Here is a 116,491-nt window from a genome sequence, read left to right as displayed (position 1 = left end):
AAGGCCTTCACTATGGCTGCACAGTAGAGTGAAAAGACGCTGGGTACAGAGGAGTGTGCCACGGTCTCAACTACTCAGGAGGGAAGATTCACATGAGCCCAGGAAACTGAGGACAGGTTTGGTTGGTGAGAAAGATCCTATTTCTTTTTTTTTTTTTTTTTTGGTTTTTCGAGACAGGGTTTCTCTATGTAGCCTTGGCTGTCCTGGAACTCACTTTTTAGACCAGGCTGGCCTCAAACTCAGAAATCTGCCTGCCTCTGCCTCTCAAGTGCTGGGATTAAAGGCGTTCGGCACCACGCTCTGCCCAAGACCCCATTTCTTAAAAGTTAAGAAAGTGATCCAGTGGTAGAGGTTTGATAATCTCAGTGACTCAGGAGTTTGAGGCAGGAGCCTGCCAAGATAACATTAAATTCAAGTCTAGTCTGGGAAACAATAAAAACCCTATTTCAAAAAAAAAAAAAAAAAAAATGAGGCTGAAGATGTAGCTCAGTGGTGTCTACCATGCTTGATGTTGACCGGTGTGTGTGTGTGTGTGTGTGTGTGTGTGTGTGTGTGTGTGTGTGTGTGTTGTACACATATAGAGTACCTGGTGATGATGCTGATGCTCATCAGCCAACTCACATCACTTCAGTCTATGATGCTAAAGACCTTGGGGCTTACTGGGATGCTCTTTATACAGAGTAGAGGGACAGGATGGAATCATTTTAGCAAGGTGTGGAGAATCAACACAGAGGAGAATTGGTTAGAACATTTTTATATGAACAACACATCAACACAGAGGAGAATTGGTTAGAACATTTTTATATGAAATGGAGATGAGTTTGCAGAACATTATGATAACTCAACTAAAAATAGAGAAGGGGGTTAAAGTGAGGCAGAAAGAGGGGAGGAAAAGCGATGCGCTGAGACTGAATTGGACCAACACACTCCAGGTATGGGAAATCTTCATGCTGTTATAGGAATTCGGGGGAACAGGCTGCACCCTCAGAGCTCAGGGAGAGAGGTTTGCAAGAGCCTCATAGAAAAGCAGAGAAGTCCACAGTATGGACTTAATTGTGTCTTTGTTACATGAAAGACAATAGCCAGGCTTGGTGATTGTCTTAGTTAGGGTTTTACTGCTGTGAACATTCACCATGACCAAGGCAAGTCTTATCAATGACGACATTTAGCTGGAGCTGGCTTACAGGTTCGGAGGTTCAGTCCATTATCATCAAGGCGGGAGCATGGCAGCATCCAGGCAGGCATGGTGCAGGCAGAGCTGAGAGTTCTATCTCTTCTCTGAAAGCTACTAGTGGAAGACTGACTTCCAGGCAACTAGGGTGAAGGTCTTAGGCCCACGCCCACAGTGACACACCTACTCCAACAAGGCCACACCTCCCAACAGTGCCACTCCCTGGGCCGAGCAAATACAAACCATCACCATGATTCATGTTTGTAATCCAAGCACTTGGGAAATGGGAAGGAGGAGGATAGTCTCAAGGTCAATGCTAGCCTGGTCTATACAGCTAGTTCGAGCCCAGCAGGGACCACACAGTTGAGATCTTTGGGGAGAGGGGGAAAGAGGTTTTTGTAAGCTGACATTACACTATCTGGCTCCCACCCAACTCCATTTTAATTGTATCACTGGACTGATCTCTTCAGTTCTTGTATCAGTCAGGGGACCTTTGTGCACACTGAGAGAGGAGACACAGGGCTGTTCATTATAAGGAACTGGCTCACATGACTGTAGGAGTGAGAACAGCCATAGTTTGTAGGGCTGGCTGGCAGGCTGGTCTAGAAAAAGACTGATGCCGTAGTTTGGGTGGGGATGCAGTGGTGGTGGTGGGGGGGGGTAGTCTGATTTTTGAAGTCTAACTCCTTCAACTGATTGAAAGTATCTGCTTTACTCAATATACTGATTTAAATATAATCTCATCTAAAAAAATACCCTCCAAGCATGAGCTATATCGGTGTTTGACCTGTATTGGTCTGAGTAGTATGGTGGCCCAGCTAACTTGACAGACATCATCACAGCACCCATCTCAGCCAGTTGTAAGGATTAAATGATGTGACACAAGAGTCTAAGCAGCAGGAAACCAAACGAGAATATAGACTGTGCTGTGTGTCCTCAAGGCCTTCTTGAGATGGCGTGACTTAAAATGGTTTCTCGATACACAGAAGCTGGGCACTTTGTTCTTTTTTCTGGCTTGAAAGGTAGACTGAGGCTGAGAAAGCTGAGAAGGGGGATCTGAGACACTGAAGCCAAGAGGGCTGGTGTCCCAGGCATGGCCACAGAGACCCTGGCCTAATCTGGGTTCCAGAAAGGCCCTGTGAGAGGGGAAGTGCTCAGGAACTGAATCCCAGCTTGTCAAAAAGAAGGTTCTTGTCCCTGTCACAAAGCCAGCTGAAGGTGACAAGCATGCTGGTGCCCAGTTGATAAGTGGCACACAAGTGCCTGGCTACTGTCCTACTGAAGATGTGCCATGGAGCTGTTGAGCTGTGGCAAAAATCTCTCAGTTAGCAGTGAGGAAATGGCTTGCTGGGTCTGGGAGTTGTTCTCTCCTTCTGCAACCTTGTGGGTTCCGGGGCTCTAACTTAGGTCATAAGGCTTGGCATCAAGTGCCCATACCTGCTGAGCCCTTGCCCTGGCTCCTGGATATGCTCTGTAAACATGTACTTTGAGGAAGGAGCTTAGATATAAAGAGGTGGAGAGATGCCTATATGTCTACACAGAGTTCGACGCGGGCAAGGGCTACAGCACGAACTGACAGGTATGCAGCGTACTGGTGTTCTGCTTTTACAAGAGCCACAGCTGCTGCTGCTGCAATTTCCAAAAGTCCATCAGGTTGCAGTAAAGATCAAGTGACCACTTGTTAAAATCCTTACAAAGTAAATCCATAACCCTAGGATTGACAGCAGTTACATTCCTGGAAAATTTATCACATGCTTACGTCAGGTAGGAACTACAAATGCTCAGCTTAGATCATTAAAAAGAGATTTATTATGCTAGTGAATGTCAGGTAGGGCAGTTAAAGGTCACACAGACTGGCTCTGAGGCACTCCAATGGGCTCAGGGACGTGTCTCCTGGTGCCACAGCTCACCAGTGTGCTGGGGCCAGTGGTCTCACTCAGCAGGGTGCTAATCAAAATCTCCCTGCACTTCCAGAGCATCAACAGATACTGTAAGTCACCGAAAGATTCTGTATTTGATTAAATGCAACAAAGAAATCATGCAGCACTAGGAGAATAAGCAAGATAAATTCAAAAAGTTTATTGCACCAAATGTCACAGAAAAATGGATCGAAATAACACATGAATGTTGTTTTAGGAAAAAGTTTCCACACACTGACAGTTGTATCCACACAGCTCACTTAAAAAACAGTCCTATCACCGGGCATGGTGGCACACGCCTTTAATCCCAGCACTCGGGAGGCAGAGGCAGGCGGATTTCTGAGTTTGAGGCCAGCCTGGTCTACAAAGTGAGTTCCAGGACAGCCAGAGCTACAGAGAAACCCTGTCTCGAAAAGCCAAAAAACAAAAACAAAAACAAAAACCAGTCCTATCAATTTCTCTTAATGAAAGATCAATAAAAACACACCACAGAATGGTCTGCTTTTTAAAACACTGAAATTTAAAAATAATGAAAATACATGTTCCAGATGTTCACCAAATTTTAACATTTTAAAAAATTAACATTCAAAGGGGGCTTCTGGATTTAGGCAAGAAGTGTATTATTCTTCTCCACCAAACACAATAAAAACAAAGGGTTCACATTAACTAAGAGAAGCAGTGGACCTTTTCAATTTAATGCTGAAAGTCTGCGTGAACATAATATCCGACCAAGTGTGCATCCAAGGAAAACTTCAGACGCTTAAAAGAATCTGAGAGTTGTTTTATATTCTCTATGTACATCCGACCAATGAAGAACCTAAAAAGCTACAGACTAGTTTATAAAATCCAAAGACCTGATTTTTAAGAGTCCAGACAACAGTTTAGTATCATTTAGCAAGTGGGGAATGTCCTCCCTCCAAAAAAGTTAATTCTGAAAAACACATTAAGTTAAAAATTTGCGATGTGTAAACGCAGCTCCGTGAGATGTGAGATCATGAGTTACCTCCCGTACAAAACAGCACACGTCTGGAAAATGGGCTGAAGCTGTACAAAAGCTATTGAACACTGATAAAATAAGATACTTTGGAATTATGCACAAGTGTGGAAGCTACATTTTAAATTTTCATTGTCCTTTTTGAAAACATACACAATTGCCTATACATTCATATCACTTATCAACTTAACAAATATAAAACTGCAACATGCTAGAAGAGGTCATTACAGGACACTGAGACACTTCTGCTCTGCTGTGCCTCGCTAGCCTGCTTGGTCAGACAAGCAGAGTGCTGCCCAGTGACACCTAACAGGTAAGACTGAAGAGCTGAAGAAACCCAGGGTAGGTGGAATCCTGTCAACTGAGGTAGATTTCTTTATTTAAACATTAAAAAAAGATTTTTTTCCCCTTGAGTTATGCCTAGGTGGGATACCTTTTTGGACTCTTCGGCTATGACAGAATGACACCATCCGAGTCAGCACAAGTCCATGAGATGCTTTGTTTATTGTTTTTCCCCGCTTCTGAGAAGAGGCTGAATTTAAGACAAAGGACACATCATCACCCACACCGTGGGAGCCAGGAGAAGAGCAGCGCATCTTTCTCTGCAAGTGATGGTGGGACGCTGAGATAACCCACGTGAGCCCAGGGTTTCCGACTTTTCTTCTGAAATTTGGAACACTAGATTAAGAGGCAGGTTTAATTTTTTTCAGGCTTTGAAGTGCTGGGCTAAGTCTTTCTTCATGAAGCTGAGAATTAACCTGATGACAGCTCAATTCCCCGAGTCTAGCTGTCGACATGTCACTACATCTGCACGAGGACCAAACTGATTCTGTACTGAGCTATTTTCTCCCCAACCTCAGGAGCTGGTGAGGCCGAGTCCATGTGTAAACGAGAGAAGCCAGGAGAAAGAAGGGCGAGCTCTAAGCTGGCACAGGTGTCTAGGAAATCTGCGTTGACAGCTCTGCGGGCCACATGTGGGGCTCCCTGGCAAACAATGGTACCATGGAGCCAGGAAATGGAAAATAGCAAACAAATGCCAGGTGATAGAAAGTGGAAAGAGATGTAAAAGAATAGGACACTTCAACTTTGTGAAATACAAAAATGCAAATTAAAAATCTTAAGGGCCTGGAAGAACCACCTATTTTTACATATCACAAAAAATGAGAGATGCTCAGGGCGAGAGGGGGAGGAAAAGAGGAAAGGGAGGGAGGGGGTCGAGAGCGTCCACACTCTGGCCCACTTCTAAGAGATGATGTAGGCATTTGTCCCCAGTAGCATAAGGAGCACATGGTCTCCACTAACTTGTATTTGTAATGAGGAGAGACAGACATGTCACATGGATCAGGATTTGCTCCAAGATAAACTACAGAGCCCCTAGAAGCTCTCCCACATTCTCAGGCACCAGAGACTCGTGGGAAGGACCGAGGAGCTGACAGTGTTTGACTTTACTTGAATAGCTCCTGTCTTTTCAACAGCAGAATTTTTGTTTTTAAAGTATTTGAACATGGACTGTCTTATGGTCAGTAAACTAAGGTTCTGTAGGTTCAATGATCAGTTGGGCTTTTACAGTTCTTCACTTTGGTAAGTTTTACAAATGGTCAAGTTAATTTCTAGAAAGATTTTTTTTTTTAAAGAATACGAGAGGGATTAAAAAGTGCAGAACTGATCATATAAAAACCTAGATCGCTTGTGGATCACTTCTAAATGTTCCGGCTGCCTGCTATCCTTGTCAGAGCAAGTCCACTCCCCAGCTGGCAGCGGCCCCTTACAGCACAAACAGACATCTGCACAGCCGGCTAGGAGGAAAGAGGCTTGCGCTGGGCGAGCTCAGCCACGGAAGATCGCCTGAACTCATGGAAACAACTTTGGTAAAAAGGTCTTTCTGGAGAAGGTTAAAGACACTAAAGCCAGAGACGAGTTCCAGTGCTAGACTACATACTCCAAAACACCTGGCAGGACAGGGTGCTATACTGAATCCCTCTCAGACCTGCAGGTGGCTGTGCTGAATCTACAGGAAGCTCTGAGAAGTGTCAACCGTGGGTTTCCGGAGCACTCTCTTCTCAACAGGCAACCCTCTTCCACATCCTATGTCCAACAGTAGCTGCTGTAGCTCCAGGCTGACAGTGGCACAACATGGCTTTCTTCAGGTCAATGTTCGTAGAAGAGCTCTGACCTAGAAGCCACAACTCGTTCTTAGAGCAACTCTTCATGCTCTCTCACGTCTGAACAGGAAACTCTTTCCTACTGGAATGTTCTAGACATTGGTTACCCCTACTCCAGAGTCAGCCCTCAGGATTCTACCCAACAGCATGGGCACGTCTATCTAGTTTGACAGTGTTGCTTACACTTCCCTCCTGCCAGAAAGGTTACTTTCTTCTGATTCCTGGGAGACAATGGCGTGTGTTCCTGAACAATCACAAACTCCCACTGCATGGAGTAGACACAGGCTTCCCAGTGTAAGAGCCACTAGGCAGCAGCCACAGGAACAACGAGGGGTGACTGCTCCATGTCCTCACGCCTCTGCCGTCACTGAGAGCATCCTCCATCCTGTCTCATTTTCCAATGAGAGCTGTCCTGTAGTCGGCTATAAGAGGATCTGTGCCACGTACGGAGAGTGAGTGCTGGCGATGGCCGTCAGCAGAGGCAGGTCATTGGATTCAATCCTGAGTGTTGAAAAATTCAAGGAGAGTATGTTAAAACTGTATCATTTCATAAGAAAGTACTATCTCTAGGCACCAGCTTCTGGTCTAGCTTTTAAACGAATGAAAATGTAAAACAGGGACAGCAAGAAGGGCTTGGCTGGTAAAGGTACTGGCTGTCAAGGCTGATGATCTCAGTTTCAACCCTGGGGCTCACATAGTGAAGGAGAGAGAGAACTAACTTTTGTAGGTTGTCTTGACTCCTATACGTGCACCCTGGCACATGCATGCTCCTCCACAGATCTACATACATGAAATAAATAAATGAAATGTGAGGAACACGTGTGAGCAAAAGAGATGAGGAAAAGAAAAGACCTCCCAGTAGACACTGCTTCAAAGGATGTTTGCCCTAGAGGAAGCTGGGTGGGTACAAGGCTGCTCCTCCCGAAGCAGGGGACATCCAAGTCGAAGCCCACAGGTGACTTTTCTAATTCCTTGCATTCCCACGTTATGTTGTGCTTTGTGGCCTCCGCAGCAGCTCCTTCCTCTTGAAGGCATACTCCTTTTGCACTAAGCTTAAATCAGTCTTAGGAAACCACAAGGCAGGTTCTTCAAGCAACGGGTTCTGCAACTTACTGAGTGTTCTGAGAGAAAGGAAACTAGGAAGAGGTGCCATCCCTTCAGATGGACACGGTATGGGCTGATCCTTACAGCATACTGCATAGAATATGCTCTGGTAAATTGCTGTAGGTGTTGTGAGAAGGAGAGAACCGGAGGGTTTCAGTTTGAGGAATATACCTTGTTTCTCTCATAATTCAATCTTTTTCTAAGACTGTGAATGGCCGTTTGTCGTAGTCAGACAGTAGGATAAAGTCCTGTAACCACAGGAACAGATCCAGCACTGGGGCATCTGAGGCAGGATTACAGTATGAGGCTGAGAAGGAAAACCAGCAGAAGTAGCTTACAAGTTAACTGCGAAAGCTCAATGCCTCCAAAAGGGAAAATACTATAAAATGGATTACCCAAAAGAACGTATGCCAGAGGTGCTGGTTTGAATGAGAACAGTCCCCAGTCCCTGTGGGCTCATTGAATGCTTAGTCTCCAAGGAGTGGCACTATTGGGAAGGATTAGCAGGATTAGGAGTGGACCTGTTGGAGGTTCTGAAAGCCCACGCCAGGCAGCTCAGTCTCTCTCTGTCTCTGCCTATGGATCAGGATATCAAACCCTTACCTCCTCAGCACCATGTCTACCTGTGTGCCACCATGCTTCCTGCCATGATGACCAAAGACTAAACCTCTGAACCTGTAAGCCAGCACCAATTAAATGCTTCCTTTATAAGAGTTGCCTTGGTCATGGTGTCTCTTCACAGTGACCGAACAATGACTAAGACATAGGAAAAGCTAACTGTCTCATCTAGCTGTAAAAGACAGACAATCTGATAAGAATTCAAGGCCTAATTGTAAGAGCTGGAGAGATGGCTCAGCAGCTAAGGGCACATGGTGCTCTTCCAAAAGACTGGGGTTCAGTCCTAGCACACGTGTCTGGCATCTCATAACAGCCTGTACATCCAGCTTCAGGGGATCCGATGTGCCTCTTCTGCCCTCCAAGTGCATCGGCATATATGTGGCCTGCAAGTGCATTCATATACACAAGATAGATGCAGCAGCAGCAGTGAAAAACACGCTGCAAAGCAGGCACGGTGGCACATACTTGTAATGCTAATAGTGGAGGGGCTGAAGCTAAAGGATTCTGAATTTAAAGCCAGCCTAGGTGACACAGTGATGCAAACAAACAAAGAAGCTTGTTCAAAAAGGAAAACAAAGTTAACAATAAAAACCAAAACTTTATCAGGCTTAGTAGAAAATGTCAAGGTTGACATAGGCATAGTACTGTCTTATTCCAAATTAGCAGAATCATGTCAGGAACAGGAGGGAAGCTCCTCACAGGCATAGTCCTTTCGGCTATTTCTATTGAAATGAAAGTGGAGTCAGAAGTTTTTGTAGATAAAGTGTGACAAATGCCCTCAGAAGATAGTGTGCGTCCTTAGTATTGAGTAAGTCTTCCCTTGTGTGGGGTGAGCTCAGGACGTCCTCAGAAGTGCCGCCCACCTCCTCCACCACATGAGACAAGCTGCCGCTACTCCTCACAGCTTGTGACTTTTGCATTGTTATAGTGTCACTAGTGATGAAGAGGCAGAATTAGATCAAATGTCACTCCAACCTACACGTTGCAACTCACTGGGGAATGGGCACAGCTCTGAGCTTCCCTGGGCACTGTGAGAAATAAATACTGATCCTGTAGGTAGAGAATGACACAGGCCATAGGTCATGTGCATGTGTGTGTCCCGCACCAAAGTACAGCCAGTACGCCTAGCAGCAAGGCCAGCCTTTCACAGAACTTACCCCAGCACCACACTCAGCTCTTTCACATGCACACGCGTGTGTCCCCGGAGATACTCTGAAAGCATTTTACTCTTCAGGTACATCTCCTGCAGTCTGTCTTCCAGATGCATGATGCACTGCAAAGGCAACAGCGTTCACAATGAGCACTACAACTACAGCATCCACCAGGATCGTTGAGTGGGGCTTCTCTAGTTATTTCTACAAACACAGCTATAATTGTCCCCCTTTCAAATAAACCCCCCAAAACTACCAGCTTCAGTTTTTCACAAATCAGCTATTAATATTGTTATATAATATTATTCTAGTATCTTTAAAAGAAAACATTTTACAGAATTGAAATCATTCTGTAAGTATGAACATCCCCTGTCTTTTGGCATTTAAATTGTCAACTCTATCCTTGGATAGATTGGTCAATACCATCGTCAATGTCAGTCTCTTGAGCACCATATTCCTCCTTATGTGCAACAAAATCCTAGTGAGTTCTGGGTTGCAAAAATGGATTTATTTTTGTACTCGTTTTTATGTCTTTATTCACAAAAATTTCTCGTCACAAAGAAACTTAATAATCTCATATTTAAGAGTTCCTTACTCTGCCATTTTTATGGCCAATGCTCTAGAGAATGTTAACTTACCATTATTTACTTAGCCAGGGGGCAACCTACATTTGGGCTATAATTTGGGGGAAAATTTTTTAGTTGTTTTCTTCTTATACCTCAGATTGTCCTGGCACAATATATTCCCAAAAGCAGAATGACTGAAACAAAGTCCCTTCAGACTTTTATTTTAGGATTGAGAGTGTCCTTTAACAGGTCTTTAGTAGCAATAGAGAGGCATGATTTGGGGCACATCTTCACCCTAGGAATGGGGTCCAGCCTCGGTGGTTAGAGAACCGCAGTCATCTACATCTCTCACCAGCAGCAAATGTTTCTGCACTTGGCAGGCAGCCGTCCAAGCGTCTCTGGGAGATACCCAATGGCTTTGGCAGGGTAATTCCATCATGCATAATTTCTTCCTGGACCATTAGGCCTCTTATTTTCAAGGTAAAAAGATTAACAGATGCATTTGAAAATGTTGGTCCTGACCATCGGGGCTGATCAACGTCAGGGCAAAGTGTCTGTGAGATGTGGACACTTTTCAGTTTCTCACTGGTTAGCATCTTAGTGTGCTAGGGATGAACCCAACAGCCTGTAAGTACTGCTCAAGTCAGAGGGACACCACCAAGCTTCTCAGAAATGGTCCCCTCCATGAGCAGAGGGAAGCAGCAGAAACATTTTCTACCAAGTTTTGGTTCGTTATGAAGTGAAATCAAAGTTTTAAATAAGAGTTACAAGATACCAAAGGACTTCTTTAAGTCTTAAAGTCGTTTATGTATAGTATCTTTGGTCTACAGAAAAAGTAAATGATACAATGTGGGTCTAGGAATGTATACTAAATGGAAAAAAACCCCACATTTACAAAAAATATTTTTTTAAAGCTTCCTAATAAAATAGAATTATGCTGAGTGGTTTTCCCTTCTTTGTAAGATTTTATTCCTGAGATGCAATGCAATTTTTAACTTCTAAAAATTAGCTGTTTTTTCCTTTCACTTGTAAGTAATGCTTAGATGGAATTCTTTTGGATTCTGGTTTTCCTAGGTAAGTCATTCACGCATTACAAAGTGGTCATGTACACTTCTACCAAATGAAGTGAAAGGGATGTTCTATAATTTATTGCTTTGATAGTTAAGATTTGTCAGACAATGAAAACCATGTCTTAGATAGTCCAACGTCAGCATCTGTAAAGACAGCAGCACACCACCACAGCGTCTTAATATCTCTTCCTTCCCTTACAGAAATGGAAATTCAACTCTCAGGACAAATACTTCTAGGAGAAAATAAGATCATACTAAGCCTGGTGCTTCTTCTGATACCCCTCGGACAGCCAGCCTGCAGCGCATGCTTCAGTTAAGAGCCAATAAAGATTGTTATGAAAGGTGTTGCCAGTTCTTACACCATCCATACTATTGAACTGTTACCGAGACGTGACAGTCACACTAACTTACTGATGGCTTGTAAAATCTCCCACAATTCCGAGTGCTTCATATGAATTAACTAACTGTTCTCAGCATATGATGCAGACTCATCTCTTTATTCATCCTTCCAGATGTACAGGTAAGGGGACTGAGGCTCTGAGAGGGGACACAGCACAGAAGCAGAACTCAGAGTTGGCTCTCATGCCCACCCTTTGACTGTGAATATATAATGCAAGTGGCTTTTAATGCCGCCTGTGCTGGTGTGGCACTTTTGGAAAAAAAAAAAAGAAAAAGGCAGCACTTCCTCCCTGGTCCTCAGAGCATCCTTACAGCATATCTGTAACATCTTCATGTTGCAAACAAGAAACCTAAGCTTCAAAGCCATCACAAGTAGTGATGGCCGAGTGAAACCCAGGGACACTGCAAGGTTTTCCTGACCCGCTCCAACGTGACAGTGTCCACACCCATCCTTTAGAAAGCCTGCATCAAATTCTGACCATGTGTGGAAAGAGGTGCAGCTGAGGACCTGGCTGTAAAACCTGAGAGGTGACCGGTGAAGGGACAGTCAGTGGAAAACCTGATACTCAGCTTCCAGTTTTGCTGTTTAATAGTTCTGTGCCATTTCCTGAGGCTAGGAGACAGAGGGATGTTTTGAACTCAAGCTCTGCTGCAGAGAGCTACCCTGCACTGAATGGAAGGAAGCAGAAGAGGCAGGCACTGCCACGTAGTGTCCCTAAGGCCAGCATCACCACACTGTCCAGCTGTGTGCCTTTCATTCCTCTCCTTGACAAACCTTTCTCTCTCATTCTCTGGAGATGCTTTCAACCTCTCTGCACACATACCACATATCCAAAGAAATTTGTTAAGTATAGCCCATGGACTAGGGAGGAGCTACAAATAATTTTCTAGAACCTTCTAGGCTATTCTTCCTTTCTATTTAAAACTGTTACAGAAGTGATGGTTAAATCCCACTTGGGAAGGAATAGCTGACGTCATGTCTAAGTTCTTCCACAGAGCTTCCAGATCGGAAGTGTTTCTGTTCACCTGGAATGTGCTGTAAGGATGCTCACAGCACAGAAGAAACTATGACCGCTTCAGAGGCTGGCCTGCCTCGGACCCAGCTAGACACTCTCCAGTGGAGGACTTTACGTTTCTTTCTAGGCTCAGTTCCCCCTTATCTACTTTACTCTCTGCTTTGTTCAGAAGACACTGTCAAAGCTCTGCCCTGTCTGCAGGTCTGATGTTGCATGTTTCATTTTTCCTTAACGCGAACCTTCAATATATTAAAAATGATGTTGTCTGAACTTGTGATTTTTATCATCGAAATATTGAATAAAAGTTATTTTTCAGTTATATAATTATTGATGACAGAAGACCAGACACTTACAAAATCAGCAGGGAGGTGAAGCTTATAGAGCTGTAAGATGGACTGAAGTAAACTGGACACCTGACTGGAGACCAAGACATCCTGGCCCAGCTTCATGGTGTCCGTCACTTTCCGCTGACTCGTGGCCACCTGGACAGTCCACTTGTCAGTGTCTGCAATGATACAGACAGCTTCGGCTATGGGCTCATCGAGTACTGGATGCTGCAAGAGAGACAGTGGGTCAGCATTCTCCAGCTCAGAGCGGACAGAGGCTCTGTCTGAGATTAGAGGATGGAGGTGCAAACTGCAGGAGCATGGAGCGTTACAGGTACTCGGGAAGGTGTGCCACTGAGGCAGCACTTAAAATTAACGAGCCTGGAGTGGTGGGATGGCTCAGAGGGGAGGCTCTTCTTAGCAAGTCAAAAATCCAAGCTCAATGCCTGACAAGGAGAGACTCTTTAAAATTGTCCTCTGACCTACAAAACTGCTATGATATATGTATACACACACACAGACACAGACACACACACACCACATAAATAAAAACTTTTGAAAATGGCACTTTTCAAAATACCATTTTCAGAAAATTTACAAGGTGTTAAGAGTTCACAGCTATACAAAAGGACATGGTTTCCCAACATTTACTCTATTAAATTTACTGTCTTTATGAAGGACTGTATTCCCACTTTGAATGAGGAAAATCAAAATAAGTTGAAGGATCCTATTGCTATTTTTCCAGTAAGAAGATTAGTTAAGATAACATTCCATCCTTTAGGGGCTAAGGAGACAGTTCTGTATGAACAGAACCCATGTTTTTTTAAAAAACAAACCAGACATGGTGGTGTACACTTCCACCTGGCCGGTCAGCCGAGCCTAACTGGTGAGTGCTGGGCCCAGTGAGAGACCCTGTCTCACAAGACAAGGTAGATGGGACTGGAGAAATGGTTTAAGAGAACCCCCTGTCTTTCCAAAGGACAGCAGTTTGGTTCCCAGCACCTTTTAGGCAGCACACAACAGCCTGTAACTACCTCTAGGGGATCTAATGACTGTGGGTACCTGCTTATGTGTAGCAGACATACACATGGACACACACACACACACACACTCACATATACCTTTAAAACCAACCAAACAAACAAATATCAGAAGCTGGACAGATATCCTAAGGAACAATGCACTCAAGGGTGACCTCTGGCCTCCATATATACAGGCATGCATGTGCACACATGTGTATACACACCACTACCAGTTCCTTAAAGTTATAGCTTTAATTGTTAAGCAAAGTTTCTTTAGTAACTGTGGTTGTACACACCAATCATTTCTAATAATTATATTCAGGCTGAGGACTTGATGAATCTAAAAGGTCAAAGTCTGGCCGCTGAGACACATACTTAAAAATGTTAAAATACTTCATAATAAACTGTGTCATACGGTATAAACATCTGTAATGATTCATCTTAGTTGTCAAGTGAGATTCAGAGCATGCTTGTAAAGGATTGTCTTGACTGGGATATAAAAGGTGGGAAGACTGGCTCATGATGGGCGGCACCATTCCCTAGGTTGGGATCCTGGACTCTGTAAAGAGAAAGTGAAGAGCACAAGCATTCATTATTTTCTGCTGCTTCACCACAGATGCAATGTGATCAGCTGTACTGAGGCTCCTGCTGCTGTGACTGCTGCAGTGACAGACTATAACCTCAAACAGTGAGCCAAAATGAACCTTTCTGTTCTAAGCCAGTTTTGTCAGGGTATTTTATTACCGAAACAGAAAAAGACTAAGACAACCTTGAAACATCAGAAAAAATGGCCTCACCTCATAAATATCTCATCTCTCCAACTAGGCTTTTGCTCTGCCTGTAGTTGCTCTGAATTCATTGCCTTCCTGTAGCTATCCAAGATGGAAACTTTGTAGTTCTGTAGGTGTTAAATAGCTGAGCTAGTGAGTCATATATGTGATAAGTTAGTAGCAGGAGCTGATGGTAAAATGGTAAAAGCTCCCCAGGGATGGTCTTTATCCAAGCAAGCCCAAAGCCTCAAGTCTTGCATGTGCTCCAGGAATTGGTATCAAAGCAGCATTTTACAGGAACCCACCGAGTCCCGGGATCCTGTGTGCACCCACATGCTATAGGAGGCAGTTTACCAGTTAGCTACTTGGTTTTTTTCATCTGGAGTTATTTCTCCTAGTTTAGGGGGGATAATTATGATATTATAAATATTCTATTCTTACATCTTCAGAAAGGCTGTTTTTCTGATTAATTTTCTTAATGCCTGACTTTTAAAACTGATCTCAAAATTTTAGGGTACAGACATAAATAATATATAGGTGTGATGTTTTATAATAGAATGATTACATTTAATTTTATCAAATTAATGATCGATTTTACCATGAAATTGTTTCTTAGAAATATTAGTCATACTGTTAGAAGTCTTTCCAGCTTTATGCAAGTGTCCCATGGTTCATGTGACTGACATGTGTCCATCATTTTATGTTGGAAGGTATTGGTATGCTAGTTGGAAGTTTGTCTTTTAGACTCTTTTGGGCCTCTTTTTGTCTTGTTTACTGACATAATTTACATGTTACAATTCACTAATTATATATGTAAATTGGATGAGCTTTAAGAAATGTATATACTTGTGTACCCACTGTCATAAATCATGTATTAGAATTTTGCTGGACCCACAGAAGTTCAAGTTCCTTTGTAGTCAGTCCTCTATAGCTAGTTATCCCAGCAACAACTAACATGCCTTCTAGAACTGAAGGGGAAATTTCTGGTGTTTTTAACTCAGTTGTGTCACGTGATGTTTTCCTGGAGGCTGTCTGGTCAAAGGGCATGTGATGTTTTGCTGAAAACAGACACTTGAGAGGGTGAGCAATATTTAGAAAGAATATAAATGAAACCTCACAGACAGGGGGTTGCAGTGGGGAGCTCTTGAATTGCTAAGCCATGCAACGTGACCTTTTCTGGTCTTCACTTCATAGAGAGAAATGTGCTAAAGAACGTCTTGTGGTATTCCGGCTGCCTCTGGCAACTTCCACTGCTTGTGCCTATTTGGTGGGGCCTTGCTGTTTCTGCTGGATCAAGCCACTGCTACTGATTCATGTTTGGTGTTTGCTGTTGAACTGGACTGCTGGTATCCTGACAATGAAGAGTGGAATCCCCCCAAGAAACTTCTTCTAAACAGGTCCACCACACCCTTTCCTTATTAAGCTTCCTTTTCCTCTACTCTGGTCAGTGGGTTAGAAGGGAGGTTGAAGTGTTTAAGAGCCCTAAATAAAATAGAGGTTTTGAAAAATCTAAGCCTACATAGAACTATTGCTCTAACTTTTGTAGAATTTCATGTCTGGCTTCTTTAAAAATAGTACTTTTAAGATATAGCTGTAATCATTGCATTTTCGTGCCTTATTTTTGAGTATCCTCTTGCAATTTGTTTTCTTGGAAATGGCATAGCCATATTGCTCTTGTGGAAGTCCTGGGTTCGGTTCCCAGAACCTATGTGGCAGCTCACAATTGTCTGTGACTCTAGTTCTGGGGAATCTGCCGTCTCCTGCAAAGACCAGCCATGCAGATGGTACATGTGCTTCTATGCAGACAAACACTCATATATATGAAATAAAAGAGAAACGGGGAGAGAGAGAGGAGAAAAGAGAAGAGGAGGGAAGATGGGGAGCGGGAGGGGAGAGAGGGGGAGAGAGAGAGAGAGAGACAGAGAGAGAGAGAGAGAGACAGAGAGAGAGAGAGAGAGAGAGAGAGAGAGAGAGAGAGAGAGAGAGAGAGAGAGATTGAAATTGTTTCAAACGTGGCCATTAACAAAACAGCAGAGCTGGAGAGGTGGCTCAGCAGTTAAGAGCACTGGCTGCTCTTCCAGAGGTCCCGAGTTCAATCCCCAGCACACGCATCCCCCACCCCCTCATAATGAGATCTGGTGTCCTCTTCTGGTCTGTAGGAATACATGGATGATGCAGAACACTGTAGACATAATAAATAAGTAAATCTTAAAAAAAGAGAAAGAACAAAACAGCCGTGAGCATTCATATTTACAAATCTTGGTGCGAACATGGTTTTACTTCTCTGAATAAATCCTGAGTGGAAATGCTGGTCATGTGGTAAGTGCAGGCTTAACTCTGCAAAGTGGCTCCACTGCCATCTGCTACATATTCCAGCTTCTGTTACTTTGTATCAATCCTGGTCTCAGACTGTACTTTTCAATTGTAGCCATCACACAGAGTGTGTAGTCATTTTAATTTGCATTTTTTCTAATAGATAACTGATCAAAAAATGACTGCTTCACCAGCTGTGCCTTCTGACAGACCCCACTGTGTCCTCCACATGCACACAAGGGAGGGGGCCTCGCAATAGCACAGCGATCATAGCCCCATGCTCTGCTCCTTGCCCCAGTGCAGCAGACAGCTCGGCCAATGCTTGTGAGCACTTTCCTAACTCATTCCTAAAGAGGCCCGGTACTGGCTGCCTTCTGTTTTTATTTAGTTCCACCCAGCACCCTGTGCTGACTGTTTGTTACTATGAGCTGCTTATCTGAACTTCCTATTCCTTCTGGATAAGGCCTGGTGGGTCTGTAAGCAGGCTGCTGTCTGCCCTCTATCGAGGTGCCCACGCCATAGTGAGCCAATGCTCCTTCCTTGGGATGCAGAGGGAGGACGGACGGGTGCCAGCAGCGCTGGGCAGCACTGGGCAGCACTGCCACTTCTCTCCCCGACAGCAGGCAGTACAAACACTGATTGCTCTGCTGCTCTCCCAACTCTATGTGCTCCCCATAGCCTTCCAATAGAGAGTCTTCTGCTTACACTATGCTCTGTGAGGTGGACTACTAACTGCATGCATCCCCGCTGGCCCCACACGGAACTCACAGTGATCCTGCTGCCTCAGATTCCTGAATGGTGACATTAGATGCATCTGTCACCAAGCTCTGCTTCAAAATCTAGTCTTTAAAACACTGATCAGAGGGTGATTTGGGTCCTAGTTTCCAACTGACCCTAACTTCCTATATGTTCTCCCGGCAGCAGAAAAAAGGAGGGAAGGTACATGTGCCAATCCAATCTCCCAACAGTCTGTGTGACCCAACACTCTGTGTGGTACCGCCACCAATGGGAATCCACCAATGGGAAGAGTAAGCACTGAAGAAGAAAGAGCATTTTCTATGTGTGAACTATAGCAGAGGCTTGTAGCAACATATATGGTCAAGAAGGGCAGAGGGATTGGTATATAAAGTTAAAGTAACGCACTAGGAAAAAGAAACAAACGAGGAGGATCACTCATGGAAAGTACGCAGAGTCCCCTTTAGGTCTCGGGAGCACAGGAGCAAGGAGAAAGAACACAGGCAGAGACACGGGACCTGTGGGTCAGCAGTTTCCTCAAGCCCCTCCCTAGCACAGGAGCAGGAACATGGGAAATGCTACCTACTGAATTATAACAGGCTCTGCACAGACAAACAATGGAGCCCTGGCATCCTGCTCTGCCTTACAGCATGGGTTCACTGTTATGTACAGACTCCAGCAAGAGAAGGATGGTGAGCACTGAGAGCCTTGAAAACACTACAAGAATTATATACTCTCAGACTAAATACTTCACACTCAGTCCCTGAGTGTTCCTGAAGAGTTCGCCACGCACATCCACCTCAGAGTGTCACCGAGGACCTGCTTATTTGCTGGAAAACAAGAACGTTCTAAAGGAAAAAGAAATATGACTCTCAAAAGTCAGGAGAAAGCAGCTGGGAAATGGTCAAACCATCACAGAGAGAGATCACACTGGTTGTACTGTGAGGAAGCTCGACTGCCATACAGTCAGTGAGATGACACGTAAGCTCTATTGATTCTATTGACTGTTCATAGCCCTACCAATAGAAACAGGCCTACTGGAGAGGAGCCAGGTTAAATGCACTATGATTTGGCCTGAAAGTCAACTGCTAAGCTCATATTATCTTGGAAGAAATCTAAAAATCCATGTTTCGGGTTGTTTCAGCAACACAAACCTACATATACCCGATGCCCTAGAGCTTAATTAGTTTGTGTTTTTGAGACATGCCCTCAGTATGTAGGTCCCAGTGGGCTTAGGATTTACCATGGGGCCAGCGAGGGCTTTAACTTGTGGTCTGCTTGCCTCAGCCTCTTCAGTGCTGGGCTTACAGTATTTTCCTCCAGTTCATTTTCATCATGGTGTTTTACCACAGCACTAGAAACCCTGTGAAGGCAGCCACCATGCCTAGCCCTGGCCCTTACAGAACCAAGTCTCTTCTGGGAAGGCTCTATGGTTGAAAAGTGTATAGCACCACACTGCACAAAGGAAAGCAGAATTACACTGATGGTTTTTGATTTGCTACACAAAGACTAGTCTGGGACTCACACGCTAGCCTCAAACTTGTGTGCCACATGCCCAGAATTACATTTCTTTTTACCATTAACCTTTTCTTATTAGCTATACAATAAATGGCAGAGTTTACTAAACAGATTTGGGGCATGTTGAGACAGAGTTTCATGTAGTTCAAACTGGACTTGGACTAGCTATGCAGTTAAGGATAATCCTAAAATCCCAGTCTTCCTGCTTTGACCTTCCAAGTACTGGCTCATATAGAATTTTTTTAATATCACATCTTATCAAATACATACATGTATCAAAACCATACAAACCCGGGTGTGTAATAGTACACACTGCTAGGCAGAAATTTCCTTAGAATTAAAGCATTCCTTTGTAGAAAGAGGAGTGAAGCTTACTAAGATTTGGGAAATGAAACTTACAGGGCTCAGAAAGTCAATCAAAAGCCCCAAGGAGCTCCTGCTGCTTAAGGATGCTTGGGATCCCTCCCTAAAGCTGTGCAAGCAATGGGGAAGACCGGCCAGGCCAGCCTGTTTCCGGCAGAATTACAAGGTTACCGCTTTTATTTGGTATACCAGGGAAGATGAACAAGCGTAGCTTTGGGAACTGGCAAGACCTAGGCGGATACCCTAAAACTCCATCAACAATGTCCTCATACATGTTGGCGGGGAGAATGCCATCTCCGTGTCGCTTGTACACTGTGTGGCTGGAATTTCACTTGAGGCTCTGAGTAACAGACATGCCTACTGTATAAACGCACTGCGGTGATTTTCAACAGATTAAGTAAGCCTGCCATTGCATAACTCTCCTCTCCAGCCTACCTCCTTCAACCATGGAGAGCCAAGCCAGCCAGCAAACCTAAGAGGCTGCCTCCAGACTGCTAGTGCATACGAAGACTCAGAAGAAACAATTATACTTCACACTGCTATCTGCATTTGTTTAGCAGAATTTCCCTCTTAGAAACAGGTTTAGTGTTAGTCACTTAAGAATGAAGAGTTGTGGGCTGGAGAGATGGCTAAGCGGTTAAGAGCTCTGACTGGTTATGAGTTCAAATCCCAGCAACAACATGGTGGCTCACAACCACCCATAATGAGATCTGACTCCCTGAAGACAGCTACAGTATACTTACATGTAATAAATAAATAAATCTTTTTTAAAAAATGAAGAATTGTCATATGAGAAGAGACAAGGGTGCGTGGCTGGATTCCCAACACTTAGTAGATCAGACAAGAACAGCTCACATCCAAGGCCAGCATGGGCTACAAAGCAAGATCCCATAAACTAAGAAGAAAGGAGGGACAGACAGCAAGAGCAGCAGTCACTCTGACCCGTGGGGAGGTGGGAGCCTCTGAGAACCACAAGACACCATGACCACTATGGGCACAGGGAAGGAAAGGGGCACTGCGAACAGCATGACGACTGGAGGGAGGGCTGAAAAGCCCAGCCTCTGCGGGCTGGGCTTGTGACTCTGCTCACTCTGCTCCCTGGGCTAATGCCCACATTCAGCCTGTGGCCACAGCTCAACTGCCAAGCTGAGACCAGATTCCGTTTGAAGGTGCAACACAGTGTGCAAGGTCACAAAGAGTCCCCAGAAGCAAGTCATGTGATGAACTGTGTGCCTTCAATGCCAGAGAAGGTTTGTAGCTTTTTGTGGAGGCTGACATAAATGTATAAGTATCTCATACTAAAAAGAAAATGGGAAAGTGAAAGTAGACATGTGTTCAACTCTGAAACAGTATGCAGGAGAGACAGAAAGTCCAAAAGACCTTAGTCTCCTCTAAGTACAGAAAATAAACACAGGGAGCTGTAGAGATGGCCTGGGTTAAGAAGACTGTTCCAGGAGCCAATCCTACAGATCCAAAGCTGGCTGCAGGATCTCCACATCACAAGGCAACAACAGGATATCTGAGCAGTCTCAGTGCGGATATAGCACTGATAGAGAAGCAGGAGCCAGAGGCCTTGAACCAGGCCAATGACTCAATGCAATGAGCACTTATTTACAAGTAAAGAAGCGAGGACAAAAGGGCGTATTGTGGGAACACTGTCCCACACTACAGCTTCCACGACAGGATTTTTTTCCTCCTCTTTTTCCTTTTTCTTGTGCAGAGAGGTTGCAAGGGCGGAGGACGGGTATGAAGGGACGGGAGATGAGTGGGGTTGGGGTGCATGATGCGAAAAGCATCAATAGAAAGTACGCAAAACAAACAAGACAAAGCCAAACGCTGTTCTGGAGAACTTGGGTTTGGTTCCCAGCACCCACCTGACCACTCACACAGCCATCTGTAACTCCTGCTCCTCCTCCGGCCTATGCAGGCAGAACTCCTATACCCATAAAAATAAAAATAAAAAAAAACCTTAAAAGGATATGAAATGAAAGCAAAGAGCTGCAGGCGTCATGTCTTACACACCACTCTTCCTCTTCAGAACTCTGAAGAAAGATCCTGCACATTTCTCTTTACCCTAGAAGAAGGCATATTCCCACGAGCGTTTCCGCTCCAGTAAGAAACAGACAACGCTCTGAACTCGGTTTTATGAAGTTACCTAACAAGAACAAGCACTGTTCGTGCACCAGACGACACACTAAGACCACAAAGAACCTGAGTCTGTTTCTGCTTCATGGTAACCGCAGGCCTATGGGAAGAAGAGACGCATGGCGGTAGACACGTGAACATGTGTACATACATGTATGAAGGCATGTACATATATACTCACACAATGTGCAAAAGTCTCACTAAATAATAATCCTGACCATCTGTAAGGATTTCTCTCCTCTTTATTACTAAAAAATGGTCATCAAAATCCAGTTATAGGTCAAACATGTATTTTAAGAGTTGGAGGAAATAGATCAGTGAGCACACGTCTAGTACGTGGGAAGGAGGGAGAGAGGGGGACAGGCAAGTGAGATGGGCATGGTGACACATGCCTATAACCCCAGAACTCGGGAAGATCACAAGAGGATTGCAAGCTCGAGGCCCACCTGGGCTACATGGTAAGATGATGTCTGAAAAAACAAGCAGCAACATAACTGAGTTCATTTAAAAGCCCTCTGAACACATCTCCCAGTCCCAGTGGGGCTGCTTCAGGGCTCCAGCTGCAGAAGGCAGAGCTGCAGGCCCAAGTTACTAATGTAACCTAGAGAAATGAAAACAGCCAGGGTGTCGTAAACAAGACTCATCCAAAACGGTTTCCTCTCTAACCTGTTGATTTGACCTGAGGCATTTAATACTATGCGCTACTTAAGTAATGATTTCTTGTCTGATGGGACAGGCTGTTCTTTTGTAGTCTGGCTGGTTGGTTGCCCACATGAATTAATTAGTATTCATGAGCATGTATCACAGCCAGGCTTTCAGCAAAGCGCCTTATCTGTGCTACTGACTCCTATGTGATATTTCTGGAGTCAATCTGTTGCTACTCTTAAAATTAAATGGAACAGGCTGCTATATCCAACTGTTATTTATAGATTAGTCTGAAAAGTGCCTGGAGCCTAGATAGATCACTGTTATGATGCCAATTTTAGTCCTGATGACCTTACCTAATGTAAGAGAAGACAGCCAGCTCCTTGTTCCATGACAAAGGGCTCAGCTCAGTCGCCTCCTGCAGGTGTCTACCACCCACAACCAAACAGGAGAGTGTTGAGGATACCGGCACATCTTTCTGAGCTCTGAAAGTCATTCTGTTTTAACATAGCCATGTCTACCTGTTAATCACATCTCGCACTACTTTACAAGACTTTTTCACATTTCATGTTTAAATGGTCAACAGTTACCAGGTGCTTAGTAGTGTATACCAGGCACCGTGCTCAACACTTGATGTGGATTACAGGATTTTCAAACTTAAATGACATCAGTATACTTTATTTTATAGGATGAACACTTCCCCCAAAAGCCACAAGGCCATTAGGAGCTAAGCTATGATTCAGACCTAGGATGCCTCTTTGGAGGCCCAGCTTCTCAAACGTAGGCCAGAGGTCAAACTCAGGTGCTGTTCTGTGCATACATCCATCTTGTGTCTCAAGACATGTTCTCTCATGTTCTCTCACTGAGGAGGCTGGGCTTGGCCAGCAGTGAGCGACAGGGATCTTCCCACCTCTGCTTCCCCAGTCTGAATTATAAGCACATGCCACCACACCCAGTCTTTTTTGCGTGGGTCCTGAAGACCAAACATGTCTTCATGCTTACTAGGCAAGCACTCTCCTACTGAGCTTCCTCCCCAACCTGGGAAGCAAACTCTTACCCACTGCGTCACAGTTTCCTTGTTCTGATGTCCTCTAAAATCCTCCTGAGGTTTACGTAACGTTAGCTGATGTAGTTGGAAGTCTCAGTGAGTAGTGACATCAGGGATCAGAGCCAAGCCAGTGCTGCTGGTGTTGGTCTATTGCCCTCTTCTGCCTTCATTTTGGTCACCAACAGTGCCTAGTTGGCAGCACTCATTGGCAGATGGGACAGAGAAGACAGACAAGGCTGCTGGAGGGTCACAGGGTGAAGTATTGCTGGCTCATGCCTGTGTCCGTCCCCTTGCACTCAGTGAAGAGGAAGGTGAAGGAAAGTATATGTTTAATTGATAGCAAAGTTACCTTGAATTGTTATAGCGGCTGGGTAACATGCATCAGGAGGAAAGAATTCAAATGTCAGACTGAAAAACAGCATGTGTCTCACACTGAGAAAACCTGGGTCCTAGTATTTGAAAGGCAATGAAAGCCAGGAAAGTAAACAGTTAAAGTTTTGTAAGAGACTAGGATTTAAAAAAAAGAATGAAGATACTCTTGATGCTGAATATTCTAGAAAGAAATTTCCTTGTGCTCCAAAGAAAACTAGTCTGCTAAGATTATACAATGCACATTTATAAAGCCAGATTGTATAATCTAAATCATGCATGAGTCAAAAAAAAAAAAAAGAGATCAATAAGTTACAATTGGTTTTACAAAGTTATTCAAAATCCTTCTTTAAAAGGAATTACAAGTCCCAAAGCCTGGCATGAGACTGGAATTATTATATTTTCTTAAAGATTTCTTTATTATTATATCTAAGTACACTGTAGCTGTCTTCAGACACCCAGAAGAGGGCATCAGATCCCATTACAGATGGTTGTGAGCTACCATGTGGTTGCTGGGATTTGAACTCAGGACCTTTGGAAGAACAGTCAGTGCTCTTAACCGCTGAGCCATCTCTCCAGCCCTGAGACTGGAATTATTTATACCCTCAAATCAGGTTGTGAAAGCAAGTGGTACACGGGCTTGACCCCACTTGTCCTACAAGTTCTCAGTGCACAGGACATGCATACCTCTCAAATTGCCGCTTCTTTTCCTGACAGTATTCTCAGCTCAGAAAACCACTGTCCTTTATGAATGGTTAATTCACCAATGTTTTTAAAATGCCCTTATTTCTCAAGTATTTGTAAATGGAAGTTGAGTGCCTTTTAAAGTAAAAACAGAACAACACTGCTACAGACCAGAGTGTGAGCTAGAGAGGCAGTCTACATGAAACTCCGATTCAAAATCAAAACTCAGGACCACCTTGATGGCAAACCACTCTAATCCCAGGGCTTGGGAGGCAGATGCCGGTGGATTGCTCAGAGCCTGAGGCTACACAGCGAGAGTCAGTCTCAAACAAACTCCTGATGATGAGTTTGTTAAATGAAATTGGAAATCTACTAATGTTATCTGAACATATCATGAAGTTATTAAAACTTGAAGATATTTTTATGAGTCCTTTACAATTTCCTATAGCACTATGCACATGACTGCATTTTGTAAGCACTCATACCACACAAAGTAAATTAGTATGCCTAATAAAATTTAACCTCTCAAGATGACTATATAAAGAAATGAGAGCTCCTACAGTATAAAAATGCTGTTTTTAAAAGGGAGAAAATGAAAATGGAAAAGCTCTAAGAGGAATGACCATGAAGGCATGGCTATTTTCTCAAACACAAGAACTGCAGAGCTAGATGTCACAATGAAAATTGAATATTCAGAAATTAGAAATTGATGACCCATTTTTTAAAACGCCAAAATGTCATGAGTTGTGTCACAGATCATTTGGAGGTGGTTATCAACCAGGAGATTGTTTTTCCATGGCGGTTACTGACTGAATCTGGGCACTTCCGAAAAAATGAGCAGCCGCTCGTGAGCGCACTGTCACTGAGGACAATCCCGCTGGCTCCTACAGCCTTGAGAGCCTCTGTCAGGAGCAGCTCTCTGGCTTGGTAAAGGTGCAAGGGGCAAAACCAACATCCACAGGAATCAAACCAACAGCACCACAGAAAGCAAACACCCAAGGGCTCTGCATATATGGATACAGGCAGGATGTGACAACATAAAACAGGGTCCTATCGTGTCCCAACACACACTAAACACACAAAGGACAGGCACACTTAGGACAGTGCAGGAAGGTGATATCACACAAGGAGGGCCCTGTGCTTATACTATGGGATGGATAGATGACCCAACCTCTGAAATGCTAAGAGCAAGTGTGGGGTACTGTGATAAGAATGAAGGGAAGTGCGAGTAATTTGTAGATAACAGAAAGTTCAGTTTTACTCCAGGACTGGCGATCACAAAGTGTGGGGGTCTAGGCATATTTGGGTAAGCACATGTGTGCTGGGTGGGCCCTGCCCAGACCCTAAGAACTTCCTCTACAGCTATTTACCTCTATGGCGTGCAGGATACTGATCTCTACTTCCCACCGGAGCCCTTCTTCTTACTTCATACAAGCATCCTTAGCCTGTTTAGCCTGTGTCTGCTTCGTATCTGGGCAGATGCTCAAGGTCAAAGATAACCTACAATGTCCTCTTTTCTACTTTGCAAAAACCCTTCCCCTCAACAAACAAAAAGTGTGCAACGAGGAGATAATAAAGCCAGGTTCCAACAATCTTAATGAGGAAACAAGGATTCTCCTTATTGCACAAGATAGCATATGTTTCTAATTGCAAAACAGCCATGCTTGCACATCTGCCCAGTGGCAGCACAATTAAAAACAGGTCCATCAGATTGACACGGTTTCTGTAAGTGTTCGGCTCCTGTCATGCTGTAGATAACAGAAAAGCACTTAGCAGTAGCTACAGGCAATTTTCCAGTAATACCTGTAAATCTTTCTACAGCCATCTCCACACGGCTATCAAAGTGAGCTCAATGACACATCAGTTAAAGTAATTGCTTTTAGAAACTTGCAAGGTTTGGATAAGAAGCAAGCCATACCCAACATCTCTGCGGTCTTCCTTCTGAAGGCATATAACTGTCACTCACCATCTGTCAATTTATGTTGCCAGGCCAGCCCACAGCCATTCACCCCCACTTTACTCTACTCTGCCCATTCTGTTCTGGCTCCAGGAGGCTGACCTCTATAGAAAATCGCAGGTCTGTACCTTAGCTGTGCCCTTGCTCTCTGGCCTCTTGCAGGAGAAACTGGCGGATGGAGGAAAGAACTGGAAGCCAGATGCTCCACCTTCCTCACTGTCAGAGACAGGCAGTCTCTGTTCCTGCTCCAGGACTCTGCAGTTCTGCTATTACCTGCTCTTCCTTTGCTGAGACTAGCCCAGCTATGCTTACAGAGTTCCCAGACTCTTAGTTCCACCTCATTGGCTGTCATGCCACTCTATGTCCTTACAAGCAATCCTTTAGGCAGATGCTTTCAGTGTAAGATGAAGAGCCTGCTGCTGGCCATCGTGTGGTTCTAAGCTGGTCACTTACATGCACCGTGTGGACCAGATCAGCTGCCAGGCACTGCTTCAGCTTCTCATCGCTGCTGGTTCCATGCAGCACCAGATCAGGCATGTACGTGGCGCAGTAACCTGCCAGAAGTGAGCGGCCAAAATTTCTAACATTTGGCTTGCTGGTGCTTTGAGACCTAGAACAACATTTGAAATATTAAACACATAGCTAGAAAGGACACACTTTTCATATTACAGTGGAAACAAAACCTCCAATGATACAAGAAAATAGTTTTCCTGTAGTTCAAATCAGGGTCCTCTAGTAAGAAGACTATAAGTATGAGAAAACAGGGGGTTTGGGAGAAAAGGAGGTAATTTTTATTAAAATGGAATCCTAAAAAAATATACTATTTCCATGGCTAGTTAAAACTTCATTCTTAAGCTAGATGTGGAGGTGCCTCTCCTCAGTTTAAGGCTAGCCTAGGCTACATAGTGAGACTTGTCTAAAGAACTTAGGAACCTGCTCTTATATATCATACTGAATGTGTACCAGAAAGCCTCTGTCAGAGGGATAAGAGTGAGGCTGGGGATCATAGTGCCAGGATGGCTTCGTGAATCCGACCTATCTGCAGAAAGCAGTGCCCACCACAATGAAGAAGAATAGAAGGAATCTTCTAGTTGCAACTTTTAGTCTTCACAGACCAAAAAACCAGCAACTTGGCGGAGAGCTGCTAAAGAGGCTGAGCGGCAGGAGGGAGGCCTCAGTGAGTGTGATTATCACCTTAGAAACAGGACATCCACAGCCAGCCATACTTATTACATAGACGTGAGGGGACCCTCTCCTCCTTGCAAGCATGGCCACTGTGGCTCTTCACTCCCCCAAATGTCTCAAGAACTGCAAAGACAGCCAACCACCTATCTCTGTCTAAGAACGTAGCTGCACCGAGATGGTGAGCATCTTTGGAGATCAGACAGGCTGGGAACCCTTGAATGTAAGTGGTAATACCCCTAATATTTAAGAGAAAAACATGTGTTACATATAAAGTCATCATGAGTGGCTAACATGGTCACAGTGTCAGGCTAGGGACAGATTCCAGTTCCCTGTGCAGTGTTACCTTGGCAGAGGCAGCTCCACTTCCAAGGACCCTTCAGTCCTGTCACAACTATGACCTAGTTCTAGCAGGGCTAAGACGCACGCTTCATCATCACTGTCTCCAAGAGCACTATCCAAGCTCTCGTTCCTGGGAATGTCTCCTTCGCTCCTGTAGTTGCCCTTACCACTGGCATCCCCATAGGGGACATCTTCAGCAATCAGCAGGCCATCCTGCTGTCTACATCTATTTGGAACAGGCTCTGATGAAGGTCCTTTGTCGCCTTTTAATTGCACATCTCTAGTCTGTTCCGGCAGTCTCTGGACACTTTCTGCAGCACAAAGGGAATGTGCAAGGGGGCCATCAACTTGGCTAAGTTGTCCCACAGCATGTGCCATGTTGGCCCGGAGGCCTCTGTCCTCAGAGACACCTTCTCCCCCTGAAGAGTGGTCCTGAGGCGTGATATCCTTTTCAAAGTCAGCTTTGAAGGAGCACCCTGAGCCCTGCTGCTCTTGAGTCAGCCCAGCGTCCATGCTAGAGCTGGCAGAGGCACTAGCCCCATGTAAATGTCCACAGGCCTTTAATCGCTCCTCCATTCTTTTGGTGCGGCTTTCAAAGTCAGACTCCGGGGAAATGGAACTCCCAATGTGGAAAGTGACCTTTTCGACAGGAGGATCCTCCTGGGAATGTCTGTCAGGGCAGGGCCAGGCTGCTGACCGCTCTGCTCGCTTCTTTAGCATCTCCCCATGCAGCTTCGAGTGGAGGGTTTGTTGGTCCATCCTCCTCCTTACCCTGGGCACCTCACAGCTGGGAGGACTTGAAGAACAATCCTGGGCTGCCTCTTGGTCATTCTGTTTGTCCTCACAGAATATGCCTTGAGGTATCCATGAACTGTCAGGTTCTGCCTCTCGGAAGCCCATACTACTGGCCTCAGAATTCTGCTCTGGCCTCTTGCATCTGTTCTTTTCAGGTTTGTGACCCAGTTCGCTAGTATTAACGCCTTCCGAGATCTCAGCTACTACTGTAGGCTCAGGGCTCCTCCTCTCAGTTGTCCCCTGTGGTAGGATTGGTGGTACCAGAGCAGGCTCACTGCTCACGGTAACTACCACATACTCAGACTCTTCCACCTCTCCTTTTTCCAGGGCAGTGACAATCTTGCTCCCGTTTATAACCTGGTCATCCTCACTGGGATTTCCACTCCACGTCAGCTGATTCTCTTGCAGTTCAGAGCAACGGAGAAAGTAGGTCAGAACATAAAGAATGCGCTGGACCAAATCCCTCTGCTTCCCAATCACCACCGTGCGAGTCAGTCTCACCGGAGAGCCTATAGCTCCATAAAGGTCACCTGTGGGGTAAAGATGGACAGGAGACAAAGCCCTCTGGTGTTAGCATGCATGGATACGTCTGCCCTTTAAAAGAAAAAAAAAACAGGTAACTTGATTCACAGACTCCAACCACTTTTTGACGCACAAGATATAGAATTTCTAGGAATGACCATGTTCCCCTGATACTGGAGAGCAGGTCTAGAAGATAACACAGGCTGCAGCCCAGTACCAAGCTGAGCACATCAGACCACAGCAAGACTCTGCTAGATACACAAGCCCCTCACTGTGCTCAGGTGGTTGCACACTGGCCTAAGGAACGGTTGAAGGCACTGCTTTGCATAAATGAACAGATGAAGTATGACATATCTGGAGATATCTTGCAAATTTGAAATTTTCTTAGAACACTCAGGTGGGTACTTTCTCAGGGGGAGGACTGGGGAGAGTGCTCAGTGGTTAGGAAGAGCACGTGCTGTGCGTGTTAAGGATCTAAGTTCAATCCCCAGCTCCCACGTTCTCACTGGGCAAGGAGTCTCACAACTGCCTGTAACTCTGCGTCGGCCACCTTCTGATCTCCTCAGATACCCGCACTAGCATGCACACACTCCCACACAGATATACAAGCACCTACACATAACTGAACATAAAGAAAAATCCTAGGAGAGTAAACCTGAAGGGTAAAATGCAAACTCAAGAATTTCCACCAGTAAGAATTAAATCAATTAATTATCTTAGTAGAGTGATTTACTCTAAGTAGATTCAGTTTAATTTATAAGAGAAAATTACTGAGTCATGAATAATGAACCTGGAATATCTCTTTATTTCATGTGATATAAAAATTCTACAGGACACAAAATGTCATCTTAGTATATGCTGATAAGTGGGTTAAAATGGGCTAATGAGCCAGCTTTGAGTTCAGTGTGAAAGGGAAAAGATTACAGAAGTACTTCAATAGTGCTCACAGAACACACTGACATAAAGGGTTAAAAGGGATTAATGGAAAAGGAAAAGTTAAATTGGGGGTGGGGGAACGAATGACAGAGTAGAGAGGGAATATAGGGATAGATAACTAAAGACCTTTTTAAAAAGTCCTATGGAAATCTAATACCATAGAAGCTTACACACACACACACACACACATACACACACACACACAAACACAGGAGCACAAGAGTTAAAATAGAGTTACCTACAATAGGGCAACAGTGTTCCTATCAGATACCATGAGCTATCAAATAAAAATCCCAGAGCCAGGAACTGGCTATTTCTTTTTGAGTTGTTGACTGATGAGATACTATAGACCCCACCCCTGGCTGCCTCAAACATGACAAGCTATTGCCAGCATTCTTAGTTATCCTCTAGAATTTCAGAGTAAGACACCACTGCTGAAGACACCTCATAGAGAACTCAGCCAGTACTGACCTGGAAGCTACAGCCACAGCTGGCTAGCTGGCTAGCTTTCACAGTGCTGGTGGGTGCTGTGCATGCTGGGCGGTGGGGAAAAGGAATCAGTCAGACCCAGCTGAGAGCCCTGTGAGCTACAGAAACAGCTGGTCTGGTAAAACATGACCGCTGGTGCAACAGTGGCACAACTGTCATGGGAGAAACTAATCACTCTTTGCGTGGAGTTAAGTCACGTTTCACAAGGCACAGCTCATACCCAGCATAACTATGGAGCTAAGAACCTATGTCTGGCCAGGTCACAGGCTGCGGAGAGAACCTGCTACTGTGGTTCTGCTAAATGAGCACAGTACTCCTAATGACTGACTGTTGCTCCCATAGATCAGTGCATCTTCTAAGCCGCATCTGAGAAGCCTCTACTTATTGTACATCGTTATTAGCACAGAGACCCACAACTGACCAAGATCGAGAAGATAACGTTCAGCCCTAAACAGAACACACATACTGTACCCTCCTCTTCTCAAGGATCACTGTAGAAGAGGGAACAGAAAGAATATAAGAGCCAGAGGCAGGGGATGACTACACAGCGTCTTCTGGACACAGAGGGACAGGCAGCTGCACAAATGAACTCACAGCAGTCTTGACAAACCAAATTCCAGCATGATGATGGAAGTTAGGTATAAGATCCTACCCCCACCTATGGAGCTATGGGTAACTGTTAGCTTCTGGGAAAAAAAGAGACAGTTTTCTCAGAATATTGCCCCTGGTAAGTCAACTGTACTCCAGGGTAACACCATACACCCAAGAATGGCCCAAGAATATTTGGGCAATACAAATTGGTCTTCATGGGCTTTAAAAATCAAATTAAAAAGGACACAAGGTTAGGTGGGGGAGGGGTGGATCTAGAAGCACTGGGGGAGGGAAGGTGAATATGATCAAAACACTCGAAACTCTCAAAGAACACATTTTTAAAAAGGACCGTTACCTAACTACTAAGTCATCAAGTTTGGTTGTTTGATTATGTTTGCTAAGATAGACAACCAATGTTGACTATGCACTTAGCTTACTTGGGTAAGCTGAGAGCTTAAAGACTACACCCTTATACAACCAAGCCAGAGTCAGAAGTGATTGAAAAGTTAACCAGAAGGCTGAAGGCCACCAGTGCTGGCAGGGGTGTTGCATATGTGAGAGGCGACTTCAGCGAGGGTTACAAAGAGGAAGGCGGGAAGTTCAGACTCAGCTGGGGAATGCATCCCTAGAGAGGCAGGAAGCCACAGGTTAGAGACAACTAAAATTAGTAGACTGAGAGCGAGAGAGACTGTGAGAATGAGCAGCAAGTTTTCTCTCTAGGGAACCATAAGGAAGTTTGTCCTTCGCAGAGTTTTCCCGTGTACACAGCTTCTAAGAACATTTACAGAGCAGGACAGAAATAATAACAATAAACAATTTTCTCTATAAAAGGATAGGACTGAAGGCTAAGGGAGCCTTAGCATCTGAGAAGTCATCCTGGACTTCAGAGTGAAAGCTCAGAAGTGTGGGGAGATGAGATGATGCTATGGTTTGGCCTGAAAAGACTGCCCTCAGTGCAGGCTAATAATGCCAGGCCTTCTTTCTGACCCCACCTCCCCAAGCTTCAGCACATCACAGACACTTCGGAATCCACGGGTGTTTCTGTGACAGCAGGCTCTGTGCTACTACCACAAGCAAGCTGGCCCTGGTGGTGTGGGCCTATGGTCCCAGTGACTACAGAAGCCAAGGAAAGAGTTCAAGGCCAGCACAGGTTATACAGTGAGTTCCAGGCCAGCCTAGACTGCACATAGTGACTGTGTCTCAAGTATGAAACAAACAAGCAACACTTCCCACCCCTAAGAAAAATACACACATGTAAAAATTGTACCAAATGGCTTGAACCTTATATATTTTAAATTAATTTTCTAAGTGTTGGAGCAGCACAGTCTATGACTTTGCATGTAAACAAGGTACACAAACAGGGCTTCACCAATCATAAAGAAGGGTTATTCATGTAGCCACAGCACAGCAGCAAAACGAGAAAAGAGGCACAAAGTCCCTTACACAGGGGATGGGCTCAAAATCTTCCACAAAAAAAATGGAAAATGGGGAATCTTTATTAAAAGAAGATACTGTATTTGTAAATGAAATGGATAAAGGGAAGACGTTGCTGAGTAAGGGCTATGGACATAAGTCAGCCAGAGTGCCTACAAGCCTGGGGACCCAGGTTCACTTCCCAGTGTCCACAAGAAGCCAGGGATAGCCACATGTGCTTGTACCCAAACTGCTGGGGAACAGAGAATTCTGGGTTCTGTGAGAAGGCAAACAGCAACAGTACTGACATGGTTGTGTACACACACTTGTGCGCACACATGCACACGCGCGCACACACACACACACACACACACACACACACACACGCCTGAACGGAAAGTCATGGTAAAGGTTGGATAAAGCTGGACGATAGTTACCATCAAAATCAAGGTGGGCAACATTGTCTGTAGTTATAGGAGGGGAAACGGATGTACACTTTCTTGTTGGATTAGATTTACAAGCATTTTTTTTTTTTTTTTTTTGCCAGAAAATAACTAATTGCTGGAAACAAAGGATAATGCTCTGCAACACACAGGTACATTTCATTCAGTCCCTCCTGAAGAGTTCCTTTCCTTGTCCATCAAAGGAAACCTCACAAGTGTCTTAGATGTGAGAAGTACCACGTTTGTGGTAGCCAAGTCTGATGTTCATTTAATCCTTAGACTCTGGTGAAGAGCAGATCTCATCAGGGTGGAGAAAAAGAGATGGCCTGTTTAAAACAGGTCAAGTGGGATTACCCGTTCTGAGAGGGAGAAACAAGAGGAATGAAGAGTGATGTATATAATCCTGATGTCTGTGAGCCCCACCAAGCACTGTGATATGCACACAGTAGGGATTCTGGGAAGAGGACGGAGAGAGACTGGAGCAGAAATAGATTTTAAAACAAGGACTCCTCAAAATCTAAGGAGTTTGGTCTGTTCATCCAAGAAGGTCAACGAACGCCAACTATGAAAATCCAAGGAAAACCCAAGGAAAAGTAAAAAGACAACCCGAAGCTGAACTGTCAAAAAGCCAAGGGCAAAAGGGCAACCTGCAGGTGGCAGGAGAGAACCCACTCCCACAAGCACAGGTTTCTCACCTACGGCAACAGATGCCACCACATCCTAAACTCACATTTTACAAAACATGTGTGTGAGTCCTGTTTCTATCATACTATCCTGTTGAAAGTCTTTTCCAACCCACTAATGGCTTCCACAGGCCATGGTGGCTGGTATGCTTAATGTGGAAATCCTTGGGCACAGTGCCCACGGGGGCAAAGTCACCGGATCACTGCACTCCTAGGAGCAATTCCTGATTACTGTGACGAGAGACTGCAGCTGAGCTCCTCTGCTCAGGAGGCTGAGACACCACACGGGTGAGAACAGAAGTGCAGACTGTTTGGAGGAGCCCTCAGTAACGTGGGAAAACCATTCACAAGAAAACCATTTTTATTACTTAGGAACCAGAATTAAAATCACATCTGCATTGTTTATCCCCCAGAGCTTACATTTTCCTGCCTACCGTGGCACACAGAAAATAACCGTAATCTAAGCACACTCTCTGTCTAACCATGGAAATGCTTCAGCATTTGTGATAATGGAGACTCAGTCGCTCACACTTGTCTTTATAAGGCTGTCGGATGCCTTCTCTGTGCAAGGCTTCATTCCCTCTGTAACTACTCCGACCAACACCCAGTCCCCAGAGGGACTTCTCAGGAAGAGAGAGCTGAAGACCTTCGGGGCCTATGATCTCCAATGAAAAGCAACAAGCTAGCCCACAGGAAGGGATTTTGCCTTATTATGCTGAACACAAGGAGACAGTGGCTCCTAGTTAGCTCAATCCCACAGGAGAAGCATTCCGAAGTCTAAATGCATTTATCTAATTAAATGCATGCTGCTTAATTACCACTGTTTGAAAATCGACTCTGCAGCAGGACACACTGTATTTCCTTAATGTCCAGCCTATTCCCCTCCAGCAGTAAATACTACACTTAAAAAAAATTATTTTCCCCAACTGAGAACAGCAACATATGTTCTCAGGGCTAGTCAACCCCGAGTGAGGTGGTAAGTTCGGGACTTGTATTTGTCCCAAGTGTCAAAATATAAAGCTCTGGGGTTTTTTTGTTTTTTTGTTTGTTTGTTTGGTTGGTTGGTTTGGTTTTTTTTTTTTTTTTTTTTTAATTTTTTTAGCCTTTGTTAAATAGCCCAGACTGGCCTACCACTCTTAATCCTCCTGCCTCAGCCTCCCAAGTTCTGGGATTACAATCATGTGTAGTCACTTCCAGTCTACCATGGTTTTCCTATCCACAAACTCTTTAGTTAATTCATTAAAGACACGCCTATTACTTATTCTATGAGACCTGTATCTTCTTTTGTGTCTCCTGGGCACAAGGACAAGAAAGTACGTTTACTGCTATAAATGAAGGGTGACAGGTAGAGTGAGACTCTCCTCCCTCCATGAGCGTACACAGCTTGTGCTGTGGTGTCAGCTCTCGGGACAGCTTGGGAGACACTGTTTTAGGGCTGCCATGCTTTCCCCCAGCACACTGCTGTCCCCAGCAGTTACCATTTGAAGATTCCTGCAAGTTAGCCTTCTCCCTGCATGTAAACGCTCCACGATGTAGTTACAGGAGCAGCATCCAGAGCAAGGGTGCTTGGTGCAAGTGACTGCAAGTCATAGCAAACACAAGCCCAGATCCCATCCCAACTGATGTCTGGAGTGCTTATCGGGCCACATACAAAGGCCCAGGCTCTACTGCTAACATACAAAAAGAAAGGCACAGGAATGATAAGTGACAGCCTTCAGAAACAAGGGAACAATAGGCCTCTAGCTCCCACACCCCTTGCACACTCTTTTCCAAGCACTAGGGTGTGGTCAAAAGACCTGACCAAGGCTCAACATGGTCCACCAGACATGTGACTACTGAGGCTTGAACAGCTGTGACTCAACTCTGAGTTCCAGCACATGGGTGGGACAGAATGTCATGTGATCATACCTTGTCACTCTAAGGCTTGCTGAGAACAAGGCCTCATAAACTCAGATAAGTAACCCCAACCTCACCTGCCAACCCATAAACACGGATGGGTTGAGGAAGTAATGCTACCATCAAGTGCAAGGACCAAGTGACAGATAAGACATGGGATCTATGGCACAGTCAGAGCAGTGCTGAGATGTAAGTGTGCCACTTCCCTCTGGTCTTCTCTCCCCAGCCCCTCCCACAACAGCCCTCACTCCTTTTCTTGCTCCTCTTCCCACTGACATCTCGCAACATTTAAAGACATTTTGATGGTTAGAGCTTTAGGAAGACAAGGGCTGTACTAGCATCTAGCGAATGGAAGCCAGGAATATTGCTGAACGACCTATAAGAAATGAGACAGCCCTCCCCTGCCCTATCACAACTCGACCACAAAAAATTATCTGCATAAACAGTCAGTAGTTAAAGAAACTGTGATAGGGTGAACAGCCTCCGTTGGCGTGGAGGACTCAGTTTACCTACGATGTCTCAAAAGAGCAGAACAAAGCCACCAGTGAGGGAGTTGGGGAGGAGAGGAGCCCACCAGTGTGGATCTGTGGGCCTATCTTATTCCTGCAAGAGACAGTCTTCGAGTGACTTGGTCAGAAGGCCAGTATAAGCTACAATTTCCAGCATATTTCTTTTCCTATTTCATCAGACACGAACTCAGATTAGATACTAACCCAGCTGCGCCCAGAGAGGATTATATGGATGTGTTTTGGCCAGCATGTTCACTGACTGAGAGGTACGCTTCTCCGAGAAGGCTTTAATGGGAGGGTGGTCAACAGGCATGACAGTTGGTACCCAGGCCAGGTGATAGGTTAACACCGCAGTCAGTAAGGCAGCAAAAAACCTTGGGGAAACAGACAAAAGCATACCCAGATTAGCCAAATACAGGACAAGGCATGTCCTGCACAGAACATGCGCTGGCTCAGGACTGGTCCACGAGTCTCAAGAGGGTTATACTTACTGGTTTTTGTTGACTTGTTCAATCAGAAGTATAAATTCCTTGAGAAAGCGCTGGCAGAGCTGGTTTTTCTCCAAGGTGTTTGACATCATGGTAAGCCAAACTGGTTCTGCTATCCTTGGAACAGAATATAAGTTCCAGATAGTCCCTCTACAGGAAAGAGAGGGAATAAGCTGTAATAAATAGTTACTGTGGGTATCTTAGTATCAAAGAACAAAGCTGAACATTGTTATTTGGATCTATATATTCCTTAAGGAATTCAAAAATAAATGAACACAGGTTGGCAAACTACAACTAACACAAATCTGATTGCTACCATTTTGTAAATAAAGTTTTATTGGGACCCAGGAATGTTCATTTATTTATGCATTATCTATTGAGTGCTTCTGCAGGACAATGGCAAAGTTAGGTGGCAGTGTAGAAACCCTTAAGAGAAAAAGCACAGCATCCCTAACATAAAAACATTCATTTAGAAAATAATGTATGAGGGTGTAGCTCAGTGATATAGTACCCGCCTATCATGCACACGGCTCTGGGCTTGATCTCAAACACTGCACACACACACACACACACACACACACACACACACACTCTCTCTCTCTCTCTCTCTCTCACACACACACACACAATATAAAAGGTTAAAAAAATTCAGTGTCCTTTTTCAGAATTTATAATCATTTTTAAAATTTATTTTTAAATTTATACATACAAGCTTAAAAACTGTACAGGTTTCTAGGGTATCATACAGTCATTTTTAGGTGCTACTTATTTTGCTTTTGTGGTAGTGAGAATCAAATCCTGGTCTTTTTGCATGCCAGACAAACACTCAATCACCGAGTTACATTCCCAGCTCCACACAGCATTCTCATGGTAAAGAAATACAGATCAAGAGCTGGGCATACCAGTAATCCCAGCACGGAAGAGACAGGCAGGAGGCCTGGAGTGTGAGTGTGAGTCAGCCAGCTACACAGTAAGACTCCATCTAGAATAGGTGGGTGGGGCACACACAGATACGCAGGACAGAGAAAGCACGTGCTAGGTTGAAAATGAGACCGCTAGGTGACTCAGCTCTACTGATTTCTAGTTAACGCGCTGGCTTTCTAAATCAAACACCCATCTTGTTTTAGATAAGAATTGCACAACGGCTCCTCCTCACTAACATATGCCAACTTCTAATGCAGATACGTACATACTTAAGGGTACGGTGAGGATGGGGCAGGCTCTGTTTTAAGCTACATGGCTCACACGTGTAAAAACTTACTCAGACTCTCCACGGCATAAAAAGGAAATTCAGCCCTGAATGAGTAACACAGATCTCTCCCAAATCAAGATGGAGCAGGCATGCTCAGACTAGACTATGTAGCTGTGTACCGAAAGGGATGAGGACAGAAACACAAACCTACCTTGGCAAAACCAGGAAACAAAAAAACTCCACACTCTCAAAGATAGCATTTACTGCGATAAGAAGCTATGACTCCCTAACTGGACACAATGCAGGGATCAAAAGATGCTGGGGACTCCATCCTCAATGAGTCAATCTACATCATAGCTGTCCACATGTGGCTCTGGGGACATTACAGAACAGGGGGTTCCACAATAAGGAGACTCATCACTAGAAGAGGAGGCTAACTCTCCCTCTCCCAGTAGTCTGGGAGACTAAGACTAAAGACTGTAAGTGCCCAAATACCAGAGATAGTGAAACAGTCTCTTCTAGAAATGGCTGCATAAACAAGGGCAGAGCAACGGCAATATACATGGACATATTAACACTAGTGAGAAAAATGTATCCTGGTGTCCCAAACTAAACTAAATACCGTAGGCAACTAGTGACTGCTGGGAGAGGGAGAGTTAGCCTCCTCTTCTAGTGATGAGTCTCCTTATTGTTTGTCCACTGCAGAGTGGTCATCCCTGAAACCATTTACACAAGAGCAAACTCAGCAAGCCGTATTTCTCTATTTGTGCATATAGGCATGTAACAACAGCAGTCTATCATCGTAAGAGTGTAGGGGTGAGAAAGACACATGAGAGGGGTTATAAAGAGAGTACAGGGAGTGGGTGGGTAGGGGAGTGGGGGGGGGAGTGTATTGGGGACTTTTTGGATAGCATTGGAAATGTAAATGAGGAAAATACCTAATTAAAAAAATAAATAAATAAAGAGAGTACATGGGAGGGGACAAAGTAATAGCATTCTATTTCAATTAAAAACATATCTATACAAACAATAGCAGTGAAGATGATTATAGTAGCAAGGTATAGGATTTACCTACAAAATTTATGTCTCAGCTGGGTGTGGTTACACACGACTTTAATCCCAGCATTTGGGAGGCAGAGGCAGGTGGATCTCTGTGAGTTCGAGGATAGCTTGGTTTACACACTGAGTTCCAGGACAGCCAGGGATATGTACTGAAAATGTGTGTCGAACACCAACCAACCAACCAAAATAATACTAGTACATTATTTTGTCTGTTCCTGGAAGGGCTCACTGTCTAACTACAAAAGTCCTCTATAGACACAATTTCTGGTTCTTTATTTTCAGGTTTTCACCTCTGAAAGATTAGTAGTGTGATTAGATTAGCATCCAGACACTCACGCACAAGTCAGCTCCGAATGTGGCCACAGCAGGATGACACTGCTGCCCTCAATGGAGACCGCTTACTCAACACCTTCAAGGCACACATCACATGATCAAGCTAAACAGTTCCTTATCTACAGCTGGAGGTCGGAAGCTGTAGTCATTTTACTTCAAGCAGCACTGAGCTCATCAGCAAGAAATGTCCTAACATTCTAGGAACTGTAATGTCTTTACCCCCTCAGCTATTTGCCACACTGCTTTTCAGTGAGACTCCATTCCCTGTTAAGAGACTGGCTCTGAGGAACGCAGATGAGCATAAAGGGGGGAAACCCCATCTGATAGCAGATCACCCTGCTAACCACACTCTGGGCAAGGGGTATAGAAAACCAGTGCTCATTCACAACAACTGGTGGAGCTCTGGATTAGTTAGAAACTGCTTACAGCATCTGAGAAGGGACATCATTCGATTCACTATCCAGACCAGGGCGTGTACCACAGGCTCGCATGTGCACTAGATGTGCCCTGGCTAGGTCTCCACAACATGCACATATTTTCTTCATGCGCTCAGGGCACAGGCAGCACCACACACTTGGACCCCAGTTTTAACATCTGTACAAAGGATAAAAAGGCTTTGCCTTCAAAGTTTATGGGACGACAGATATAAGATCATGAAACTGATTACAAGACATCTTTAAAATTAGTGTTCAGTTCATTCTGATGAAAACGATCCCATTATGCCAGACGTGGTAATGCACACTTTAATCCCAGCACTCAGATGGCAGAGGCAGGAGGATCTCTGTGAGTTTGAAGCCAGCTCAGTCTAATAGGCAGTTCCAGGCCAGCCAGGACTACATAGTGAGACCCCCCACTTCAAAATAAACACAAGACAACAACCCCCACCCCAAGAACACAACAAACAAAACACTGACCCCATTAAGAACTGTCAGGCACAATGAGAGTTATTACTCAAGGTTTGGCTTTACTTACCCGGCTCTCATGGGTAGCGACACTAAGATGACTAAATATGGCCAGTCCCCCAACTCTTTTAAGACATAGCCTCGTGGCAGCTGGTCATACTACTGCTCATCACTTCCTGTTGGATTTCCAACCTTGAACTTTACCTGAATTCTCCCAGTGCTTCCATCAGACGGCTCACATAGAACTGGACTCGGAGACTTGATTCAGAGATCTTCCTACAGGAGATCATGGCCTTCATGGAAGAGAGTGAGCCACGTTACTCTCTAAGAAGAAATTCCTCTATGACTGGCCTGCTGACTCACTAATGAACATCGATGCTATAATACATTTAAAATATTGATGGTAATGACATTCTTCCTCATCAAAACCAGTAACTTCCTTCCCTACAGCACCCTGGTCTCTAGCCTTAAAAATCCTACGGTCATCATACAGGACATGCTTTGGTCGCCTTATGCAGGCCATCACCACATAATATGTCACTTTAAACTGCAAATCTCTCCCCCATTGGCCAGTAGGTCACAATCATATCACCTTCCATTTCCTTATTTAAGTGTTTGCCTGGAATGGAATCCGGGCCCTTACCTTTTCGATTGCACCCTTCAGCCTGTTCATGTGAGATTCAAACAGGGGGAAGTGGGAGAAAAAGAAGTCCTGGAAATCCCGCTGTGCGGCCTCTCTCTCACACAAGGAAAAGATGATGCTGATGGCGATCTTCTTCCTTCTAACCATGGCTGGATTAGAGCTACACGTTTCTTCGGCCAAGCTAAATGTCTCATCAGTTGACCTGGAGGAAAATTAGGTTTGAAAAGCGGCCATGTATCACTGAGTTGCTGAAGGTAAGCTGTCTTGTCATGGGGTGACACTCAAGAGTGCTTGTGCAGAATACCGAGAATTCAGCCGGCCAGCCATCTACCTCCAACTCATTCTCTTACTCCTTTATCAGGAAAACCAAGAGGATATCCACTTACCACATTACACATCTTACACACCATCCACCATCTTACCATCCAAAGAAGCTCAGATGAAAGCCAGAGGCAGCTTAAACATATGACTCTCACCCTTCTGATTGCACTTAGGAGTGGGAGAATACAGGGTCTAGCTAGAGAGGCACTCGTGGGGTAAAAGTCTTTGCTGTGTTGCACATGCCCAGTCACCTAAGCTCCATCTCTGAGATCCACTGAAAAGGCTGATGTGGCAGCACACAGCCATGACTGAAGCATCCCCACTGCGAGTGACAGGCAGGGACAAAAGAATTGGTGATGGGACACTCGCAGGCCTGCTAGCCTAGAATACGACACAGGGGAAACAAGAGAAACCTTGCCTCAACAAGACAAAAGGCAAGAACTGACTCCTGAAAGTTGTCCTCTCATACTCACGGTGCTCTCTGACACATGTGTGCCCTAGAATATAAAACAAACGGACCATGGAAACTCGGGTCCTTGTTTTTTAATGATAGGTAAGAACAGATGAGAGACTCAGAAGTCGGGTCCTGTGGAATATTCATGCTTCGACACTCACTGGCACCATCCCCAAGGCTATTAATACCAATAGATGAAGTAACTCCTCTAAATGCTCCGAAGAGGCCATGTGATTAACTGGCTGAGCACTCTGGGAAATCCGCTAAGCAGAAAGGCTCAACGCTCTTCTAATACAGTCAAAGGACTCTACTTCTGTAATAAAAGAATTACAGAGCCAATAGCTTCTTAATACCCATCTTAGGAATAATACAATTACGCTTTAACCAAGACTCTTATTTAAATGCTATGGAAGAGTCACGAGAGCTACCACAATATCTACTAACAGCAAGAGGGAAAATAAAAAAAAAAAATTGTTTTGTTCTACACCAAAGTAAAGGCCAGAGTATACTGCAAATTAGTATAAGTAGCCTGTCACACAGCAGCATGTGGCACGTTTTCTTTGTCACCAACTATACCATTTTTAGGGCTCTATTCACAGTCTGCAGTCTCTTGTAAGTTTTGAACTATATGGGATTTTACTAACACACACACACTAACATTTACTAACATACGGCCAAAGCTGCACGGTTAGGAAAGCAATGTTAAAAAGAAGGGAGGTGAGCACGTGTTCTAGGCTCTGAGGCGTATGTTTCTGCTCTCTTTATCATCCCCTGGGTGTGGGTGATAAGGTCACTCCTGACCTGCAGATGTGGAAACACCCCAAATATGCTAACAAAGCACCAAGTCTTTTCTCTGAGAGACCTGTCCATCCTAGTGACAGAGAAGGCTTGGAGAATCATGCAGACTGTCACAAATTTTCACACAGAAAGTGACCTGATATTTGAAAAGGCTCCTACTCTTTGTTATAAAGTCCCTGTATTAAAAGCTTGTTCCTAAGCACCAGTTGATTTCTGTTACACAAATTGAGATTCTAGCCAAGTGTGGTGGTGCACATCTGCAGTCCCACCAACTCCAGAGGCTGAGGCAGACAGGCTGAGGATATAGGTTTGAACTCAAGTCCAAGGACAGCTTAACAGTGTGATAATGTAAAACTTGCCTCTTTGCTGAATGCTCTATTTCTCATCTTTCTCGAAAGCAAAGCACTCGCATCATTCCATTCCTCCTCAAGCCACGGTGGACTTCCACGCGCAAACTGTGATCATCACTGGGCTCTCATTCATCTCCTTCTCTACCCTCTAAACAATGGTCAACTCAGCTATGAGTTTTAGCATAGCAAAGAGTGCCACCTGCTGAACTGCTGTAAAACTTCCCTAGCTGAACAGAGGCCAGATCTCACTGTCTTTATCACACATTTCTTCGAGCATCTAAAGCCACTGGACTTTAGTGTGTAGTCCTGGATCAACTCTCCACAGTGAAACAAATCAGAGTGTCCTAATTATCTTTTAAGTATTATTCCACAACAGAGAATGCTTGAGAATGTTTCAGAGAATCCAATTGTATAGCCAGATACTTTTTCATACTCTCTACAGGTCCATGTGTGCTGCACAAGCTGTTTTGGAGTACAGAAACTGCAACAGTGCTTGCTTGGGGACAGAAAGCTCTCTGGCAACGATTGTAGAGTTATAACCCAGGATGCTGCCCTTGCCAGTCCAGGCTCTTGGAAATCAACAGTGACCACCCTGACTGACCCATCAGCTCCAGCTCATGCTACTGGATGTTCTGCGATGTACTACAGGTAAGATCCAGAAGCACTCAGATCAGTTAGTGGATTTTAAAACATGAGCTCACATGCATGCATGCATGCATGCATGCACATACGCGTGCGCGCGCACACACACACACACACACACACACACACACACACACACACCATGGCTACTCACTTAAGTCTTTCCCATACAGAGAAATCACACAGAGGAGGCATGGAAATCCATACTCTATCACATGAGAGTGTGGAGTACAGAGTTAGACCCTATGTCAACAAAGAAATAAGTAAATGAAGCTGTGTTTTGTTACATATACTCTATATGTAAGTACCTCAAAATCATAATCACTCAAATTTAAAACTACCATCATTTTAATACATATGAATAAACTATAATCGATATCAGAGCTGCCAAGCACAGTTACTGTTGAGGTCAGATTTGAAGTTACACTGAACCTATGAAACAGATAGTATGATGAGCCTAATAATGTCCCACTGGCAACTTTGTTCAATTTAATAACTAAAAGGCTTGCAAGGGGCATGTCTCCATGTCTGGCTCCTTTGGGATTCGGGTGTTTCTTCCTAAGGGATGAAATGCCCGAGGCTCCTCGGCCCCCACAGGTATCAGAGCTATTGCTAGCTGCAGTATACAAACAGGTGTCCAATACCCCAAGCTTGCCACCTAGCACGATGAAGTCAGAAAGGAGCCAGGTTTACATCATCCTTAACTACATGTAACTCTCTTTAAGAAGAATATTCTACTTATTTATATTAAAATTAGCTTTCTTTTTTCAGATACGGTCTCATCCCATAGCCCTGGCTGGCTTGAAACTTGCTACATATACCAGGCTGTCCTCAAACACATCTGTCTCTGCTCCCTGGGACACACGTGTTAAGAGTTGAAGGTGTATACCACCATATAGGATAGGAAGGGTGTTTTTAATTACTGTGGACTTCCTTTCAAAGCCAGAAGCTTTTGATGTCAGGCTCTGTTCCAGTGGTAATGTGTACCTGCACTCCAGCACTCAGCTGTGAGAGGAGCTGTGTGCCTGCACTCCAGCACTCAGCCGTGAGAGGAGCTGTGTGCCTGCACTCCAGCACTCAGCCGTGAGAGGAGCTGTGTGCCTGCACTCCAGCACTCAGCCGTGAGAGGCAGTGTGTACTGCACTCCAGCACTCAGCAGTGAGAGGCAGTGTGTGTGCCTGTACTCAGCCATGAGAGGCAGTGTGTGTGCCTGCACTCCAGCACTCAGCTGTGAGAGGAGCTGTGTGCCTGCACTCCAGCACTCAGCTGTGAGAGGAGCTGTGTGCCTGCACTCCAGCACTCAGATGTGAGAGGAGCTGTGTGCCTGCACTCCAGCACTTAGCTGTGAGAGGAGCTGTGTGCCTGCACTCCAGCACTCAGCCGTGAGAGGCAGAGTGTGTCTGCACTCCAGCACTCAGCCGTGAGAGGAGCTGTGTGCCTGCACTCCAGCACTCAGCTGTGAGAGGAGCTGTGTGCCTGCACTCCAGCACTTAGCCGTGAGAGGAGCTGTGTGCCTGCACTCCAGCACTCAGCCGTGAGAGGCAGTGTGTACTGCACTCCAGCACTCAGCCGTGAGAGGAGCTGTGTGCCTGCACTCCAGCACTCAGCCGTGAGAGGCAGTGTGTGTCTGCACTCCAGCACTCAGCAGTGAGAGGCAGTGTGTGCCTACACTCCAGCACTTAGCCGTGAGAGGAGCTGTGTGCCTGCACTCCAGCACTCAGCCGTGAGAGGCAGTGTGTGTGCCTGCACTCCAGCACTCAGCCGTGAGAGGCAGAGTGTGTGCCGGCACTCCAGCACTCAGCAGTGAGAGGCAGTGTGTGTACCTGCACTCTAGCACTCAGCAGTGAAAGGCAGTGTGTGTGCCTGCACTCCAGCACTCAGCTGTGAGAGGCAGTGTGTGTGCCGGCACTCCAGCACTCAGCAGTGAGAGGCAGTGTGTACTGCACTCCAGCACTCAGCCGTGAGAGGCAGAGTGTGTGCCGGCACTCCAGCACTCAGCCGTGAGAGGCAGTGTGTACTGCACTCCAGCACTCAGCCGTGAGAGGCAGAGTGTGTGCCGGCACTCCAGCACTCAGCCGTGAGAGGCAGTGTGTACTGCACTCCAGCACTCAGCAGTGAGAGGCAGAGTGTGCCTGCACTCCAGCACTCAGCAGTGAGAGGCAGAGTGTGCCTGCACTCCAGCACTCAGCAGTGAGAGGCAGTGTGTGTGCCGGCACTCCAGCACTCAGCAGTGAGAGGCAGTGTGTGTGCCTGCACTCCAGCACTCAGCAGTGAGAGGCAGTGTGTGTGCCTGTACTCAGCCATGAGAGGCAGTGTGTGTGCCTGCACTCCATGCTCTAGGTCTCCAGCCCCAGAACAGAGGATGGGAATGAACAGAAGGGAGGAAACTGAATTTCCAGGCCACATACTTCCTACAGGGAGTAGTCAGCAGCAGAGGGAGGCTACTGGACCTCTCAACTGCACGTTCCTACAGGACAGGCTGAGACCCACAATACACTGATCACTGTGTTTCCTCTTCTGTGTTAGTTACAATAGCAGAGTGGGACATCAATACTTAGGAAAAAAAAGATTTAGAAAGAATCATGATACTGTTTTGTACCATATTAAATTATAACACAAAAATGTCATTTTTAGAATTTATAATTTTATGTTGTTTTTCATATAATACTATTATATTTTAAGTAAGATTTTTTTAAACACGAGCTTTACATTTTAGCACCTGTACTAGCATTCTTCTTGCCTTATGAGTAGGGGCCTGAGATTTTCACATTGCACTAGTCCCATAAATTATGTAGCCAGACCCACTATGTGCCCAGGCTTTCTGAAGGTCAGATTCTTACTTAGGTGGAGGCTCAGCAACAAGTCACAGTTCCCAGTGCCAGGTCTCCACTCAGTTTTTTTTTTTTTTTTTTTTTTTTTTTTTTTTTTATATTTTAGAGGCATAGGCTTGGAAATGCTACAGACAGCTTCAGATATAAATCTGAAGGAATGGAAAGGCATTTGCACGGAGAGCAGTCCCGTGACGGTTTTCTGCATCCATCTCTTCCCACTGCAGAGGTTGCAGAAAGGTAGTGCGGTGGAAATGGCATGAACCTGACAGATGCCAGACTGATACCAATGAGAGCAGAAGCACTGATAAATTTGCCCCATTGGCCAATGTTTTATCTGCAATTAAAAAAAAAAAATTCTGGGCACCTGAGAGGCAGAGGCAGGTGGATCTCTGTTGAGTTCAAGGCCAGCCTGGTCTATATAGTAAGTTCCAGATAGCCAGGGCTATGTAGAGACCATGTCTCAAAAAAATTTTTTTCTTTGAAATTTATGTATGTGGTTTGTGTACCTATGGCATGTTACATATCTGGAAGTCACGGGGAAACTTCCTAGAGTTGGCTCTCTTCTTCCACTGTATGGTTCCTGAGATCAACCTCAGGTCATTGAGCTTGGCAAAAGGTGCCCTTAACCACAGAGCCATCTTGAGAGCCCAAATTTGTTTTTGTTTGTTTGTTTGTTTGTTTTGAGACAGTGTCTGTGTGTAGCCGAGGCTGGCCTTGGACACAGCTTGCCCTAAGTCTATCCCCCAAGTGCTAAGATTATACATATGCACCGCCAGTGTTTTATTTGCCATACACTAAACATGGCCTGACCACTTGACTCGATCATCTAGTTGTATTCTCCTAACACAAAGGCTGAACCTGTTATCATCCTAATGCTAAGAAGAAGCTGTCAGGACCCAGTTAATATGCTCTGGCACATGTGTGATGAGGGCAGAGCTAGACTTGTCTCTGACTCCACAATCTCATCACTCAGTGGACTAAAGTGAAGGACCAGCTGCAACCTTTTAGGGTCTTGAGAGAACAGAAGAGATTCCCTCAGCTCTTGCTGCTCAGCTTATCTTCCTTTGGGGCTCCTCATCAGCACCCCTCGCCCCGCCCCCCAGAGTCCCCACCACTTCGATTCTCCCCCCTTGGTTCCTATGCACTCTGAGCCTTCACAGTGTTTATCCGGTACTGATCTTCCTGGACACCTGTTGCCTGGGACATTAACTACTTCAGCACCAGCACATGGTTGAGTCATCTTCACAGATTCTCTCAAACATAGTGACTACTAGGCAATCTACAAACTCAGTGAGTTGACATAAATAGCTAGCTCAGTGACCTGTGAAAATTCCATTTAAATGTTTTGAGATAGAAAACCAAGGGGCTGGATGCTACTGGCATAGCATCAAATGTATGCTCTGCACACAACGGAGTAAGCTTCAGGTTCAAAAACAAACTGAATCAAGGTAGAAACTAACTTGAGGCTAGCTCTATGTATTCTCATATTTTTACCTGTTTAGTCTAAGGATTTAAGTGCCACAAAGGAACTGTGCCTCAAATATCATATTGGAATCATTGTAGCCAGGGAAGATATTTATCCCAGCTTTTCTTTTTTCTTTTTTTTAATTAAACTAATAAAATTTATTTTAAATATACAACTCAGTATTAACATTTTTTAAAGTCATCAAAATAATTTATAATAGTTAAATGCCTCTTAGATATACATGATATCTTCTGACACTAAAAGTAATATGCACTCAACTACTTTTTAAAATCTATTTGGAACATTAAAAATGATAGAATAAAAAAAAATCTCTTGGGCTGGCAAGATGGCTCAGCGGGTAAGAGCACTGACTGCTCTTCTGAAGGTCCTGAGTACAAATCCCAGCAACCACATGGTGGCTCACAAGCACCCGTAATGAGATATGACGCTCTCTTCTGGTGTGTCTGAAGACAGCAACAACGTTTATTATTAATAATAAATATATCTTTGGGTCAGAGTGAGCAGGGACTGAGTGAGAGGGGCTGGCCGGAGTGAGTGGGGTTGAACAGAGCAAGCAGAGGTCCTAAAATTCAATTCCCAACAACCATACGAAGGCTCACAACCATCTGTACAGCTACAGTGTACTCACATAAAGTAATTCTTTTTTAAAAAAAAGAAAAAAAAGAAAAAAATCTCTTATGAAGTCCTCTATGAAAGAAAATTGTGACAAGTTCCTGATTAGGCAGAAACCGTTCCATCTCCAAGGGAGAATACACAGTGTAACTGTGGCTTCATAGAATGAATTGGGTAGTGTTCCTTCTGTTTCTAGTTTGTGAAATTGTTTGAAAAACACTGGTATTAGGTCTTCTTCGGAGGTCTGGTAGAGTTCTCCACTAAACCCCTCTGGTCCTGGGCTTTTTTTGGTTGGGAGACTATAAGCCACTGTGCTATTTCTTTAGTGGTTATGGGACTGTTTTGGTGGTTTATCTGATCCTGTTTGAACTTTGGCCCTATCCCAGCTTTTCTGGGATAGATAGTGAATAGAGCATATTCACTTTAAATCATCACCAAATTCAGCACCGACACTGCATGGCTACCAGGCATTTCCAGTATCTTCTAAATGAAAAGATGGGTTTCCAGATGGGTACAGTGTCAACATACTCACAATCCTATACTTAGGAAGTAGAAGCCAAAGATGGTGAGTCCCGACTGGGCTACATATTGTATTCCAGGCCAGCCTACCTAGTTTTAATTTACTATCTCCTTAAACAATTTAATGTGTAAACTTCAGGCTAAGCTGGAACTAATCAGAAGGTTTCAGGTCTTCTTGCCCTGACAACAGGCAAGGATAAGCCTGCCAGTCTCTGTAAGCTGTTTATACTAGTACTTTCCTTAGCCAGAGGAAACAAGTAACTCACCTCCTTGGAAAGATGCCATTTTCCAAACTCGTTGTCTGACTTCGGAGCCAGCGGCGCTGGTAACTGCTGGAAGAGGATGTAGAGGAGCTCGGAGACGGGAAGGGCGTGATCAAAAGGCTGCTCAGTGAAGCTGCAAGGCAGTACATTTCAAATGAGAAAGTCCAGCTTGAGTCCTTACAACGCATGCACGCTCCGATGCACAGGACCACTGAGCTGCACATTTACAATGGATTCCAGTCTGGGGACACTACTCAGAACCCACATGACAACCTAGGCTTGCTAGCATGTACTTGTTACTCTGACACTGGGGAGGAAGGGACAGGAGAACCCCTGGGGTTCCTAGCCAAATCAGAAACGTCCAGGTCCCAGGAAGACACTATCTCAGAAAGCAGATGACATGTAAGGTGACACAAACTCATGCAGTACATGAGGATACATCTGCACATACATGTTCACTCACACCTCCCACAAATGAATGAATAAATAAATAATAAATATATACTGGGATGGTAGTACAGCACTGAAGATGCAGAACCTGGAGGATCTTGAGTTCTAGGCCAGTGTATCTATGTAATGTTGAACCTCAGGCTAGCCTGAGCTACAAAGCCTCCCTACAGACAACCTCCAGTAAGAGTGGAAAATGGTAAATTTTATGTAATGCATATTTCAACATCATAAGTACACACACATAGTGAGAATCTTTATTTCTTTAACACAGAAATGCTATGTGACTATGTTTTCATTTTAATTCCAGGTGTGGGATACACGGCTGCTTCAGATCATCCACAGCTACCAACTGTCTATGATTTGTTGTGGGCTCTGGCAGGGATGGGATTCTGCCAGCTAAAGACTGTTTGGAATTCTGGGGACTCTTAACAGGGTATAAAAATGCCAGAGCCCCGAGAGGCTGAGGCTTCCCTTGCTGCTCAGCTTTGTGACGTGGCTGTGGGCAAAGAGAAAAAAGAAATTGGATATCCTGACCACAAAGATCAAAATTGCCCTAGGGAACTCAGGCTGGTACTAAAGTAGCCTAAAGTACAATTACACATACATACACCCTAATTTTTTTTGCCAATCATATCCAGCAGGGGGAGACTAAAATTTTGCTCTTCCAAAAATTTCTGCAGATAAAAGGGGAGGGGAGGGGACCACAGACTTTTTCTTTTCTTTTCTTTTCTTTTCTTTTCTTTTCTTTTGACCCAGTGCTGGGATTACAGATGCATACCCCCATTCTAAAGGAGTAAGAATGCTAGCCTACCCACAACTAGTCACCTTCTGTTCTCAGTCACATGGATCCCTAATGCAGTGAGCGCCTTACAGAATAGGCCGTCTCTCTAGCCCCCTTACTTGAAAATTTCTAGTAACAGCCATTACTATCAACCTCTTAAAAATGACCTTTTTGGCAGGTATGAAAGCTGAGCAGGAGGATCATAAACTCAAGGACTGCCTGGGCTAGAGTGAGTTAAAAAGTCAACCAGATCAACAGCTTAATGAGCCTGTTTCAAAAGCAATTTTCTAAATTAGCTTTTATTTTAAATATAGATGCAGAAGAGCTTTTCAGAATATCCCACAAGAGACCCGTGCCGCCCTCCAGAGACAGTCTATGAACCACACACACTCCAACTCTGGGGCTGGGATAGAAAACAACAGATGACTCTTAAGTACTCAGTACAGGAACAGGGTGTCAGAGCTCCCCTGTCCTGCTGTCCCCATGCATGGAAGCAGTGTCACTGGCATCACAGTTGCTCCCAGGGTTAAAGCCTGAGCAACTTAGACAAACATTAAGTATTCCTGGGTTATAACCAAAGTGAAAAATAAATGTCCTTGAAATAATAACCAAGTATAAGTTAAGAAATGAGAAAAACACAATGTCCATGCAGAAAATTTCAAATCATTTCTGCAGACTCTTGCCCCTGAAAGAAAGGCATATCTCAGGTGAAGGGTAAGGCATGCGCACAAATGTCAAGGGGAATCAACTGAGCAGTGAAGAGACCCAGTAAATACAGCCTCATTAATAAACAAGGTCAGCAACTGAACTCATCAATCATGCTGCCAGTTCACACCCTTGACACCCTGTCAGCAGGATGGCACGTTAGTTACTTTTGTGGTTATGCAGCTCAGACCACAGTTCAGTCATAAGAGATCCATCAAGCAAGCACATTCAAATAGTGGAACCAAGACTAAAATCATCATGTTTATCAAAAACAAAGACGGTCTGAGGAAAAATGTCTGAGGAGGTCAGTGTGGTGACATACAGAGGCAGGGAGATCTTTGAGTTCAAAGCAAGCCTGGCCTATATAGCTAGTTCCATAACAGCCAGGACTGTATAGAGATCCTGTCTCAAAAAACAAGCAAACAGCTGGGTGGTGGTGGTGGCGCACGCCTTTAGTCCCAGCACTTGCGAGGCAGAGGCAGGCGGATTTCTGAGTTCGAGGCCAGCCTGGTCTACAGAGTGAGTTCCAGGACAGTCAGGGCTACACAGAGAAACCCTGTCTCAAAAAACCAAACCAAAACCAAAACATAAACAAAACAACAACAACAACAACAACAAAAAAAAACATTCTAGACTTTACCTTTAAGTCAGGCGTGATGAGAGGCAGGCGGATTTCCGAGTTCGAGACCAGCCTGGTCTACAGAGTGAGTTCCAGGGCAGCCAGGGCTATACAGAGAAACCCTGTCTCGAAAAACCAAAAAAAAAAAAAGCCAAAAAACAAAAAACAAAGCAAAACAAAAAGCAAAAACAACAAAAACAAACCCAAACAAACAAACAAAAACCAAGCAAACAAAACCAGAACAAAACAGTCTGAATAGGCATGACAGTCAAACGCATTGTGTAGAAGGCACTGGGGGGAAAACTAAGGAAAGTGATACATGATGAAAGTTAGCTAATGGCTATGAGCCATTAACTGCCTCAGTGTACACATATATAAACCAAACAAGGAGATTCACCAACTATTGCATTTCATTAGTGACTCTGGAAATAGAGCTGAACAAGGGGGACTGCCTGGGTCTGACAGTACCCAGAAACAACCCAGGAGCTTTGAGGCAGAGTCTGGAAGCTTCAGCGTGTGATAAATGAATGAAAAGATAGGAGGAAAGACGCCAAGGCCTGCAGCTAGTCTCACTCAGCTGATGGGCCTCTGGTAAAGGATTCAAAGCTCACAGGACAACCCAGTAGGACACTGCTGGTTCTCACTGGAAGGAAGGCTGCCTATAGGCTGCATATTCATCAGAGAAAGACCAGCATGCCTCCTTGTTGGGTCCTTGAACCATGGAACTAACCTCAGATCTGAACCACAAATTAAAAATTAAAAGCAAATTTGTGTACAAAAGCTGAAACTGGGGTGGGGTGGGATCTTAAGGCAGTCTTAGGTAAGGTTAGCCTCTAAAGGAGCAGAGAGGGGTACCTAAGGTACAATCTAGACCAGCATCACAGGAGAGAAAAGGTAGTAGTGAGCTGGTAGCATCTCTCATTGTCATAGGCAGACTGACCACCAACAGGCCTGCTCCATCCTCTGACTAAGCAGTTAGCGAATAAATTCCTAATACAGCCAGCATAACGAAGCTCCCTGCTGGAAGAAACTTATTAGTATATGCTAGTATTAGATAAAACTAGCTTATGTGCACAATCATTCTGAGATGATGACCATCAAAGTTTCATATCCTCAGACACATGAGATTTAGAATATAGAGGAAAATAGAAAAGGGTTGGGGGGGGGGGGGCAGAGCAAAGACTACCTTCATAGTTCCTATTTTCCACTACAGAGAGCCTACCTGCCGTATTAGTTAAAGCAGTATAAGGAAGTACCTGATCGAGCAATGCCGCTGTCCCTGTCTTCATTCTGCCCTCTGCTTGGCATATCAACAGGTGTGCTGTGTGCTAAGACAAAGAGACAAGGAAACCATTATTAGGCTTGCCAAGGACAGAGGCATTTTAAAGATGACTTTAGTAATTTCTAGACTTCAAAGTGGGCTACTGCTATTGATGAACAAATATATAATAGCAACTAACTAGACAGCAACTTAAATACATAAAAAGTCCAAAAGAAACCAAGAAACAAAACCAAAAAGCCATTTGCCTTTATGCTGGAGCCTACAGACTCTTCTGAATGACAGCTATTAAAAATTAGCATGTACATTAAACTATCCATGCAGGAAAGACCACCAGCATCCTACTTTAGCCATTTCTTCATTATTAGTATATTTAAACAGTACAACATTTTCAAAAGATTTATACTCAGTTTCAGTAATAGTTGTAAGCAGCTTAGGAAGAAAATAGTTAAAAACCACTTTGTAAATCTAGAAATGTTTATTTATAACATGGTATCTTGGCAGACACTGAAAACATTAACTTCCTAACAGCTTTTTCCTCCAGTTCTTTTCCCCATACATGGTATTATAGTTATTCAGAAAAAACTCACGTCCTGGCATAAATTTGGAAAAACACACTTAAGTAGCATGTATCTACTAGAAGCATCTAGAAGGCTTCAGACTGACTGAGCTATACATTCACTGGGCTGAAAGGTAGATGGGAATTTGTTCTAGTAAATTTTACAATGAACAAGAAGTCACTGTTGTTGGGGATGAATAACATACTTGCTAGTATTTTTTAGAAACATGTTTATTTTCCAAGTTTTAAAGGGAATATATAAACATGCTGCACTTGCTCTAAGGAGCTGGGATGGTAGTATCAGTTTCATTAGGCACGAGAAAACTACAATGCTTAGTATATTTCAGGCTAGGAAAGGGAACAGAAGGAATACAAATCCCATTTGCCTTCCTCACAACGTTAAATGTTAGTCATGGACATAGTGCCTGTTAATCATGCTACAAAGAACACTGAGCAACCTCTGCTGGCAAGGCCAGTTAAATCCCAGAAAATACCCAGAAGATCAAGATTACTATACCTGTAAGGAACCTAGACATTGCATTTAAATGATTTGATTAAGTTAAATATGAAAGAGAGAGAGAGAGGTGTGATTGAGCCCTCCCATGCTCGTAATAGAGTGACTTAGATACTCCATGCAGGTAAAGATTAGGTGAATAAATGGGGGACAGATGCCACAGCAAAGAGAAACAGCTCACAGCAGCAGAGGAGGCCTGGGAAAATCAGAAGAAATTAATTCTCTTAGAAACACTAAGGGCTCATTTCTGATCAAAGTCAGCTCACAGTTGGACCATTAGCAAAGACATTCACAACAGAGGTTCTTCATGGCTGAAACTTCAAAACACCATGACTCTATCTGCATTTGAAACTAGCATCTCTTGCCATGAAAGCCCTTTGGGTTTCGGAGAAGAATAAATGTATTTATTTTTCTAAGAGCCTGCACAGGCATTTTAACGTGTGTGGGTCACACTGTGCTCAGCATTCCACACAAACCTGCAAAGAAAGAAGCGCTCCGGGTGAGCCGGAGAGGTCCTCCTTCAGACAACCCCTGCAGCAGTTTGCCGCTGCACACCTGCAGCAGACCTAGAGCAGAACACACAGAAGACGCAAGGCACACACACAAATAAACACAGGTTAAAGATAACGCAAAACTAAACCCGAACACAACAAACAGAGCAAACCACGCCCCCACTGTAGCACTCAGAGAGAAAATCTATCCGTTCACGTGTCTCTTTTACCTAGGTTACTTCCAGTACGAAAAGGACCCAAATTGTACTGATTTGAGTTCAGTTTTCCAGCCTGAGGATCTTGGTTAATGTATTCGAAGCTGTCCTGCAGACTAAATCAAAACGGGAAGGGAGAGAAAAAAAAAAAAATCAAGAGGTTAACAAATTTGTTTTTTTAATAGATTCCTAACTATAGACAACGAATGATCAGTTACTCAAATTTTTTCTTTATAAATAATTAAGAGTTTCAGGCTGGAGAGATGGTTCACTGTTAAAAGCACTGACTGCTCTTCCAGAGGTACTGAGTTCAATTACCAGCAACCATGTGGTGGCTCACAACCATCTGTCATGGGATCTGATGCCCTCTCCTGGTGTGTCTGAAGACTGCAACAGTGTACTCACATTTGGAGAATAAATAAATCTTTTAAAAAAAGAAATTAGAGTTTCAACAACAACAATAATAAATAATAATCAGTAATTTAAAATGGTAGGTTGGGAGCAATCTGTTGGAAGGAAGAGAGCGACCCACACAACTACCTACCCAGCTACTCTCTTAACCACTGAGGGTCTGAAGTGAGACGCCAGCTCTAACTGTGCTTCAGGGACTGACATCTTCCACACAACTACTCAGGTTAAAATTTTGCTTTAGAAACTGACACCTAAGATACTGCTATTCACTTCAAGGGTTTTCAAAAAACCTTCAAAATACATTAACTCTAAGTCTTGGCTAATATCTATTAATCATTTAGCAATCTGTTTCAGGGGTAAGACATATCGAAATTATAATTCACTTTAAGAAAATATGAATTACTCATAAAAATGAGTTGAACAGATTTTAATTTATTATTTTAGCAAGGAGCGAAACATCAACACTCTGAAAAAAACACAGAACAATTAAAGATAATTTTTACTTAAAAATGAACTAAATGTTTTTTATAGTCAGTGGGATAAATAAACATTTACATTATGCCAAAGCCATTTAAAAAAAAAAAAAAGAAAAAGGTAGAAAACCAAGTGTCAGGCAAGTATGGAGTGCGTATCTACAGTCCCAGGACTCAGGAAGCAGAGGCAAAAGAACCTTGAGCTCCAGGCCAGCCTGGGCTACAGCTACATAGACCACGTCTGAACAGCTCCCCTGCTCCGCCCACACACCCCAATCAGAAATAACTATCTCTCCTGTAACCAGGCAAGGCTTCCATGGAAGGATTGGAACGCCAACCCAGACACACAGCCTTCAACCTACAATCTGTCCTGCCTGCAAGATGTGCCAGGGTAAAGGTGGGACAGAGACTGTGGGCCTGGCTAACTATGACTGGTGCAGCCTAAGGGAGCCCACAACTGACACTGCCTAGAGGGCCAGACCCAGAGGCTGGAGTCCTGTGGCGGAGGGAGAGGAAGGACTGTAGGAGCGAGGGAGGGATTGAGAACACCATAAAACCCCCCACAGAATCAACTAACCTGGGCTCACAGGGACAATCGGGGCCCCGCATGGGTCTGACCTAGGCCTTTACAGATACGTTATGGTTGTGTAGCTTGGCTTTCTTGTAGGACTGTGAGAGCAGGGCTGTCTCTGACTCTTGCCTACCTTTGGGATCCTCTCCCTCCTACTGGGTTGCCTCCTCTAGCCTTAATATAAAGGGAAGAGCCTAGTCTTAGTGCACCTGATATGCCATGTTTGGTTGGTATCTCTGAGAGGCCTGCAATTTTCTGAAGGTCAATGAAGAGGAAGTGGATAGGGAGAGAAAGGTGGAGAGGGGAGGGACTGGGGAGAGAGGAGGCTGGGGAGACTGTGGTCATGATATAATATATGAGTGAATAAATAAATAAAATCAGAAATAAACAAATTCCTATATCAGCTTAATTCATAATGCTCCAAAGGTAAGTGTTTAAACTATCTTGTGAAAGGTAGCCAAAGACTTACTTATTTAGTGGTTCCAAAAATATTAAGGGGAAATATATATATCATTCCAGGGTTATTTGGGAAAAAAAATACCTGTAATATATTGCTAAAGCATGCCTCTTAATTTATGGCCTTTACATTTTATATTAAAAAATAAAACAAGCTATTTTATTTAAAAAATTTAAACTGAGCAGGTAGCTCCTGTCTGTAACTCCAGCACTCGAGGTGCTGGGGCAGGAGGTCTGTGGACTCAAGGCCATAGCAGGCTACACTGTGAGTTTGGGCCATTCTGAGCCACACAGAGTTCCAGGCTAGCCTGAGCTATATAAGGAGTTCAAGGTCAGCCTGGGCCTATGATGTGAGATCCTGTATCAAAAAAACAAGTAACAGCCAAGTGGTGATGGTGCGTCTCTTTCATCCCAGCAGTCAGGAGTCAGAGGCAGGCAGATCTCTTTGAGTCCAAGGCCAGTCTGATCTACAGAGCTAGTTCCAGATCAGCCAGGGCTACACAGAAAGCTGTGTCTCAAAAAACAACAGTATCTGCTTCACAACAAACATCTCTGCTTAAAAGTTCAAAGTGTATAAAGAAATGTTCCTGATAGGAGGGTAGACACTTCAGTATTCTAGTTATACAGAAGGATAGGAGGAGGGTGTGTATAAATTAAGAACCCCACCACTCCAGGATATGGCTGACGGGAAGGTTTCTAATGTAGATGTGAGGGAGGGTACAGGCAGATGCATCTGGAATAGTCCAGAGCAGAGAGTAAGTAGACTGAGTATGGTCAGCAGACTGGACCAGCCATGAGAGGAGAGGGGAGAGTGAGAGAGGAGGACAGGATGTGAGCAAAGCAGACCAAAAGGAGGCAAGAGAGAGTGGGCCAAGAGAGGAAGGTGTGTGTGTGTGTGTGTGTGTGTGTGTGAGAGAGAGAGAGAGAGAGAGACAGACAGACAGACAGACAGACAGACAGACAGAATGAAAATACCAGGGATGTAAGAAGAATGTGAAGCTGGTTGGGGAAGCTTCTGAGATGGAGAAGTTTAGGGTAATGGGGGAGGTGAGAAGAGTCAGGTCCCTTGTGGTCCTGAAGGAGTCTGGAGGTTCCTTCATGTAGGTGTGCTAATGGTACTACAGATAGCCATGTGTCCCTTCCTTCTGATGGTGATAAGGAAATGGCTCCTTGGGTAGAGGGGAATGGCACCAGAATTGGGGGGAGTGAAGTTTCCTTTGGACCCGGGAGGTGTGGAGAGGACTGGATGGACATGGATGGATGGGACCAGGAGTGACAATAAAAAGACTGCATGGCCACAAAGGCTAACTGCTCAAGACAGATGGCTTCCTACCCCACTGCCTGAAGAAATTATACAACTTCACTCTCTCCGAGGTAAAGAAATAAAACTGGGAGGGGAGGCACACACCTGCAATCCTGGTATTCAGGAGGCTGAGACACAAGAATTATGAATCTGAGGAGAGGCTGGGCTAGACACTGACTCTTCATCCTCCACCTCTACCAACCCTTCCACCCCCTCCCACCCAACACCAAATCAAAGCAGTCCTGTCCACTAACCCGAGAATTAATACCTGGTAATTGGCAGTAGAAACAAAGAGAATAATAACAGATGGATATCAAAGCAATCAGCCTGGGGATAGAACAACTCACACAGCTTTTGCCTGGCATACATGAGCCCTGGGTTCACTGCCTAGCACCCTACAGATGGGTAAGGTGGCACACACCTGTTACTTCAGGACTTGAGGGAGACACAGAAGGATCACGAGTTCAAGGCCATCTTCAGCTACACAGGAAGTTCCAATTGAGTTCAAGGCCAGCCTGGGCTAATGAGACCCTTCCCAAAAACAGACCAAGTCATCTGTCTTTAGAGTCACTTGAGAAAGTCTGAAAGTTTTATTTATTTTATTTATATGAGCACACTGTAGGTGTCTTCAGACACACCAGAAGAGGGCATCAGATCCCACTACAGATGATTATGAGCTAACAGTGGTTGCTGGGAATTGAACTCAGGACCTCTGGGAGAGCAGTCAGTGCTCTTAACCATTAAGCCATCTCTCCAGCCCCTGAGAAAGTCTGAAAGTTTTTCATTTGCTGTTATTAGAAAATGACTAAAACCCCTTCATTAATGTGCACTTATCTTGCTATTCATTTAAAATGTCTTATAACCCTCAAGAATTTTTCTAGAAACCAATAGATAAAAACTTAAGAGGTGCAAAATCCACACTTACTTATTTGTACTTCCACAGAAGCTACCCATTGTAGCAGAAAAGACTTTACTAATCATCAGTTGTGGAGGAGATCTAAAGTAAAAATAAGAGGGAAGAAATGTGCTTTGTAAGTTAGGAAGTTGGTACCATCTTTGCAGTTCTTGCAGGCGGCACAGGGGCAGTCTCACCGTATGTAGTGTATCTTCAGGGTGGAGCCTTTGTAACTCATTGCAACCGAGCCGAACATCATCTCCCCAAGCATGCTGACATCAGATGCTGGTCTCGTGTACTGCACACAAGAAAACACCACATGGAACAATGCAAGGGAAAGCACTGTCTCCCAATCCTTGGGTTTCTGGTTAGTGGACTGTCACGACAGTACCCTAAAGCTATAGCTGGTCACCTTACAACTGTCATCTATACAGGGATCACCCGCTATAATTCACAAATATTACTATTATTAAAGTTTCTTCTTTATATACAATATGCTCACGCATCAAAGATCATCATTTCCATTTATAAAATTGAACCCGGAAGAAAACAGTTCAACTCTTCTTTGGATATTGAGTGGATCCTGAAAAGAAGCTGGGTTTAGTATTACTCAACTAAATCATCGCTAGCTGTGGTCACCTGAAGGAGAGCACTCCCCCTTAAACTCAGATGTCCTAACACTTGGTCACCAGTTGGTTTTGGGTAGCTTTGGGAGGTGTGGCCATGTATGTCACGGGGGGTGGGGCTTTGAGAGGTCTAGACTCCTGCATTTCTACTTTGTTCTGTGCTCCATGCTGGAGGTTCAAGATGTGTCTGGTCATAGGCTCCAACCTTCTGGAACCATAAACCCAAATAAATTCCTTTGGTAAGTTACCTTGGTCATGGTGCTTCACCACAGGAAAGAAGAAAGGAAAGAAGTGACTTACACTTCAAGCAGGCCTTTGTGAGGATCTAAGAAATAAAGGTGGTCTTACTGCTCTAAAATTTTGTAAAAATATTTCAAAAACCACTTCCAATTTCCAACCAGTCTCTCGTACCTTTTTAACCACCTTTTTATTTGAAGGATAGGGTGCTAAACACCAGCTTTTGACAGAGAAGCCTGGCTTTGCCTAGTTGATCTTGTCTGCTCTAGCAGTGACCATCATATTCCACTTTCCATCTTTCTTCAAATCCGGTAGACACACGCTAATTTGCTTTATCAAACGTATTTGATACTATTACCTTCCTACTTGAATCTTCTCCTTGCCAAGCATCCCTTGAATACAGCTGTTTCCTGGAGGAGACTCCACTCACTAGCCTTTCCAACATTCTTTTTTGTGTGTGGTTTTTTTTTTTGGGGGGGGGGCATTATTTTTTGAGACAGGGTTTCCTCTGTGTAGTCCTGGCTGTCCTGGAACTCACTCTGTAGACCAGGCTGGCCTCGAACTCACTCAGAAATCCGCCTGCCTCTGCCTCCCAAGTGCTGGGATTAAAGGTGTGCGCCACCACTGCCCGGCTCCACCATTCTTTAAATACACAAGAAAATCCCCTATGACTTATTTCTTGGTCAACACCTCTCCTTCAGCTCTAAGCATCTTAAGAGCAATGGTTCTCAACCCTCCTAATGTTGTGACCTTTACTACAGTTCCTTGTGTTGTGGTGACCCCCCAACCATAAAATTATTTAGTTGCTACATCATAACTGTTATTTTGCTACCATTAAGAACCATAATGTCAGTATCTGATATGCAGGATACCTAATATTGGACCCCGTATGAGAACCACTCTCTTGGAGACTGCTCAGCCATGCTGACACCCTTATGGACAAGAGAAAGACTGAGAAGCAAACTAACGGGCTACAGGCGCATCAGCACAGCCAGCCTCTGCAAATGTGCTCTCAGCTTAAAGAATAAAGGACTCTTCCTCCACGTGCTTTTCTCAATCATTCCAGTGTTTTAAACTACAATATATACACATCTATGTACACACACACACAGCCTCCTCATAATGACAAAAGAGGAAAAAGAAAGATAAACTTGTGGATCCTGCTAATAGAGGGTGGATTCATCTCTGGCTACAGCTCATATCATTCTTCCCACTTCAAACACAAGCCAATGATTTCTCATATTCTCTACTAATAAATTCCACCCACTCTCTGTTTTATAATCTGCCTTTTCTTGGAACAAAGACCATGTGCGAACTGCAGATTCTCGACGAGCTTTGAGCCCTATAACCTATGGGCATATAACCTATGGTATAGGTATATAAATGTACCACACAGGCCTTAAAATTCAGGGCTTGTTTGTCTGTGGCTGCTGGTATAATCTCCCTGACCTTGTTTTACCAGCAGCAGTAGAGATAAGATTCTGTTACAGGTTTAAAAGTAAGACCAGGGAAGCTGGTTACTGTGGCACATGTCTATAATCCCAGCACTAGGGAGACTGAGGCAGGAAGATCTGAGATTAGCACGGGTTACATGATCAGTTCCATACCTGCTTGGGCTAATGGCTGGAGAGTCAAAACAAGCCATTAGCCCTGTAATCAAAACATTACAGGTATGATGTGGGTTCATACCTGTAATGCCAGAACTTGGGAGATGAAGGCAAGAGGATCAGGTGTTCAAGGTCTACATAGCCAGTCAGAGGCTATTTGTGTCAGAAACAAAAACAACAACAACAAAACAAAAGCACCCCTCTCTAGAGACTCTCACGCCCACAGGTATCAACGGCGCAGGGCATGGCTGCTCTAGAGCAACATGTCTTACTTGGTACTTTGGAAGCTGTTGCTTAGCGTGTTGTAAAGATCCTCCAAAGCCATGAGAAGAGCTGCTGCCGCTGCTGCTGCTGACGCTGCTGCTGCTGTTTTCCTGACAGCATCTGGCTGATATTTTAATAGGAACATCCTCTGCTTTCTGGGTTAAGAGAGGCAGGCAAGGTAAGGGATCATGTAGTGTACCAGGCTTTATCAGCATACTTTATCAAGTGGGAATTGGTCAAAACATTCAGGTGCCTGAATTGCATTAAAACCAAAATCTCTGTTTAATTTTTCTTTATAATAACAACAATATTCCTAGGAGTCTGGAATATCTGGGGAGGAGATACTACCCAGAAAATGGCGGTATGCATGTGTAGACTGAGACATGGAGATAAATGACAGACATATCACTCACTCTCTTTAAATAATTCAAGTATCAGTATCTACATTTAAATTTCGTGGTGGCGCATGCCTTTAATCCCAGCACTCGGGAGGCAGAGGCAGGTAGATTTCTGAGTTCCAGGCCAGCCTGGTCTACAGAGTGAGCTCCAGGACAGCCAGGGCTATACAGAGAAACCCTGTCTCAAAAAAAAAAAAAAAAAAAAAAAAAAAAACTAAAAAAAACCAACCAAACAAATAAATTTATACCAAGAAGCCATAAACAAATACTGCTCTCTGTTCTGGTTTTTGGATTTCAGTACTATACAGTCCTAATGTATGGAGCTCATGAGCAGAAAGATGACCACTAACGTTCAAATTTTTACCAACTAAATGCCACTAAGAAAGAAACCTATCAGCCGGGACATGCAGGCTTGTGTTTTTCACACTCTTTCTAGCACTCCTGGTGCAGCAGGAAAGAAAAGCAGCAGGACAGAGCTGTGAGAGATGAGGGCCGAACCCTGGGACAGGAGCAACCTTGGACCATGGAGCATGTGATGGGAACCTGGCCCTCAAAGGTCAGAGGTAACAGGATTACCTAGTCTATACCCCCTCACACGCTCACTTCCAAGTTTTATTGAGAGTGACCCTAACTCACCCCAGAATAGAGCTCTCCCTACAGAAGCCTTCGTGAGAACCTGCTTCTACTGAATTCCCTTTGCTGTTCTTTCTTTAGTTCTCCTTTCTTTTCTCTTCTTTTTGTATTTGTGTCTGTCTGTCTGTCTTTCTCTTTCATAACGTGTGCTGGGGAACCCATGGGCGCAATAGCAGTTTATCTAATCTCCAGCGTGACCGTCACACTGGTGGTCTAAAGCACATGCTTGCAGTCATGTGTGATTCAATCCCATGATGCTTTGTGCTTATCAAGCGGATGTGGTCGAGGAGGGGTTTTACTGGAAAAGGAACGTAAAGGCAACACAAGATGTGCCGGCCCCAGCAGCACTCCAGCAGTGATGGAATCTGAAGTTGTATAGGGTTAATCCAGAGCATCCTGCATTCTCTCAACAAGCTCCTCAGCTCCAGCTGTTACTTAATACCACTTAAGCCAGAAACAGCCTCCCAGCAGGCTGAAGGCTGGTGACAGGAAGTCCCACAGGATGGCGGAGCACAGCACAATGACCTGTAGTTGGAAACGGCACCTGGTACAGTAAGAAGGCTACCAACTAGACTCTCCTGTAGCCCTCTACAAGCTACAAATGTTCCAGAGCTTAAGCTGCTTATTTAATGTAATGAGTACTTCAAAGAAAGCCTACATCAGGATTACCAAGTTATCCCTGCTCAGGTCTGCTGGCTCCAGTTCCCTAGGAAGTCACTTCCCCCTCTATCTCTGCCACCGGCAGCCACTCCAGCTATGGAGGGAGAGTGCTCAGCTAAGCCATCTGTCACAAGCATTTGGAGGGAGCCATCTCCTTCCTGTCCAAAGAATCAAGTGCTGGCTCACCTAAACCTCGCATCCCAGTCTACCATTAAAGCAACCATGAATCACCTGCCCATCCTTGGCTTTCTCTGCTGCCCACCTAATACGCCCAGTCACTAGTGTGACAACTGGCTGTCTGAGAGAATTCCGTAAGTACAGTGCTATCACCCCGCTTGACTGCCTTCAAACTAACATTTCCTTCCTGCAAACAGAGGTTCTTATCAGAATCTGGAAAACAAGGACCAGTGAGATGGCTTGGCAGGTAAAGTACCTGTCCCACAACTGGGTTTGATCCCTGGACTCACAGGTGGAAGGAGAGACCAGCGTCACAAAGTTGTCCTCTGACTTCCACACACAGGCAGTAGCAGGCACACTCCCACAAAATAATTTTTAACAAATCAAAATGAGGCTGGAAAACAGCCCACTGGCCTTTTTGAATCAAAGGCCATGTTATAACTGTTCATTTACTTAACCACAAATTCTATAGACTACCAGATTTTGGTCAGTATGGGGAGCAAGTAATTAAACGAGAAAAGAGTAAGTATCAGTGGGTTTATTTACTTAGTAAGCATCTGAACAATATGGAACTGAAGCGAATGGTCCAGCCACGGCGACAGATCAGAGGTATCTTGGGAGACCGGGGAGGGCAAAGTTCTTTGGTATTATTTTTATCTTTTCTAGTCTGGCTCAAAGCAGTAAAGATCTTTCCTGTCTTTACTCCCCATCCCAAGTCCCTCCCACCTCCCACCATCCCCTTCCCTATAACAGGGAAATTAATGAACAATTCCTTGGTCAGAAGGGGTAGGATAACAGTGAACATTAGTCTATTAAGGCACTTCAGTGAGGAAGCTTTTTAATTTTGTTTGACCTTGTGCTACATAATACCTTTTATTTACTTTAGGTATTGAAATATGGCCTTACTATATAGCCAGACTAGCCCCAAATCACGGTCCTCCTGCCTCAGCATATCTAGTGCTGGATTATAAGCATGAGCCACACTTGGCACCTTTTACTATCTATGAGAAAATCTGGACAGAATGACCTTCTTGTCTGGCAAATATGCTAGAACTTTATGAATCTCAGCAGTTTATTTTCTTACTATGCTTGACGCTTACAAAATCCTACTAGATTACAATCGCCAGCAAATGTATCTTTCTCGATGTCAATGGTCCACTGTTGGCCTGCCATAATTGCTTGTTAAGTTTCAGTTGTGTTCGCAGACATGGGCCTGCCTGCTGTGGTGCATCTCTGCTTGCTCCTTCTGCATCCCTGCAGGCAGCGCACAACAGATCAGAGAGGTTTGGAAGTCAATCAGCATTTCACACCTGAGCTGCCGCCTCTTCCATCTTCTGAACGGCTCTGGAGTCAAACATGACTTGTCTGCCTCTCCTCTCACAGTCCTGGTAAACTAGCAGGCGGATGTCACTCAAGCCGAACTCCGAACACGACCAACTGTGGATTCAAAGAGAGAGAAGCTGGATTATCTGCAACGCTTGGTGTGACCATGGGCAAATAAATACAATTCCCAGCCAGCGTGCTCGGAAGTTGGCTGCACAAATGCTGACAATTCTTGTGCCAACGGTGGCGAGGCTGCCCTAATAATAAATCACTGGAGAGAAAGCACTGCCTCCCGTAGTCAGTCTGGATACAAATGGCAGAAGGAAGTTGCAAGGACACTCAAGGGAGGGCTAAGTGGGATGCCTGGGTTCTGGGGAGAGTTAAAGAAGCGCCTGTGCCTCTGTGGCAGCCATCCCCTCCGGGGGAGCTGGCAGCAGTTCCACAGCGTAAGGGTACCCCTAGCACGTCTGGCTTGATACTGAGGCGCTGAGACCAAACACATTTGCTAGCCATGATACTTAGCAAAAAGCGAAACAGTTTGCTCCCAAGCAAAGGATGCTAAGAAGAAAATACAGGTTTATGCTGCAGTAAAGAATTCGGTCGGAAAGCAGAAACTAGAGAACTATTTACAGAGTGTGCTTTCAGCACAACCTTGGCAATCCATTCAACACAAATTTAGTCTGCATTGTATTCAAGGCTCTGTAGTAGGTGCAAGGGAATCAATAATTAATCAAACCGACTGGATGCCTGCCCTCGTGAAGTTCAAGGCTTAGTGGGGATATGACTAACCTCATACTTACATATAAATATATAACTACAAACTGTCTGAAGGTCAAAAGGGAACCTAAAGGATACAAAAGAGTCTCAGAGCCTGGCATGGTGACTGACGTCTATAAACGCAGTCCTCAGGAGTCTAAGGCTGCAGAAGCAGAGCATCCTGGTTACACAGCAAGACCTAGTCTCCAAAACGGTGAGATTTAAGGAGAGAGGCACAGAAGTCACTGAGGACTTAAATCAACTTTCAAACCAGACGTGAAGAGTGACCAGTTGATGTGAACACCACGAAGCAGAAGAGTGCAGCACAGGAAAGGGAGGGGGGAAAGGCAGGGAGAGCTGCCCTATGAGGTCAGCGAGCTGGGGGATGGGACCGAAGCAGGCCCAGACAGGATACGCTCTGAACACAAAGAGCAGCCAAGGAAAGCAGATGGTTGATAAGATCAGATAGCTGACTGCCCTAAGAAAAGCAGATGCATGGGAGTGGACTGCACAGGGAGCCAGGTCCCTCACGCTGCCTGCTATAAGCTGCAGTGACCAGCCGCAGAGGTAGGGAAGAGACAGCGTAGAGCAGAGTCTAAAAGATGTGCCTGAAGCAGAAGGCTGCCAACTACTCAGGAGGACTCTGCTACAGGATCCAGGGAGGACACGGAAGCGATGGGTAAGAGATGGACAGGCGGATAAAGGAGAGAACACTGAAACCCTTCACAGTAGACCCTGTGAATACAGTCAGGGGCAGCCGGATCCAAACCCCAAGGCTTTCCCCTTCCGCTTTGCCACTGGATTATCAATGTACAGCTGCTGACCTCACAAACTTGCTTTGTGGATTAAGTAGAATACGTAAAGGGCTTCACACAAGCTTGCCATACACACAAGCTCCAGAAGCTATGCGCTCCCTCCCAGGACTGAGAAGGCCAGTTTCTGTGAGAAGCTGCGTGCCTTTGGTCCTTCCCCGGTTCAAGCAATGGCAGTTAATATGAAGCACGTTAACTTCAAATTAACTGAAGGCAGCAGATTTATTCTCTTAAACCTCAGCTGCAAAGAAGAAAGCAAGCAAGTTCTGGTCGTTCCTTCTGTCACCAGTCCACGTTGTGCCTGGCGCCCTTGCCCCTCTGACATGGAGCACAATGGCAAAGTTTATTTTGGAAACTATTTTCCTCTGCCCTTAGGCCAGAGGCAGCCAGTGTTCAAGGTATGACGGATGAGACATGCCACATGACCCCAAGTTGACAGACAGGCGGGAGCCACCCCACACTTACAGCCCAGCCTACACATCATGACCCCAGGAGCGACCAAGTTACTGTGCAGAAAAGAAGTGCAGTAGAATGAGAAGAGCCTGCTAGCACTCAGCCCATCTATCTCTATATGAATGCAATATTCCTGTAGAGATGTCTGTCAAAACCAGGTCTGAAGACTAGGACCCACACTGCCGAATTTTAAATGTATACAAGGCCATTAAAACTCGTTCTGGCTGGGTGCGGCAGTATATGCCAACACACAGGCTGGCAGATGTCTGTGAGTTCCAGCCCATCCTGGTCTACACAGTGACCTCTAGGACAGCCAGGGCTACATAATAGAGAGACCCTGTCTCAAAAACAAGACAAAACAAAACAAACCCAAAACAACAAGAAAACTTCCCACTGAAATGTATGTTAAAGCCACAAAGGCTGGGGAGTTGGACAGATGGCTCAGTGGTTAAGAGCACTGACTGCTCTTAGTTCCTGAGTTCAATTCCCTGCAACCACATGGTGGCTCACAACCATCTATAATGGGTCCGAAGCCCTCTTCTGGAGTGTTTGAAGAGAGTGACAGTGTACTCTCATACATAAAATAGATAAATAAATATTGAAGGAGGAAGAGGAGGAGGAGGAATACGTGGTAACTCTTTTTTTAAAAAAGCCACAGAGGCTGGACTACAACTCAGTAGGAGGGTGCTTGCTTAACATTTACAAAAGCTCTAGGATCCATCCCAGAACCATAAAACAAACAGTATATAGGGTAAAGTTATTACAAGTGAAAAACAAAACACCAAAGATTTAATCACAAGGCATGGTGTCACATATCTTTAATTCCAGCATCACATTCAGAAAGCAGAGGCAGGCAGATTTCTTAGTTCAATAAACTAACCTGGTCTACTTAGCATATTTCAGGCCACTATGATGTGAGACCCTGTTTCAAAAAGGAAGAAGAAGAGGAAGAGGAGGAGGAGATGGAGAAAGAGGACGAGAAGGAGGCAGGGAGGGGAGCAGAAAGGCAGGCAGGCAGAAAGAGACTTAGTCTCATAGTATCTTGTACAGTTTGAATTTGCTCATAAAATTACATTCTGCCAAAGTGGCAAAGTTTACAAAGCAATCCTTTAGAACTATCAGTTTAAATTTCACTTAGGCTAAAGATAACATTTCTAGAATGATTCAACTTTAATAATGATCATAATATTTTATTAAATTCATATTATTTTTAATTTAAAAAGATAGGACTTGGTGTGGTGGTATTTAGCTATAACCACAGCACTTCAGAGGTAGAAGGGTTGCAAATCTGAGGTCAGCCTAGACCCTATAGTGACTTCCAGATCTGTCTAGACTGCAGAGTGAGTGAGACCCTGTCTTTTAAAAACAAATAGAAGAAGAAGAGAAAGGTGTGTGTGTGTGTGTGTGTGTGTGTGTGTGTGTGTGTGTGTCTTGGGATCTCAGAATATCCAACCTGTTTTTTTTTTTAACCCAAACTAGTTCATAAAAAGGAGAAAACCTCTATTCTCCCATATGAATTTTATTTTGGTTTAATACTCAATTGTTATTTTGACGTTTGCCATCTGGAATATTCCTAGGGAAAACTACAGCCACGTATGGCAATGAGATTTTTTTGGAATAAGATAGGGCTGGAGCCAGCCTCAGCTCTGCCTGATTCATAGCCTGGGGTAGGTCTCGGTAGGAAGATAGAATCTACAGAAAGAAGATAGCATAGGCCAATTCCCACATGGGTAGAAAGAGAAAACCCACTCCCTCAAGTTGTCCTCTGCCCTCGACTTATGTGCCCTGGCATGCACACACACATATACAAACACTAAACATACGTTTAAAAGGCACTAAGAAAAACTTTAAACTTCATGATGCCATTTGTTTGGTTAGAGCACCCTATTTCTCAGATCCTACACCAAGAGTTCAAAGCATGTAACCGAAGCGTGGATTTATTTCCCTGAAAGGTGACCATAAGAATGATGCAAAGGACATGAGGTATAGAAAACATGGCGTCTGTTTGAAGTATATATGTATTATAACCCACACTGGGGAGGCTGAGGCAGGAAGATTCAAGGTCAGCCGGGGCTATAGAACAAGGTCCTGTTGCAAAAATAAATAAAAACCAAAGTCACACTAAAAAGATTAAGTAGCCAGGCAGGGGTGGCGCACACCTTTAATCCTAGCACTTGGGAGACAGAAGCAGGAGGATTTCTTTTCTGTTTTGGGGTTTTTTTTTTTGTTTTTGTTTTTGTTTTTTCGAGACAGGGTTTCTCTGTGTAGTCCTGGCTGTCCTGGCACTCACTTTGTAGACCAGGCTGGCCTCGAACTCAGAGATCCGCCTGCCTCTGCCTCCCAAGTGCTGGGATTAAAGGCGTGCGCCACCACCGTCCGGCTGACAGGAGGATTTCTGAGTTCGAGGCCAGCCTGGTCTACAAAGTGAGTGCCAGGACAGCCAAGGCTACACAGAGAAACCCTGTCTCGAAAAAACAAATAAATAAATTATATATATATATATATATATATATATATATATATATACCATGTATTATAACAAAACTATGTGATGACTACAGTCATGTTCTCCTACCCCAAAAGTTCTCCCAAAGAAAGGTGTGCTGAGGTCCTAATGCGTCAGACCTTGCCTATATATAAGGAGTTAGGAGATGTACAAGTTAGGGTGTGATCATGCTGAGGTAGAATCGGTGTGAACCTCATGAGTTCAGCCCTTTCAAGAGTGAGATTTGTGCACAGACACAGGGACTGAAGAACAAGTTCTGCCCCTGAATATATAACACAAACGACAAGGCAAATGGTGCCCATCACATTCTTGGGGGCACTGGGTGTGTCTCCTCCTGAACAGTCATGTGCCAAATGAGGTTTAGAATTATATATTTTAAATACTCAGTCAAAGAATGTCGATTTTTTTTTTCAAACTGGTGATGTGCTGTCTCCAAGTTTCCAAGAGAGGAAATGACAGGATCTCAGGCAGAGAGCTGACCTCCGGAGAGAACATACATTCTCAGGCAGAGGTAATACTATCTCGGGCAGAGGTTCAGAACCTGTGGATCAAGACCCTCTATAGTCAAAAGATATTTACATTACGATTCATACAGTGGCAAAATTATATGTAGCAACAAAAATAACTTTATGGTTATTGTCAGCACAAGATGAGGAACTGCATTAAAGAGTCACAGCAGCATCAGGAAGGTTGAGAACCACTCCTCTAGGATACCATGGTTTCAAGGAGGAACACTTCCCAGGGAACACAATGGTCATTATGTACTTTATGGCACATAATCTGCCATGTCCCAGAAGACCAGTTCAACTCCTTGTGTTTACAGTTACAATAAGAAGAAAAGCAGTGGTACAAGCATGTCCAGGTCAGAAGCCACATTCTGTGGTGCCCGTCATCGTCTCAACATAAGGAAGCAATACTATATAGCCAAAGTAAACACACATGAAGAATGTCAAGGCAGTCTTGTGATCCAGCAGTGTCAATATTTAAAGAGTCAGGTATGATAGGGAACTTTAAACAATGTACGAAAATGTTAAGAAGAGCAAAACTAAGCAAGTATGGTGGTACATACCCATAATCATGCCCATAACCCCAATACTCGAAGGCTGAGACAGGAAGATCACCAGTTCCCGACCGCCTGGGCAACACGGTGAGACCCTGTAGCTGTAATAAGAACAACAGAAACTCACGGATACTCATCAATTTACTAGGCAATTCCTGCCTGTGCACTGTGTGTCACGCAGTGTCCCAGGCACGGGGCAGGTGGTGAGTGGATCATGACTTCTGTTGCCGTAAAACCTACTGTATCATAAGGACACAGCTGCTCTTTAATATTCTTTGTTTACAACCGTCACAAGCTCCCTCCTCTCATTCGTAAGTCAGTTTCTAAATACAAATAGAAATCTCTCAAAAGTTTGATGGGGGGGGCATGGCGGCACACACCAGTAATCAATCCAATGACTCTCTGTTTCAGGCAGCAACCATAGTTCATCTTTTTAGCATAAAATGTTCACCATTTCCCACCCAGCAGCAAGCTATTTGTTTCAAGAAAAGCAAACAAAGAGAAAACGGAGATGGCAGTAACAGATCTGCAGTGCATGTAACAGAGGTCCTGATATTAATGCTCACTGCAATAAACAGTGTCACCTGTCCAAACAATTTCCTCATTATCTTTACTTCTGTGCATATGTTTGGGTATACTCTTGGGGGTCAGAAGAAGGGGTTGGAGTGCCTCTAGCTGGAGTTACAGGCAGTTGTAAGTGGCATAATATGGGTGCTTCAATTCAAACTCTGGTCCTCTGCAAGAGCAGTGGGTGCTCATAGCCAACCACTGAGCCATCATTCCAGCCTCAGCAGCTCCTACCCAGAGCTCTGCCATTTTAGAAAAGTACTAACTCTGGCCCTGAGCTTCCCCAAAACCTGGTGTCTTACGTGATTTACAAGTTTGTAAAAAAAAAAAAGGCAGATTAAGCACAAAAGCAACTTCTGTGAAGCAGAATTCATAACCAATTCAGACACGCAATCCCTTAGCAGAATTCTTGAGTGCCAGATGTTTGAGAGTTTAGATTTTTTTTAAGATTTTAGAAAGATGCATATGCTACATATTATATAATGCATCCTCCACAGTGTGGGAGGAAACCAAACTCCCAAATCAAATCACAACAGCCCAAGTGACGAATACCTAAATACAAATATTAGATGGATACTAAATACAAATATTATACATACCTTCATATCAGTTCAGATCACTTGTAGATTTTTCAGAAATTTTAGGATTTGGGGAATGCAGGATAAAGGAATGCAGAATCATTGTTAGTTATTTACTACACCTAAAGGTTAAGACCAAAAGGATGGATAAACTTGCAGGTCTCAACAATTTCCTGAGTATAACTGATTCCTATTCAAAGATGCTAGCCCAAGATTTCTGTTAAGGAAGTTGATTCTCTGAGCTTGTTTCCATTCCCCAATCCTGAAGCAATTATATAAATGATAGCAAAGGTCACACACTGAAACAGTCCATAAATAATCTGTTTGCACAGTAGCAACAGAACATTATAGTGTGTGTCACAGTGCAGCCTGAGATTTGGGAACTCGTAAAAGAAACCATTAAGCACAGAAAGACAGTTTATTCTGGCTTTTTTTGAACTCAGGGTCACATCAGGTAAACTTGGAAAGAGGCAGCACTGTGTGTGGAACACTCACAGAACCACCAGCCACACTCAACTCTCCAGGGGCCACCTTGCACAGAAAACAGCAGAACACTGGCCTGGATGTCAGAAGGCCTGGGCCAAGAGTCAGCCCTCCTCATGACATCTTACTCCAACATTTCTACTCTTATAAAATAATGGAGTGGCCTAGAAGCATCCTGCCTAACCCTCCCTTTGCTTACGAGCATAAATGAACATGTATGGGATAACTGGAATAGATGGCTGTGCAAGGAACACAACCTTACTGAACTAGTCTATACTACCTCATGGTATTCCTCACCATTCCATATGTAATCTATACCTTAAAAACCATACTTTTAAAACATCTACTTTCTTATGTGCATGTGTGTCTGGGTGCATGCATGTAAGTAAGTGTACGCAGGTGCTCAAGGAGACCGGGAGAGGGCAGGCATCAGGTCCCCTGGAACTGGAGTTACAGATGACTGATTATGAGCCAACAATGTGGGTGCTGGGAACCAAATCTGGGTGCTCTTAACCACTGGGCTATCTTTCCAATTAAAAAACAAAAAACAAAAAACAAAACAAAACAAAACAAACAAACAAACAAAAACACCTATTTCTCAATAGGCTAAGCATCTCCAATCAGCAGATTTGTGTGTGAACCTGAGTGTGTGTGTGTGCATGTGTCTGAACCTACAGAAACCTCTGGAAGGCTAGGCCCTGGGACATAGGCAGGGGAAGACTGGTAGTGCAGCACACATAGAAACAACTGCCTAACATATTTAGAATTGACAAACAGGTTTACAGAACTCATCTCAGTCAACTTTCACATACAAACACATAAATGTAGCAAAAAAAATGCATGAAAAGATATGTATCAACAAAGAACAAAAATTATCTGAACTCAGCCAGATGTGAGTTTGCAATCTTGGCACTGAGGAAGCTCAAGTAAAAGGACAAATTTGGTGTGTTAGCCAAGGCTATACACAGTGAGTTCCAGGCCAGGCAGGATTACATAGAAAGACTGTATCAAAACAACAATAACAACAACAACAAACAAAACAACTACAACAAAATCAACCAACTAAAGAAACAAACAAATATTCCGCTGGAAAGATGGCTCAGTGGTTAGGAGCACTTGCTCTTGCAGAAGAGAAGACCTGAATTCAGTTCTCAGTACCCACACGGAGGGTGACTCACAACCAACTTGAGTTCTGGGGCATATGGTGACTTCTCAGGCACCAGGCATGCGCAATGCTGCACACAAATGCAGGCAAGCACTTATATACCTAAGACAAGATTAATATTTAATATATGTTTTAATGTTAAAAAGACAGCACGGCCGGGCGTGGTGGCGCACGCCTTTATGCCCAGCACTTGGGAGGCAGAGGCAGGCGGATCTCTGAGTTCGAGGCCAGCCTGGTCTACAGAGTGAGTTCCAGGACAGCTGGGCTACACAGAGAAACCCTGTCTCGAAAAACCAAAAAAAAAAAAAAAAAAAAAAAAAAAGACAGCACGATTTCAAAAATAGACAAGAGATGTGATTGGGCACTTCACAAAGAGAACGGGCAGCAAGGAAAGTGCTCCACGTCTCCTATCATGAGAGCAACGCAAATCAGCCCTGCACAGTGTTGAAGAGGCGAGAGGATCACTACAAGTTCATGTTTAGCCTGGTCTACACAGTGAGCTCCAGGTCAGCCTCAGCAAGTCCCTGTCTCAGAAACAAAACAAAAGGAAAGACCCAGGAAAACACACACCAGAAGTGAGGTATCAACCACAAATCTAGTAGAGTGAGCAAAATCTAGAACACAGACCATCCAAATGTTGGTTCTCATGCATTGCAAGAGGTAGAGTCGCTCTGGGAGATAACCTGGCATGTCCTCACCAGCTGGAGCACATCCTTCTCATACGATCCACAACTGAGATAAAACATACAAGCAAAACTCTGTCCACAGATGTTTACAGCAGCTTCACCGATGAACTGCAAACACCTGGATTGGAAGCGACCAAGTTGTTCACTAGGTAAGAAAATAGCCAACAGATGCTTCCGAGCTAAAGAGAACTGAGCTATCAAGCCGTGGCTAGACAAGGAGTAACTTTCAATGGGTGTCTCTAAGTGAAGGCATCCAATCTGAAAAGGTTGTCTGTTGTATGATTCCAGTCGAGTGACATTCTGAGAAAGATCGTTTCTATTTAGGAGACAGATGAAGCTGATTTCCAGGGTACTGAGATTACTCTATATAAGTCTCACCTGTCAAAACTAACATGTATAACACTGAGTGAACTCAAATATGAATTGACTCTGGGTAATAATGTGCTATTATGTAAATGCCTCCGTGGGAGGAAGGTCCTGAGTGTGTGGAGACAGACAAGGTGATTTCTGGAGCTCTGCTTAGGTTTGCCCTGTGGTTCAGTGTGGGTTTGGAGTTCCTTTACACTCAGGTCACCACCAGGGCTTGCTGCTCTCTGTCCAGCACTTAACCAGCTTCTGAAAATAATGAAACCCTAAGACAGGCTAAACCAGAGCCTAACTCACAACAGCAATGAGAACAGGAGAGCCAGGAACTGTGCAGCAGTCCAGCAGGCACCCAAGCTCAGCACAGGAAACGGAGCAGAAACGCTTCAGCAGCTGCCCAAGAGCTGGCCTGCAGACTGCAGGGACGAAGGGGCACTGTCACTCTGGCCTGGGATTACTAACAAGTGCCCAGCTATCATCAATGCTTATGAAAATAAATCCCAGACAAAACTTAGGCCAGTCATCTGCTTCTGTGACAATCCCTGAATGTGTACTGTTCTGACTCTCACTTAGTAATGGATGAGTCCCAGAAGAGAGGAAAACTTCCCGAAACTGTTACAGTATTAAATTCCCACAGCATTCCTTCTGTGTTCCCTTAGCTTCCGATTACATCCGCAAATCAGAATCACCCACCAGTGGGAATTTACTCTACAGTCAGTAAAAGAGAATTCCTCATTGTACATAAACAGTGAACTGGGAAGGAACGTGGGGAGGGTGGAACTTGGCCGTGGTCAACACTAACAGAGGAGTCACACCCAGCAGTCACAAACCCGTGACGGCCAGCTCTGGGGTTTTGGCTGGGGTTTTCATTTGTTTGCTGTCATTTGTTTGTGTTGTGTTTTGTTTTCTCTCCCTTCTCCATTCAACCTGTCCAACTAACACATTTCCTATTAAGCAGAATGTTTTTCACAGTTTCCATGTGCAGCACAGAGTGAAAAATACTTCCCACGCCCGGAGCCTACACTTTTCTTTTAAGGGCCTTTTACAAAAGTCTAAGGGATTGTGCAGTTGGCCACCTTAGTAGCTCTGTCTTTAAAACTACAAGTGGCTTTGCATCAGTCATCTTCCATGCTCGGGGCCACTTATCTCCACAACAGTTCACTAAAGAAAACTCGTTAAGCCACGTCAGGCAATCTGCAGCTTTTCCTTTTAAAATGGTTTTCACCCAACGGCTCCTCTCCCTGCCATGCTGCTGATCACAGTGTGGTATGGTTTGGCACCGGGGCTGGATGCTGGCCATGATCCAGGCACAGGACCAGCTCCACCTGAGTTCCTCCCAGCCCCCACGACGTACCGTTCAATTTCTTCTGAAGTCAAACTTGCAGATCTGAAACTGCAAAGCACAACTGGCCCTGAAGTGTTTACTTCAGTTCCTCTCCACTCCGATGACAATACGAGGCCAGGCCAACCTTCCTCTTAGGCTTGAGAGAGTATTTCTCATATACAGTTGGCAAACATTCCCAAGATCCCTCAGGAACAATTCTATGGCCTTCTCAGAGTTTTCAGGAAAAAAGTGAAAAATTAAAAATCAGCAGCTTTGCTACAATCTACATTTAAAGAAAGAGGTTAGAAACAACTATTTGAAAACTATACCACATACCCTGCATACTGCAAATTTACCAGATTTCAATTGCGCTCTTAGGAAAGAATTCTTTATTAGCAAACCATGATTATGGAATTCTATGAACTGTTGTCATTACAGAAACACAGGAATATGGAAGTGAAGATACAGAACCGGGCTTCTCCCTGTGAGCCACAGTGAGATGCTAGGATGCACTTTCTGCACTGGGCTGCTGCAGCACTGGCAGTCCCGGGCCCAGTGCTACCTATGTATCCCACATGACTGTTCTACTCATTGGGTCTTTCCTTTTTCACATAATTGGAAAATCATGAAGGAGACAAAAGTAAGTAAATAAAAGGCCTCAGCTCATCAGTATGCTCAACTAAGACCTGTAACAAACAACGTAAGATGTGTAAGTGCAAAAAGTGAACTGTACATTTCTCTGACTGCCACACTACTTCAGCAAACAGTGAGCAATCTGGGGCCAGATCCCAACGGTGCAAGCTCTTGTCAATAATGTAAAACTACCACTGGGGTTAGTCAAGACTCTACAATGAATTCTGCAAGCCAGCAAAATACAATAAGTAACAAATATATGCATATAGATAGATAGATAGATAAACAGAGAGATAGATTTCCTTTTATTTATGTCTGTGTGGCTCTCAAGTATCACACACACACACACACACACACACACACCATAGCATCATCTGGAGGTCAGAAGACACTTTGTGGGGAGTCTGTGCTCTCCTTCCACTATGAGTGCTACAGACTGAACTCAGGCTGTGAAGATTCACAGCAAGCACCTTTATCTGCTGAGCCATCTTACCAGCCCACACATGCATTTTAAAGATTGAAGGAAGGGGAACAGAAGCAACTGGTCTTACCTGAAATGAATTCCAGTGAATTTCAAACACATTTTCCTGGGTGGGGCAAGACACTTGTGTTCTGGAGGCAACCCAAATTGCCCCTGGAAGAAACGAACTAGGCCAGTGAACCACTGAGTTCCCCTGGCCACTGAGTCAGACATGAAGACAGAAGATAGCACACTTGTGCTGTGGATGACACAGTCAACACGTGTCAATCAGACTAAAGCAGCTCACCACTGATGTGAGCAGAGTCGGACTGGTGGAGAGAGGGAAGACATGTTCAACTGGCTGCTGACTGCTATGCTCCTCTGGATGGTACCAACAAAGCTGGTATCAACTGAGTGCAGCTAGATCATTCTGAATACACGTATGTTTCGACCATAGGGTCATTTTTACTGCACAAAACTCAAATACAGAAAATATATCTTTAATCTTTTCAAGCACTAGGAACAAAATTTTTTTTAAAGTTAAATGGGGAAAAAAAACCAGGTTGCAAAGCATTCTGATATTTAAAGTAGTATCTATGTGAAAATTATTAAAGTCATAACAAAAGAAGTTTATTAAACATTTGAAAACCACTCACTCACACAAAGTTTTTGGGTTTTGTTTTTGTTTTTTACAAATTTTAAAGAAATTGCCATGATCCAGGCTATTATCCTTTATGGATGGCCACCCCAAATAACATCTTGGGGATTTGGAAATCTTTTTTTTTTTTTTTTTTGGTTTTTCGAGACAGGGTTTCTCTGTATAGCTCTGGCTGTCCTGGAACTCACTTTGTAGACCAGGCTGGCCTCAAACTCAGAAATCCGCCTGCCTCTGCCTCCCGAGTGCTGGGATTTGGAAATCTAGAAGAATAAAAAAACATAAGGGAGAATGTCCTAATGATGCTGTTTTGAACTCCCAGAGAAGACTCTTTTACAACAACCTGAGCTTACCCCATAGCTCAGCAGTAGCATGCCGCAGTCAGCCCCGGGGTTGCCTCCCAGAGGTGGAGCTCCACTACCCCACCACTCAACCCTTCTTTCCTGATAGGAGCAGATAAGAGCACACACATCAAAGTGCCATCCTCAGTGTTCTCATGGTCCACATCCTTCATTGACCTCTTGCTCTATGAACAGGTGCCTTTGGAAGAGCAGACAGCATGTGAACCACTCTTGGGAAATGACCGTTTGAATTAAGTTCCACTACTAGAGAAATTCTTCCAGAGTAGATAAAGGGGCTGGGAGAGATGGCTCTATGGTTAAGAGCATTGGCTGCTCTTCCAGAAGGTCCAGGTTCAATTCCCAGAAACCATGTGGTAGCTCAGAACCATCTTTAATTCCAGTTCTATAAGATCTGACGTCCTCTGGCCTTCCTGGCACCAGGCATGTAAGTGGTGCACAGAAATACAGACAAAACAACCTATACATATAAATAAATTAAATACATCTAAAAAAGTATATAAAGTAACTAGAAAGAATATAAGTACAACAGGTCCGACTGTGTTCCTTATGGCTAAGCTCGCTATTCAAGTTAGTTTGTCATACACATCCCTTCTCACAAAAGGCATTTTCCAGAGTCGAACCAGGTTCTCCCTCAGCAGCTGGATTCAGCACTCCCACAAAGCAGATCTCCAGTCCTTGCCTGTCCTCTGGCCCTCTGTGTGCTAAGATAAAGCTCAGAGCTTTACCTTTTGCCTTATAAAGCTCAGCATTCCAAAAGAGGACACAATCGATTCCACACAAGTTGGCCCCAGCAGAGGTAACTTAAGAAGTTAACATAGTGACAGACTCCTAAGAGCCACTACGGATACCTGTGCCTACCTACATCTTTTCTACAGAGGAAAGGACTTGTTTCTACAAGTCACCAATAACTACATTTCTCCTACGTAAAGCATTCTTGAAAACATAATTCAAATCAATAAAACTTCTTAAGAGTCCAGTGAGGTTAGTATTTTCCAGACTGAAACAGAACAAAACATCCATACCTGTGGTTGAGCACTGTGGAATTTGTGTCGCGTCCTCCTCTGGTACATTTTGGAATCTTTGCACATACGAGTGTCTTGAAAATCCTCCCAGCACTGTAAGTCGCATCGGTCAGACATCTGGCTGACTCCTGTTGGCCTACTGGCCAGTTTGTGCTGTCTGCTGTACCACCACACATCTCCTGAGAGCACAGATGCTCTTCAGTTGATCCTGACCAGCAGTGTGGACTAGCCCACTCTGGAAAGTTCCTTCATTATCTGAGGGATATGCCACGGTGCCGAGCAGCAGCAGCTCCAGACTAAAGACCATTTCCCTCCAAGCACAGCACGTGAGCCCAGCTACTACTAACTTCCTCTTTTGGGAGCTTAAAAAAAGGGACGTTCATTCATCATGCAAATGAAGCCCAGGATGACTTCTAGAAGCGGATGTGCTCTCAGTAAACCCATAATAAAGTAGACAAGTACAAATCTCTCCCTGCTTTTCCTCTGCCTGCACTCAAGCGCACTCAACAGGTCCAGCAGCTTGCACTGACTCACACCAACTGCATCCCGAGCTGAGTTTACGAGCAGCCCTGCCTTCACTAGTCACGAGCCCAGCTCATGTGGCTCTGGGTAAACCTTCAGCTGCAAGGTTGCTCTGACATTGGCCACACCACCCTCTTAATGGTTCTCATGTGAGTAAGGATCAGCTGACAGCTCCTACTCCACAACCTTGCAAAACTCTGTCCACAGTGAGTGAAGGATGGCTACCCACAAGAGTCGAATGGAGATCTTAATATGTAGAAGGAGACATGTGTGGGATGAGAAGCAGAGCTGGGGCATACTCTGGCCATGGTATGAGTGGGGACGGGGGAAAGTAATGATGATGAGAGGCAACTGATGGTAAAAAGCCTTCTAACTCTTGCATTTGAATTCCTGGGCTTATTCAAGCTGAGAAAAGCCCTGAATTACCAGAGCCCTAGAACAGTTCTGGCTTCTGACATCAACATAGCTCACCTGGATATGGGAATGTTAGGAGATAAATTTGAGCTGGTGATCCACGGAGAAAGCGTTTTCCTTTAAGAATAAAACCCACAGGCCCCCTAAACACAGGTCAAGGCTAGAAACCAACAGCAGAGTGATGAGACCAATTCCTTTTGCCTGGAATTAGGTTGAAGAAAGTACTACTGGGTCCATCCCTAAGGTGAGGTGAACCATTGGCTGGCTCTATGGTCTTAATCCTAAAAGTATCTTTATTAATTACCCACTAATTTAAGGTAAGGAAAAACAGGGATGCCAGGCCCAGACCTCAGTTGATTTAAGACATTTTACATGCTGTACATGGGACCGGAACCCGCCCCTCTCCATGAACTTAAAAAAAAAAAAAAAAAAGACTTCCAAGTTTCAGATTGCAACACACCTATGACAATGAATTGTCTTCTCTGTGGCAACTGCTAAATTGATGGTGTGAAGAAAGACCTAGATTAGGAGAGAATGAATTCCTTTTTGCAGGAAGTTTTGACCCCCGGCCACAAACTGGCCATGGGTTCTTTTTTACCTTTAAACTGTCTAAAATAACTCAAAAAACAAAAAAACAAACAAACAAACAGGGAATATCCAAATATTATGAAAATTAGTTCCAGTTTAAGGGACAGGACAGCTTGAGGACACAAATGGCCTACTGAAGAACCAATCAGCATCTCCCAGTCATCTGATGCTCAGACTAAACTTGCAGAAGAAACGAGAGGGCAGGCTCAAGACTAACAGGATAATGCTTTAAATACGACATAAACTGCAGGGGTGGGTGGGAAGTGTGGGTGGGAGGATGGCACGCACCTTTAATCCTAGCACTGGGAGATAGACAGATCTCTGTGAGTTCAAGGCCAGCCTAGGCTACAAATCGAGTACAGGACAGCCAGGGTTGTTACACAGAGAAACTCTGCCTCAAACAAGCAAACAACAAAAAGGGCTCAAATCCTGAATTCTATACAGATGTGTTAGAGAAATGCATCTCACTTTTTGTATAAAAAAATGAATATGGGGGCTGATTTGGCTTGGCTAGCATGCCTGAGGCCTGACATTTAGTCCCCAGCACCTCAGAAACTGAGAGTGGTAAACCACACAAGTCTCACCACTAAGAATGCAGAGACAGTCTGAGACCAGCCTGAGGTACATGAGACTGTCTTTAAAAAAATAGTAATAATAAAATAAATGATATTTTGGCTTAAAACTTCAACCTGTACTTAACTAGTATGTAAGGAAGGATCATAAAACACTTTTTTTTTTTTTTTTTAAAAAAGAGGGGAGGTATACGAAGATAGAACTCAGGGCTTTATACGTGCTAGGCAAGTATTCTAACCATTGTGCTATACCACCAGCTGTCATGAAATTCTTTTTCAACATTATACACATACTTAGTTGTTTAGCCACAAAACTGCTATTTCCAAAGTAATTCCAAATAATGTCATAAATACACCTATTTTATCCCTTATCCAAGATCCACATACATATAATTTAAAACAAGAATAACCGATGGTGTGTAATCGCGCTGGGTACTCTACTCAAATGCTAAAACCACACATACCACAATTATCACGTTTTATTTGTAGCCCTACTCGTGGGCCTTCCCTATCTTCCTCACAAAGCTCCCCCACACATTACAGAAAAGAGAGAGTACCTAAAATCATCTGCCGTCCCTGACTAGACCCCACAGCTCAGCACACTGCCTGCAACCTCTGCGGCCTCAGCTGGCTGGGTCATATAGCACAGCAAACTTCCAATGTTAGGAGGCAGGGCCAGGGAGTACTGAGGTACAATGAAGCCCTGCAATATCTGAAAGGAATGGATACAGGTTGTAGTTTTTGGTGATGGGGTTGACACCAGGACCTCACAAATGCTATATATGTGCTACTCCTAACACAGGCCCGGCCTCTCAAACTGCTGTTAAACTCTCTTAAACTGCTGTTGCACTGTTTCCATTCACAAATCCCAGGCACTGAAGCGGTCCTACAGGACAGCAAGTTTCTACCAATGAACGGCATATCACTCAGATAGCAATGGTACTCAATGTGCCTGCTGCCTTTAATAAGAATCTCTGACCGTCCACAGCACTGTTTCCTGTCATACATGGAGTCTTCTCCAAAACCATTCAGCCCACTGCTGCAGGACCACCTGAACTCTAAGACTGGACACCAGGGGTCTGTGAGTTTCCACACCTAATGAAGAGTAAGGAGAATTCAAGGCAGGAAAGCTTCAGGCTAAGTACTGGTGCATTTCCGTATCTCTCTAACCACACACTGCAAAAGGGGAAGCAGTGTTCACGATACATTATACATAATGAAAACCCAACTCAAGAGCCACAACTGAGGAATGGGTTAGAGAAGAGAAGAAAAACCTAAAGCCTGGCCCAGCTCCTGCAGTGTACCCACATCGAATAACCCACTTAAACAATCCTTCTCTACCAATTCACCTTATCATCACGAGAAACAAACAGAACCGCAGGCCACAGTATCACATCCAACCCTTTACTGTGTCTTTCTCTCGTTCATCTCCAGACAACTGATGCCATAGCTGTGACTTTTCAAAATGTGGTGTCTAAGAGCAGACTTGAGAGTATTAAAAGGTGCTGTTTCTTGATCTCAATATTGGAGATCTAAGCATTAACTAAGTAAAATATGTAGTTTTCTGCATATTATAACCCAGAATGCAATGTATTGAAATTTTAAAAAGGAACACCAGGTGTGGTAGCACACATCTGTTATCCCAGCACTTGAGAGGTCAGACAGCCAAGGCTATGGCTGTAGAGATGGCTCTGCCAGTAAAGTGCTTGCTGGGCAAGGATGATTGCCTGAGCTCCAGTCTCAGCATCCTTATAAAGCCAGGCACAGCACTGCATGCCTGAACTCTCAGCACTGAGGACACATACACGGGGAGACGCCCGGGCCTTGAACTCTTTTTTGTTGTTGTTTTTGTTTTTTGTTTTTTTAAGACAGGGTTTCTCTGTCTCACCCTGGCGGGCCTACCCAAAACAAGGTAGAAAGTGGCTGACAAAGACAACTGAATGCATGCACACACACAAAACCAGTTCAAGGTCATCCTGGGCTACAAATCAAGTACATGTGATGTCAGCAAGTATCTTGAGTTACATGAAAAAACAAAACCTAACACTCATGGCACAGACCTGTAATCCCAGCACCCCAGAGGTAGTAGAAGCAAGAAGATCAAGAGTTCAAGGCCCGCCTTTAATCCCAGCACTTGGGAGGCAGAGGCAGGCGGATTTCTGAGTTTGAGGCCAGCCTGGTCTACAGAGTGAGTTCCAGGACAGCCAGGGTGATTGATACAGAGAAACCCTGTCTCAAAAAAAAAAAAAAAAAAAAAAAAAAAAAAGAGTTCAAGGCCATCCTCAGTTACATAGTTTGAGGCCAACATGGCCTACAAGAGACTCAAGAAAGAAAAGAAACGAGAAAAGGAGGAAGAAAGGCAGATCTCATGGCAGCCTACAGTGAGCGGACTAAGGTTAGGGAGTGGAAGAACTTTTTGCTGCAGTGTGCTTTAGGAGAAGGGCTTCAGAGCCAGATTGAAGACTGGAACCAGGCTGGTCAGAAATGTGATCAGAGGTAGTAGGTAGCGACTCAATAGCAGCTCATCCTCACAAGGCCCACTCAGCGTGTAATAAAATAATACCCCTGCCTATCTGTGCCAAAACACACCCGATATTATCTGCACTCGTCAGACAAGCATGACAGTCAGGAAATTTGGCAACATATACAAACTCGGTTGTCCAGCACAGATAATAGTTAGCTAGATTCATGGAGTGCTTATTTTGCATGCCAGGAATTGTTCCCTGGGTTTCTCTCAATCACAGGAAGTGGGCAGTAGTGATGTGGCCTTTTAACAGACAGAGAGAACCAAACATAGGGAAGGGAAAAAACAGCTGTGCACGGCCATGCACCTGTAATCACAGCTACCCAAGAGACTGAGGCAGAGGGATGATAAGTGTAAGGCCTCCATGTTCTATATAGTGAGTTCAAGGACAACCTAGGCAAATTACTAAGATCTTGTTTCAAAAATTAAAGACACACTGAGTGTAGAGTATGTAGCTTAGAGCTAGGGCTAGCCCACTTGCCTGGTAGTGCAGCATCATGAAGAAAAGAGAGGAGAGGAGAGAGGATGGAGGGCAGGAGGGAGTCAGAAACTGAGAGCAGACAAAGGAGAGCAGAGAAAGGTGTGGTAGAAGAGGAAGGGAGAGAGAAGGAAGGAAAGAAGCCAAAGCTTGTGATTCCTCAGTAGCCAGGCCATAACTTGCCCTGGGTGAGCGTTAGGCTCACTCATGAGCATCCTCACACTGTTCTGTCAAGAGGTACCCACCTGGGTGTGGCCATCTGTACAAACCACCAGATATTACTGCATTGAGTCAAAATGTTTTCTATTACCTTGAATCCTTTGCCACTTATGTTTGGATTCTAAGTTAGCTCTGAGGACAAGGCCCCAGTCATATGCTCTGTGGGTGACTGGGTCTCTTATCAGACACCTTGCCATGAACCCTGCCCTGCTCACCTGTAAACATCCCCTGTGCAGGAGCCAAGTACACCATGGGATGGATGTCCATCCTGCTGCCATTTGACTGCCCAGCCTGGCACTCAGCTAGGTGGGTAGGGTGCAGGCTCTCACTGCTCTTCTTTAATGCTAAGGAGCAAAACAACCCACTCGGGGAAAACACTGCTTAATTATAATCATGTTGTGTGTGTGCCTGCGGGTGTGGTAGAGTACTGTGCCTGGAGGTCAGAGCTGGTTCTCTACTTCCACCATGTGGGATCGAACCTGGGTCCTCAGGCTCAGTGGCAAGTGCCTTTACCCTCTGAACCATCTCACTCTCTTGGGAAATTTTTAAACTATTCACATTACCTTTTAAAAAATGCTATTCAAAGGTTATCTGAGGAAGTGGCTGCCTGCTGACAGCACAGAAATAGGGGAGGTGAGAAGGTTGCAGGGGTTCCCCAGCCTATCCAGTAAAAAAGTAGCCCTGATAAGAGCTGTGATAAAATGGAGTTGTAACAAGAGAAAGCAATAGGAGGTTGTCCCATGCTTGTAGTCTCACTGTCCCAAGGGGCACTGTCTGAGAAAAATAACTAGCTCTCTCTGCAAGCATTAAGATAGACTTTCGGGCTGGAGAGTTGGCTCAGCCGTTAAGAGCACTGGCTGCTCTTCCAAGGTCCTGAGGTCAATTCCCAGCAACCACATGGTGGCTTACAACCATCTGTAATGGGATCTGATGCCCTCTTCTGGTGTGTCTGAAGACAGCTACAGCGTACTTATATAAATAAAATAAATTTTTAAAAAAAGAGATAGACTTTCAATGTTTTGTTTGTTTTTTAAGGTTTTGCTTTTTTTCCTATAAAGTCCAGTATCAGAGACCTCAAATACAGTCTTTCTTTCTTATGTATAATTTTGCAGCCGATTCCTCTGTTTGGGTAAAATTAATGACAGCCATACTTATTTTAAGATTATCAACAGTTACATGACTAAAGAGACAGCTCTGTGGTTATAAGCACTTGCTCTCATAAAGGACCCACACAGTGGCTCACAACCATTCATAATTCCAGTTTCAGGGGATTCAATGTCCTCCTCTGCCCCCCGAAGGCACTAGGCACACACATGGTGCACATACACACATTTGAGCAAAACACTCATACACATTAAATATATATATAAAAAAAGATTATCAACCATTGGAAAACATTAGCAACAAGCATTACATAACTTTTAAAATTTAACTCTGATGTCTGCAGGTTGTCACCAGAATTGGACCTTAGCAAAGGCATCAATAGTCCAGTCCTATTTAGAACTTTGGAAGCTAAGCTATTGTTGGATTGAGTCCATCACGTCTGGAATCATTCACAGGTCTCTCATTTCCTAAAAATCATGTGAGCAGGGCACACAGTTGCAAGCAGAGGTATCTGGAACTCTGAAGAGCATTTGTAGACATTCTTTTCTTTTGGGGTGGGGGGAACGGCCAGCATCTTATATACCCCAGGCTGTCCTCAAATGTTCTATGTAGCCAAAGATGACTCTGAATTTTCTGATCCTTATGCCTCCCTCTCCTCAATGCAGGTATGTACTGCCATGTGCTGCCATGGTCAACACTATATTATTCTTACCAGAATCTTATCATCTGGAGAAAATAGGTTTGGAAATGGACTTACACAAGAATGTTTCAGAGCCCCCGCTTCTCTTTTATTTGGATGTAAAGCTATAACAATTAACTTCTCCACAAATCCTTTGCACCCCGTCGCTCCTTACTGAGCATGCACTGCAGAGAGCTATATATGGCCAGGGTCATAAGACACGCAGCACCCAGAAGCCTCATTTCACATGCTCTAACCACAGCTAAGTTTTAGCCATGTTGGATCAGCAGGGAGGCCCTCTGTGGTAAGCCTTATTTTTCACAATCCTCTCTACTTCCTCATATGTCTTGTGCTCCACACACCTGGCCCACATTAGATCTGTTCCTGAGTCTCCCTGAAAGAGACTCTTTGTGAAAAGGCCTCTCTTACATTTTTAACTTGGGGGCAGGGAGAGCAACTCAGGGAGTTGCCGGAGCTAGAGCTCCAGCGCTGAACTCTGAGGGTATCTGGGTGTTTTATTTAATGCTTGTTTTTCTTCTGGCTTTTGGAGACAAGATCTCATATATCCCAGACCAGCCTCGAGCTAGGATGACCTGAATGCATGATCCCGCACCATCCACCTCTCAAGTGCTAAGCAGCTAGCTATGTGCTAAAATCCCTAACCAATAATATGCACTAAGTTTTGGTATAGGGGCTATGTTATACTGGCTAGTTTTGTGTCAACTTGACATAAGCTGGAGTTATCACAGAGAAAGGAGCTTCAGTTGAGGAAATGCCTCCATGAGATCCAACTGTAAGGCATTTTCTCAATTAGTGATCACGGGGGAAAGGCCCCTTGTGGGTGGGACCATCTCTGGGCTGGTAGTCTTGGGTTCTAGAAGAGAGCAGGCTGAGCAAGCCAGGGGAAGCAAGCCAGTAAAGAACATCCCTCCATGGCCTCTGCATCAGTTCCTGCTTTCTGACCTGCTTGAGTTCCAGTCCTGACTTCCTTGGTGATGAACAGCAGCATGGAAGTGTAATCCGAATAAACCCTTTCCTCCCCAATTTGCTTCTTGGTCATGATATTTGTGCAGGAATAGAAACCCTGACTAAGACACTATGTAGACCAGGTAGGTTACATAAGACCCTGTCTCAAAACCAACTGAACAAGTAACTAAATTTAAACACACACACACATATTAATAAAATAAGTATCTGTTAAAAGATGACTCTCGGCGCACGCCTTTAATCCCAGCACTCGGGAGGCAGAGGCAGGCGGATTTCTGAGTTCGAGGCCAGCCTGGTCTACAAAGTGAGCTCCAGGACATCCAGAGCTATAAAGAGAAACCCTGTCTCGAAAAACCAAAAAAAAAAAAAAAAAAGATGACTCTCTCTTGTCTTCTTTCTATGTTAGATTGATGGGTAACAACCATGATTTATATCAGAACAAAATTAAAATTAAGCCGGGCAGTGGTGGTGCACGCCTTTAATCCCAGCACTTGGGAGGCAAAGGCAGAGGCAGAGGCAGGCGGATTTCTGAGTTTGAGGCCAGCCTGGTCTACAGAGTGAGTTCCAGGACAGCCAGGGCTACACAGAGAAACCCTGTCTCGAAAAAAAATCAAAAAATTAAATTAAATTTAATTTAATTTAATTTAAAAGCTTCCTATGTAACAAATGCATGACTAATTAAGAAAGACTCAACATTCTTTAGGTTCTAGTAGGAAAAAAAAAGCTACATCTGCTGCTTACGAATATGTAGAAATCAATTTATGAGAAGGGAAAGCAAGGAAAAGGATGTTGAACTGTGAATCAGCAGACATATCTGAGTAAGTGCCTCATGGTAAGCCTGAGTACCAGGAACTCAGGAGGCATCTGAGCATGCAGCGGGGAGGGGTCAGCTCATGGGGCCCTGCTGGTCACACCAGGAACAGAAAGCTGGGAGAGAAGACAAGCACACCTAGTTCTGGCCCCAGTTACTCACTGTCCATGTGACTCAGGAAAACTACTCAAGCATCCCTAGTCTTAGTCTGCTCAGCTCTGACTCTATCCAGCTCTAAGGGCTTTGAAATACTGCATGTGAGCAGCTGAGAAACCCTCTGAAAACCTCTGGACCTCTAGACTAATGGGATGTGCTGTCTGTCTGTCTGTCTGCACAAGGCCTAGAGTACACACTGTTTGTGTGCTGACAGCTCAGAGAGGACGGCATGAGATTCACACAACACGAAGGCGACAACACCTGGCAGATGATCTTACTAAAATCAGTCACCTCCTCACTTCAATTCCAACCTCACAAAATGCAGCCGGTTCTCTGGAATCTCCAAGAAATTACACAATCTAAAATAGATTCTGCAAAGTCCACAGAGAACAGTAAACTGCAGAATAAATCAATACAAGGTAGAGAATTATAACTATGAAATAATTAGCTTCCAAATCGTCTCTCCCACTGACAAAGGCCCCTTAGACCACAATTTTAACACCTGTAACTACACCAAATCTTCTGTCTAAAACATCTTCCAAGGAACTTTCCAAGCCCGACCTTGTAACCTCACTAGGAAGAAACCAAGGTCGTTCACTCGGTTAGAATTTCCCACAATGGCCCTGTTCTGAAGAAATGCTCCAACATCCTCCACAGGAAGACAGAATGGACTTGGAAAGAGCTGCTTCTTAGAGTTCAGAACGGCCTAGCTATAACTGCGCCTCAACTCTTCCTCCACAGCATGTGGCGTGTGTACCTTAGAAGACAGTCTGTCTTCTCTTGTCCAGGGTCTTAATTTTGCAAGGACATCTGGACTGTGCAGGACTGTCATAAAGGCAGGTATGAGGTTGGTGTCCACTGACAGCAAGCCTTGGATGTCACCTCTTCCACCAGCATTAGCGCTCCAGCTGCCACTGTTAAGCATCACTCTCTTCCCATGTCACCCCACGGCGATGTCACCATGTCCTTTCTGAATTCCAGAGCTAGGTAACAGATTTCTCAAGAACATGGACCACATCTGAAATCGACTGATTAGTCTTTAAACCAGACTGGCCTCAACAGTCCTCCCACTTCAGCCTCTGAAGTCCAGGGACTACAGCATGTCACCATACCTCAGTGGTTTAGAGGTCATCTCCACTCAGATTAGACACATTTGCAGTAGCCCCAGCTGTGTGTTGCCACTGTACTGAGCTGGGAGGCACAGATTCCAAACCACAATGATGGCAAGTGATTTGCCGCTTTCCACTTCCAGCTTCCGTCACTGAGACCAGAGAGAAATGAAAAGGAGGTCCAATGCCTGGTGAGTAGCGGATGTTGATGGCTGAAATGCAGGGTCCAAAGTTACCAGTGACTGTTGGGAGGAAGCTGCCTGTCTCCCCAACCCCTACACAAACAGAACTGAGAGGGATCGGTACCCCTATTTGCTGGATCTTCTTATTCACCAGACTTAAATGCCATAATAACGAAAATCACATGACAAGGGAACTGAAAAATTTAGCCGTGAGATGGATGATAAACCTATACAGTGAACATCAAAACTAGTGTGTACAGGGATGGGCTATCACCGCAGAAGGTTACAAACACACTGCAGAGAACAGGTGAACCGGCAAGGATCACACTGTCTGTACTGAATAGCAGTGTGAGTTTTCTGTTGCTTTGTTAACTCTAGCTCCCTGAAAGTACGCCATGTCTCACTTCACAGCCTCGTGCTAGACTCTAGCACAGTCCCTGAAATATAGGAGGCAGTTGTAAATATTCTTAGCAAGTACTATACCCACACTTAACTCTGCCTCCTCTCAGGGAAGAAAGTTTCTAGATGGAGAAGGAGAATGTTAACTCCTCTCTGGATCTCATGGAAAAGGACAATGCGCTGTCCGTGCCCCCAGCACCACCACCTTTCACCTATGTTCAAAGCTTCTGTGTATAGCATGAACTGCAGCGACTGTAGGGGAATGAACTGCTGAGCAAGGGGGCGCTACTCTGCATAAGCTTGTGGGGGAAACAGAAAACGTCCAGTATTTTCAACAGCAGCTGATTTTAAGTAAGTAATCTCTGTATTCCAAGTATGCCAATATACAAACTGTTGGGGGGTGGGGGGAAACCTGACACCCTGAGTTCCATCCCCAGGACCCATGTGGCAGAAATAGAGAACCAATTTCCACAAGCTATCCTTTGACTTACACACACACTGTACAAAATAAAATTTAAGTGACAATAACAAAAATGAAAAACACTAAAAAATAAAAATAAGACTTCAGAGGGAACTCGAAGCAATGCTTAAGACAACCACCACCTCACCTCATTCACTCCTGGCTTCTTTCTCCATCTTCCCTGACCCCTAACCCATTCCTCTTTCAGAAAACTGGCAACAAATTCTAATTATGGTTTAGCTATGGAGAATCACATAGAGAGCCAGGCCTGGTGGCAGATGCCAACCATCTCAGCATTCAAAGAGGCAGGAGGGAGAGGACAACAAGGGCAGCTTGGACTAGAGACTCTCAAAATCCAAGCGAAAAGTGAAGGGAAATGTAAAATGAAGGACTCTATTGAACAGAGAGACCAAACTGTTTAGCAATTCTTTGCTGAGCACTTCTGCAAGGCCTCCAGTGTCTTCATCTTGGCGTGCAGTCAGCTCCCATCATACCGCTTGATAGAATAAGGAGGAAGGAACCTTCTCAAACTCAACTCCCGCAGGGCAGTGCATTCCAGCTCCCACACCTGGAATAGGACTCGTCAGTCCGTGATCTTGAATGACTACAGACACTAGAGCAACAGGCCATAGGCACCACAATGTCTTCTCCACAGCCATGTTCCCTCCCCCTTTTCTGACCTACCTTGTCTGCTAGGAGACAAAACTCTCACTTCAGGTGGGGTCTTGCCCCATACTCAGGAGAAAGAAGGTGCGCTTCCTGGAGAGAAGGCCTCATGGTTCCATCCAGTCTATTAGTCTTAGAGCAGACCTTTCCAATCACACTTCAACGCTGTGCCTGCACTTCCATCAAGTCCATGCAATTTCCACCAGGACCTCAAAGAATGAGTCTGGAAGAGCTTCCAGAAAGATGAGGCTGTGGAGGATAGCACCTTCCAAAAAAATGCCACAGCTTCCACCTGTGTCCTTGAGTTTTGTGAATGACTCAAGCCCACTAATCAAGCCTGCAGAGAGGGTTGTGGGAACCCTGATTTACCACTGGTAGGCCACACCATAAGAAACCACCTGGCACTGGCATCTGCAAGGGGAAGTCCTCAGCCTGTGGGACATGATGCTACCTCCCCATGGATATCCTGCTAGTTGATGGCAAAACTGAACTGGGTCTGAACACCTTAAAGGCATCCAGAGCTGATTGGTTACCTGCTTGGTAAGTGGGAAAGAACCTCACAGGTCAAAAATGCCTGTAGTGAGTTTGAAAATGAATTGTTTTTCCCAACAGAGAGATCAGACAAATTCATTTTTAGGCTTATCCTTCTAGCTCAAGACATACGTCAGAAGCATCATATTAAGAGGTTGTGATAGTTCATGGCAAATACCACAGAAGGCATTATCCTAGTAAGTGAGGAAACAACGTTCCTCAGGAAGTAAGAGCCAACACACACACACAGACATACACACATATACACAGACATACAGACATACACACATACATGCACACACACACAAACATGCACACACATACACACACACATACATACACACATACACACACACATACACACACATATACACACACATACATGCACACACACACAAACATGCACACACATACACACACATACATACACACATACACACACATACACACACACATATACACACACATGAGCAGACATACACATACACACATATACGCACACAAACATACACATACATACATACACACATACACACCCACATACACACACACACATACACATACACACACAAATATACACCCACACATACACACCCACACATACATACACACGCAGACACACACATACACACACATACACACACACATACACACACACACAGCTCCTTTCAGAGTGTGGACTCACAGATGGAGGGTAGGGAAGGTGTCAAGTCCAGTCAATTTCTACTTTTCACGGCTGTTGCTGCGATAATTTGTCTTAGTCAGGGCTTCTATTCCTGCACAAACATCATGACTAAGAAGCAAATTGGGGAGGAAAGGGTTTATTCGGCTTACACTTCCACATTGCTGTTCATCACCAAGGAAGTCAGGACTGGAACTCAAGCAGGTCAGGAAGCAAGAGCTGATGCAGAGGCCATGGAGGGATGTTCCTTACTGGCTTGCTTCCCCTGACTTGCTCAGCTTGCTCTCTTCTAGAACCCAAGACTACCAACCCAGGGATGGTCCCACCCACAAGGGGCCTTTCCCCCTTGATCACTAATTGAGAAAATGCCTTACAGCTGGATCTCATGGAGGCATTTCCCCAACTGAAGCTCCTTTCTCTGTGATAACTCCAGCTTGTGTCTAGCAAGCCTCAACCCTTAGTTTCTTATTCATCCCCAAGATCTAAACAACTGTAAAAGCCCCACAGTCTTTACATATTAAAAGTTCAATCCTTTTAAAATATCCAATATCTTTTAAAATCCAAAGTCTTTTTACAATTAAAAGTCTCTTAACTGTGGGATCCACTAAAATATTTTCTTCCTTCAAGAGGGAAAAATATCAGGGCACAGTCATAATCAAAAGCAAAAATCAATCTCCAACCGTCCAATGTCTGGGATCCAACTCACAATCCTCTGGGTTCCTCCACGGACTTGGGTCCTGTCCTTTGTGGCACACAGCTTTTCCTCTAGACTCCAGATGCCTGTACTCACTGCTGCTGCTGTTCTTGGTGGTCATCTCATGGTACTGGCATCTCCAAAACAATGCATGATCCCTTCAGTCCAGGGCCATCAATTGCAACTGAGGCTGCACCTTCACCAATGGCCTTCCATGGCCTCTCACAGTGCCCAGCCTCAGTTGCTCTGCATGACCCCTTCATGCCTTCAAAACCAGTACCACCTGGGTAACTCTTACACATTACTAAGTCCAGCCACAGCCCAAGGTACAACCTTGGCAATCTCTGGAACACAGCCTCTGTGCTCTCATAAAACACTTCCCAGAAGATGTCACCTCAGTGATGCTGGTCTCTTCTTAATCACTGCTAATTTCTTAGCTCCAGCTAACCAGCATCAATAGTCCCAGTAATGCAAAGGCTTCACTCTAGTGGTTCTGGTATCTTGTTAATCACAGCTGATTCTTCAGCCCCAGCTAACCAGAACCACAGAATCTTCACAATCCAAAATAGCAATGGCCCTGAAAAGAGTCTTTAATCTTCCCTCTGAAATTTCACAAGCCAGGCCTCCATCTTCTGCACTGTTCTCAACATTATCTTCCAAGCTCCTAAACAACATCTCACAGAGCTCTTAACACCGATGGATCTTCTGGCCCGAAGTTCCAAAGTCCTTCCACAGTCCTCCCCAAAACATGGTCAGGTTGTCACAGGTACCCCACTTCTGGTACCAATTTGTCTTCTACTTTTCATGGCTGTTGCTGCGATAAATCACTGAACAAAAACAACTTGGGGGAAGAGAGGGTTATTTGGCTTACACGCGCTATCAGCATCGAGAGATGCCCAGAAAGGAACGGAAGCAGAGACCAAGGGAGGAATGCTCCTTACTGGTTTGCTCTCCGTGGCTTGTTCAGTAGCTGGCCCAGATTCACTTGCCTAGGGACAGCAGGCATCACCCACAGTGACCTGTGAGCCCACCTACATCAACTAGCAACCAAAAATGCCCCACAGGCATGCCTACAGGCCAATCTGATGGAGGCAGTTTGTTGACTGAGGCTCCCTCTTCCCAGGTTTGTCGAGTTGACAACCATGATTAGCGTCAAACTACCTTACCTAGACAGTTTAGTTAATTCTGCAGCCCTAGACGGCTGCTTCATTCTTTGGATGTACCTTTAATAGCCTCAGACTGAACCAAAGCAGCAGGTCCACAGCAAACTCTCATCACACCTGTCCTCTACCAGTTTCCGTACCCCACCCACCCCTGCCATGATTAAGCTGCTCTCCACTATCCTTGAAGCTGGAAAAAACACTTTCCCACGTCCAGTCAAAGTCATTCACCTGCGGCAGAGTTTCCCTGGCACATTGTTTTTAGCCTCAACTCAAGATGAGTTTAATCTAAAGGGGAAGAGGCCAAGAGGCTTGGGCCCCTGCGCTACGACAACAGTGGCAACAGCACACCTGATTACTAACAAAAACTGAATGCCAGGAAATCCTGAGAGTATGGTGCAGAGAGCAGGAGGGGGCAGGGCAGAGCAGGGCAATACCCAGATTAGAGGGGAGCTATAATAGGCACTAGCTTAGTGCTTTCCTGAGTGCAGCCTGTGGCCAGTGGGACCATGTTTGCTTGAGGAGCGCTGCGACCAGTCTTTTTCTCTCTGCTTCCTGCCCACCATGAGGAAGTTCCCCCTCATGCTCCCATTGCCACCATGTTTTACCACAGACCTGCGATTAAACAGCCATGGAGTGAACCCTTCAGAAGCCTTTCCTACCTTAAATTGTTTCTGGAATGAAACGAGCCACAGTGGTACAAAAGTACCTAACGTGGCAACTTCTTAAAAAAAAGACAAGAATGAAGACAAAGACTACGATTTGTGGGGGTAGGAAGAAGGGTGTGTCAGTGACAAAGTCACCTTCCGTCAAGCATGAGGACCTAAGTTTGATCCTGGAGCCCTAGATCAGTGTGGATGAGTTTGAACTGACTATCAAAAGTTGTCCTCTGAGCTCCATGTGCACCCACACACATGCGCATATACCAAAATAAATAAATGATGTAATGGAAATGTTTGCAATCATTTCTTTGGTTTTCTGGCTTTTAAAAAACTATTTTTATTTTATGTGTATGAGCGCTTTGCCTGTATATACAAATGTGCACTGGGTGCACGCCTGGTACCTTCAGAGGCCAGAAGAGGATGTCAGATTGCCTGGAACTGGAGTTACACAGATGGTTATGTGCTACCATGAGGGGGCTGGAACTGGACCAAGTCTTCTGCATGAGCAGCCAGTGCCTGGAATAACTGGGCTACCTTTTCAGCCGGTTTTTTGTTGTAGTTTTGGGTTTTGTTTTCTTGGGTTTTGTTTTGTTTTGAGATTTTTTTTTAAAAGCCTTTTAGGGACAAGGTCTTATTCCTTAGCCCTGGGTAGCCTTAAAATGATTATGTAGAGCAGGCTGGCCTCAGACATGCAGCATCCTTCTGCATCTGCCTCTTGCATGCTGGGATTATGAGCATGTGCCACTACACCAAACCCTAATATAGTATTTTTGGCTTTGGATTTAAAAAAAATACGAAGCAACTTTTAAAGAGACCTGTCCATAAATAAGAGGCCACTTCTTCTGGAGAAGGATAAAGTATATTACACTATCACTTCTAGAAGCTTCTATGATGAAAACTAGCCCCCCCCCCTTTTCTGTACTCCTCCCCCACCCCCTCACAAATGTCTCAAAAATCAAATTATAGACCTACATACAAATGTTTAAAAAAAAAAAAAAACAGGCTTAGAGCTTATTAACTGCCACATAAAAAGAAATAAAATCCTATGTCCACAAGCTGAAAGGAACCAGTGTCCCCTTTGAAGCAATCAGCAAAGAAGATCGCAGATGGCAGTTGACCTGAGCTTGGAAAAGCAATTTTAACCAAGTAGTTAGTGTGAGGGGGACAAAAAAGAAAGTTTCCGAAGAGTTAAAGATGAATTCTGGTACTCTGGCAACATTAGCTAATATCTCTCTGACTTCAGACATTATTACTTGGGAGTATTCAACTTCACCTCAATGCAGCTTACAAATGCATTTATTCCCTTTTAAAAATCATTTCTCCTTCTAAGTTTCCATTTCTATTAATTATGCTACCATTCTGTCAGGTTATTTGATCTCAAAACCCTGCTGTTACTTTAAATATCACTATTTGGTTTTATTATTTCTCATGCTTATAGTTCACCCTTCCTCATTCCCACATCCTGCCCAGTTACCCTGAAGAGGCGCCTGTCCATCCATCCGTCCTGACAAGATAGCAACAGAAACAGAGCAGCAGGAAAATAATGCTAAACTCTGATGCAAATCAGCCTTAAACTAGACCAGTCTTTGAAACTACATGAGACCAAAAGAAACCCAAGCAGTGAGTGAATGGGCTCCTCCTATTCCTGAGGAAGACGGGGAGATATGAACGTGTGCAAACGGACTTTCCCAAATGTTCACATCATACTTAACCAAGGCTCCCACATCCGAGTTTGTTTTGTTTATTTCAGGAATTCAATGGAGCTAGGCTGTCCTAGAACTCATTATGTGGCCCAGGCTAACCCTGCCCTCTCATTCCTTCTGCCTCGGCCTCCCAGATGCTAAACTTACAAGTGTATAGCCCTTGTCCTGCTCTAGGTATTTTTTATATGGGCAGAAAACAAAGTTTGATCTTCATGGGTCGCTGTACTCTCCTAACTAATGACAGCTCTGGGATAAAGCTCTGAAGGCAAACAAATAGTCAAGGGCTGGAGAGGTGGCTCCATGGTTAAGAACACTGGATGCTCTCTCTCCCAGAGGACCCAGGTTTGATTCCCGGCACAGACATGGCAGTTCACAACCAACTGTGACTTCAGGCCCAGGAGATCCAACGCCTTCTTCTGCCTTCCATGGGCACAAATATTCAGCCAAACACTAATACACATAAAATAAAAAGAAAGAAAATCTAAAAAGAAAAAAGGAAAGAAAATGGTGAGCTGTAGGCTCAGTACCTTGCACTAAATTGTTCTAAAATAATCAGAACTGAGTAAGTTGTAAAACACATGTAGGGCCCTGAGTTCGATCCCCACCTCCCTCCTGCCCACCGCCCCCCCCCCCCAACACCCAAATTAAAACTGAAAAGATCCATCATGGCAGAACCTCAACCACAATGAAATTACCTGCTACAGCCTGGCGAGTGGAACACAACAGTCCTGATGAGTGAACTTGGCACGAAGCCTCCAGACACTCATGTTCTCCAGCTCCTTCCTGTGAACTCAAACATCTCCTCCTGGACACGCACCAGGGAAGCTGACATCTCAGGAATCCCTCCAACCTTACCAGGTTCTGAAATCCTACAAGACTCATAAGACCTCTGCCTACGCTCATACAAGCAGTTAGCAACCTCTGGGGAAAGGACTCCTGTGGAGCAGCCTGTGGTCTGGGACTCAGCTTTCAAAAGAGTCCCCACTCATACTGCAGATGGGCTTCCTGGTGCCGCAGCTGCCCTTTAGTCATCCATGCTTCTGTAAGTCACCCCAATAAACGCACTGGTTGAGCAAGCTGGACTTGGGTGGAATCACTTCTTTGGTCTGTGCTTAGGGCCTTGTCTGGAGTGAAAAGCTATTACTCACAGCTCCTCAGGAAAGGCCCACAACAAGCTACTTTAGCATACAGGATGGTCAAGTCAAGCTCACTCGCCATTGATAGTAAATATTAGATACAATGTTAACTTCAATGGCCCCAGCTGTAAAACTCACTACTAGAAAGGAGTAAAGAAAAAAAAAGAAAGAAAGGAGTAAAGAATAACAGGGGTGGGGAGTGTGTGTGTGTGTGTGTGTGTGTGTGTGCGCGCGCGCGCGCACGCGCGCGTGTGTAAGGTATCTCACTGAGTAAAGTACTTGCCACTGAGCCTGATAACAGGATGGAAGATCTCCCAAAAGTTGGTCCTTTGATCTCCATACGTACACCCTGTATGCATTCATCAACACACACGCAGGCCCAACCCATAAATAGTGAAATGTAAAGAAATGAATTTAGCATAAAGCTTGGCCCTATAGTGTGGCTATGCCTGTCTATAATCGCAGCACTCATAGAGTCTGGGACAGGAACACAAGGAGCCAAGCCAGCAGCATTAAGATCAAAGCCCAGGGCAAACTGGGCTTCAGGGTAAGACAATGATGTACAAATCACGGACTGTGAATCTGCCTGCACCAACTAGAGCTAAGGTGTACGTTAACTGTCAGCTGGAGTAAGCAGAGGTTACATCCATTCCCTCCACACATTCTCCAAACCAGCCATGCAATAATAACAGCAGTGCTTAGCATACTGGAGGATAACACGTATGGAAATATATCTTCATAGCATCAGATACAACTGCTCCCACCTTAACTGTTTCAGGCTGTTTGTCCGCAATCATCACCCCATCACAACACTTTTTTTAAACTTCCTTTTTGCCTTCTAATACTTGGTCACCTATTTGTATATTTGCTGATGTGTTCATGATTTAGATACCTAACGGTTTTGGAATTATTAATTTATAGTAAACAGTTTCTATTAGAATATTCATCATCGTTTATCCATCACTTGGTATCCTAGGACGCTAACTCTGTAGTTTTCCTGCTGTACAACTGGGAAGTGTTTGTCACTGATCAGCATAATGATAATGCCTAGAGAATGCCCATCTCTACAGACGCTTTTTAGTCTTCACGTACAAGAGCTCTTCCTTTTGAGTTACTCAGGTCAGCGACCAATGTGGGAGACGGCGAGGTCAAAGAAAGCATGAGGGCCTGAGTCCAGCCCCTCAGGACCCATGTGAAATCCAGGGGCTCCAGTGTGCGTCTGTGACTCCAGGACCAGCCTGAGCTCTAGATTCAGTGAGCCCTTGTCCTGAGGAATACGAGGGCGACTGAGGAAAACACCCAGCGTTTACCTCGGTGCTGTACCTCATGCATACGTATGCAAGCACACAAATGCACACGTGCGAGCATGTGTATATACCAAGTGCAACGTAATGCTTTTTAAACGTTCATTTTTATTTCTAGATAGCACTACAAAAATGAACACCAAGAGTCTTATAATGATGTAAGTAACACTGGACTACACACGTGATCAACAACTACTGAGTGAGCTAGTATCCAGATTCATTCCCACCCCACAATTTCTTTACTGTGATTTAAGTCATCTCCACTAAACAGCCTCTAGCATGTACCTACCACTGGTAAGAGTATCAACAAGTGGAAACTCTCAGGTTGGCGGAAATTATCCTGAAAATCTACTTGACCTATGCATAAGGACCCTTTAAGCATGAATTTCACCATTTTAATCTAAATAAACCATCAGTAGACAAATTGGTTGGCTGTGCACTGAATTACTTGGGGAGGGTTTCATAGACACCAAAAGCCTCCGCCCAGACAAAAAGTCAGGGTCTCTAAGAGAATAATCTGGGCTTGTCAGCTGACTTCAATGTCCAGCAGCCCAGAGAACAACTAACTTAAGGGGTATGCATACATTAATTCAAAGTAAATCAAGATACTTGTTAGTGGGCTGGGTTGGTGGCTCACGGGTAAGAGAACCTGTCCCTCAAGCATCGGGGCCTGAACTCGATGCCCAGAACACATATGAAAGAGCAAGGCATAGCTGCATGTGCCTCTGACCCCAGTGTGGTGGGGTTGGAGACAGGAGGAAGCTGGGGTGAGCTGGCTGTCAGTCTAGCCAAAATGGCAGGTTCCGGGTTCAATGAGCTGTCCTGGCTCAAGGGAACAGGCTGGAAAGCAACTCGGCAGAGCACTGGCTATCCTCTGCTGTGCATGTGTAAGCACGGACACACACTGATGCACACATACACAAACACAGGACAGGTTAGCAGAACAGCATACTGCAATGTCACTGTATGCAATGACATAAGAATATTCTTTTTGTATTTGCACAGAATATTTCTAGCAGGATACAAAAGAAATAGAATAATACTAGCCCCTGAGAAAAGAAACTATAAACATGAAGTAAGACTTGCATGTCTAGCTTATCGAATTTGTTTGATTTTTTTTACCAGGTGCATCTAAAAATTAACAATCTTGAGCCTGATGCCTTAAATTCAATCCCTGGAACGCATATCCAGGTGGACAGAGAGAACCGTCTCCACAAAGTTGTCCTCTGACTTCCACACACATGCTGGGGAACATACATACACACATCGAGCACAAAAGTGCTTTGAAGATATTAATAATCTGTGGCTCGGTATGTAAGCAAGCTGTATCACACTTGACTAGCATTTGACCCAACTCTGCAAAAAAGAAAGCAATAATAACCTTAAACAAAAATAAATCTTAAAAAAAAAAAAGAAAGCAAATACACAATTTGTTCGGGAACATATGCAGTGAGCAACACACACACACACACAGATGGATAGACAGACAGATGGAAAGCACTCTGTAGTAAGAGCCAGATAGCAGCGTTTCCAGGTCCTCCACAGAATCCTGAACACTTAGAACAATTGACTACCAAGAATCCATCTATGTACGCTGGTGCCAGTTGTTCCTGCCATCTCCTTCTGCCCTAGCAACTAACTTACTCAATGTACCATTCCAAAGCAAACAGCCACTGCCTGATATGCTCAGGGAAATGTTTATTCGTAGTTGATGCCGTGCTCACTCTGGGCCACCATTAGTGATACTGCCTGTTAACCCATTTCCAAATTAACTTTTCAACTGGAAAATCCTACATGGAAAGTACTGATGGTTCCATTGTTTTTTTCTAAAGCCCCTTATTTCATTCAATATGCAAATGAATGCCTGTTTGCATTTTCTGGCATACCAATATAATGTCAAAACTAGGTAAGCTGTATCTTAAGTGAGAAACCTGATTTGTCTTACCACAAATTGATTCAAATGACATGTGTGTATACTACATGTTTGTTGTGTTACTAACACACAGGAATGCGAGAGTTTTGTACATACTATTTAAGTTAAATACACTTTCAGTAGGTCATGTGAAACATAGGTGAGGCCCTCTGACTGTGTCTGGTATATTATCCAAACAAGGTTTCGATTCTAATCCATCCTTTTGAATACTTGCTCTATCATTTTTGTAGCAAGGAAAACAAATACTAGTATTAATGAGAAAAAAAAAAAGATGCCGGGCGTGGTGGCGCACGCCTTTAATCCCAGCACTCGGGAGGCAGAGGCAGGCAGATTTCTGAGTTTGAGGCCAGCCTGGTCTACAAAGTGAGTTCCAGGACAGCCAGGGCTACACAGAGAAACCCCGTCTCAAAAAACAAAACAAAAAAAAACAAAAAAAAAAGAAAAAGAAAAACATTTGTTTGAGTTGCCTATAACAAGATGCTTTTTTCTTTTTCTTTCTTTCTTTTTGTTTTTGGTTTGGTTTGGTTTGAAGGTATCTTATGCAAACCAGGTTGGCCTGGACCGTGTAATGTAATAGACCTTGCCATCACCCCACCTCAACGCAGGTGAGTACTAACACAGATTTCTGTTTTTCAATAACTTAAAAAATTCTTTTAAGGAATTTTAAAATTAATTCTATGTATATGAGTATACTGTAACTGTTTTCAGATACACCAGAACAGGGCATCAGATTCCATTATAGATGGATTGTGAGCCACCATGTGGTTGCTGGAAATTGAACTCAGGACCTGTGAAACAGCACTCAGTGCTCTTAACCACTGAGCCATCTCTCCAACCCAATTTAAGAATTTTATTTGTGTACACCTGTGTGTGCATGTGTGTGTGTGCACGTGTGCTTGCATGTATGAATGTGAGGGTCAGAGAAGAACTTTCCAGGGTCAGCATGTAAGGTGTTAAAGAAAGACTAATGTGTCTAGGCCAGTGATTTGTTGCTTTTTCTTCACACATCCTGAATCAACACTGGTCCATCTCTTGAGGAATGTGCTGGTTAACATCTAACCTGTCTCCCACTGGTGAAAAAGTAACTTGCCATAACAACATGCAAGTACGTTTAGGGGAAATCACAGGGAGTGCCCAGCAGGTGTGCAGGGCTCCCCCTGGGCACTGGAAAGGTGAGTTTCTACACATGCAGCAGACACTATGATGTCTAGTAACTAGGTTTCATTTTCTATTAGGTATCAGTAGGTTTTAAAAAAGCAGCAATGACCATTAATTTAAAGATCTATCTATGAAATACAGACAAGCTCTTATTTGTGACTTTAAAAAATTCAGGGCTGGAGAGAGAGCTCAGTGCTTATGAGCACTGTTCTTGCAGAGGACCTGGGTTCAGTTCAACCAAGCCACAAGATGACTCACAATAGTCTGTAATTCCAAGTTCTGAGGATTGGATACCCTCTTCTGGCCTCTTCGGGCACCAGGCATGTGCATCATAGTGTACATACATTCATACACACACACACACACATACACACACACACATATACATACTGGCAAATTACCTGTAAGTATAAAAAAAAAACAAAACAGTAAAATAGTACTTAAAGAAATTTTTTTAATTCTAGGTAAGATGATGAAAAATCATTTTTCAAAGATACACACACACACACGCCTATATGCTAGGTATAAATTCGGAGCTTAATCTATAAATTAAGCAAATCATGGGTACAGTATGAAGGCATCCACCTATAATCCCAGCCAGCAAGGGAGGCTGAAACAGGAGGATTGGGAGTTTGAAGCATAGGGCCAGTAAGAAGGTAAAGATGTGTGCCACCAAGCCAGACAACAAGTTCCATCCCCAGGACCCACATGGTGGAAGGACAGAACCACTGTGTGTGTGTGTGTGTGTGTGTGTACACGCATAAAAGCATTCCTACACTTCCTGCACACTCAGGTAATATTTATTCCTTCTCAGGTTTCCAATGGGGTTGAAGACTACATAGTCAGCCTTACTATAAGCTTAAGTTATTTAGGATTTAAGAAGATGTTCTAGGTCTAAAAAGATGCTTTTAGGATGGTAATATAAGATAGAAAGTGGTTTAGATACAGAACTCTGAACTCAGCAAGATAGGAGAGATAATAAAATATTTTCTCCTGAGTTACCAAATATGAACAAACTGGATTTTTTTCTAATGTAACTCTTACCTAATAATTCTGATAAGTGTTCCTATTGTATGTTGTTTATTATTATAAAAGAGTCTTTTTAGACAAAAAGGGGAATTGTTGAAGTTGGGCCTTTTGTTATATATTGTAATGCTAAATACTGGCCCCCAAGGCCTGGCTGGCCCCAGGAATGAGAGAACCTGCACATACACAAGTGATGCTATGTAGCCTTGCCCCCAGGTTATCCCTCATTGGTGAATAAAGATGCCTACAGCCTATTGGTGGGCAGAAGAGAGGAAGGCGGAGTTTGGGTCTGGAGAGGGACCAGGAGAAAGACGTCCTTCCGTCTGGGATAAGGGATCCTAAGAACTGGCTGTGTGGCCTGGCCAGTTGGAGTTAGAGCAGCCATGTGTCATATGTCAAGTCATAACTCAGGATTATTTGTAGGGAGGTAAACACTAATAGCTTAGAGGGCAGATGTCTGCCCAGCTCTAGTGCTGATTAAGGCTTTATAAATATAGAAGTTGTTTTTATCTAGGAACTGAATGATCAAAGGTGGAGTAGAAAGCCCTGATTGAGATTAAATACCTAGGGGCTGGAGAGATGGCTCAACTATTAAAAGTACTTACTTCCGGAAGGCCTAAATTCAATTCCCAGCAACCACATGGTGGCTCACAACCATCTGTAATGGGATCCAATGTCTTCTTCTGGTGTGTCTGAAGACAGTGAGCGTCTGTATTCACATTCATAAAATAAATACTTTAAAGAGAGAGAGACATTAAATATCTATGAGATCTCTCTCTCTCTCTCTCTCTCTCTCTCTCTCTCTCTCTCTCTCCCTCCCTCCCTCCTTCCCTCCCTCCCTCCCTCCCTCTCCTTCTCTCTTTGGTTTTTCGAGACAGGGTTTCTCTGTGTAGCCCTGGCTGTCCTGGAACTCACTCTGTAGACCAGGCTGGCCTAGAACTAGAAATCTAGAAAATCTGCCTGCCTCTGCCTCCCAAGTGCTGGGATTAAAGGTGTGAGCCACCACTGCCCGAAATATCTATGACATCACACATGTATGTAGACACACCAGCCATGGAACACATGTGGAGTTCAATGAACAACCAGTTCTCTCCTTGTACCAGATATGACTCAGGTCCTGGGCCTGATGACAAGCACCGTTACCCACCAAACCATCTCCCTGGCTTTGACTACTAAATTCTTATGTATCAGAAGAGCACTCTACTGCAGAACATGAACGTGCAACATTACAATGTTCTTACTGGCTGCATTTTTAGTACATCGGTATACTGCACTCTTTCAGTACACACAGAAAGCACTGTTTCGAACCTCTGCAATATGACGTCTGAGAAGGCACACTGTCCTCCTCAGAAGTCCATACAATGGCAGCTGGGCAGATCCTGCTGAACAAAGTGGGATGCCAGCCCATCTCCCTCCATCCTCATCCCACCCTCCCCCTGAAGCAGGGCTACAAAAGTGCCTTGTGTGGCCAGCCGTGGTGAGTCATGCATGTTCCATTTACAGACGGGGTGGGGTGGGGGAAATCACTAGTGTGTGCCCAGTGAGCTGGGACAGTCCATCCTGTTTTTCCTCTTTTATATAATAATCATTTCTATAAACCTGAGATAAAGAATGCTTGGGAAAGAGGAACTCTCCAACTTACTTTCATAGCCAAGAAGAACATAACCTCGCAGCCCAAGCCCAAAGGTCCACACTTTCCCTGTAAATCATCTGTCCCCTTTGTGCACACACGAGAGAAACAGTAGCTAGAGAAGTAACTCATTTCCATGCCTACCTCCTAGTCACCCACCAGCGGCTCGGGCTCACAGCCAAAGCAGGGAGAGAAAGCAAGGAGGCAAGAAAGATCCTTTTTCTTTTTTTAAACAACTTCCTTTGCCAAAAAACAAAGTGGCTTCCTTAGGTTGATCTTTGGTCTCAAACCAACAACAACAACAACAACAAACCCCCGTGTCCTCCTTGGAACTCTAAATTGTGCACATGCCCAGGTCCAAATTTCAATCCGACAAACTTCATCAAACAGTAACGTGGCAAACTCCCATTTCAGAACTGATTTACAGCCATGGTACAGCTCAGGGCAGGAAGTTTCGGTGTAGTCTGCCTGGTTCACACATCAAATTCCAGTCCAGCCCAGGTTACACAGTGGCACCCTGACTCAAAGAAAAACAATAACAAAAACATAACTATACAGTTTTGCTTTATAAGCATCTAACCTAGCCCCGTGTAATAGCTATACCTATAATCCTTGCCTGCACTCAGGAGCCTCGGGCAGGAAGACACTGAGTGCAAGGCTGGGCTGCATAGATCATGTCTCAAAAAAAACATACAAACAACAAAAAGAAAAAAAAAAGTCTAATCCCACAAGTTCTGGAAAAACATAAAAAAATTCTGTTACCGTTCTCTAAAGCCATCTCTAGTAAAGCTGGAAACCCACGTTCTGCAATAAAACTATGCTCCAAGCCAGGCAGTGGTGGCGCACGCCTTTAATCCCACCACTTGGGAGGCAGAGGCAGGCGGATTTCTGAGTTTGAGGCCAGCCTGGTCTACAGAGTGAGTTCCAGCATAGCTAGGGCTACACAGAGAAACCCTGCCTGGAAAAACAAACAAACAACTATGCTCCAATTCTAGAGAAAAGTCATCCCCAGGCTCACAGACAGGTGATACAGCAAAACCCTCCTAAGACTTGTGTTAAATTTAGGTTTCACTTAATATATTAAAATTCACAGCAAGCATGCCATTTTAGTAACAGGAACTTTCAGTTATCTTAACAAAGAGGTAGAAAGTTAATTTCTTAAGTAGGCTCTAGTGTACCCCAGGCTGGCCTCTAATTTACTTTGTAGCCAAGAATTACCGTAACCTTCAGATCCTCCTGCCTCTACCTCGCAAGTGCTGGGAGTCTAGCATGTATGTGCATCACCACTCCGAGGTACGCGGTGCTGGACTTTGAACCCAGTTTCCTGCATGCTAGCTAAGTACTACCAACCAGGCTGTATCTCCAGCTCAACTAAAATTTCATTCTTGATAACAAAAATTTTGAGGTAAGAGAAGGTGACCATGAAGAAAAAACAGAGATAAGAAAGGGTACCATTGTAAGGGCACATTACATACATGTATGGAAATGTCATAAAGAAACCCATGGTTTTAAGTAAAGCACGTTACATACATGTATGAAAATGCCAGAATGAAACCCACTGCTTCATATAATTAACATAAACCAGTAAAAAATTTTAAACATGATTAAAAGCCACTGAAATATGTAACATGTCAGACCCCTGTTCTATGGAAGAGTACAGCGTCATCTCATTGTAGCTTCGGAATGCATTGTCTCTGACATATCAAATGCAGGGCGGCAAGATGGAACTAAACTGTTCTACAAAACAACAGGTTTCATCTGTTTCATTAAATAAGTGTTTTGGGTGGGGGGAAAAAAAACTTGCAAATAACTCAGAAAACCAGTACTGCGTTTCTATAAGTATTTCCGAATGTGCAGGCACAGCTCTGTAGGTCTGAAATGCTGCCTGCTATTTGTCTTTAATGCCTGCCTCTCTGAAATCACAGGGTCTGTATTCCACCACTGACTGCATCAAGGCTAAAAATCAGCAATGTGGAAACAAAATGAGAGAGAGAACATTTACTTCAATTGTCTCAAGTCTGCACTTTGAACAAAAGTTCAAGTTGGACTTTGAAAATATTTTAATTTTTAGTAACGCTTCAATAGAATACTACTAAACTTCATTGCCTAAGATGCCTTGCTCCTATTTAAAATCCTTTTGAATTGCATTTTCTTCTTTCTGTAAGTTTTTTTTAAAACACACTTCATTACCTCGTTACCTAAATAAATTCTTTTACATGGGACTGTATCGTATTACACATGATTTAACACTGGACAAGCAGAGACGTCTAGAGCCTTACTACTGGGCTTCATGTCAACATGTTACATGAGGCAAGACTAATTAGCTTCCCCATTTTGTCTTTCAAGATACATTTTTGTTTGTTTTGTTGTGACCAGGTCTCACTTAACCCAGTGTGGCCTCTGACTCCCTAGACAAAGCTGAAGCTAGCCTTCAATTCCTGATCTGGCTGCATCAGTCTCCCAAAAGCTAGGACACAGGCATGCACCACTGTGTGTGGATGTTCTAGGGGCACTGGACAGCACAATTTCTCTATTCACCTCTGCTAACATCACTAATGTAAGCTCTCAGTATGTGATGATATGTCAGAACAGGGAGCTATGTCAAGAGAAAGCCAGCAGATGCAAGTTTGGCAGGAAAGGACATCTCGACAGTCTCATCTTATGGGAATTAAAACTGTGAATGTATGGAGCTGGGGAAATGCTGCAGTGGGTAAAAGTGCTTGCCGTGGAAACACAAGAACAAGACTTCGAATCCCTATAACCCATATAAAAGCCAGCCACATAGCACAAACGTCTGTAATCCCAGCAGCAGAACCAGGAGAATCACTGGAAGATTGCAGGTCAACTAGTGGAAAGTGCAGCAGGGGAAAGACCCTGTCTAAAGCCAAGAGAAAAGTCAGGTCATGGACCCAAGGCTGTCCTCTAAACACAAGCATGCAGTGGCACATTCATGCCTATACAAATGCACACACACCACCTACATATACCTCTCTCTGTCTGTCTGTCTCTCTCCCTCGTGTACACACACACACACACAGAGAGAGAGAGAGAGAGAGAGAGAGAGAGAAACCTTGCCCTGCCTTCTAGAATATTCTCTACCCTACCTTAGAACAACCCCATTAGAAATTAGGCTGGCATTATGAAAGAAGGAAATCTTGTCCAAATCACACCTACCATAAGATCGGTGAGGCCAGGTGTGGTGGTGCACGCCTTTAATCCTAGCACTCAGGAGGCAGAAGCAGGCGGATTTCTGAGTTCCAGGCCAACCTGGTCTACAGAGTGAGTTCCAGGACAGCCAGGGCTACAATTCTAACCTGGGTAGTATAAAAACTGTATCTACTCCATCTCCAGCTTATGTATATACTCTTCATCATCTCTAGAGTGTGTCTATTTACTCGGTATATAACCTGTTTTCTCATACACACACACACACACACACACACCCCTTCAACTCTAGGGCACACAGCATGTGTGTCCTAGCAGGCTTCGTACAGGTGGAAGGCCAAGCTGTAAACTGGCAGTAGCAGCTCTTTGGCAATAAGTGGATTTAATTATATTTATCCCAGCCCTGAAACAGATTATTTGAGCTGTTCTAACAGAACAAATGGGGATTACTACTAACTAGGCCATTTGGCCTTAGGTATTCAGGACTGGAGGGAAGAAGGGCTCCCTCTTGGTGGCATTTACACAGCTAATTACCACAAAGCTCCCTCTTGGTGGCATTTACTCGGCTAACTACCAGGCGGCTGCAATGCTTTCATCTATTCTCCATATCCCACAAGATGTTCACGTGTCATCTAACCAAGCCAGCCGGAATAAAAGAAAACACCTAGCAGCCCATCTTTCCCACCACTTTTTAAGTGGAAACTGGTCTAACAATTTACTAGAGGTATTTAAAAAAACAAAACAAGAAGCTAGGTGGTGGTGGCACATGTCTTTAATCCCAGCACTCAGAAGGCAGAGACAGGTGGATCTCGTTTGAAGCCAGCCAGGACTGCAGAGTGAGTTTCAGGACAACCAGGGCTACACAGAGAAACCGTGTCTCCAAAACTAAAGACAAGAACCAAGCATGATAGTGCACGCCTGCAATTGAAACACCTTTGAGTGTGTGGCATGAGAACCAGCAGTTCTAGACCAGCCTGGGCTACTTGAGACCCTGCCTCAGAAATCCAAAAGAATAAAAACCTGAAAACTCCTAACATGTGCAAGGTTCTAGATTCAGTCTGAAGCCCAACAAAACATCAATAATAATAATAATAATAATAATAATAATAATAATAATAATACAAGAGCTATGTAGAGTGGCAGACAATGGTAATGTCAGCATTTGGGAGGTGGAAACAGAAGGAATCTTGGCTACATGAGACTCTGCCTCAAATCAAACAAAAACAATCTTAAAATAGTGTTTTAACGGGGCTGGAGAGATGGCTCAACAGTTAAGAGCACTTGACTGCTCTTCCAGAAGTTCTGAGTTCAAATCCCAGCAACCACATTGTGGCTCACAACCATTGGTAATAGGATCCAATGCCCTTTTCTGGTGTGTCTGAAGACAGCCACAGTGTACTTGTATATACATATAATAAATAAATAAATAAATAAATAAATAAATCTTTTAAAAAATAATGTTTTAACTAGCATACATGAGATCCTCGGTTTGGCCCTCAGTAAAAGGGAGAAAAAAGATAATATAGATAAGGTTTCACATACATGTGAGACACAGAAGACACTGGATATACCTTGACCATTAAGAAGTTCTATGTAGGGGCTGAGAGATGGCTGAGTATTTAAGAGCACTTACTGTCTAGCATCCACATGATAGTTCATGGTACCTCCAGCTCCAGGGGCTCTCCCATGCATCAGATGCACAAACATACATACACTCAGGCATACATACATATAAAACAATATGTCTAAGTCCTACGTAGGCATGTTGACCTCAAGTCCAGACAGTCTGGTTCTGCATTGTATTCATTTTTAGCCTGAGGGTTATTCAAATTGGTACTTATCAATTAACTAGAAGTGAAAAGCATTTGGAAGATCAGCAAATAGAACTTTCTCAAGTGTCAAACACACTATGATTTTAAGCAGGATCAAAGTCTCAGAAATATTACAATTATATACTGCTCCTAACTGCTTTGGGTAAGACTGTAAATTCAGCCTCTTTTTATTCCTTTCTGCTTCTACCAAGGCAAACTGAAAAAACAAGCGTTGGGATCATCAATGAAATGTGTAAGTTGTACTCTTGACTGTGACAATGCCCTATAGGTGATGGCTGACAAGATAAGATCTAGAAACAGTGTGGAACTGGAGCCACTCTCACTCTGGACCACAAACAGGGAAGCACTGCAGGATGATGAGGAGGAGTGGAAAGCCCGGATAACAAGAGAGGTCACACAAGTGCCCAGCACGTTGGTGAATCTGTAACCCCAGCATCGGATCACATGAGGACTGAGGCAAAGCTGGACTTCTAGGTCAGCCTGGGTTACATAAGACTCTGTCTAAAAAGGGAAGAGAGGCAGCCTCAACATCCTTCAGGAACATCTACCTCAAAAAGCCTATCGGAAAACGAAAAATCTGAGGTGAACAAATGACAAGAGATGGCACACGGGGGCTATCATGGTGGCTCAGCAGGAGAGTTCCTGTTGCCTGATCACCTGAGTTAGCATCTCAGGCCCACAAGGTAGGAGCAAACAGAGTTCTGAAAGTTGTCCCCGGCCTCCACCTGCATGCTGTAGAACTTGAGTATGTGTTCCCACACGCATACAAATAAATGTATAGTACAGTAAAAAAAGTTAAAGATTACACTTTCTTCTCCCTTAAACACCAATGAGAAGACAGAACATGGTACTAATATTGTACTCACAAAGTGGGAATCAATTTTCCTAATATGGCCGAGCCCTAAATATAGCCACATTTTTTTGTTGTTGTTGCTGTTGCTCAAAATACACTGAATTTAACCTTATCCATGGGAAGGGACGAGTGCTGGTGGACAAGTAGGCAGGGAACTTAAGAAACAGAGACAAGTACTGCGCATCTCCACGGGCACTAAATGGCTGTAACGTCCTTAGTAAGGGCCACCAAAGAAGACACCTGAGTCATACAAGCCTCTCTTTCTCTCTCCAAACCTGGAATCTTGGTCTAGTCTGAGATTCCAAGAAGAATTAACATGTCCTGACTCCAAAGTAATTCTACAACTCAGAGACATTAGACGACAGCATCACGGGTAGGCAGACAAATAGAAGGCACAGAATCAGGTCCATTCTGCCTAAGGGAAATGCACTGACCATGATCCAGGCAGTTGTCACAATTTACCTTCCAAACCCCCCCCCCCACACACACACACACACAAATGCTGCTATTCTGTTTAATGTCTCATTCTCTCCAAGTTGGAGCCAGAGATGGTAGCACGTGCTTACTGTAATCTCACATTTGAGAAGCACTAACAGGACGATCAGGACATCAATTGATCGAGGCTAGCCTGGGCTACAAAAAACTGGAAATACAAGATAAAAGAAAATCTTATATAATGATAGGAATGTGTTTGTATGTGTTTTGAATGAATTTTTATGCAATACAGGAGATGAGATTTAATCAAAATTCATTTCAAATGTGATGCTTCATGTTGGTGTTCTCAGAACTTGGGAACCTAAGGCAGGAAGATTGTCAAGAGTTTAAAGCCAGCCTGGACTAATGAGATCCTTGTTTGTTTGTTTGTTTAAAAAATTTTAAAGTCTTACATTCTGAACATAAAGTACCCCTAGAAGGTCAGAATCGGTGTGAGGTGTTCAGTTTTCTGTTTTGTTTTGTTTTATAATGATGAAAACTTAAATGGCAAATAAAATGTTTTCTCAACTAGTAGTGCTGAGAGACAGTACCGGACTCAGGAGAGCATCTTTGCAAACTTACCACTCAAAAGCAGAATACTATAGGGATGTTACTGAGAGCCAATTGCTTAGCTCAAAATGCAAGACCAGCCGCCACTTAGAGCTGTGGGTCTTGAGCCAGCTTAACACATGCTAATCCAAAGGTATGTGATCCGAAGATGAACTATTAAATATCTGCCTCTGCTTTGTTAAATTAGGACCCGAGCCGTTTCATAAAAAGCATTTCCCTCCCTTTCCACTCATCATGCGGCATCAGCCTTCTAACTGATGAGGAAATTACACACTTTTATTCATCTGCCGGCGAGCTTGTCATACACTGCAAGAAAGAAGCTGCTTTTTTCGTGGCTTCACCCTTTCCAACTTCAAAATACTGTCACATACTCAGTGGGTTGGAGCTGCCTGCAAAATGACAGCTTACAGGCTCTGGGGCAGGGGAGACGCAGGTGACTCTCCCTCCAGAGACCCTGGAAGGTACACACAGGTCCCAGACGTGCTCAGACACGGGGGCATATGGAGAAATTTTGTGGGGCACCTGAGGGAAGACGGCAGAGGATGGCGCAGGGCTCCCACCTGGGGAGACCTGGAGAGCAAGGAAGGAGGACGGCGCTGGGGTTCCACCCAGAAGGAGCAGTAGAGAAGGGACAGGGCGGTTCGCGGCTCTGAGACCCTGAAAGAAGTGGAAAGAGGAGCCCCACCTGGAAGAACCCGGTGAGGGAGGGAAGAGGATGCTGCTGGGTCCCACCCTGAAAGAGGGGACAGAGAGGCGTGGGGTCCCACCCGGGAGGACCGGGACAGAGGAGAGTGAGACGAGGGTCTTTCCCATGAGGATCTGGGAAGAAGAGACAGGGTGGCGCGGGGTCCCGCCCAGGAGGAGGGGACAGGGTGGCGCGGGGGTCCGGTCTCCATGCAGCCCGCCTGCGGCCTCCCTCCCGCTCGCACGCGCTCACCTGAAGGCCGGCTCCTCCTTGGGCTGCCGGGCCTGGGCAGACGCTGCGCCGCCGCCCCTTTTGTTGAAGAGCTTCTGGAGCAGGGTCGGGGCCATGGCGTGCACGCGGCGGCCCGGGCGGGCGGGCGGCCACGCTCCGGGACCCGACGGCTCAGCGCGCAACCCACGGCGGCCGCGGCGGGGCCATGGCGACGGGGGCGCGGCCGCCCGGAGGGGCGCGAGCGCGGGACCGCTGCAGCGGACGGAAGGTGTGGCGCCGCGGCCGCCGGCCGGTCATATGACGGAGCCGGCCCGCCCGGCTGACAGCTCGCTCCCGCGGGAGGAGGAGCGCGGAGAGGGCTGCACGAGGGAGAGGGAGGAGCACGGGAAGAAGAGGAGGGAGAGCATGAGGGAGGGGAGGAGCACGAGGATGGCAGGGAGGGGGTGCACGAGCGAGTGGGAGGAGCGCCGGGAGGAGGGAGGAGGAGCGTCAGAGGGCAGCACGAGGGACTGGGAGGAGCAAGAGGGACTGGGAGGAGCGCAGGCGATGGAGAGTGGAACGTGTTGGGAGGAGTGATGGGGAGGAATACAAGGGAGTGGGAAAGAGGAGTGGGCGATGGAGGAGGATCGCCAGGGAAACGGAGGGTGGAGCGGGGAGAGTCTCCTAGGGAGGAGTGGGGCGGGGCCCGGGGGGGAGGGAGGGAGGAGCATGGAGGCCTAATGTCTCCATTGGCCAGCTTTACCCGCCCTGCGCCGACATCACTAGGGGTACGCCCGGAGTTATCACTCGTCCGGCTCTTACTGGGGCTAGAGAGTTGGGCGGGGTGCACGAGTCTTCACACACTTGACCTACTGAGCTCGAGAGCACAACTGTGGAGGTTTTTGTTCTTTGGAAAGAAAAGCCCTTGAACTTGGTCCTCATTTTATCGGGTCTAGGACTCCCTAGCAGAAAACGTGGCCTGAGCTGGAGGAGCAACTTTAGTGCCTGAGGTTGCTGCTGGGGATTCTGGCCCCTGCTGCATTTGAGGTCTCAGCAAGCAGCTGCCGGAACCAGAGTAAATCAGCAGGCTCAATTTTGAATTTACAAACAGTTTATTCAGGTCACCGGGTTTTGTTTTGTTTTTGGTTTTTTTTTTGGGGGGGGCGGTTTTTTTTTTTTTTTTTTGGTGTCTTGGTTCCCACTGGTACATAAGTCGCACAAAAGCTGTGCATGTACTAAGCCCATGTGTGCATGTGTTAAGCCCACATATACACACAAATGATTGCTTTCCTAGTTCGTGTTCACATTGGGCACATAAAAAAAAATCTCAATAGATTCTTTGATTTAGGGAAGCTGAGTGTGTGCTTAGACTCATTTGCCAGTGCTTTCACGCCTCAGACCCCCTGAGAATTTATTGTGCTGTGGTGCAAGACGCTAAAGAACCTGCGGTTATGAAGAGTCTGACCACATTCAAAACAGTTTATTAATCTGTTTTGCGGCCTAGAGCTCTAACGTGATTCAGATGGTAGGTAGTAGTGCTAGAGTTAGTTACTTTTGAGTTCCACTCTGACTCCAGTAAATTTGAGGACGGTGAACAAATGACCCACCAAGATTTCTCAGACTTGATCAAAGGAAAGTTAAGGATGGAGAAACATGGCTCAGCGGTTACAAACATAAGCTGCTCTTGCACAGGACTGGAGATCTCTTCCCAGCAAGTGGATCAGAAAGCTCACAACCAAGTCGAACTCCAGGTCAGAGGTCATTCTCCCCCTTTTGGTGCCCAAGGGCATTGCACTCACAGGCACAAAGTTACACAGCGCGCGCGCGAGCGCGCGCGCGCACACACACACACACACACACACACAAAGAGCTAAAGAGCAAACCAAGCAAACAAAAAAGAGGACATTTAGACGTTTAAAAGCAAACATATTTCACAAATATAAGTAATCAAAAGAGGGGGTGGGGCATAGCTCTAATCTGCTCATGGCCCCCAATTCAGAGGTTGCTTCCTGGTTTCTTAGTCCGGGTCTCTAGCACTGCCTACATGGCTCTGTGTGTGAAGAGGAACAGGGATATTGTGAATGCTTGGAGATGACAGGATAACAATGAAATGAAAAATGGGACTTGTGAGGGCTGTCTTCCACAAGCCAATCTATCAGTTCATGTGACTTGTTTCCATATATGCATGCTCTGTAGACTGTTTTAGTTTGATTTCTGTTATATTATCATGGATACTGCTTGTGACCTGCTGAAACCTGGTTCTCCTTCCTGAAGAAGCTAGAAGAAAAGCAGTTAGGAGCTGTTTCTTCCCTCCTAACTGAGATATAATTATTAATATTTAATATCTGGATATAATGTTACCACTATCTCAATAGAAGCTTGAAGATAAAACCAGGACAAGATATGGTGAAGACAGAGCCTTTAAGAGAATTTCATTTTTAAAAAAATTTTCTCTATTGCTTATTGTATCATGAAGAAATTTGTATTTCAACTCCTAGTCTTCCAGAGAAAATACTCAACACCAATGATCTCATTCCAGTTTTGTTGTTGTTGTTGGGGATTTAACCTAGGGCAAACTACTCTGTTCTCATGTGATTTGTGAGATATATATATATATATATGATCATATATATATATGATTTATATATGAAATATATATATATATATTAGATATATAAAACAGGCAGGTGCTACCCACCTAGTTTACCCAGCGCTGAGCTTTGGGTATGTTAGACAACATGAGCTATCTACTTTTTTCTAGTATTTCAGAATGTTTCTTTCATCAGGTTTTCCTCTCTTTGCCATTGCGAAAAGACAATGAAAAGTTTTCAGTTCATCAGTGATTAATTAAAGCTCTAAAATAATGACAGATGGTCTCTCCAGATTACTTATATTCTTTTAAGGAACATTGCAGTCTTGGGGCCATTCAGTAAAGGAAAGAAGGCAGCTGTTTGTTTCACTATTGGAGCAACCTTGTAGGAGATTCCAAGTTCTACATCCTTAGTGGGATGTGATGATTCATACATCACAGCATCTGACGGGCCACAGAGTCAAGGCTAGCCTGGGCTACACAGTGAAATGTGGAATGACAATGTCTCCAAAACAAAACTCACCAATCAGCATAAATTTTTTCATTTTACCTTTTTTTTTTTTAATAGTAGCAGTGGTATAGTTAGAAATAATTGTTGATAGATGCTATAGGGACAGGCATGGTGGAACTTGCCTATAATCCTAGCCCTCAGAAAGGAAATAAAGACAGGAAGATCTGGATGCGGTAGTCATCATCAGCTACACGTAGCATTCAAGGCCAATCTAGGCTACACAAGACCTATCTCAAAATCAAGAAATGAATGCCATCCAAAAGAACCAACAAGCAGCTGAAAGAGTCAGATGCAGATATTTGCACCCAACCAATGCACGGAAGCTGCTGACCCCTGAGGTTGAATTAGGGAAAAGCTTGAAGAAGCTGAGGAGGAGGGCGACCCTGTAGGAGGACCAGCAGTCTCAATTAATCTGGACCCCTGAAATCTTTCAGACACTAGACTACCAACTAGGCAGCATACATCAGCTGATATGAGGCTCCCAACACATATACAGCAGAGGACTGCTGGGTCTGGGTTCAGTCAGAGAAGATGCACCTAACCCTTAAGAGACTGGAGGCCCCAGGGAGTGGGGAGGTCTGGTGAGGTAGGGGTGGGGGGTGGGTAGGGACATCCTCTTGGAGATGGAGGGTGAGGGGTGTTGGAATGGTAGGAATGTATGGGATGTGGAACAGTCAGAGGGTGGACCGGGAGGAGTATAAAATCTGGATTGTAAAAAAAAAAAAAATTGAAATTTAAAACAAAAAGAAATTAATGAAACCATTGCCCCTGTAAACATAGTTGTAGCTAAGAAATAAGAGCTCAAATGTTAGAGCTAATCCATGCAAATTGACCCTGTGTATTTGAATAGAACTCCATTTACCTGACACTCTCACAGTGGAGACTACTCACCTGATACTAAAATCAGGAAATTTTCATGATCAACATGATAATTGAACATTTCCACCTTTTAGAAACCTACCTGCATTTTGGCTTGGTGCTGGTTTGAGAGAGAGAGAGAGAGAGAGAGACTCTTGCTGGATTCCACGTAGTTTTGCAGCTGAGGACAACCTTGATCTCCCCATGCCCCGGCCTCTACTATTGGGATTGCAGTATGTACCCCCATTCCTGGCCCAGAACCTGGCAAACTGGACTCAATTCTGAACTCACGTTAAAGGAAGGAAGAGAGAAGAAACTCCACAAACTTCCCAACCAACACACATACACACACACATACCACACATACATTTTCTGTTTTATTGGCTATTCTCTGAATGTACCTCCCACCCCCCCCCCGCTCTCTCTGTCCTTTTTTGGGGGGTGTGGGCATGAAGCCGTGCTTTTGCTTACTAAGTTACCTCATGACTCTGTCATCATTTCTGTTTCGAAACAGGATCTTCTGTGTGTCCCACACTGGTCTCAAATTCAAGATCCTCCTGACTTCCCCTCCCAGCTGCCAGGGATTACAGGCATGCACCATCATGCCTCACCTCAGTTTTATTCTTGTTTTGTGTGTACATGATTTGTGTGTGTGTGCGGTTGTGTAGTGGAGGGTGAAGGCATATTGTGTGTGAATATGGAGTCCAGAAGCAATTATTCTCTGTCTGTGTGTGTGTTATATGCTCATGTATGTAGATGGCATGTACACAGACCAGAGGAAGCTGTCACATCCCTACTCTATCACTCCCACTTCGTCAGGACAGGGTTTCTCACTGAGCTTGGAGCTATGGTGTTGACCAGCAAGCTCAGTGATCCTCCAGCCTGTGCCCCCCAACTGTGCTATCCATACCCAGATTTTTGCATAGGTGCTGGGGATTTGAACTCTGTTCTTTATGCTTA

At 44.4% G+C, this 116,491-nt stretch overlaps 1 protein-coding gene across 7 annotated transcripts; it reads right to left on the bottom strand.

Annotated features, from left to right (window-relative positions):
* Positions 1-3,226: 3,226 nt before the first annotated feature.
* Fnip2 (folliculin interacting protein 2) lies at positions 3,227-111,935 on the bottom strand. 7 transcript variants are annotated; one of them, XM_085835822.1, is made up of 19 exons: positions 78,295-79,192; positions 77,102-77,173; positions 64,397-64,523; positions 61,227-61,373; positions 58,682-58,782; positions 58,515-58,586; positions 54,391-54,491; positions 54,146-54,235; positions 52,574-52,645; positions 48,766-48,895; positions 40,487-40,688; positions 40,048-40,136; positions 36,358-36,504; positions 36,071-36,240; positions 27,594-28,914; positions 26,519-26,675; positions 12,524-12,724; positions 9,126-9,241; positions 3,227-6,747 (listed from the first exon to the last, which is right to left on the bottom strand). In XM_085835822.1, exons 1-19 carry the CDS (start codon positions 78,468-78,470, stop codon positions 6,669-6,671), a joined length of 3,570 nt encoding a protein of 1,189 aa, XP_085691948.1. In that variant the 5' UTR covers positions 78,471-79,192; the 3' UTR covers positions 3,227-6,668. The 7 variants fall into 7 exon arrangements, with proteins under 7 accessions (XP_085691948.1, XP_029331257.1, XP_085691949.1 ...); XM_029475397.2 differs by lacking the exons at positions 77,102-77,173; positions 78,295-79,192 and adding an exon at positions 111,615-111,934; XM_085835823.1 differs by lacking the exon at positions 54,146-54,235 and having other exon boundaries at positions 78,295-79,204.
* Positions 111,936-116,491: the final 4,556 nt, after the last annotated feature.

Source organism: Mus caroli, unplaced genomic scaffold (assembly GCF_978045245.1).
Source record: "Mus caroli unplaced genomic scaffold, Mus_caroli_1 scaffold_3, whole genome shotgun sequence".
NCBI lineage: Eukaryota > Metazoa > Chordata > Mammalia > Rodentia > Muridae > Mus > Mus caroli.
The sequence above is the reverse complement of the archived record's forward strand: the minus strand, read 5'-3'. Positions and strand labels throughout refer to the sequence as shown.

Excerpts from the sequence above, each read along its gene's own strand:
- Fnip2 (XM_085835822.1), bottom strand. The coding sequence starts at position 78,470 with ATGTGTGGTGGTACAGCAGACAGCACAAACTGGCCAGTAGGCCAACAG. Across the intron at positions 58,783-61,226 it reads AACAGCTTCCAAAGTACCAA|TACACGAGACCAGCATCTGA; the intron begins GTAAGACATGTT and ends TCTTGTGTGCAG. Across the intron at positions 40,689-48,765 it reads AATGGCATCTTTCCAAGGAG|GTCAACTGATGAGACATTTA; the intron begins GTGAGTTACTTG and ends ATTTTCCTCCAG.